General features: G+C 41.0%; 2 protein-coding genes across 3 annotated transcripts; one reads left to right on the top strand and one right to left on the bottom strand.

The window, feature by feature from the left end:
* The first annotated feature begins 35,308 nt into the window (after positions 1–35,308).
* On the top strand, positions 35,309–43,853 carry macroh2a2 (macroH2A.2 histone). Its single transcript, XM_070840865.1, has 9 exons — positions 35,309–35,468; positions 37,037–37,223; positions 37,786–37,892; positions 38,582–38,779; positions 39,701–39,796; positions 39,990–40,089; positions 40,189–40,278; positions 42,144–42,318; positions 43,323–43,853. Exons 2-9 carry the CDS (start codon positions 37,052–37,054, stop codon positions 43,486–43,488), a joined length of 1,104 nt encoding a protein of 367 aa, XP_070696966.1. The 5' UTR covers positions 35,309–35,468; positions 37,037–37,051; the 3' UTR covers positions 43,489–43,853.
* Positions 43,854–47,096: 3,243 nt separating this feature from the next.
* On the bottom strand, positions 47,097–141,437 carry gbf1 (golgi brefeldin A resistant guanine nucleotide exchange factor 1). Of its 2 annotated transcripts, none has more exons than XM_070841653.1 (40): positions 141,185–141,437; positions 135,376–135,480; positions 133,448–133,514; positions 95,011–95,142; positions 85,465–85,583; positions 84,530–84,638; positions 83,686–83,746; positions 80,485–80,539; positions 77,306–77,453; positions 76,810–77,039; positions 76,406–76,574; positions 76,041–76,252; positions 75,316–75,414; positions 74,969–75,163; positions 74,039–74,231; positions 73,534–73,671; positions 73,354–73,442; positions 73,041–73,243; positions 72,726–72,849; positions 70,736–70,861; positions 68,608–68,690; positions 67,955–68,191; positions 67,318–67,411; positions 65,846–66,022; positions 65,578–65,642; positions 65,151–65,274; positions 64,408–64,479; positions 64,150–64,244; positions 63,906–64,059; positions 61,342–61,567; positions 60,388–60,545; positions 59,800–60,049; positions 57,648–57,868; positions 55,237–55,387; positions 54,066–54,196; positions 53,795–53,896; positions 52,677–52,790; positions 52,090–52,267; positions 51,012–51,200; positions 47,097–49,388 (listed from the first exon to the last, which is right to left on the bottom strand). In XM_070841653.1, exons 2-40 carry the CDS (start codon positions 135,469–135,471, stop codon positions 49,120–49,122), a joined length of 5,655 nt encoding a protein of 1,884 aa, XP_070697754.1. In that variant the 5' UTR covers positions 135,472–135,480; positions 141,185–141,437; the 3' UTR covers positions 47,097–49,119. The 2 variants fall into 2 exon arrangements, with proteins under 2 accessions (XP_070697754.1, XP_070697755.1); XM_070841654.1 differs by having other exon boundaries at positions 57,660–57,868.
* Between the last annotated feature and the right edge of the window lie 2,742 nt (positions 141,438–144,179).

Raw genomic sequence — 144,179 nt, 5'->3', positions numbered from 1 at the left:
AGACTGCTGTTTTGTCATATTTAGATTTCCCTCCTTCTTCACTGACTAAAAAGATATGGTTTACTGAAATGGTTGATTAGTGTATGGGATGCTCATGGCTGGAGCAGGATGGCAGAAACCTGAGGGGAATGTGGGAAGACGTCAATTCTTTTCTCCAGTTCTCTTGAAAAAAGTGGCGCAAATTAGTCATCTGCAACCGTTCATCCACAACTCTTTTAACATCTGTGACCACTGAGTTTTTTTGAGTAGCACACAGGATTTCCAAAGCCCATGTGTCTGGTGGAGTCATTTCAGAATGAGGAGGAACACACAAAATAGAGCGAATAGAGTTAAAAAACCCAACATTATGTTTAATAACAACATTTTAGTATCCAAGGCTGATATTTTTGAAATTCTTTCTTTACTATTAGTTATTACAGAAAAGAAACTATGGCTGATATATTGTTGGGGTTTGACAATTAGAGCACTTGATTTAAGCCGCAATAATCTTTTTTTTTTTTTTATTCAGAGTGTCAGTGTGAAAAAATGTGACAATGTCAACTGCATTGTTCAAAGTGGCTGAAAGAACCTGAATATGCAGCTCCCCTCGACTTTACTGAGCTGTATTATATCATTCTCAAAACCCACTCTACAGTTAAAGATAAGCTGGTGCACATAGAGATACATATACCAGTTATCCTCCTCTAAAGAAACTGAACTAACCAGATTTTTTTTTTTACAGATGACCTTGTCTCGTACTATCGGCAGGATATAGTAAATATGACTAACAGCTATTTTTATAAATGTTATCAACTGCTGCTTTACTGGTAGAAAACAAAGCAAACTTTTTGCTTTGTGTTATTTGTCCAGATTTTACAGCATGACTGATGTGCTTTTTGTGTTTATTGTCCCCAAACAGACAACAGCCAACTGATCAGTTTAAAAGATTTATGCTAATCTAACAGCTTCCCGGTCTTACTAACTTCTGTAGTAAGAGAGCAAGTAAGTATATAAGTATACCCCAAATAATGGCTCACTAATACAATAATATACTTTTTTAAAAGAATTTAGCAAAAAGAAAAGAAGAAGAAATAACGCTTTTAGCAGTGAATGAATCCACATTTGGTGATCTAGTGAGTAGCTGGTCTGTGGGATTGAGTCCAAATAAACTACACTGTCCAGTGCAAAAGTGTGGCTCATTGACATGTTTTTAACAGTTGTTTGAGCTCTGGGAAAAGAGACTAAGATATATCAGGCTTTGATACACACAAGGAGAAAAATGTGATATCACCACATCTATCCCTTGAGTAGTGAGTATAGTTCTAAGCAATGAATATTTGATGCTGAATAAAGAAAGTGTCAGGCACAAAAAGTCAAACTCGATGAACAGAGAATGAAAGAACAGATCAAATATTCAGGAGAAGTCAGGCCTTCTAAAATGGAACTGCCTCTGAGCCAAATACTTAAGTGAGCCCTGGAGTTTCCTTTCAAAGATGAAAAGGCCTCCAAGATGAGAGAGAAGATAAGAAAAGACGCAGATGTGCCTCTTAGACTGGGAGCATCTGCTGTCAGTCTAGATTGATTGTCACTGACTGCCATGCTATTGTGAATACACACACCAAATGTACTGTTAGCCACCAATCCACTGTGGAAATATGGAAATGCAAATTGTGGGATCATATCTTGATATATCAGGGGCAGCCATGAGAAGAATGTGACAGCAGGGGCCATTTACCAAAGACACATCTGTTCCATGACTTTAAAACCAGTGTTTTATTTTCAGAATTTTAACCATCACATCTTATTAATAATGATAAAATCACCAGGATAATTACTCAGATCTTGTGACTTGGTGACTCTTAAAATAGGCTAAAATTGTTCGACATTCTGTTAAACAAATTATGCATCTCTATTTTTAAGTGAAAATAGAGATGCATTTAAATCTGCATTAATTGTTTACATCAATCAATCAATCTTTATTTACATAGGGCCAATTCACAACAGCGTTATCTCAAGACACTTTCCATAAAGAGCAGGTCTAGACCAAACTCTTTAATTAGAGAGAGACCCAACGATTCAGGAATTCAAAATTAAGGATTCAAGAATCCCCACATGAGCAGCATCACATATTATATTTATATATGTATATATTATATTATATACATCTTTGTTTGCCTATATACACATCCAACATTTACAGAAAAACATTAACATTCACCTGGAGCCGTGTTTGTATCCACCTGATGAATCTAAATCTAATATATTCAAGCATTGTTTAGACAAACAGTAACACCATTAAAAAACACAGCCCTCTTATTCATTTCATTGGAGCTATTCTGACAGCACAGTGGGTGTGCCAATGCAGATGGCTCTGGCAAAACAATGTAGCAGACTTTTTTATCAGACTTTTACAAATGACAGACCTGCCAATCAAGCTGCACGGTGTGAGGACAGGTCCCACTAGAGGACATCGGGCCCTCATGCCTCCTCCTGGAGTTTGGTCAGAAACATGCACAGCAGTAGCCTGCTGGAGGTCATTTTGCAGGGCTCTGCCAGTGCCAGATACCGGTCTTGCTGCTGGGTTGATGCTGTTCTACGGCCCTGTCCAACTCTCCTCATGTAACGACCCGTCTCCTGGTATCTCCTCCATGCTCTTGAGACTGTGTGGGGAGACACAGCAAACCTTCTTGTGACGGCACGTATGGATGTGCCATCCTGGAGGACCTAGACTACCTGTGCATCCTGAATGGGATGCAGGTACCGCTTCATGCTACCAGTAGTGACTAGGACACCAGCAAAACACAAAGCTAGAGAATAGTCAGTCATAGGATAAAGGGAGAACAATTGTCTGTGGCCACCACCTGAAAAACCATTCCCTTTTTGGGGGTTGTCTTGCTGTTGCCTCTCTAGTGCACCTGTTTTGCATTTGTCACTGTCACTTGCACCAAAACAGGTGAAACTGATTCACAATCGCTGATGCAGCTTGCTCCAAGTGCGTCTCGCCATCAACATCCCCAGTGAATCCAGGCTGACCTCTTCACCACACCCTGGCAGGACAGAGGAGTAGCTGCAGTGGACGGCTCCTCTCGCTGCTGAGGACTGAGCGGTACAGAAGACCCTTTGTCATCACAGCCATCACACTGTACAACACCGCAGATGAGGGCAGTGGCTCATGACCCTCTCTCTCTCTCACTCTCTCTAATAGGTGGTTCAGATAATTGGTTCATCACATTTCATCTGATTTGAAACCAAAGATCATCCATACATGTATACTTGGCTTCAAAACTCAGGTATGCTCCCTTCCTTCACACATTTGAGGCTTAAAGTTTTTGACATGACTTCCTGTTTTGGCGACTTATCTTCCTGTCCTAGACCAAAAATGACAGCATAGGGTAGCCTGGGTGCTAAAGCCACTGGCAAGAGAACCTTATGTGACACCTACAGTCACATAAACCTCAGCCATGGGATAATCTTTCTCATCACCATAAGCACAGCTTCCCTTGGCCCTAGCATCACTCCATAACTCCATTGGCACCAACCAGAACAGAACCACAGAGTGACAGTTTTCTGTGTCCAAGAGGGCTACCTCACGTTGACTATTTCATACAGGTTCATAACCAGAGTGGGTCTGACGGGAGTGGGTCTGAGAACTGAACACAAAAGGGATGACTTACTCTGAGTTGTGGCTGGGCAGGTATACTGAGTGTGACCAATTTGGTTGCAATGATAACACCCCACATCTGGCTTTGTACCTGAATATGCCCTTTAGCTGGGTGGAGTTTACAAGAAGTGGGCTGTGTGGAGCTAGGACGATTTCTACCCTGTGCTGTAGTACCACCCCTTTCACCCCCATCAGACTTACCTTGACCAGCAAAGAAACTGTCGCAGCAAATGTGGGTAGTCTGGTCCCTGTTCTGGCAGACATGAAGACTTCTGCCACGCATGCAGCCTCCTCTGCAGACTTATGGGCGTGTTCCTGTATCCACACCTCCATGTCTGGATTCACCATCCTCAAAAACTGCCTCAGGATCATCTGTTCAGAACTGTTCTTTACAGTGGATTTCCCTGGTTTCCCCCACTCTGTCTCACTCTGATGGATGTCCAGGTATCGAAACCTTATCTGATAAGTGTTGGTGTTTATTTCATACTTGGCAAGAATGGAGGCTTAAACGTTGTCATATACTGAGGAATCAGCAGTGTCCATGAAGCACATAAACACTGTGCTTTACCTGTGAGCAGAGGAACCGATAGGATAGCTCACTCTTCTGTGGGCCAATAGCAGACTTGGGCTATCCTCTAAAACGTTTTCAGAAAGTGTTAAATGTCATCCTCTGCAGTAAGTGAGAGTCATTTGGGATCTCTGGGTGAAAATGGTTCTTGTCTGGGCAAAGTCCATGTCTGCTGCCCAACCAGACTGGGCCCCTCATCAGGTTCACCCTTGTATTCACTTTGTCTATCGTCATCCCATCCAACTTCGCCTTGGTCCTGCTGTTAGTCCTCTCTTCTTTCTTTCACTTGGGCTTAAATCTGCTGAAACTGGTACTTCTCCACCTTTGTTCCTGCCACGTTGCTTCCTTTTCCATTTGCTAGTCTCTTGCTGCTTGAGACTATTAATGATTTGACCAGACCTGCTAGTTAATCCAGTCTATCTGCAGGTTTGCCTCCTGTTCTGGATCAGACACAGCACCCACATTGCCATCTCCTGATTCCTCCTTAAAATAATTTTTATTCCTCCTCTTGTCATCCTAGCTTCCTCTTTGCACCTCCAAGCCCGCACTTCTGACACCACTTGTCAATGTAACCGTGTAAACAGATTTATGTCCCCACGACATGAGTAATGCATGGTGCATACACACACACACACACACACACACACACACACTGTTCTGTGTCAAGCTATTTTCTTAGTAGAAAGTAGTTCTTTCTCTAAATTAAAGGCATGTTTTTCATACTGAATAGAGATAAATGTATCTAAATAGTAACTATAACATCTAAAATACCAAAATCTAAAATATCTAGATAGTACCTTGTGAATAAAGACATTTGCTTTTACATTACTGTATGAGTAGCAAACACACACTCACCCATTCTCTTCCCAAATCTGCCTCAATTGGAAATTTACAGGGATTGAAAACAGATGCAGAATGTTTATACAACAGCAGGTGGCTACACAATTATTACATGTCTGGCACATTAATCTTCTTAAACTCCTTTGATTCTATAAATTTATTAAAGCAGTTTATAGCGAGTATGTTCTAAGTTCCTCCTCATCATGGGGGTTGGGGGTGCTCGTTTATGAGTGAGTCAGGATGATGGACAGTTGTCCCGGCAACATCACATAACCGTGTTGGGTTTCAAAGGCTCTGCCGGCAAGTCAGGCTTTTATGTGGGCATCCCTTTGAAGCCCATATCTAATGTACTGTGTACAATACCAGGTGAATATAGAGGCTGTACAGCGTGTTCTTAATTATATCAGAATCTGATGCTGAGTCAGGGCTTCTGGAGAAGTGAGTTCAAAAACATCTATTTTATTTCTATCTAGCTGTCAAAAAACCCATACAATGTTTCAGAATACAAATTTTAGTCTTTGACTTTATGTTTACTCTGCACCAGGACCTGTTATTATAGGACATCCTCTTCTTAAATGTGGTGAAGTAAATTATACTGAGAGTTACTGTACTTAAAGCTTTAAAACAGAATACTACTATAATATAATATATTACTACTTTAAGTTTAAAGAAGTAGTGTTATGCTCTAGGTATTTGTGTGTACTCAGACAACAAAAAGGAAAATTCTTGAGGCAAAATAACCTTCATGCATATAAGAAATTCACACACGCATGCTTATATGAATAGGTGTGGAAGTTATGATAAAATCCCGTAGTTATGAGGATTGTTCATGGAACAACAACTTGAATGAACTGAACTGGATCGGGATTACAGGTGAAAAACGATAATGAGCCAGTGCTGGGACATCTTACTTCATGAAAAAGCTTTTGCCATTACCAGATCAGTAAAAGCTTCCGATGAAGTAATGTTGTTCAGACATCATCAGTGTAGTTGATGCACCTATTAGCTGTTGTATCCTCAGACAAACTGAGCATGGAGAAATGTTAAGGTTAGCACTATTTGCTTTGGAGCACAAATGAAGCACTTCCCAAAAATATGTGTAGAAAAATTGGAGCGGACACAACCAGAAGGTTAGTCTACAGCTAGCTGCTGTGGGTCAATGTCTGTGAAGAAGAAAATGATGAGAAAGACTAGTTTCTAGAGTTTGGTATCTCTTTTTTATGTCCCCTGTCTTCAAGGTTACAGGCAAACAAAACCCAATGCTGCCTACACAAAGACATGAAATTGGAAAAATTGGCAGGTTGCTTCACAACAACAAATGCAAAAGCCTTTGGCAAGAGCTCACATTACTCTGAGTGATGCTTACAGTAGCTCATCATGAGATGCTGCACACGATGCTTGATATCACAAATCATTATCACTGCATCATTATCAGAGGTTGATTAGTAGTCAGTCATTTGCATGATGTAATTAGAAGTTCATTCTGTTCTACCTGTATCGTTTAAGGTGTCTGCCAGAAGAATAAGTACAGGAAGTCATTTACCAATTTATAAGGTACACCTCGTTAAAACTAATGACACCAAATACATCAGCCCTACAATAAAGCCTACCACCGTGAAGGTCCTACTCATAGACTGGACGTAGCTTCCGTGTCTGAAAAAAGAAGCCAATGCGAAAGTGCCGTAAACCTGTATTCTCTCTAATGCCCAGCAGGGGGCGACTCTGCTGGTTGCAGATCTGACTGTATTTAAGTCTATAAGAAAATGACCCTACTTCTGACTTGATTTATTATAATTTATTATTTTAGATATTTTTTTTATATTTTTATTTTAATTTTTATTATATTATATTATTTATTTATTTCAGTAAACATTTTCCTAATGAGTTTCTGATCTCAATTGCTAGTTTCAAGTATTCCTTAGTACAGCATAATGTTCAGCATTGTAAATTATGATCCCATTGATATGGTAGCGGTAGAAAAAAATATATGATCATTTGCTTTTCTGAAAAGAGATGTCTTCTGTTGTGATTCATGTCCAGTCTGTTCTGAATACAGAGAATTGTAAATAGGAGCCATATATGGTATATGTATACTTTCATCACAAATTCAAGAATGAAGAGTGTCTTCAAAATCAGCGGGTCCAGGATCAGCTGTGTCACATGTTTTCTCTTTGGGTACTTGTGGAGAAGGAGCCCTGAGCATTATAGCTGGGCTAGTTGGAATTTTCTGTCCTCATTTAAAAAATATTTGTGGAAAACCTGACATTTCTTCCATAAAAACTTCTGTGCATGGTGAACTAGCATGGTTGGAAACATGCAGCTGGACAGAAAGCTTTTGCAACACCTTAGTAAAGTGACAAACAACAGCATTGTTCTGTTATAGGACTGGTAACATTCATAGAATTAGCTGTAGCACAGCGATAGTTCAACCACATCACAACACCCTGACAATCCTGGATATTAACAAAATGCTTGGTGTGAGCACCGATAAAAACAAAAAAGGGCTGATATGAAGCGGGCTTTCGTCTGCTTCAAAGTAAGCCTCTTGTCCTCAGCCTGACCATGTCCCCCTCTCTCCACTGCTGTGATGAAGTACTGGTATTGCGGTTTTGCATAACGTGGCATGACAAGTCATATGCTGCAATCCATACGCTTAAGCCCTGGCCTTAGAATCGTTCATCCTCTGGTGTTGCTCTAAAAACAGCCCCCCTATCTCACTGGTGGTTGCTAGGGGCCTTAGTAGCTCTTGATTTACGGATACAGCTGTGTGCTGGTGATAAAGACACCTGTTCCTTCCTCCATCAGCACTTCCTTCCCACACAACCCCTTGTGCTAACCTGGGCAGGAATGTCACCTTGACAACCTTGGGGTTAGGAGGGCACCGTTCTATTGACAGTCCCCCTGAACGGCTGGATTGGACTGCACTCAGTTTCTAAATCCTGTGTCAATGTTGACCATGTCACAGTCACAACTTTACTGAAGAACAACAAGGGACTGGATAACAGATCCAACTGACCAGCAGGGGCCTGGGAAATGATTAGTCAGGAGGCTGTAAATCACCCGGTGGTAGTTTCTGCTCAAACTTTTCAGCCCAACACAGGAATTTAAAAAAAAACAGAAAAATATTCATGTTGACATTGAGGCATGTATTGGTTCTGTCATAGAGCAAGATCACCTCTCAATGCTGTGTACAGTAGTCCTTCGCTATAACGTGGTTCACCTTTCGCGGCCTTGCTGTTTCGCGGATTTTTTTAGTGCAATTTTGCATGCTTTTTTTTTTACAGTGTATGAACGCGCATTGTGTTCTGCGTCCTGATTGGCTAAGGGACTGTAGACCAATGTGAATCAATCTCCTCCATGCCGTGTCTCTGTACCGTACAGAATGCGTTCGGCTTGCCAAATTTACAGAAATGTTCAATCGCTAGCAGTGCTGCCTGTTTGCAAGACAAACAAACAAGTCAAACAAGAGATAAATGTGAGAAAATGTTAATGCCTGTCTGAGAAAAGTGTATAAACTGTATGGTGAGGGGTTTTACAGCCTTAAAATATATATAATAATTGTAAAAAATAAAGCTGACTACTTCACGGATTTCGCCTATTGCGGGTTATTTTTAGAATGTAACCCCCGCAATAAACGAGGGACCACTGTATTGCATTTTGAGGTAACTTGCTTGGTGCCATGGTCAATGTCAAAACATCGTCATGTTAGCCTAAAATGCTTACCTAAATTAAAAACCGTATTAGGCGACCTGTGACTAGAGGTAACTAGTTACCCAGAATGTTATCAAGTGAAATCTCTGTCAGTTCAACTGCTAATGAAAAGAGACATGCACACATGGAAAGCTGATGATCTTGTCATTCTATAGATGCATGGTCATTCCAGCATGAAGGTAAGGGTGAAATTTGATTTTGAAGTGACCATGCTCTTTTTTGTTTGGTTTTATGTTTTATCAGGTTCAAAGCTTTTTAAAAACTTCTCTGTGGTCTAATGAGACAAACGTCTCCCCCGTCATCTTTTTGCTTTATGTGCTCATATAGTACCACATAGTATAGCACCATCCTGGTGCTTTCATAAGCTGTTGCACTTCTGACTGGAGCTTTAACTGCACTCTGGGTTTCTATGAAGATAAATCACCATGTTTAAGCCATTTGAAATCTGAGACACGAACATGAATGTGCTGATCTAAAAAGGAAGTCTCTTAAGTCGATATAGATCAAAGTGAGCATGTCTTTTTTAAGGTGTTGTCTTTTTTAAGGAGATATGTGATACACAAGTATTGAGGACAACAGGTCCTCAAGACTGACCGTGCATGACTCTACATGTGTTGTAACGAGCAGTACCAGTATAATTAACATGTGCATCACACACTATATTTAAATATAAATATAGTGCGAGGATACAGAATGGCTAAAAAACTATAAGTGGCAGACTGTTGTGAGAACTAATTATCTACGATGTTTGAATTGTAATGACTAAGTTCAATAACAAGCTAAATCCAGCAGATTCAATAAGGATGCATTTGGCAGTTAATCAAGAGCACGGACAAGGAATACAAACTTTATTAATAGGAGGTCTTCACAGACCTACTACCAACTATTTAATTTGTTAAAAATGACACAAACTGTTCAGATGTGTGTGTTGGTTGTTGGTAGTAGGGGAAAATAACACATTCATTACACACACCTATATGCCCGTGCTCTGGAAACATACTGCGAAAACACACACACACACACACACACACACACAAAACATTTGCAAATATCATAAAACTTATCATACAACAGGAAAATACTTTACTGCACACACACTAAACAAGATAAAGCCAATGAGACTAAATGTTAACAGAAATAGCAGCAGTAAAAACAGCCTACATAGAATCAAAGGGACAAGCAAAGGACATCAGTGTTAACACTCTGCTGCCATACAGGCAATCTACCACTTATACCATCTTGTGTCCATATAATTGCTTACTAGTTCACAAGCAACTCATAAAAAACAGACACGAGACTGAGATACCACCATCTGTGGTAATTTAACAATGGCCAAACACCCATTGTGGGGATCTACCGCAAACCTCATACTGAGAGGCTGTGGTCTGTTTGTTAGTGAGATATATTTTAGGTTGATGTTTTCCGAGTTGCACACGTCTTTTTTGTTTTTGTGTATACGGTCCAGAGTTCTAGGCTCCTACCAAGGTGGTGTCACAAAAATGATACTCTCCCCCTCACCCGTTATTGGCCTGCATGACAATAGTTTTTTTATAAGAATAATTTCCTTTACACTACAATGGCTGACATGGCCAAACACACTACAACAGCCCAAAACATTTCCATGAGGAGAAATGTACTGCAGCTTCAGAAACACATACAAAAATCCAAAACAAATGTAACAACGGAAACATATTGCAAATGAAAAAAAAGAAAAACATCCTGCTGAAGGTCAAAAGAAATACAGTGACAGAAAACATTTTGCAAATAAAGGAACAATGCAAAGTCAAAAACACAAAAACCTCGAAAACTATATCATGACTATAGATAATAATAGGAGTCAACGTGTGTCTTGTAAAGTGACATTTAAACATGACACATGTGCCTTGACTGATGTAGTTTTGAGAGTCTCTATCTTTTGATTTTTGAGACTTCAAACACATTTCAGATGTGGGGATTTGGGAAGTTTTTCTGCCAAGGTTTGTTCTTTAGTGATGGTGAAGACTGAAATCTGCCTTAAATGTCAAAAGAGAAAAAACAGGTAGAACAGATAAATGCATGCATGTCACATGATATTCTTATTGCCTTATTGTCACTAATTGATATGACACAGAATGTAAAACTTGGATTCATAAATATGCTTGCATATGTTTGACTCCTATTAGTGTCAATCGTTATGAGACAAATTTCTCTCCATAGAAAACAGATGCAACAGAGAAACAGTGCAAACACAGCTGAAGTGCTACAGGCCACTTGGGGTAGTGCTAGATCTTTGACCCCCGAAGGGCGAGTGTTTGTTTTTGAAGCGAGGAGAAAAGTGAGAAAAAAAGAGTAAAGAGGCAACATAAAGGAGATAAGTGTACTTTTTTACATTTTGCATTGATCTTTTACAATGTTAAACCACATATTTTTGAAAGGACTATGGCCAAATGTAAAAACCAACCTTTCTGTTTGGGTCCATGTTCGGTGGAGGTTGGACAGAGAGAGAGAGAGAGACAGAGAGAGAGAGAGAAAACAAACAGCAACTAAAATACTAACAGCAACTACAGTACTGACAATAGGAATGTGACTAATAATTAGCAATATGGTAACATTACAACACATGACAATAGTTAATATATGAATAATAATAGCACGAATAATATCAGTAAAAAGTGTTGGTGGCTGACGATCCGCAGCAGTGATTCATGAAGCCAGAGAACCACAGCAGGAGAACCAGGACCAGGATCCACAGGAACCTTAAAGAGACATGAAGCGTGACGATGGAGAGGAAGAGGAGGAGAGAGGAGCCCAGTGCATCATGGGGAGTCCCCTGGCAGTCTAGGCCTGTAGCAGCATAACTAGGGGCTGGTCCAAGGCCTGAGCCAGCCCTAAACTATAAGCTTTATCAAAAAGGAAGGTTTTTAGTCTACTCTTAAATGTAGAGAGGGTGTCTGCCCTCCAAACCCAAACTGGAAGGAGCTTTCCACAGGAGAGGAGCCTGATAGCTGAAAGCTCTGGCTCCATCACTACTTTAGAGGACTTCAGGAACCACCAGTAGACCTGCATTCTGGGAGCACAGTGCTCTAGTGGGGTAGTACGGTACTATGAGGTCTTTAAGATATGATGGAGCCTGACCATTAAGAGCATTGTAGGTGAGGAGAAGGATTTTAAACTCTATTCTAGATTTTACTGGAAGCCAATGAAGAGAAGCCAGTACAGGAGAAATATGGTCTCTTCTTTTAGTTCTCGTCAGAACACGAGCAGCAGTGTTCTGAACCAGCTGGAGAGTCTTTAAGGACTTATTGGGGCAGCCTGATAATAAGGAACAGAAATAGTCCAACCTGGAAGTGACAAATGCATGGACTAATTTTTCTGCATCATCTGTGGATATGATGGGCCTGATTTTAGCAATATTACGTAGATGGAAAAAGGCAGTTCTAGAAATCTGTTTAATGTGGGAGTTAAAGGACAAATCCTGATCAAATAAGACTCCCAGATTCCTCCCAGTGGAGCTGGAGGCCAGAGTAATGCCATCCAGAGCAGCTATATTGTTAGAAAATGTGTCTCTAAGGTATCTGGGACCAAGCACAATAACTTCAGTTTAGTCTGAGTTTAGTAGCACAAAATCGCAAGTCATCCAGGACTTTATGTCCTTAAGACAGGCTTGGAGTTTAGTTAAGTGATTGGATTCATCTGGCTTTATTGTTAGGTATAATTGTGTATCATCTGCATACCAGTGGAAATGAATAGAGTGCTTCCTGATAATATTACCCAGAGGAAGCATATATAAGGTAAAAAGTATTGGTCCAAGCACTGAACCTTGTGGAACTCCATGTCTAACCTTAGTATGGACAGAGGACTCATTGTTAACATGTACAAACTGAAATTTATCTGATGAATAGGACTTAAACCAGCTTAATGTGGTTCCTTTTATGCCAATGAAGTGTTCCAGTCTCTGCAGTAAGATGTGATGGTCAATGGTGTCAAAAGCAGCACTCAGGTCTAACAAGACCAGTACAGAGAGAAGTCCTCTGTCTGATGCCATAAGGAGGTCGTTTGTAACCTACAGAAAGAAAGGGAGGGTTGGATAAAGGTCTATAGTTGGCTAATACACCTGAATTAACAGTGGACTTTTTCAGGAGAGGTTTAATTACTGCTACTTTGAAGGACTGTGGTACGTAGTCTGTTAGTAAAGACTGATTGATCATATCCAGTAAGGACGTGTTGATTAAGTAGCCCAGTAGGGATGGGGTCTAGGAGACATGTTGACAGTTTGGATGAGGAAATCATTGAAGCCAATATAGGAAGATCAATAGGAGAAAAACAGGCTCAGGTCTAGCAGCTGTTTCCATGATTCCTAAGTTTGAGGTTGAATCAGAGCCTGTTGAGGGCTCTTTGTCAGCCTGGCTAACGTGCTGAACAGAAATCTAGGGCTGTTTTTATTTTCTTCTATCAGTGAGGAGTATGGCATTACAGAGGGCTTTTCTATAGATTTTCAGACTGTCTTGCCAGATTAAGCGTGATTCTTCTAATTTGGTGGCACGCCATATCCTTTCAAGTTTTTCGCGAATTTTGCTCAAGTTTGTGGGTGGGTGGTGGTGCACCGTGGGCTTCTGCTTAGGGCTATGCTTCCTCCGGACAGTCACCCAGCCGCCCTGGGTTCCCGGCTGCTCGGGAACTGCCGGAGGAGTAGGAGCTATGCTAGGTCGGCCCACATCGGCTACTGGGGGCTGGCTAATTACAACGGCTACAGACTTGTGTTCCATGGTGCGGAGCCGCAAACAGTTACAGAGCAACATTATCATTGGTTTTTTTTTAAGCTCTGTTGTGTCATTGTTGTGCTGCTTTTGACACCATTGACCATCACATTCTCAGTGTCGTTTGCTTTAACTGTATAGTCTCTAATGCTAAGAAACATCCACCAGCGATGAAAAAACCTGTTATTTTTAGCCATGTGCAGAATAGTTTGCGTTTCCCTCTGATCCTGGGGACGTACTGAGGAGGAGCCACTACAAAGCATCATGATATGTCCATTCTCAGGCTAGCTTGGCTGTACACACCAGAAGTACATTTCTCTCCACCTGTCAACAAACGATTCTGCTTCTCTGCTCTCCTCTAGTCAAACGTAGAACGTCATGAATTTCATGTATAGCCCCCACCTCTCTCTCTCTGTGTCTCTGTTGGTGTGTCTGCTTTTGCATGTTCTCATATTACTTACTTAGTCGGGCCAGAAAATTGGGAAAACACCCACAGTAGCTCCACAGTGTTTTGTGTGGTCATTTTGCTGGACCCCACTAGAAGGACAAAGTTTTTTCTAAAATATGTTGTTGTTATCGATAGAACAAAAAAAATCTTTCTTTATTGTTGGTTAAGGTTAGGCTAAGGGTCAGTGTGTGTGTGTGTGTGTGTGTGTGTGTGTGTGTGTGTCTACTACAGCTTAGACTACACTCCGTTATTGGAAAATATTATTCCTTGTTATTTCTGTTGTTATTGTTTTATTTCATTTCATATTTTTATTTCATTTTTGATTATAGCATATCTTCATCTGTACTGTTTCCATTTGATGTGCATACAAAAATGCTGTATGTGTTCCATTTATATTTGTCAGTAACTGTTCTAAACACCTTCGTAAAGAAAAGATACGAGAGTGTTATCAATCTAATTCTCAGACAGAAAATGATAATCTGTTTCTCAAAATGTACTCCTTTGAAAATGTACTGAAGGCCTCATCTTCAGAAGGAACCACTGGCCCTGTGGTCTGGTGCCAGACAGAGTAGAGTAGTGAAAAAGGCAGTGTTGAGAGATGGACAACACAATGGTGGAGAAAACTATAGAATAATGGCAACCGACCTCTACATTAGTCAGAAATCCCAGATAATCTCAGTTTTCTGTGCTGTATATTGTATTATCATCATACATACATCACTACATACTAAATTGCTCCTAAATCATGAAAAGCTATGCAATGGGAATAAAAAAATAAAAAGTATAAAATAGAAATTGCTATACAAAGCAATAGCTTAATTGGGTAACACAGCATAAGTGCTTTCACAGGCCTTGCGTCCCTGTTCTCTGCTGCTGGGAACAAGGAACTCTGGCTCCCCAACAAACATCTGTATTTGTATGAGGGCAATTCTGGATGTCGCAGCAGTAAATTCTCTTTTTGTTTTTCATACAGACACATTAACTATGGTCAGAGTGCTTTGCCAACCCACAGTGCTGCGCATTATGATTTATGAGTATGACTTCTTTTCCAGATGGATGCCTGACTGCTGCAGGAAAGATCCTGCACACACGACCTGGCCACAGCTCAGAATGTTGGAGTAGGCACAATACCACCCATCATTGTGTGTATGTCTGTGTTCACATGTGTGCTTTGCCCTCCTAGCAAGCGAGCAGCAGGTTGGTAGATAACTTTCAGCAATGCCCCCTTTTAGCTTCTTGCAGATGTTGGGAGGTGTTTGATGTACTGCCTTTTCAGAAGAAGCAGATGGTTGAGTGAACAGAGATATTTCAATACTTGAGGATTAAAGACAGGTAAATCACGTGGGCAGTAGCCGTATTGATCTTTGAGATGTCACAGCTGCTTCATATTGTAACTCAAATGAGCCTTTTTTAATTAGCTGCAGTAGGAAATTTAATGAATTGCAACTGTAGACACAGCTTAAAAAACAGCTTTCTGAGGCTGATGAATGAATTTGTTATCTATTTTTTGTGTCTGACTTTCCTTTAACAATGTGTTTAACACAAAGTTATATTAAGGGAAATATAGAGTGCTAGCAGGAAGGATGTGTAGCTCTGTTGAGCCTATCGTCACTAATTACTCAGCGTCATGGAGCACACTGACTTTAGGAAATGTGATGTCAACGCCTCGGGTACTGCCTGACAGCCAGAAAATCAGGCTGTTATTCAACACTTTTTGACACTCAAACAGTGTTGTTCACAGGTGGGAAGCACTCATCATTCTTTCACTCTACATACCAGGTGGGCAGTTTGCCTTTCCAAGCAGCTCAGAAGTCCGCTCCAATACTGAATTAACACTTTGCAGAAAGTTGTCGGTGTGAACAGAGCATATCCTCAGTTTGGGTTTGTAAGACTGTGGGAGCAGAGCGGACACTCCACATCATCCTGTGACTGAAGACAATTATCAGTGTGTTACTTTGCCATAAACATCACTGAAAAAGTAGTTGCTGTATAGCTTTGCTGACCATGATGAGTCACAGGCGGTCAACATGAATACTGAACAACATGAATGTGTATCACATATTATATTAGGAAACAGTGACAGGAAGAACTCCCCTTTAACAGGAAGAAACCTCGAACAGAACTGACTAATAAATTAGCAGTATGATATTATTGAAAAACATGACGAGTGGCTGACGATCCGCATCAGTGATTCATGAAGCCAGAGAACCACAGCAACAGGACCAGGACCAGGATCCACAGGAACCAGAGAGATGAGAAAAGCACAGAAAGGCTCCGGGGAAGATAGCAAGTTAGTAACAGACATTAAAGAGACATGAAACGTAAGGATGGAGAGGAAGAGGAGGAGAGAGGAGCCCAGTGCATCATAATCTAATCTTAGATGAAGTTACCTTGAATAACAGTGCACTCTTGTTTTGAAATAAATTAATAAATTACCTGTTAACTGACTCAAATTGAACTAAAATCCCATGATCATTACAAAGCAGGTGAACTTTGTACTATGCATGCATGCGTATGCTCATGATCCAGCTAACTAATAAGGTGCACGTTTGGGTTTCATTCTACCTTCATGGGATATAACATATCCTATTATTTTTGTTATTGTCAAAAAATCACATGAAAAGACCACAACCAGCAATATGTGAGTCGTCCTCTCAATATTTCCGGATGTGATTCATTAAAATTGGGTCAGGGAGGTGGGCTTTGATGTTTTTTTAAAAAAAGGTGTATGTGAGATGTGAGATGAGTGAAAATAAACTACACAGTGTGGCTCATTGATGTGTGTTTCACGGTTTTTAGCCAACAATGGTGGTCTATACTCAAGAGGAGGAGGATGTGTCAGGCTTTGGATGCACACGCAATGTGTTCTATTAGTAGGATCAATACATTGTTGCTTTAGGCCTTCACGTGAGATTTGTTGGTGATAAAAAGAATGAACAATAGGCTACTGGTTGAGCATTACATGTGTGAGAACAGATAGCTAAACAAGGTGAAACTGGTCTGGATGATAACTTGGCTGCTGCCTGAAGAGGCTCAGCCCTTCGTCCTCTATGGTCAGCGATGGTGGTGCAGTTTAGCAGTGATCAGCTGTTACAACCACCACAAAGACTCAATATTCCATTTGCGTTGCTAGCTTTGAGCCAAATGAGGACAGAATCACACACAAGTTTTTTTTCTGGACCATATAATCAATGGTTTGAAATGAAGGAAAGAGCTAAATCCTTTAGTGGCATACATCATAAAGAGACATTAACAAGCATGTAGTTTACACACATCTCAGTTGCTATTTTGCACTCATTAGACTAGTGGTGCATCATATAAGCAAGGACTATGCTGTCTGCTGAAATGCTGTAGACAGGCTGAGAAATGGGAGTTGGTCAGACTTGATTCCTGAGTTCAAGGGGGAGGGACATAAGTGGTCGTCCTCCCAGAGCAGGACATCTTGGTCTTCTCAGAGTCTCACAGCAAGAGTCAGGTTACATTTGCAAGATGACTGACATGTCATGATGCACATTTGTTTGAGTGCCACTGCATTCCACTTTCCTGTTGCATAAACTACCATCATACCACAATGTGGCTGTGAGGATCACACACAAAATGCAAGTGCAAAGAGTGATTAATAGTATTTCTTCCTTAAACAGAGTAGCTGTTCAGTGTTCTGAAGACAGTAACTTTACTTGTCTTTTATTTTTTTGTTCCATGCTTTCTTCATGAAGTGGAAGATTTATAAAGACCATTCCAATATAGGTAGAATATTCTTAATTTAAGAAGTGGTCCCCTCTGCCTCTGTTAACATTATGTACATTATACAGTGCTCTGCAGTGTGCTGTATACTGGCAACACTTCTGGACAACTGAAACACACTCTAGTGTTACACATCATTTCAGTGATGCTCATAATATTTTTTCACTTGGTGCTCACAAGTAGGTTGATCTATCTCCTCGAGCAGGCAGCTTTGATTTACTTCTTAAAAGAAGGGACAATTATTGGAACTGTGCTGTGGTAATTTAAGCACTCTGCTCTGGTTCCGACACACACCCACAGCATTTTTTAAACACATTCTCAAAGGTTTTGGACCAGCAGTTGTGCTATGGAGCAGTTTTTCAATGACTGAGTCCTTTTTTGTTTGAGTACACGTATGCCTACATTTTTAGCTGAACATTTTATAATGGGTGATGTGTGCTTCCAAACACCCCGTCTTTCACAGTAACAGGAAGTAGTGTAGATGGTATGAGTATGTTATGTGTTGCCAAGTTTAAATGCCACCACCAAAAATACCCAACTGGAATGCAGGGCTTGGCAGCGTGGACATGCTGGTGGTCCGGGCTTTGTCGCCACTCTTAGGCCCCATTTTGACACAAGAGGGTTGTCAGACCGAAACCTGAAGCTGGCTCCTTAATTCAGCTCCGCCTTAATCTTCTATTTTGTTCTGGGAGTGTTTTAGGCTTCAAGAGCAAATGAGAAGGGGATTTGGGGGCGCTATTCCTGGGATCCTTGGGGAGAGTCTTTTTTTTTTTTTTGGTCTTCCAGGCAGCATTTCTCAGCCGTCTGGTGGCTATAAATACCTGAGAAAGGTGCCCAGGCCTGGGCAGCATGGTGGATCAACTTGCTCTGTCTTCAAACTTCCTTCACTCCCTGCTCCACCTCCTCCGCTCTGTGATTGCTCCAGCCGTCGAAGTAACATGGTGAGACTGTCCTCCTAAGAAGAACGACAGTTGTTTCAGCACATTTGTTTACATTCATGTGACAAAGCCCTCACACAGCCACAGGAATTATGGCAGAAGCAAAGGAGGAAGTCAGGTGATGTTTTTATAGAGTGACAAAGTCTGTATAGGGAGGAGGTTGGGGTAGACAGTTTGGTCCACCCTAACACCCTATTTTAACATGGGCAACAGCTGTTTATTCACCCGGTTCAAACCGACACTCAGTGTTGTTTATTTTTTACCATGACCACAATGCTTCCATAACCATAACCGTGTGATTATCATTATAATGATGACCAGGAAGAGCCCCAAGAGAGAGATAGAGAGATAGATAGAGAGATAGAGATAGATGACAAAATGGACAAATAATAGATAGTAAGAGACAGTGATGTCAGTCAGTGAGGTGTGTGTGTGTGTGGAGGGGGGGCAGGACCCTGTACTCCCCTTCCTGTCCCTCACACACGCCACAATAGCCGTGTCATCAGAATATTTCGGGATGTGGCAGGGCTCAGAGTTATATTTGAAGTCTGATATGTACAGAGTGAACAGGACTGGAGACAGAAGAGCCCCCTGTGGAGCCCCTGTGCTGCTCACCCACATCCCACAGACACATTTCTCCAGCCTGATGTACTGTGGCTGTCCTGTAAGGTGATCAGTGATCCAGGAAGTGAAGTAGGGATCCAATCCCAAATTTTCAAGCTTGTCAAGTGTGGAAGGTTGGATGGTGTTTAAAGCAAACAAAAAGTCAAAGACCATAATCCTCATATAACCACCTGGCTCATCCAAGTGAGAGAGTGTGGTCTCAGGAGGCGGAGAAGCAGCCGCTCCAGTGTCTTCATGATGTGTGATGTGAGGGCCACTGGTCTGTATTCATTTAGCTTGGCTACGCCCTATTTTAGGTACCGGAACGAGCCATAATGTTTTCAACAGAACTGGAACCCTCCCTTTCTGCAGACTCAGGTTGAAGATCCTCTGGAGAGGCTCTGTCATTTGGGCTGCACAGATCTGAAGCAGTCTAGGGCAGGGCTACTGCTGAAGTGGTGAGAGAGGGGATGGGTCAGACTGTGACAGCATGGGCAGGGCAAACATTGGCCGCCGAACTGGTTTAAGTCATTGGCCCAGTCCTCATCCCCAGCTGTTGTCTGAAAGTTCTTCTGCTTGCATCCAGTGATAGTCCTCATACGCCTCCACACCTCTCTGGTGTTCTCCTGCAGCTTTCTCTTCACGTTCTTCTTCTAAACGTCCTTGGCCTGCTTTACACTCCTTTTTAGCTCTTGTAGCACTTACTTTCGTTTCTCCTTGCTTCCATCCCTAAAGGCCTCCTTTTTCTGGTAAAGGAGTGTCTTAATGTCACTGATGATCAAGGGTTTACTGTTGAGAAAACAGCATACAGTCTTTGCTGGTTTAACCATGTCCCTCCAGAAGTTAATGTTGTCTGTAGTGCAGTCAGCCATTCTGTCAATGTCAGTGTGACATTTCCTGTGACCCCAGCAGTGCATCCAATCTGTACTCTCAAAGCAAATCTGAGGTCTCAGTCTAGAAGAGCACAATCATAGGAACAGCTAAGATACTGGGCAGAATCCTCTCACTCCCAGGCCTCTGGTAGAGGACCTGAGTTTGAGGAAGGCACACCACCACACCCAAGGTAGCTATATACTTAGAAGGCTTTACATGGCCAGGCACCAGAGTAGATCAGTTAATTTTAAATTCCTTTCTTAATTAAATTCCTTACTCCTTCCTTAATTTCCTGTACTTTTTCCAATGTATGTGAATACATTTTATAAGTACATGGCCATGTGTACATTGAGCGGGTTATTGACTGCAGCAAGTGTTTCTTCTGTCCAAAAAGGCACTATGTAAGTGATAGAGGACAAAATACACACTCTTTATGTGCTAATGCTAGTATGAGGCTCCAGCAGTCTGTGTTAGTCAAAGCAAGTGGACATGTTCCTCTGCCATGACACAGCAAGGAAACACAGTCAAACACAGGGCTTTGTTTGAAAAAGATTGTGTCTTTTGATTATCCCTGCTTCATTTCAGACTGCTGAAGACTCACTCTTTTAGAGACTCTACATAAAGCTAGTAAGTAGATGTTAAGATTGTTTTGTCAAACTGCTTTTCCCAAGGTCAAGAATGAACTTCACTCAACATCTTAGTTTCTTTGAGTTTTTAGTTTTTCTTCTTGTCAACAAGACAATTTGTTCTTTACAATTTGATGTTTATTGTTCTCACAGTCAGAGGTTTCTTTTTAGTATTTTGATATTTCCTTTAATTTTACAGATCCCACATAACTTTCTAACTTTTTGTGTGTTCTGATTGTCTTCTTGAAAAGCAACTTGTGGGTTGATTTTTTCTGACATACTTAACCACTAAAAATTACAATTTTAATTGGTAATCCAGGATTTAATAGGTTAAGACATAGGAGGAGAAATTCAGAGGAGAAACTGGCCATTTTGTGCAAACCACCTAAAAAGCGCATCATATGACGTAATATAAGGGAGTCGATGTCCGTTGCAGTAGGAGGAGGTAGTGAGTCTGAGCAGTCTGTGACAGTGAGTTGGTGTTTTTCAGTAGTGCAGTTCACCATAACCTCTCAGGACATGGAGCCCACAGTTTTCCTAACAAGAAAAGGACAGCTGCTAGCTTTCGTGCCTGGGTGCATTTTAGTGCTTCATCCGTTACAAAAAACATGGTCATTTGTGGTGCTCATATAGTGGAGGATTATCTTCCCAGCAGCATGATGGAGTTGTAAGACTGAAAATTGCTGCCTTCCTTCAGCTTCTGGTTCTGCAGTTCAACAAACACATGCACTGCACACCACAAGTCTGGTTTTCCAACTTTTGCTAACTTCCAAATTTGTCAGCGCAATCATTTCAGTAATGAGAAGCAGCGTGGGACAAGTAGTAATTGTAGTCAGGCAGCAATTCCCCCACCCAGTTGAATGAATAAATATTTACAACCTCCTCAGTGTTAAAATCAGCTTCAGATCCATTCATTTCTATTGTGTAAATCTACTGCTCTCCCATATGTTATGTCACTTCAGGTTTGGCTTTTTCACATGCGGAAGTAAAATTCTCTGACAAAAACAACTCCAGAAATCATTGTAAGGATTATATGAATATATTTTTTATGAAAATCTAGTTCCTAGATCATTTTTCTACACAATGATTGGATAACATCTCAAACCTGCAAGTTGCTCTTTATTATTGAATACTATTAATATCTGACTGGTTGTGGGCGGAGGAGAAGTAGAAGCCACATCTACAGTATGTACTGTATTAACTAAGAGCATTGATGCATCTGTTTTTCATAAATTGTGGTAAGACTATTCTTCTTCTACAGACTGTCAAATAAATGGTGCAGACAACAGGGAAGCTGTGACTAATGTAAAGTGCAGTGGTGTGTATAATGAATGGAAAACTGATGAAAAAGTGGAGTGTGCACACATCAGCCAAGTTGTGACTTCGATAACAAATGGACTTAGAGTCACTTATTGATTATGTTGCTCACAGTGTAATAAATGCTGTCTTGGAGCGATTGTGTTTCATTTCCTGACTATTTCTCATTCACAGCTAAATCATGAGCAGTTGTCACCTGTTCTGAATAAGGTCCATATTTCACCATCACTAACCCTCAACAACGTTTCTACAAATCTCAGGTCTTTACAATACCGTCATACGGCACGTCATTCCCTCCGGTATCACATAACAAATTGATGTAACTGTCAGGACAGGGATTTATGTACAGCAAATTTCCACAAATTTTCCTAACTCAAATACAGTGATCACCAGGTCCTCAAGTCTGCAGCAGGACTCCTGCTGCTTCTCCGTATGCTTTACTGATCTCTACTGCTTGACCTCTTACCTTCCTCTTGCTCTTTCCTCCACAGGTATTATTTCATTGTAGTTTGGGGGCCAAAGCTCATTCTGTAGACATGAGAATGGGTTTCTGGTGAAGTAATCTGTAAGCAGGTTGAGACAAAGAGAAGATCAGTCCAACATGGTCATAATCATGTCATGTAGTTTGACAGAGGTAATATGGTAGTGGCACATAGAATGTCAAGTGTGTTCCTTCATCGTCAAAACAATATCTATATCCCTTGACATCATCAGGCTGTCCAATGTGTATTATATTGTTTCTATTTTTATACTCCTTCTGTCTTAGCTGTGCATCTTTTTTAGATCTCCTCGATGTCTGCTGCGACATCATACACTTCCCCATTGTGGGACAAATAAAGGAGTATCTTTTCTTAAACCTTCTAAAGCCAAGAGCAGGAGGGAGTTTCATGGATGAAGTTATTCAAATGGGCTAAAGTTACACAAGTGTACACTGTGCTATCTGACTTAAATCTCTTCACAACACAGATCATGCAGTGCCAGTGGTTGACTCAGAAAAAGTTTCTTCCCACTGTGCAAACTGTTTCAACTTGGGTAAATATGTCTTTACACCAGGACCTTTGAATGTACTTCATAAACATGATGAGGTCAGAGAAAAAAAGGAGACGATGGAGGAAAATAACAGCCTAACGTCGCTTCTTCTTCTGTGCCATAAGGCTCGGTTGTTGTTCAAAAACTATTAAAAACATGAGACACACTGTTGCAGTGGGTGACATATTCCTTCATGAACATGAACACACACTGTGGCTACGCTTGAATCATATGATTTGTAAACCTGGAGAATGAAAACTCTGATGATGTTAAAGATGTTAGATCACAAAATGTTAAAAATTCCTCTTTTCAGTGGGGAGCAGCTTAGCAGCTTCTTAGAGAGGGAAATGTATATCTTTGATATGCGTTCCCAAGTTTCTGATTGACTGTGGTATGTGTAGCAGCTTCTGTATAATTTCCTGCCCCATCAAAGGTTAGTGACGCTGAAGGCTCCTCCACATGTTCCTGTCTTTATATATGCAGACTGACACACTGATGGTGTTTTATGTGTTATGTAAATTAAATCCACCATTGAAACGTTATTATCGAAGGAGGGAAAACAACCAATCTAGTCCAGTATGGCTCCCACAGATCAAAATATAAACTAACATGAAAAAGTACCACATTTCATAAGGCACAATTATTACGTCCACAGGCAGTATAAATAGATATACAAGCAAAGGGGAAAACAGGTACATTGTCCAAGCCAAGACCACCAAAAAATAAAGTCTCTGAGCTTTAGATTTAGATGTGGTTTGGTCTCAACCAACTCCTGAGAAAAATATCTGGCTCTTTAGCAGCTACATGTTGCGTTCACCAGCTAGCTGTGGCTGTGGGGCATCTCTTTCCATCGCATTACTTTTGCTTTCCCTCGGATTCGGGTACATCGCTAGCATGTATGTGAGTATGTCAGACTGCATAAATGTCCACGTGAGGAGCAACAATCACATCACTAGGCAATGAAAGCATAGAATATTTATGCTGTAAGGAAATATCAAAGATAGAAATGGCATTCCACTCACAACCCTACTTCCAAAGTCACTGCCTGGCAAATTCATTCATATTCACAGAATTTAAGTTGTTGCTTTATGCCAACATTATGCCAGTTAGTCACTGGATAAAAAAAAATTTACATCACACATCAATCAATCAATCAATCAATCTTTTTTTATATGGCACCAATTCATTACAGCGTTATCTCAAGACTCTTTCCATAAAGAGCAGGTCTAGACCAAACTCAGGAATTCAACACTAAGGATTCAAGAATCCCCACATGAGCAGCATCACATATTATATTAGGAAACAGTGGCAGGAAGAACTCCCCTTTAACGGGAAGAAACCTGGAACAGAACCAGGCTCAGAGGGGGGGGGCTTTCTGTCAGGGTCCATGTTGGATGGAGGTTGGACAGAGAGAGAGAGAGAGAGAGAGAGAGAGACAGAAAGGGAGACAAAACAAACAGCAGCCAACATACTACCAGCAGCTGTAGCACTGACAATAGGAGTGTGACTAATACACATCAGTGGTGATATGACTTACTTACACAATGAAATCTGGCAGCGATAGGGCTGATAGTAATCACGGCTAGTTCAATAGAGAATGTCATTATACACCGTATAGATACAGATTGATTAGTCTATAGTAAAATAGATAGTCCTTTGTTTATATCTCCTTTGGCCATAATGCATTTATGGCCCACTATTTGACATATTATATTTTCAGAGAATAAACCAGTGGCTGCTGAAGTGATTGGATGGAAATAAAAAGTAAAGACTGCCTGGAGGAGCAAAACTGCTTTGAAGGACACTTGGCTGTCAGCTGCTGAATGAAATTAAAAAAAAAACCTCTTAACCTCAGGCAAAAAACGTGCTCTGATAACTCTCAGAAGTCATCCAAAATAAGGTTTAATCATTATCTAACATGAGTCATAAATGCATGGGAAAAGGGGGCCAAACAGACTGCGAATAAACAGTCAGACAGTCAAACAGTAGATAGATTTTCCAGCTGCCTCCTAGCAGTGCCACCTGAGTGTGGTTTATACGACAACTTTTCAAGGGGCTCCTCTGCTGGGAAACAGCTCTGAGCCGCCCCACATGCTGCTGCTGATGGGTTTGTCACACAGGCCCAGAGTAACCCATGTCAGATCACTGAATGGGCTCCATCTGACTTTAATTATGGTGAACATCACAAAACCACAGTTGGGAAGATCAAACACGCTGAATTGGCTTATGGGACTGCTGACACACTTTTATAAGTGTAGATACATTTAGTCACGCAACAGGAATTGGACTCTTCAGAGAAGAGTGGCTGTGTTTTACATCAATAAACAATTAGCACATTGATATTCAGATAGTAGAGTAAGACTGGCCGGTGATTCCACATCATCAGGGATCCAGAACTGACTTTGCTGTCTTTGTTTACTCAGAAAGAAGTGGAGTTTCCACACGACTGTGCTCATTCACATGTGAACATTTACAGTGGAATAGTAGTGGATAATGGATTGATATTTCATTAGCATTTTGAAAAATGAGAAATCATGACTGCAAATGTGCCAACTGTAAAGCATTAGCTCTGTGACAGACTATAGTTACATGTGAAAAAGGCTCTCTCCTCTTGTGTGTGTGTAGAGGCAGTAAAACTCCAAAACTACAGGGCAAACTGAAAAGTCTGCAAATAAGGATGGAGATAGTATGGTTTAATGTGTAGATAATATAAATAAGTTCTATGATGCTTTAACTACTTACTGTTACCAATGCTACTGTGCTGCACTAAAGAACTGATAAGAAGACTTGTGTTGTAGTTTTAAATGCCTGGTCTGTTCCTGCCTCTTTTGACAGCGCTCCCAGAGAAATGCCGAGGAGAAAGAGAGGTGAAAGTGGCACCGCTTCATTCTGAAAATGTTGAACCGTGAATCAGGCCCTGACTGGATGATGCATCTGCATGTAATTACACAACCGTTTGAGAGCTGAAGGTTACAAGACATTAGTTTCAATCACAGCAGGAAATAACAAGCTTCAGACTGTCATACAGCCCCATTCCCCACTCTAATCTGGGCTACGGGCTCTTTGTTGTACAAAGTTCAAAATCACAGATAGGACTCCCCCCACCTTCACCCTCACCCTGCAGTTTACACTGCAAAGTACAAAAGCACTGAAATAAACAATGATCTTAAACCTGTCATGATATTTGTCCATAAACAGCCAGGAGAGGAAAGGCAGAGTTTCCCTCTTGTCAGATGTGTGTGTGTGTGGGGGGGGGGGGTAGGTGACAAACTAGTCTAGGGAAAAGGATGATAGGAAGTGCAACCCGGCTGGGCAGCAGGGTCACTTTCCCAGGGTGAGATAAACAAGGGTGTGTATTGAAATGTACAGGAGATTACAGCAAATTTCCTCAGTGTGTTTACAAAGGAATTCAAACAGTGATAAATTAAAGCAAGGTGCACAAATGGACTGACGTGTATTTACTAATAGCATAAAACAGACAGGTCACAAGTGCAAATACCCCCAGCACAGTCCCTCCAACCAACACTGGATCTTTGAGTACTCAGTCATACAAGTTCACATGTAGTTTACTGCGACAGGAGAGAGGTGTGCGTGGCTGGTGGAGACCTGGAGCACAACAGGGTAACAGGGCTTTTTAGGAAAAAAATAAATAAATCACACAAGGAAACCAGAGACTTGGCTGTAGCGTCTATACCACTGGATGATGACTGACAAAAGGGAGGAGGGGAAACAGGAAGGCAATGTGGAAAGGAGGGGGGAAACTAGAAAGACCCATGAGGAAATCAGAGATTTTTTAAAACTGCTATTTTTACTTTCTCTTCTGTTTGTCATGACACCACAGAGCTGGATGGTATGTGCTTTAAGGGGCCTGCAAAAGTCATTTAAAAGTCATCTAAAGCATTAAGTAAACTGCACATCCCCTCCAATAACACTACACAGCAGATATGATATACTAACCAACTGTCACTAGAACAAGACAACCAGGATGTTACGCTGATAAATAAAGCTTATGCATGACATGTGTCTGTTGCCTGGATACCAGATGTAACTAACACACGGGAAGGGTTTATCTTCATGCTAAATGATTACCCAGATTTTTCAGTGGGCCATAAGACAACATGGAGTAATCCCTTGAGCTTGCCAGTAGATAAACCTGTGAAGACATAGCGGAGCCTTCTTTTTCTTTTTCATTTCGCACCTTCATGATCATTAATCAAAAAGCCCAGTGCTCATGAGGCTGCTTCATCATGGTGTGGACACGCGTTTTTGACAGCAATATGACTGGATACAATCAGGGGAGATCGGATATCAACATTTGTTAAGTATTGGACACACAGAGACAAACGATTCAGTGCAATAACATTTACAGTTATTCTATCTTAATCATGTTGTGATCCCCCTCGGACGAGAACACCATTTTAATCTATTCTACAGTTACTCATAGCATTTCCTACATAAAACTACACTGTGTGGACAAAAACATATGGACATCCAAACACAGTTTGCGGACACCTGAACACCAGGAATATTAATCAGCACTTTTAGACCACTGAAAGCACTTTAACATTACAATCACATGCAATCATGTTCACACAATGATTACCAACATTTCCTCATTATCTTTATGAAAATAGGATCTCCACCACATTTCCTTCAAAATTACTTAGATATAACAGTAATTTCAAGGAACTAAGGTTGTACAGTGAGTGTATGTAATGATGCATAAGTAGCTTTATATTGAGGTTTTTGGTGACAGACAATGGAAAATGGATGGAATAAAACTGCTATAGTCCTTCAGTGTGTTTGGAAAAGAGATTTAGACTCTCAAACTCTCAAATAAAGTAAAAAGATTGAAGCCCATCATTTTTGAATATTTCCTGTAATGTAACATCACAAAGCAGCTGTTTGTCATTTAAGGACTCAACTCAAGCGGCTATGGACAAAAACTATTCTCAGACTAAAAGTGACTTAAAGTACAGCGTATGGCTTTTGGCTATACACCACAGTGTATATTTTCGCATTATTTCAATCTTTTCTACAGTATTTCGTCGTGTATTATAGTTTTTCAAGCTCTGATTGTTGTTTTTTTCATTTTTGTTGTGTCTGCCCCTGCCGATGCTCAGACTGAGTCAGTGAGATCACACATCATACCCAGTGAGCTTCAACCTGTATGCCAAGCACCCGTCGATCCAAACTTACTGTACAATATTTATTGCTGCGTTAAAATTCAAACCCAGTGAAGCCAACCCTAGCACATACACCCCCCACAACACACACACACAGTATCTTCCTCATGCAGGAGAGCCAAGAGGACCTAGGGTTAGACAGTCTTTTCAACACTAGGCACAAGGTTTGTTTAGACTGTCTTTGTATTCAGGTGTTTTTTCCATCCACAGTGGATGCTGACTAAGAATATCCATGCCCCTTTAGTTCAGGGGCTCTGGGGCCTCCTCCCTCCCTAAAGCAGCAGTGAGGCTGGGGAAACCATCTGTCAGGCCGCTCTGACGGAAGACGCTGGAGAAGGCAGCATCTGCTACTGTAGTAAGTCCAGCAGTCTTCCTTACTGCACTGATCACATCCTGTAGGTTAAGGCCATTGGTTGATCCAGCATCCTGCAGAAGCTCCCTCAGTGACTGAACTTGCATGTTGATAATCACAAGTGCACAAGTGTCTGCTCATACAATACAACAGACATCTGGAGATAGAGATTCTACAGATGTGGAACCATCAAAGAGAGATTCTTATATTATTTGAGCACCCTACTGTACTTCAGATCCATGTTTTATAAGAGTTGTGCCCCATCCACATCAGTGTGGTCGTCTGCGGTGAGCCACTGGAGGACATTTTAATGTCTAAAGCAGAAAGAAGAGCTTTGCTTTGAGCTGTTCCCCAATAGTCAGACATAAGGAGAAAGAGTTTCTAATTTAAGGATGCACATATGTTACTGTTGTTACCTTTGGGAGGCCAATTACAAGACCCTTGTAGATCAGACCTGCTCCACTCACAGTGAATAGAAGAAAAGGTTTACAATCAGGGCTTTTCTAATGCTGCTGTGCTCAGTCAATGCTTAGGCACTGGGTTTCTTTTACAGAACGATAAAGGTGCAAGTTGGTCCAAAGTTGACCTTTTGGCGGCATTTTCATCTAGAATCTATTGCTGATATCAATCCAGATGACAACTAAAGAGATGACATTGCCAGTTAAGAAAGCCATCAACCAATCAACTGTTTGGTACATTCTTTAGAAAACAGGAGACTGCACTGATGAGCTGAACGATACAAAATGGCCTCATAGTAGTAAATTTAACAACTTTATTTGCTGAATTTGTCCAGTTACTTCTACTACCTTGAGATGTGGAGTCTCTCGTGTCTCTTTGTCTGACTCTTCATCATTTTGGGGCATTTACTAAAACGACTGATTCTCTCATTTCTCTTGGGAGGACAGTGCATACATAGCACTTATAATTACCCAGGTGTAGGGTAATAAAACATTTTGAGATGCATTCCAATGCCTCTTGTACTCATCCAGATCAATCCATCAATGCAGCTGTTTGATATCATCACATACAAATGTAAGAACAAATGTGTGAAAATTAGAAACAACCAGTATTTTGCTTCTTAACTTTGGGTCCTTCGACATCAGTTAATTTACTCTCAACTCATAGTTTGACTGCGTTAGTGTTAGTATCTGTCCTGGAACATGCTGCCTCAACTAAAGCTTTGGATTCTTTCACACCGTCAGTAATAATTCTTACTCTACACATCACCAATAAACACTGACTTACTCCCTCCATTTAAAAATGAACATAGCCAGGGTTATTTCTGACACTGTACTGTATGATTAACAGTAACCAGTGATTAACTTTGGCAAACAGTACTGTGTCCAAAACCAAATCAGAATAGTAAAACTAAAAAATGGTTCAGCACGGTCTTTACCATGTTCTTACGGACACTAATCCAGCCCACCAAACTTTGCCCTGTTTGGATGGAATAAACCGCAGCTGAAATTAAATTAAAAGCTCAGCCGAAATCCCATTGGCATGTTTAAAGCATACGGTTATTTAACCTTTATTTCCTCTCTGCTTCAGCAGATCGCACCAGTTAGAGACTGTGCATGTCCACCTGTCAACAGAGACAGTCATCCAGCCCTGTACTGACCTCTACTGGTGAAGGTGACACACAGCAGTGAGGGAAGTATCAGCCAGCACACTGGAAAAGAAATGATCACAACCAAACTGTTAATTATCTTAAATGATAACTCCGCTGTATCTACGACACCCAGTCGTACCTGCATGTTATGTTATTGTTATGACCCGGCTCAAAAGGCCACAAGAAAAAGGAGAGACACACAAAGCATAAAGGTTTAAGGTGTATTTTATTTAACTTAAACCAAATCCAATTAATGCCAAATTAGGATGGGGTTATGAAAGTAAGCAGAATCAGTAGTGTGGGTGTGATGAATGTGTGAGTCATGTCTGCGTGAGTGTTGTAAATGCATGCCAAATCATAAAGGAGAAAACTGGAACACTATGGCCGAGCCCAGTGCGTGTTTTACCTGTGAAGGTGAGCAGAGAGAGTGATTAGTAGGTGGCTAGCTCTTAAATAAGCCAGGAGCACCCTGGGCCCCACAGGTGCTTCTGATCAACCCAATCAGCCACTAAAGCACGACAGACACGAACCACCAGGGCCGCCCTCAAGATGACCTCAGGGGTCATCACATAATCCAGACAACCTAAATGCAGAGTCGTCTCGTCTACATTATCAATGTGATGTAAGAAAGTGCATGTTCATTTCATCTTTAGATACATGTTTTTATTCAACTAAACTTGTCCAATCATGTTTTTACCTTCTTAGTTGCGTTTCAAAAAATAACCTCTGCTTTGGTTTTCAAAGACACAGACAACTTAAATCACCTTTTTCCTCAGCAGACTGGCTTCAGGCTACAGACTGTATAGAGCTCAGCTGCTAGTTTTCTAAGAAGCATGATCACATGACCCCACTTTTAGCTCTGTAAACTGGCCCCCAGTATGTTTAACAATATTATATACTATCAGTTAAGAAAAAGCCATATGCTAAAAGTGAGTCTCCTTTGTGTTCCACAGCTGAGGGGCCCAAACAGCAGAGGCCTGGGCACCTTTAAGTGACAAGTCGAGTTCTTGGAATGATTAGTAGGGCCTTGCTGGATCTTAGGCAGCTAAGGAGTTTGAGGATCACTGATATAAGCAGGATTCTGACCATACAAGACTGTACACACAAGCAGTAAAATCCTAAAAGCACTTCTAAAGCTCACAGATAACCAATGGTCACTTCTCTAGCAGCGTTTTGTATGAACTGCAGTCTATGGATGTTTTGCCCGCAGATTACAGAATGAAGTGCACTGCAATAGTCAAGTCTGGAAGAGATAAAAGCATGGATGACCATTTCTGAGACTGAAGGGGAAAGGAATAACATATTGACAGTCTCACTCCAACCACCGAAGTAACAGGCCTCTTTCCAAGCAGAGGTAGTTAATGGTGCCAGGGGGGCCACAATTACTTCTAATTTGGAGTCATTTGTAGGGAATTTTTGGCCATCCAATTTTTAACATCAGCAAGGCAGGACACCTTTAACAGCTGCTCATCATCTGCGTAGCAACGGAAACTGATGTTAGGCGTACACAGGAGGTAGCATGTATATGGTGAATCAGAAGGGACCCAAGATAGAGCCCTTTGGGAGACAATAAAAAACACCCAGGTTCACATCATCCATATGAGAGAAACTTCCTGCTTTAGCTACAAGGGTCTCCCCAGGTCTTGTTTGCGTCATCAAGGCCAACTGTGAAACTTAAGGTTGGGGAAACCCTGTCTCTGTCTTTGGAGCACAGTTTAAATGTGTGCTTGTTTGGGTTGGCTATCGGCCTTTGGATAAGAAGTGACACCCCATTGTCAGAGTAAACTACACCTGGGCTCTGTTGGAGCCCCAGCTCTCCCTGCCCTGGACGCTCCAGCCTTATTGTGGTCTGTACAAAGCAGACCATCTTTTTCATGGCAGCGACATGAAGTCCTGCCTGAACCAAGTCAGCGTCAGCAGGTGTGACTCAAAGTCTGTCAGCTTAGCAATGGTTTAACTGTGTTAATCTATTGGTTTTGATTTGCTTTAATGTTCACTGAGTTTGATTATTTTGATGTGTAGTCATAAGGCTAAGCGGATGTTAGTTTGCTCACACAGACACAGGGTCCTGCATGGAACTAACCATCCTCTCCTAACCTGGCACCTTTATCCTTCACACTCACACATACAGCTTTACAAATTGGCCTCAACCAAGAGACAAAGTTAACAGCCACAGTGCATTACTTAGGCCTTCGTCTATGTCTGACCCACACTCCAGGGCGTCTGAGTGGTTTTAGTCCTCCATCTTCCCTTCATTTTAGGAAGGATTTAGGAAGAGTGTCCTATAATGACCTACAGTCAGGTCCATAAATATTTGGACATTGACACAATGTTCAACATTTGGGCTCTGTACACCACCACAATGGATTAGAAATGAAACATCAAGATGTGCTTTAAGTGCACACTTTCTGCTTTAATTTGAGGGTATTTACATCCAAATCAGTCGACCGGTGTAGGAATTACAACACATTTTAGATGTGCCCTCCATCTTTTTAAGGGACCAAAAGTAACTGGACAAACCAACATCATCATAAATCAAATTGTCACTTTTAATATTTGGTTGCAAATCCTTTGCAGTCAATGACAGCCTGAAGTCTGGAACCCATAGACTCACCAGACGCTGGGTTTCTTCCCTGGTGATGCTCTGCCAGGCCTCTACTGCAGCTGTCTTCAGTTCCTGCTTGTTCTTGGGGCATTTTTCCCTTCAGCTTTGTCTTCAGCAAGTGAAATGCATGCTCAATTGGATTCAGGTCAGGTGATTGACTTGGCCATTGCAGAACATTTCACTTCTTTGCCTAAAAAACTCTTTGGTTGCTTGAGCAGTATGCTTCGGGTCATTGTCCATCTGCACTGTGAAGCGCCGTCCAATGACTTCTGAAGCATTTGTCTGAATATGAGCGGATAATATTGTCCGAAACACTTCAGAATTCATCCTGCTGCTTTTGTCAGCAGTCACATCATCAGCAAATATAAGAGAACCAGTTCCACTGGCAGCCATACATGCCCACGCCATTACACCACCACCACCACGCTTCACTGATAGAGACAGCTCTTTGGGCTTCATATTGAGAGTTGACCTCACCAGATTCCAAACACAAATACCACACTTGAAATGAACTCTAGACCTTTTATCTGCTTCTTGTGAATGACATAATGAGGGAATAACACACACCCGGCCATGGAACAGCTGAGCAGCCAATTCAATCAATCAATCTTTATTTATAAAGCACCAATTCATAACAGCGTGATCTCCAGACACTTTCCATAAAGAGCAGGTCTAGACCAAACTCTTTAATTAGAGAGAGACCCAACGATTCAGGAATTCAACATTAACGATTCAAGAATCCCCACATGAGCAGCATCACATATTATATTAATTATCCATCCATCCATCTTCAACTGCTTATCTGGAGTCGGGTTGCAGGTGGCAGCAGTTTCAGCAGAGATGCCCAGACTTCCCCGGCCCCAGTCACCTCCTCCAGCTCGTCCGGTGGGACCCCGAGGCGTTCCCAGGCCAGCCGAGAGACCCTCCAGCGTGTCCTGGGTCTTCCCCGGGGCCTCCTTCCAGTGGGAGGGCACATCTAAAATGTGTTGGAATTCCTGCACCGTTCACCTGATTTGGATGTAAATACCCTCAAATTAAAGCTGAAAGTGTGCACTTAAAGCACATCTTGATTGATTTTCATTCATTTTCATTTCAAATCCATTGTGGTGGTGTACAAATGCTGAAAATTGTTTCGATGTCCAAATATCTATGGACCTGACTGTAAACGATCCAAAGGTGTGGTTGAAGTCAGGTGTCTGTGCTAACCAGTCAAGTTCTTCCTGGTCCTTCCACAGCAAACTGGAGAAGCATTTCTTTTATGGAGAACTTTGACAGAACAGTTTATGGAAGTTTACACTGGTTCCCAACAGCTAACACACACAGAGAGCACTGAGAGGGATCTAAACATCTTAAACATAGAACTATTATATACAGAGAAGATCTGCACACATACTATATAAATACAACCATATAACAAATACAAATCTCTATAGAGCTCTGACTGTTGTGCTTATGTTGAAGCATTGCAATTGACAAAAGGTTACAATGCCCATGCTGTACTATAAAGTGTGTAGTTGTATGTTTAGTACAGTTGGTACAAGCTGGTTCACTTTCACTGTGTTAGTTCAGTATTTTCTCTGATGTCGCTTCACACTGATTGAGCTGGAACAATAACATGTGGACAGAAGCTAGTCATTCATTTACATATATACCGTATATATATATATGTGTGTATCATCTGGTAAAACAAACACAGGGAGGATCAGGCATCGTCTCAGTGCAGCTCGGACCTATCGGACTGATGTCCATTCATTTCAAAACCCACTGAAAATCAACTCACAAGATCTGAAACTAACTTTTAGTTCAGATTGTGTCTGTGTTTATTATTGTCTCCTTTTCATTGTGGCCACATGACAACGTAGGAGTAGACATGAATGAGTCTGCATTGGAATAATGACAGCTCCCAACAAATGCAGGCAGGATGTTTGTAGTGACTGGTGTGTCTTCTACAGTGGGATGTAGTGATGCAGACAGGGTGTGATGGCCAAATGCAACAGGTAGTGCCCACAGGTCCCCAGTCAGTGGAGGAGGCTCTGATCCCTCCTGGATCTATTATCTAGCTCAAATGAAATCAAGTGATCTGATTGGCTGCTGAGTCTTTACCCTCCTGTGATCTCTCTCATCATGTTTCCCAACAGTTTGCAGGAGAAGAGAAGAGAAGTGTTCCTGCTGTTCCAGCTCCTCTGAGACCAGAGACGTGCTCAGTGTGGGAGCACTGGGTGCTGTCCGGCCTGGGGAGTCACTCCAGGGGCGCGGGACCCCCGGAAACATCTGCTGTTTGTTCACATCAAATATATTTCTGTTTGCCTCGTCTTCAGACACAACGCTACTAGTGTCCCTGAGCACATCGTGTTCTTTCAACTAACATTTTCCATGTTGAAGCCGTGCTGGGGGGGTGGGGGGGGGGGGGGCGTTTTCACTCACTTTTCCCTCCGCTGAATTTTTCCCCTTAGCAGCATCAGTAGCACAGAGCCAGCCTCCGTCCCTGCCTGCTCTGTGGGGGTTTCCTGAGGTTGGGAAGCCAGACTCCGCACACGGACAGCGGACACTCAGGTCCCTGTGCCCCCCCCCCTCTCTGTCTCTCCGCGGGGACTCGTGCAGGAGCGTCTGAGAGTCGCTGATCCGCCTGAAAGGACGACACAGGTAGAAACTTGGAGGCTTTTTTTATTTTTCATGTCCGTGTCTGATGCGATTACACACATGGAGCCTACATGGGGGGCCGGGGTTGCGGGGGGTGCTTGTGTAAAGAAACGGCTCGTTGTGGTTCATGTCTCTGTCGTACAGTAAGAGCCGAAGTGCCCGCAGTGGTTCTGGGTCATTTTATTGAGCCGGGCTGGCGTCAGTTAGCCTCTTAGCTCCAGCAGTGCTAACACATGCAGCCTGTCCGAGCTAGCTGCCCCGCCAGGCTTCGGTCCTGCTCAGACAACCGTGAGCCCACTTTACCGTCTGCGTAGCTGCCGCTACGCTGAAGACGGTGGCCGTAACGGTAACGTGAGGCTCGGTACAGTAACGTTAGCTCTCACGGTCACGGTCACGGTCCGTCTTTTTCCATTCGGCGTGTGAACCGACCGCCGCACGCACACTTCATATCCCTCCACCTTCAGCTGGAACCTCCCCGTTAATTAGTGCGGACACGGACTAGATGTGAGCCGGAGCGCTGCTGCAGGCCGCAGCCTGCTCCAACTTGTTTACATGGCAGCAGAAAGCTCTCCTCTGTACCAACAGAAGCTCTGGCCTTTATTATGGCACCCTGGGTACAGGAAGTGGACGTGACGTATGTCTTTCTCCTTGTAAAACACCATTAAATTACAGTAGAAATATGGAAAATCCCTCTCTTTGTGTCAGGCTGAGCCAAAGACCTCCATACTGACTTCCTGCAGGGGATCTGATCTGTGTGACGGTCCAATGAAGGTCTCACATGGAGGCAGGATTGCACAGATTTCCCCGTGCTGGTGCTTGTCTGCTCACCACTCTGAGCTGCTGCTCCTGTGGATCGGCATGTCAAAGACACTGAACCCCAACCTGCTCCTGAAGCAGCTTCAGTGTGTGAAAGAACAGTCTCCTCCAGCTCAGATTCCTCCGGTGAATGAGGATGTGATGTAAAAGTGCTGTGAGTAGTAGAAAGGTGTACAAATACAGCAGGTATCACGTTAAATGATACCTGAGTACATCTGGTCTCCAACTGAACCTGGAGGCATTCTTTGATATGGTAAAGTAGCACAGTGAAGAACTGTGTGAACATCTGACTGTGTTCAGCTTATTACACATCCAGTCATCCATTATTTGTAGAAGGAAAAGTTTTCCACTGGTGTATACCACTGTGGTTTTATTTGCTCTGTAATTACATGACATGACATCACTATTAAAAAAGGTTCGGTCATAAAGGTGGCTGAAGGACTGGCTCTATGAACTCTGCTGGTAGTTTGTGTAATACATTTAACTTTAGAAAGGTGTGTGCAGTTTTTAGTGGAACTGAATCCCGACGAACATGGACACTGTTTGTGGAGAGACGTGCACTTTTTAAAACCTAATTTTCAATACCATGTTCGCTAGAGACTAAATTCCTTTCAACTCCATCATAAAGGAGGCAAAAACGTCAGAGACACATTTGTCACAACCCGGACAAATAATACTCGAACTACCTGCAGGTCCAGAGATGTGACACCTTAACAACATACGGGTGTTTTCTAATGGCTTTGCTGCATGTGCAGGGCACACCAGCCAGGATGTCAGCCAGAGGAGGAAAGAAGAAGGCTACCAAGCTGTCCCGCTCATCCAGGGCGGGTGTCATTTTCCCTGTGGGGAGGATGATGAGGTACCTGCGCACCGGCACACACAAATACCGCATCGGCATGGGGGCGCCCGTCTATATGGCAGCAGTCATCGAGTACCTGGCAGGTAGGGTGGCTCCTCATGAGGATGGAACATGTCTGTGTGTGCCAGCAGCTCGAGCAAGAAATAAGTTGCTTATTCACAACATGAACTAGTCAACATGCCATGTGTTCCATTCTAATATATTTGTACTTTTTCTACTTAATTACCATGTTTACGATGAATAAACATGTTGTATTAATGTTGTAATCATTCCTTGTGGTGTTTTGTTTAATACCCTTCATTTGCAAAAATGTTTATATTTTTGTCTCAATAATTTTCAGATTCTTTAAATTCATATCAACAACTTACAAAAAGGCCAAATATAGTTACTAAAGACATTATGCATTATGATTATTAATTATACAAAGTGTTAATGATAGCACAGGTTTAATACTTTTGAAAATAGGAATAAGTTCCCTGGATGAGAGCTGATGTCCACGTCACTGCCGGAACAATCCATGCTCCTCACAGGAGATGTTGACTGCTGTACTCTTGTTTCTGCCGGGCAGAGAGTCTCACAGTGAACATACCAGAACACACTCTGCGTGCTTGATGGGTTTCCTCACTGTGTTTTCTCTCCTCTAAGCGGAGATCTTGGAGTTGGCTGGAAACGCAGCACGGGACAACAAGAAAGGCAGAATAACGCCCAGGCACATCAAGCTGGCTGTGGCTAACGACGAGGAACTCAACCAGGTAAAACAGAGCTCAACAGGTGCCTGACTAGGCTGACAGATTAGTTTTATTTGGAAAATCTTCCTCCAGCAGAGTTCCTCTTACCTGGTTGGGAGTCTGTGTGTGTGTGTGAGTGTGTGTGTGTGTGTGTGAGTAAGAGAGAGAGAGCTGGAGCAGGTTAGAAAAGTGCCTGTTTCTGCTTTTGTGCTCCCAGTTAATATGGGGGTCAGTGTGGCAGGTGGAGGCTCTCCTGTCGCTGGGAGGCTCATACAGCCAACAGTGTCTTTTCTGTCTTTTTTTTTGTTTCTGTGGCCACATTTCTGCCACAGGTACAAGTTTTCCTACTATGTGATGGAGAAATTGTGAATCTTTGTCAAACAATGAGGGAGTGAGAGCGAGTTAAAGATCCAATGTTCAGGTGATTTCTCAGCTCCTCTGCACTAACATTGATGCCACCCACATTAGCCCTGAACATTCCACCACACACACACTGATGCAAAATCTCTGGAGGGCTGCAAATTTCATCAATGTTTGAAACGCGATTGTGAAAACAGTTTGAATGGTATGAAGGTGTTGAATACGTGAGAGAAAGTCTTGTGAACCTTTTTCCAGACAGGTAACCGCTTTTAAAAGACAAATAAGCTGCGTTATTGTCTGTGGTAGGACAGAACATTGTACGTGCTTTGGTTCTGAAATGCTCTGTCCGTCAGCTTCTGCGGGGGGTGACCATATCAAATGGCGGGGTTCTGCCTCGGATACACCCGGAGCTGCTCTCCAAGAAGAGGGGAGGCCGGGTGAAAGTGGACAGCCAGGCGTCTGTCCCTGAGAAGCAGGAAGAACGCTCCAAGAACAAAAAACCCATCAAATCCTTCAAAAAAATGAAAGGCAAAAAAGGCCGCAAGCCAAAGGTCAGTGGACGGCGGTGGGGGCCGTTAGTTCCTCTTTAGATGTGGCTGGACGTCGTGTCGCAGAAACTTGTTTGCGCGTTGCATCCTGAGACCTTTAGTGGACCGTGGACATGTTTATCACTTGAGTCAGCAGCAGGTGATGAATGTGCTTCCTGCGTGTCGAGAGTGCAGCACAACAGTTCATGAGCTTTTAAAGCTTGACAAAATCATAGCGCTGTTTCTGGAGCTTTCACCCGATTCTTATGGAGGAGAGGAGCATAGCAAAGACAAGTCAAGTGACAAGTCCAGTTGAGTTGAGGAGTTGTATTTGCTTCAGAAAACATGGTTGAAAGCTCCAGAAAAAGTTAGAAAGTAGACTTTCAGTTCAAGGGTCAAGATTGAAATGTAATGCTTAGCATGCTTTAACCATTATTTAATACTCAACTACCTCTGTGTTAAATCAGGAACGTTTTCTCCAAATCCAACTGAACTAAGTTGAGAAAGTTTAAAGTCAGGAAATCATGAAATATCTGATCAGAAAATAAAATGCTGAACCCAAGAGCCAACCTACAGTTACTTCCAGATGAGAACTATGGAAGCTTACAGTCTGTAGTTTTTCTTACCCCATACCTAAATATCAATTCTAAGAATGCACCTGTGTCTGTGTCCATGACTGTGTGTCCCTCCTACCAAACACACACTAATGTGGATTTAGAGGTCAATCATTTTGGACTGATGGGGACTGTGGACACACGTCAGACATCATGGAGAGCACATAGGCTCACATTTCCACCACATATCCATGTAGTCTGTGAATAGTCTGGAGTCTCAGAGGACTTTTTAAAGCATGTCGTTGTATTTGCATTCATTAAAACGTCACGCCATCTGTCATCATCAAGACGGGAGCCATTAAATGTACCATTTCTTCTCCTCCTGGCAAAGAGCACAGATGAGCCTGTACCAAACTCAACAGTGGAAGACGGACCTGGAGATGGATTTACCATCCTGTCAGCAAAGAGCCTGTTCCTTGGACAGAAGGTAACACACATCAGACTTTTGTGAACTGAAGCTGCTGATAAAAAACCTAAAAAACCCATTAGAAATGACATTAAGCCGATCCAGAGTGACAACAGTGTGACTTTTGGTAAAAGGCCAACCAACACGTCAGACTGTCTTATGACATTTACCGTACAGATAAAGTCAACTGTTTTCTCACACTATGACTCTACAGCTTTCACTAACAGAGAGTGAAATCAGCAAAATTGGAACGATCAAGGTGGAGGGGATAATTAACCCGACAAATGCAGAGATGGACCTCAAAGATGGAGTGGGTGAGGAGGACATGTGCTGTAGTTCTTAGGAGCAAGTCTTCAGAACGTCCCTCTGCCCATCCAGTCACGTGCTCACATGCCGCTGCGCTCTGTTTTCAGGCAACGCCCTGGAGAAAGCCGGAGGCCGCGAGTTTCTGGAGGCAGTCAAGGAGCTGCGGAAAGCACAGGGGCCTTTGGAGGTGTCATCAGGTATCAGGTGTCTTGGGGGAGAATCTTCATGTGTTGAAAACTGTGCCAGCTGTGCTGTTTTAAGATGGTTAGTTTTGAACCTGTTCTATCTCTGTGTCGGTCTTCGAGCAGATTTCACATAAATCTGTTTTTTTTTTTGGTCATTTGAAGATTTAAAATGTACCTTCATAGAGCTTCAAGTCCTGCCATTAGAAATCCACAAACAAAACATGAACAGGTGGAAGAGGTGTTTGCTAAAAGCATCTTAATGATGTCGGCCGCCTCCTACACAGTCTGCAGGGGACGTTTCATCCAAAGTCCACACTGTTAGCACGAAGCACTGATACTCTGTTAACTTACACGTGAGTGATAATGTCTAAATTAGAAAATAAATCTAAACCAAACATCTAAACAAACATGCAAATTAATTTGCACAATTGAGCAGCTAGTCTGTGCCTCCGCCACCCCCCCTCCCCCCCCCACCCACTCTGAACCATGGTGCAGGCTTCTCCACAGCAGGTCTGCTACAGACATGGTGACAGAACGACAACAGATGAGCAGCATGTTCATGAAAGGTCTAGAACCTTAAAGTGAACAACTCCACCTTCACCTTCAAACATTTCTGTGTGTTGTTTACATGTCGTGTGTATTTTTAGCGTTACTACATAACCGCTGAATTACAAAGTTCTATGGAAATGTATTCAGCATCATCTTCAGCTTCACACAGATCTGATGTAAAAGTTTGAGTATCGATTTTCTTTCGCTTATCTGTGGTCGGGTCGCGTGGCAACAGGTCAAGCAGGGCACGCCAGACCAGATATAGAATATCTCCAGCAGGTTCTGGGTCTGCCCTGGGATCTCCTCCCAGGTGGACATGCCTGGAAGACCTCCAAGCAGAGGCCCGGAGGGAGGCCAGGAGGCTTCCTGACCAGATGCCTAAACCACCTCAACTGGCTCCTTGTGGAGGAGCAGCAGCTCTACTCCAGGTTCCCTCCGGACGTCCGAGCTCCTCACCCCGTCTCTAATGCTGAGCCAAGACACCCTGCGGAGAAAAGCCATTTCGGCTGCTCGTATCCGCGACCTTGTTCTTACGGCCATCGCTCAGGGCTCATGGCCATAGACGAGGGCTGGAATGTAGACCGACTGGTAAATCAGAGCTTCGCCCTCTGGCCTCAGCAGTCTGGTACAGGGGGCTCCGGTCCTTAGAACGAGTCTTCCCCCGGCACCACATAAAGGAGCATCTGTACTTCAGAAGCTCTGCTCAGAAGATAGTGAGCAGAGGCTAGCAGTGCTAACCTAACCTAGCTCTCTGTTAGCACTACAGTGGATATCACTCTGGGTTATTATTACCAGGCCGGCTAGCAACGCCACAGTCACCCCTCCTGACTGCAGCCGCCTTTGAACTACCTGCACGGGCACTCGCTCAAGTATTTTTCCTGTCTCTAACCTCTGCAACTGATAGTTACTGGGAGGAGGGGCCCTAGACCAACCGTGAATCAGCAAGAACCAAGAAAATTGGTGAAAGCAACATTTTCTTTTTCAAACATTCATACAATTAAGACTGAATAAGTTCATATAAATACTTCTTGCATGAGAGCCATTATTTTCCTAGATTCTAACTATAAGCGACCTTTAACACAGAGTTGGGATGTGCATTTCAAGTACCACTCTGTAATCTCTGTGAACCTTTGAATATGTGAATATTCTCTGTGAATATCCTTCAAAATCCTTTAGAAAAACCATCATTTTCAGCTGCTTTGACACTTGCTTAAAACAAAAATAGAGCTGAGAGGTGAGTGAAGTGAATATATTAGAGGAGGTAGTATATCCCAACATATGCAGCGTTAAACTGTCAAACCTGGTGTTTGTCTCTGTGCGTCCTGCAGTGGCAGTGAGCCAGGCCAGTGGGATGGCAGCCCGCTTCATCATCCACTGTAACGTGCCTCAGTGGGGCTCAGAGAAGTGTGAGGACCAGCTGGAGAAGACGGTGAAGAACTGCCTCTCAGCAGCAGAAGAGAAGAAACTAAAGTCTGTGGCTTTCCCTTCACTTCCTGCTGGACGGTGAGAAACTCTTCAAACCCTCTGTGTGTCCGTCATCAGTGCTGCTAACATGTCGACACTAGTCTCCGTGTCACTCACAACACTATCTAATGCACTTCAATTTCAATTGCTCATAAAAGCTCAGTTTTAGGATTTCTGAAGCAGTGTGACGGCTGATTTGAAGTTGTTGAGCAGATTCTTCTCAGTTCAGGTCCGTCGATTAAAAACTATTTGAACCTTCTATTTCTGATGAATAAACAACTATCCGCTGAACATACAGCACAGGAGCCCCAGCTTAACATCCACCGTCTGACTTTAGAAACCAGGACCACAATTGTATGAGGATGAAAGCGATGTCACTGTTCGTGGATCCTTCCACAGATTCTGTCTGAAAAAGGGCAATACACTGTTGACCGGTTTGTGTGCAACAGAACTGACCACTTTATTAAAGTCATGCAGAAGCAACAGTTGTATATGGTTATTTGTCAGGAGAGCTGCTCATTAATCTCTGCCGGGGTTACGGCCGTGTTCGCTCAGACTTTAGTCGGTCCGTCTCACAGCAGGGCAGCCTGTGCGGGGTTTACCTGCCAAGTGGAACCAACTCAACGAGGCCCTGCGGTGCAAGTTCACATCTCCACTGTTACCATATTTCAAGAGTGTACCTCGCAATCATTGCACTAAAAAAAGATATCATCTCAGTCATTTTTCAGAGCTGTCAAATCCTGCATCACTATTATAAACTGCTTTGTCACGTTTCAAGCCTTCAGCAATGAGGCAGTTCTACTCCTGCTGAAGCCCCCACATATATTTCATGTACTATACATACGATCCTCACAGCAGGACCGCTGACTGCCCACTAACCTCTCCAAACAGAACATATGGACATGTCAGGTGGAGTGAAATCTATGAAATAATAATAAAGCCATTTCACATGTAGCTGCACGAGGCTTCACCTCAAAGCTGTTGCTGTTGCCACTTCTGCTGCTCACCACGGGTTCATTTAACACCCTTAATCTCTCTCACAGGAACGGATTCCCAAAGCAAACAGCCGCCCAGCTCATCCTCAAGGCCATCTCCAACCATTTTGTGTCGTCCACCAGCTCTTCTCTGAAAAACATTTACTTTGTTCTGTTTGACAGTGAGAGCATTGGAATATACCTACAGGAAATGGCCAAGCTGGACGCCAAGTGAGGATTCCTGTTTTCGAGGTCTCTTTTTCTATCTGTTGTTTGATGCAGGTGGTGTAGATAGGTGACATGGCGGTAGGGATTTTGATGTGGAATCTGTCTTGGTTAAAGAGAAAAAAAAAACAATATTTGTGAGTGGAGTGTTGTTCACATTTCTGTTCCACTATCCCCAAGAGATTGCATTCTTTATAGATTAGATAATTTAAATCCATATATGGTTCTTTGTTTCGATGATGTTTTTACATTCCATGTACAAATATTACATTTTTCCCAAACTCTGTATTTTTATGTTTCTGATAGTTAGTTTACTAAAAAACTGTGGTTCTCATTCTTCTTTGAAATAAAAACTGAGATGTTTTACACCAGAGATCCACTTTAAACACTTACATTTCTTTAGTCTCATTTTAATCAAGTTGTTATATTTTGTAAAATAAAAAATTTCAAATGTGTAAGTACAATAAAGAAAATCATATACACACTTTAGAACGTCAAGTAGACATCTTAGAGCAGGAGCATTTGACCACAGACATCAAAATTCCACGTTGTTCTGCTTTATAATGCTGCTCTGTGCTCTATATAGTTTAGAGCTGGTCTCTCCAAATTCAACACACTGTGCCACTTTTAATGACTACTGCAGTCTCAAAATTGTCTCAAGCTCACCTGCAACTAACCAAGGGCCTCATTAGTTGCATCAGGTGTGCTTCAGATAGAACACATCAAACCCCTGGACTGGCTGTGGGTTTGTTCACAGTGATGTTTGGTTGCATGTTAGAAATGTGGGTCAGTGAAGAGAATCATCTGAAAAGTTAAGAGAGGAGATCATTGCTTTGCACAAACAAGGAAAAGGACTCAAAAAGATGATTCAGATGCACCGACTGTTCCTGGAGATGCTGTTGGGAGCAAAGTTCACAAGTTCAAAGCTAACGGATCACTGGCTGCACTACCTGTATTGGCAGAAAGAGGAAGCTCTCAACAGCTGCCTGAGTTCTGAGGAGGCAGGAGGACAAAAATCCTGGAGTGACTGCAGTAGACCTGCAGTAAGACTTGGTGGCAGCAGGCACTGAGGTTTCAGCTCCTACAGTAAGGAGCAGACTAAACACTGAAGATGACAGAACTCCAAGACCTACACCTCTACTGACAGAAGACAAGTCGGCTCCAATATGTTCTAAACTATAGAAATAAGCCACAGAAGTTTTGGGATTCTGCTCTGTGGAGCGATGAAACCAAAGTAGAACTTTTTGGGGCTCTGGGTCAGCAGTATGTCTGGAGGGGGAAGACTGAGGGCAGACCCTGAAGAGAACACCCTGCCTACAGTGGAGCATGGCGGAGGCTCAGTGATGCTCTGGGGCTGCTTTGCTTCTTCTGGCACTGGAAACCTGCAGCGTTTGGAGGGAAAGAAAGCATCAGACCGTCTGAGGAAGCTGAAGCTCGGGCGTCACTAAACCTTTCAACGGACAATGATCCCAAGCAAACCTCAAAGTCCACCAAGTCTTGGCTTTAGAAAAAGTCCTGGGAGATACTAGAGTGGCCGTCACAGTCGCCTGACTGGAATGTCATCTAGTGGAAATGAAAATCTCTAGTGGGGTTTGAAGGCAGCATTTGCAGCACGCAAACCCAAGAGCATTAGAGAGCTGGAGGTTCCTGAGGAACACTGTCAGAACCTGGTGCCTGGTGTCTGGCTGTGCATCATGTTTGCAGCAGGTCATAACAGCTGAAGGGCGCTCTGCTAAGTACTAAAGATGGTTGTCAAGAAGAGTTTGAATAATTGTGAGACCACAGTAGTCATTAAAAGAGGCATACTGTGTTGAATCTGGAGAAACCACCTGTAATATTAGTTGTGTTGAGCTGTTTCGATTCTTTTTTGAGTTGGCCATTGGTCACAGTTTTTGTAAACCCCTTCATCGAACATGATCTGAAATGTGAGATGATCCGTAGCAGGGGGGTTAGCCTGTGCCGTTCTCTTCTTGCAGAAGTTTGTCCAGGTTATTAAGTAAACATTTCAAAGCTCTCAGCAGCTTTGAGAGGGAGGAGGTGTAGCTGGACCTTTAGTGTCATCGAGGAGGACTCCCAGGGGCGAAATCAGATCCTTTGTGAGTACATCTGGATTTCACGGGGTAAAATAAATAAACACAAGAATGATCTTCTTTACGTTATATTTATTACATAGTAAAAAGTACTTTAGCTTTCATTTATATATATATATATATATATATGTGTGTGTGTGTGTGTGTATATATACATACATGTGTGTGTATGTGTGTTTATATGTATATACATACGTACACACACACAAACATTATATTCATGTAATTTCCTGCCCAAGCAAGAATCAGCCGTGCCGTACAACAAATAAACACACAGCTTTGTAAGGCTGTAGTGTCACCTGACTGACATACACACATGCACATGGAACTATGTCATCTGTACTGCGGCGGTAAAGTCCATCTTTTCCTTCCCAATTCAATAAATAACATGAAACATCGCTGAGAGAATCCCTGGGCCACCTTGAATGGATGTTAAGCTTTCCGTCCACACTTACACCACATTTGATCTCACATATTTGGCATTAAAATGGTGAATTAGTCTCCATCAGTTTGTCAGGGTCAGTGTTGTACACAAGGCACTATGTCAAGAATGTCAACAGGTTTCTAAGGAAGCAAACTGTAGCAAGTAAACACCTAATCGTGACATCTAACCACAACAGAACGCTTGGAGAACCTGTTCCATGGTGTGGAAATGTAAACACCACTGAAGTTATAAGACTACAATATTTTGCTCTGAAGACCATCTCTCAATTTATGTTTGAATTCTCATCTGGCAAGTTAGAAAGTTTACGTTTTTGAATTCAAGTCGAACTAATTTAGTCAAATTCTGATCTAAAGATTCAAGTCATGTCAAAAAATCTGAATGGGTGTCATGAGGCAGAAATAACGGGAGGAAAAAAAGCACGACGAAGGAAGAGTTACTCCAGCATTCTCTCATTTCATCGTCCTTTCCCTCCTCCTCTTCTTCTACACCTCTGGACCCATCCACGGACACAAGGTGTCTGTTATACGCCCCTCTCATCAGTTCATTCATTTCTATTCAAGCCTGCTTAAACCCCCCCCCCCAGTCAGTGCCCTAACACAACAACAGAGTAGGATGCAAGCTCAACGCGTCTCCGCTTTAACTTCTTGTCAGTTTCTGATGTTTCAAGGGAACTCCGTGCACTCACATGCTGACACACACACATTACCATGATTACCAGATGATAGGCTTTGAATTTTATCTACAACTACACTATCTACTATGACTCAGGCCTGTGGTTACGCCATTTAACACCACTAACAAATGCGGAATTAGGCTGACTGATGGCTGCCACACCACCACAAACGGACCAAACTACATGAGCAAACAAAGCAGTGTTCATCTGAATCAAACCAAATGGATTGGTTGTGATTGTGGAGACATTTAAGATGGAAAACTTCTTCTCAAACAACTGGATTTCAGGAATAAGCACACCAGTCACAACCCTCTGTGACCACATCAGTCATCTGACCTGTGATCTGTTTCATCAGCTTGAAATACAAGAGGAAGCCCACATGTTCAAGTTTGAATCTTAGCTGACTTGAATTTAGATCAAAATTGAGCAAAACAATCAATTTGAAATATTTCACTTTCATTTTCAACTTGAATTTGTGAAGACTGTTGCTGTGCACTTTATCATAATGGATTTTTAATATGTATTTAATATTTTGTCCCATGTGCTCTAATAATCTGCTATGTTTACCTTAATAGCTCAACTGTGGATCAAGAGAGGTTTGGAACTGAAAACAAGTTAGATTTCCTTGTGATATGATGAGTTCCCTTCAGGAGCTCATCAGGCCCTGCCATCATGTGGACTGCTGTATGCACTGAGCTGCACAGACATCAGAAAATGACAACAATACTTTCTTATCATTTGTTAGGCTACTCATGATCCATAAAAGTCACTATTACTCTCCTGACAGCATACTAAGCTCATTGCACTTTCAAGTATCTATGTTTTGGAATGTTGTAGATGTGACATCTGCAGTCCACGAGAAAGGCTTCATGTGCACATCCTCCTTGTTTAGTAGAGGAGAAATTCAAAGGTTGCTTGAAATCAAAGCTTGTTTTTTGTTGTTGGGGCAAGGAGCTCACCAGAACAGTGCAGGCAAGTGGCTCTGTAGAGAACATAAGAGCATAACTGAGAACATAATTTGGATTCTCAAACACGGACTGCTTTTCTGTAAAGGTATCAAACAAAGGTGCTAACCCCTCAGTGATGGCTGATATAACAGCTCTGGAACATCTGACAACAGCATTAATTAATCTAATGTTGATCATGTTAGGAATAATTCCACCCTCACATACAGAAACTGTTACATATTTAATCAATGTGTCATATTTAGGAGGGAGTGTTGACATCAGGGCCACGGCCAGAATGAAGACATACTAAAGTCATGGGACCAAGTCCCCCAAATCTGGTGATCATTTATGTTTTTCTTCCTACCAGCGCACCACGTGCAGACCCAAACCAACAATGAAGTGATCCTACTCGGACATACTGTGTGTGTGGAAGTATCAAAGCCTGATGTATCTTGTTACTGCCATAGAAAATACAACAAGGAGCCACACTGTTGCACTGGCTGACATGTTCCTTCATCACCACAAACACACTGTTTAGTTTACTTGGATTCAGTCCTACATCCACTGACCTGCTGCCCCAAATGCTTATTGGAGCACTAAATGTGGATGAATCCATGCCTGAAAATAGTGAACAAATGCACTTTTTCCACCTGTTTTCCAACATTTGTTAACTGGGTTGTTGCACTGGGTGAACTGTAACTACAGTGAGCAGCTGTTTTAGGAAATGACTGAGCCTTTGAAAGTGACACTAAATATTTTTTGGATGTTTTTAAATCTTCAGTAGAAACCAATGGGCTTGGAACTGAGAACCACCAACACGGAGGGGGCGTCAGTCGGACAGATACATTGTTGGTTTGGGTCTTTTTATGAGGTTGATGATGTTAAGACAATGAGAAAAATATAGAATAACACCTACCTTATTCTTTAAATCCTGGGTTACACCCCTCAAAATAAAACTATGGTTTGGAAATACTAAATCTATTTAGTGTATTCTTCTAAAATACATAAATACTAGAATCACCAAGTAAAATGTACACCATGTGTAGCACAACATACATTTTCCTCAGGGTGCCAAAACACCCAAACTCTCCCCCAAAAATAGTGAGGACAGGACGTCAGTGATCTTGGTGGCAGCGACAGACCTATTTGTAATTGGCATTTTTGTTGGATCCACTAAACCTCAATCTTAGTAGTAATATTTCTCCTAGTATGACTTTTGTCCTGCATTTTCTGTATCCAAATATCTGGGCATGATGTCACATCTGAAGAATAAGAACTTTCACACAATAATACTAAAGGGAATAAGAATAAATTGCAGTATACACATTATTGGGGGAATTTTCCTTTAAATCAAATGTGGTGTAATTGAGGTCTCAAATCTAGTTTATATCCTCGCTCATTTTAAAAACTTGGTGTCAAGCAGCTCTTGAAGTTGTAGTTGAAGTGTGTTGGGTCCAGTGGTAGTCTGGAGAGAAGAGGGTGTAGGCTAGCTCAAGTTCTGATACTTGACCTCGTCAGAAGGGCTTGTAGGCCTGGGACCAGGAAGCAGGGGTACGGGGGAGGTGGCCTCTATGAGGGCGGGGTTCAGGATGATTGGCAGGGACATTGGCGGGACTCCCACTTGCAGGGGAGAGGCGAGGGGCTGCAGGATGAGGGGGGACTGGTTCAAAGGTGATGGAGCCCGGGCGGGGGACGTCGTTAACGGCACTGGCATGGGGGGAATCGCGGGTGGGACCGCAGACGTTTGTTCTGATCCTAGAAAACACAAAACAGACACTTCAATACGGTCATGGCAGTAGTACACAACTGAAGAGCAGTTTTCCACTACTAAAAGAGAAAATACAGACTTCACTATACTTGCACATATACTTGCTAACTTTCTTTTTGCTAATTTTCTTTCTTTCTTTTGACTTGGAAGTATTGTTCGGTCTGACAAAAGTCTTAAGGTCCTGTTTTATTCTCTACCAGCCGCAGATCTTCCTTTGGACTCAAGTTTGTTTGTTTCTTAGACTCTTTGTTTCCATATTTGCCATTCTGCTATAATTCATCCCCATTTGTGTGGTTGGAGGTGTAACCACTAGGTTTATTTCATGGCTTTTCTCTGATATGAAGGATAATCAGGAGTGGGCTTTCGAGAAAGACCCAGGAATATATTTAGAGAATGAACAAAGTTCTTAGTGGGGCAGATGTCTAAATCCAACTGGCCCTTCTTCTTGTGAATGTCATTGCTACACTTGCCAGTTGGAGTTTTATGGTTTTAGTTTTCACTTTTAGTGGAGTCATTTGTACTCATAGGTAGCCTTGTTGGAGCATATTCAAGTGCAAGTCTCACATATTTAATAAATACAGACCCTGGTCTAGCTCTAGTTCATTCTAGTCCACATCAGCCATATCTCATGTTATGGATATGATGCTGCTTGGCTGGCTTTTAGAGAAGACCATGAAATGCGGTTGAAAGCACAAAAGCTAGCAAGCAAGAGCTTGAGTTAACTACACAGTTTCTAAATAGTGTGTGCAGTGTGTTTGGAGTTCTGAAATATGAACACTGGTTTATTAAAACAGGGATTTTGGGGCATCTCCACAGGTTCACAGTGATCTTTGACTTCTCAACATCAAGGCTTCAATGGCAGCAATGTGTTCATCCGTTTTAGTAAATACCCCACTGAAGTGAAAGCATGCAGTGACACTCAACTCTGCCGTCCTTATGGTAATCTCTTCTCAAATGGAGCTGCTGATCTACTGCTGCCTTGATCTGTTAGTTTGTTGGTGTTATTGTATGACTTTACGTGTAAGAATTACGTTTGGGCCAAAAATACCTTTAAACCAGAGTTTTCCTCTAAAACTAAAGTGATGCAGCCTGTTTCATGGCTGCTGGCTGGGCCAATCTTGTTGACCCACTACAACACTACTTTTACCTATTAGTCATTTAGACATCAATATATGCACAAATAGGACTCAGATTTAAAAATACCAGAGTTAATAATAATAAAATAAAATGATGAATCTGTTTATTATCACAAAATGAGGAATATTTACTTGTGCTCTTGCATTAGTGTCAACATAATTTGAACATGGCCTTGGAGTGCAGGAACATCCACTTGCACTTAACATCATATTTGGTTTGATGAGCGTTTTAGAGTGTGTCTTGTGTTCTAAACGCTGACAGAGATCACATTTCTGAGGGGATATATAAAAACACTATCTACAATATCACCATGATGGCCATGAAAATGCTCAAATTTACAGATGCTGAATACTGACACAGTATCAGTTACGTGCAGCATGAGTCCCAAAACATGAGTCATTGTCAACAACCCATGCTGATGGAGAGTGCGTGATGAGATGTGACTGAAGCAGGTATTGTTCAGTGTTTTTTACCGTTGGCACTGGCTGGTTGGGGTTCCTGGGGTGATGCTGGCCTGCTGAGGTTCTGTGTTTCTGCGGGGGTTACTGCAACAAGGACTGGGGAGGGCGGCTGGGCAGGTGATGAGGACACCTGAGGGGATGGAGGCCGGCCTGCAGAGGGTGTTGGCTGCACGGGCTCAGCTGGGGGACCAGGTACTGGATCTAAAAATGAATATGTTACATGAGAAACACTGGTCCTACAGCTATACTATTACTATACTATACTATACGTAAGGGATAATGCCTGACGAGGTGACCATTATCAGGAATTAATGGACGACGTGGAGGCAGAGAACCGTCCGACACGAGTGGAAAATTACTGATAATGGCCCCCCCGAAGGGCGTTACCCTGCTTATACTATGGTCATTTGCCAAAGAAAAAAAAAAAGATACCATTCATTTATATTTTCATACGTTTTGCAACCAAAGTTTTTCACAAGCCGTAACTCCCCACCCAGTAACACCTAAGGGTCTGGCTAATATGTGGATCAATCATTACCATCCCATTAGGTATTTATGCAAAACGTTGTTCACTCCTCCAGTAAAAAGGACGTATCATAGATACAACTTGGCAAGGGGAGACGTATCTAGTCCTCTCAGCTCATAGATCCTTTTGGCTCAGCTGTTAAAGCTAACGTTATGCTATGCTGCGTACAGTTGACAAGCAGTAATATAATGTCATAGTATGCTTAACAAGACTAGCTAGCTAACCAGCTATGTCACTGTGCCCAAATTAATGAGGATGTTCACGAACAAATGAACAGACATATATAATCTTACTGAAGGACACTGAAGAACCAGCATTTCAATCACCAAGCTAGCTTGGTAAGATGTTGCAACAAATTGGCTCTGTTCGTGCCCCTGTTGCTATGGTTACTCCAGCCAGCACATTAACTCAGAACGGTGAACAGACAGTTTCACCTGAACTACTTCATAGTTTTCACCCAGACCATGGTACAAACATTGTTATGGCATTACATCTGAACGGACCAGCTACATGTTGTCTAATATACACAACTATTCCCCACATCCCTGCATGTCTGCTAGGTACCTGGAATGACAGTCTGTTTAAAGAGCTCCTCCTTCAGGTGAGGCAGGAAGCAGATGATTCGTTCCCAGGTTATTTCCCACAGGTCTGAGTATCCTGTCCTGGAGTCAGCACTGTGGAAGATCCCTGCAGTGTCCATCACCAGCAGCATGTTCTTCAAAGACTCAGGGATTGCCTCCAACTACACATACAGATGCAGAGGCAGCACATGAGCTTGGTGAAATAGTCAATTGGTCATTCAGTAGGAGACTCACATCTTAAAGGATAATTCAGCATTTTTTAAATTTTTTCCTTTTTTCGTCGTTTTGGGTTTGAAATGACTAGTGGGTGCAACTTTTGGAATTCTGTTGGATTGTTGGATTGTCCAACATTTGCAACATGGAAGGAATTGGACATTCACATGAACAACTACTGCAACATTTACATATAGAGTAAACGCACTAACACAGTTCATATCATACCTTCAGCTAAATAAATGCAGCCATCTACCAAAAATCTGTCAAATATTTCAGGATCAGCTATACATGTGATTTATTGATTAGCTGTAACCAAATTACAATACTGTATGTTCATATAAACACTATCCTCACCAGTAAGTCACTGGATCCTGCATGCATGTACTTATCCATGAAGTCCAGAATGGTGAGCCACAGGGCAGCAAAGGTAGGTAGGGACAGCAGAGGAGAGAGGTGCTGGAGGAAAACCTGGACAAATGGAAAACAATCACACATCAGCTACAGCTACTACCAGCAGAATAAGCTCAGTTATCCTTGGCCAACAGTTGGTTTCTGGGTGTTCTGTAGCGATGTAGCTAATATCTTACACATAGCATAGCAGGGACTTACAAAGAAAAGTCCCTCCTTCTTTTGGTCCCGATTTGAACTTTTCGGTAATCATTCGTACTGGCTACGATAATGCCACCTTAATTGCTAAGACACGAGGGTTGAGGGACTTCACCTGATACAGTGCTGAAATTGACTCAATGGCATGTTGCAGTACAACAACCTAAAGCAGGACAATACCAGACTTGAATGATGTGTACTGTTTATTTGAAGGAGCTGTTATCCCAGCTGCATATTAGAATGTTAATTCAATGTTAAAACACTACTTTCACCACTTTCTTATTGGCCTGCAGTGCTTATCATAGCTTTGCTGCGGAAAGTAAGACAATAACGGAAATTTGGGGTGTATTGCCTTCATTTCTATTTCAGTAATTTAGCTGAGTGGGTAAAACCGGGGACTTTTGGCAGCTTATTTTTGTGTCACCCAATGTACTCCACTGTAAAGCTATGACCGGCAATGTCCCTATAACCCCATGGCCAACAAATAAGATCCACTTATTTCCACAAAAAATAGATTGTTATGGTGTCTCTGCACATTACATCTGAAGACATTGTAAGTAGTGCCAATCAACGACTGGCTACTGTTTATGATTAGCCCTTCTTTTACAATTTGTCTTCCTCTTGGTTTCAGCTTCTTTTAAAGTAACTGAGAATGCAAAACATAAAATTTTCCCCGCAGACCCACAAGAAGCAGAGTATTAAGAAAAATGTAAACGTTTCCCCATGTCTATGGTCAAGTCAAACGTTTTTAAATGCATCTGTGCAAGTTACGTACAAATGATCTACTAATGTGAAAACTGTTACTTTCATATTTATGACATTTGCTGGCTGTTAGTTTGTGCTAAACTGTGTGCCCTGCTTCGAACCTTTGACAAGAGTGTGCAGGCCCTCATTCTGGTCTCCTCCATACCACCTACATCTGCTGGGCTGATGTTGTCAAGCAGCTTAATGAGCAGGGGGAAAAGCACCTGCACACACGCACACACACACACAATGATAAAATGTGTAAGAAAATACTTTGACTGAATGGTGTGCATAATGATATCCAAACATTTCACCAACCGTGTTGTATATATTAGAGCAGATACAGCATTTGATATGAATTGCAGACATGTAGCTTCTCCTCTCCTTTCTTACCTTATTGAAGCAGGATTCCCACTCAGTTGCGTCAAGTGTCTGCAGATCGTGGACCAGCAGTGCCCTCTGGAGATAGGTGAGGGCCTGCATACGAACCTGTCGTCTGGCATCACAGCATAGCCAAGCAATGCCTGCAGTGGGCAATGGAATAACAGACACAAGCTGCAATGGAGAATGTAATAGACCTAAAGCCTGATATTCAACCTGAGATGAACTCAGAAGAGATACCAAACAGTGGTATACATGCTGAAGCTCATCAGGCTTACACCTTCATGAATGGTACAACAGTAAATGTCAACTAATACAAGAAATTTAGGTCAAGAAATTACAAAGAAATGTGTAAGGTCATTTAGTAAGCTAGTCTGTCCACCAGAGAGCACTGATAAGTTTAATCTTAAATTCTGAAGTATCTCACACAGCACATATCTTGGTCACAATTTCTTTTATTTATGTGTTTTTATTTATGTTATGAAATGAATACCACATATATCATTAACTCACAAATATCATTATCTAATTCAAGGTCCCATATTATGTAAAATGCACTTTTTTTTAAAAATTTATTCTCAACATAAATTTGTCCCCAGGGTGTCTCCAAACTGAGAAAAGACCTTCCTCTCTGTTTTGCTCCTGCTCCATCTTTGAGTAAATATGTGTGAAAACACACTGACACGCTGTTCAGATTTGGCTCCCCTTATGATATCATAAGGGGATCTTCAATAAACACCACAACAGAATACAGCTTCAAAGGTTACCATGGCTCAACAAAAATGAATATTATTAGAGAATATTCCATGTGCAATAACCTCTGTTCCATCTGTTTCATGTGCAATAACCTCTGTTACATCTGTTTCATGTGCAATAACCTCTGTTACATGTGCAATAACCTCTGTTACATGTGCAATAACCTCTGTCTCATCCAGTGACATCACGCAAAGCCTACCTCTACGGACATGTAGAATATATTCCTTTTATCATATTTATTCTTATTCTATTCTTATTTTATTTTGTAAATATTTTCTTACACCAAATTGGAGCGGCGCTCCTAATTTCATTGTACCGCAATGACAATAAAGGCAATTCTATTCTAGGCTTTATTAAGGTATTATTAAAAGCTATATTGGTTATACTGGACTACATTGTGTTGTTTATCTCCTGTGCAGTGCCCTACCTTGCAGCAGTGGGCACCAGCAGCTCATCCACAGAGTCTGGGAGTCGGCCTCAATCTTCCTGCCTGCAGCCTCCAGATGGTGCTGCTCCTCTGCCCAGGAGCTGTAGATGCTGGCAGCACGGGTGTGTAGTGTGTGCATGAGGTCCAACAGCTGCACAGTCACACACACCAACACCAGCGTTAACAACAACAGGATGTATGGGTTTATATCAGTTTATATCAGTTTAAAGTAGAAGACTAAATGTTGGGTGTGGAATGACAACACAGCCAAGCCAAGTGAATAATAATGGATATCTATGGTTATATATTTGGATTTTTATGTCATTTACTTAAGTCATTTAGTCATTTACTACTATCAATAACTGTAGAGTCGACTACTATTATAAGTCCATTATATATTCCTACTTCCACTTCTTCTACCTTTGTATTCCACTACTTTATATTCTTGATAATATAAAAGAGTCAGCAAAATAGGTTGTTCAAAACTTGTTATTCACCTCAACCGTGAGAGGTCATTCACCCTATAGACATAAAGCGATCCGAAATATTTCAGATACACATGAAGTAACTACCAATGCAATAGAACATGATTCATCTCTATTGCCATGCACTGTGTTTTGACACACTGTGACATCTCCTCCAGGCAATCGAACACAAAGATGTTAGAAATGATGCATCGTGAGTTGTTTGCATATTGTTTGCATACAGTCCACAATGGAGCAATCACTTCATGGACGTTTATGCTGACACACAAATGCAAATCAGTTAATCTTACCATTCCTAGTACACTGTCATGCTGCTTATGTTTATAACATACATCAATTGTTGTTAGTTGGTGGGTCAGCTGTTGAGATTTATGTTAACGTTACACATTTATCTGTGGTGGGAGAAATCTCCTACTATCGATGTCCCGCATGATGGCACAGACACTGGGAAATGTGAATTTTGATTTGCTGCATTGCATGTAGATTTAATCTGCAACTTCTAAGGGCACAACAGTCAGTTCAAAACAGAGTAAGCCAAACTGGCCATGTGGGTAGTTCATTTTAGATGGGGGAGTTCAGTCACACTGCAGGGCATCTATGGCACTGGCTGTTTGTCCTTGATAGAATGTCTGCCCTGCATTTAATGCATTTAGTGAACACACTCTCTCAACCAGATAATATACTGTACGGTATAAAAAGGAGCTTGGAAGCTTTGTCTGTGTGTTTTTGGGTAGAAAGGGAAAACAAAGCATTCAAACATATCATGTTCCCCAGCAACACAGATCAAAGGATTAAACTGGATTCATATTTTCCTGATGCCATCCAAGAAATGTCTATAGTAGAGTGTCTCTCATGCCAAATTATTTTTTTAATCCAATGTCACAATGAAAGTCATTGGCCTCTTTAGCCAAATGACCAAATGAGATATTAAGCAGAAGATTCGTTTGCAAGTGAGCAACACATTTTTAATACTGACTCAAACCTTAAGGTTCAGTTCAAATTTTGGGGAAATGCTAGTATGCTATCAGTGTGAAACAAGATAAATGACTCTACTCTACATGAAATACAAATTAAATACAAAGCTAGAGTAAGGATGTGGTTAGCCTAGCTTAGCATTAAGACAAAGAAAGTAATACTGACATGGAAAGGGAGATTCCAGTAAGTCCAGTTTGATGAAACTACATTACTGGTAATTTTTTGACAGAATATCACTGAGACAGCTGCATAAGGATACTATTTTTGCAAGCCCTGCCTCTACATAAAACCACTCGAGGGAGCAGGTGAAAATGTTGCAATCAGGAGAGCTATGTTAATGCTTCTACGCTATGGGATAACATTCACATGCTTCTTCTGCATATGATCGAGGCATGGTTTTCTCTTCAGAGGCTACAATATTGCTAACCCGAGCAGGGATATTCAGCATGCAAGTACTGTTGAAAACGCTTGCAAAAATAATGTGCATGCATGGCTGTTTGAGCTGAGTGTGTGAAACTCCTCTAGATCTACTTGTGTGGATTTCTTTTCAGTTTGAGGATTGTGGTAGTGAAATGCTCTCAATAATAATAACACAATAATGATCAACTGAAAACAGCAATTGTATAATGTAACAGCAATAATATAACAGCAGCACGATAAAAATACACTATTAGATATTTAGCCTTATATTACAACCCAAGTTAAGTCTAATTAAGGTGCCATCGGGTGGGGGGGTCGATATGATTCTAAATGCTGCTTCATTCCACATGACAGCCATAGGGAAAGTTTCACAGTGCAAAATTTTCATTATAGTCAAATAAAGTTACACTCATCCTAAATGTCCCTTTGATAGCCAAAGCCATGTTTTCCTAAAAACAAACAAGATGCTTTTAGGTCAGCTGGGCTCAAATCAACATGAGGTAGAAGGGTAAAGAGTGCTGTTGTACTTACGTCCTGACTAACCTGTAATGACACCGTGTGGTAGCTGGCCGGGACACCCTCGTCCTCCTCGTCATCACTGTGGGAACGTGATGGACGCTGACTGGATGCCCGGCTGCCACCTCGTCTTATGCCCCCCCCAACCTCCTTCTCCCTTCCCCCTGCCTTCTTCCTCATTCGAGACTTGGAGGAGTCATACTTGTGACTCTTCTTCTTGTCGTGGTTGCGGTAACCTGAAAAGGCAAACGATAAGAAAAAAGAGGCATTGAAGGCACATGTATTTTTACATGTATTTTTCTTACTCCATGCCACTTTGACCTTTGGGACCTTTGATTCCTTCAGTATTCAAAAATGGCATCTTGGATCAGCACTACATGTTTAGCCTTGTATTATGCTTAATGGGCTTAAACCTGCAGTGCTGTTTTGTTGTTGAAGTGGTGTGTAAATTAGCCATATTGTTCTTGCCTGGCCTGACAATCATAACTAAACTGCAGCTAAAGGTTTACCATTAGTGAACACTTCAGTTTTGGTCACTCTCTTACCTCTCATCTAGCATAACTCTGGTCAGAAAATAACAAATGCCTAAAACCATCATTTACATCTAGCTGACAAGGGCCTCAAGTAACTGTGGGACTTGAAATGGCTGCTCTCACCCAAAAACAAAGGTTATTAACACATTGTAAAAACACGAGGATTCAAGGTTGGGTCATCGGCACTGGAATTTCCTACCAACAGTGTTTTCCTTTAATCAAAACTAGGATTGGTTATCCATGCCAATGGATTATTGTAAAAACCTGAAATGCAGCTGGCCAAAGAAAGAATCAGACTTAATTTTTTGACTGATTGATGCATTGGAAAGCTCAGTAATGGCTGATCACAAGCATCGAAGCTTGAACTAATTACACCGAAGATGTCCTGATCCTCAAAACAACCACAAAGCTACTATGGGCCGTTTCCAAAACATTCCATTTGTCTTGAGACCACCTTCAACAAAAGATATAAAACCAGTCCACAAAAGTTCAATAAATCGAGAACAGGTTTTGGACTTTCTATTAGGGACTCATACAGATTAACACCATCCTCATGCCAATGCTTTGATCATCCCATTGCTTGTTTTTGTCTAAAACAAGTATGGCTCTGTTGGCAGCATACATCCAGTGGCCTGAAGCATCAGGAGAAAATAAAAGGGCACTCAGCTATGCCATGTGCACTACTGCAATTTCTCAACCATAATCCCTGACTTACTGTGGATCAAAATGGCACAAAGAGGGATGAATGGAAAAAGAGGAAGAAGAGGTTTGAAAGGCAGATGACAAGGAGAAAAGAAGAAGCTGGAGAAGAATGCAGGGCAGGACACTGATGTGGAAACTTTAAAGAGGGCAAACAGCGAACAGTCTGAAGGGAGGCACAGGGTTGCTATTAAAAACCTGTCAGGTTATATGATTGTTAACTTGTATATATCTGGAGTGTATCCATCACTGATAGGATTAAGTAGATATCAAATCAGTCTCACTTTCTACACACTAGAACATTTCATCCATTCTCAAATAGTTGTTGGGCCTGCAATAAGTGGGGCACACCATGACAAACACAGAGAGCTCTTTTTTAAGGATGATAGAAAGAGATTGAAGAAACTGATTTCTGTAGTATCATGTTGGTACACTTGTGTAGAAGCAATTAAATATCTTGTCCCATAGGAGTTTAATGTATGTAGTTTAATGCACGTAGATGGAAATTACAGCTAAGCAGCTAAGCATGTTCAGTATAGCATGTGTGAAAAGCGAACCACTATGCCCGCGCAGAGGGCATCCAACTGTTGAACAGAGGTTGAAAGAGTAATTCTACAGACCAACCGAAGTAGTACACTAAAATAACGTGTTCTATCGCATGAAAACAGAAATTACAGACGGACACTCATGTCAGTATCAGGCATCAGGTCCGATACTCTTCTGACATACTCCTGAAACTACTGGTCTGATAAAACCCACACCCAAGCAGGCAAGCAGCGCTCGTCACATAGCTGCTCCTTAAATCTGTTTTAGGACAGTCAGCAGTGATGCACAGGTCAACCCAACTGTGTTACTTAGTGTCGTTTTACTCCCTTTGGTAAGTTTAGTCTTTTAAATAACTCCTATGTAATTAAAAATGTATTGCAATGTCTCACCTCCATTGAGGCTGGCCTCCACAAACACCCGTATGGCTCTAACACATAGCTCAAAGTTGTCAGGGGTGACGTGGGCAGCATCACGGACGATAAAAGACAGCGTTTCCACACACTTGATGAGAGACTTGGTGTCATGCTGTCCCAGGTCCTGACCCAGTGTCAGACTGTACTGATTGACCAGTGGGTGATTCAGCTGAGCTTTAGAGCTAACTAGAGGGGTCTTACTCATCTCCAGGTCATCCTTTCCAACCTGGAAAAGAATAGAAATCACACAAATACAAACATGCATCAGAATCGGATCAAGTATCAGTTTCCTTAACAATTACATTCTTAAAAACAGAAATTAGAAATAACAGGTCTTTATAGATTTTGACATAACCTATTTGACCTTCAATTCCCTCTGGCCTTTGACTGTTTCCAAAGGCTCTATACAAGTAAAATGTATTCTTCATGTTGGAGTACCACATTGGTGCGTATTTGATATTGACCAAATGTGAGGGTGTTTCAGTGACTACACATCCAGCATATACAGTATATCTCACTGCTCATCATGCAGGTAGATGTGCGTGTGTGTGTGTGTGTGCTGACCATGAGCCATCCACTGGTTGCTACATCTACGTCTGTTGTTGAGCGAGGGATCTTGGTCTTGTTGTGCTCAGTGTAGACCTCTGAGTCAGAAGTGTAGCCACGTTCTAAAGTCACTTCGCTAGGATGATGAGATGGCAGCTCGCTATCTGACTGGGCTCCTGGAGACACAAAGCACAAAAATACAGTTTCATTCTCAATGCTGCTTGATTGTTTTGTATAACTTGGCTTCAATTGATTGAGCCCTCAATGATGCAATCTGCTCATTTTACAACTTTAAGGTATTTTTCAAATCCATTAAAAAACCTAACCAATAAATCTCTTGCAAACATGAGATGGGATTTTGCTTTGAACTGCTTTAAGGGATGGCCAGTGCCTAACTGTAAATAGCCCAAATAGGACAAATCGTGAAAAGTTTAAAAGTAAAAATACGGCATTTTAATATCTAGAATTCAGAACCACTGGTAAACCTGTAGAACTGAGATATTTCCTTTACAGCAGGTGCATGGAATTGGTTTTTGTAACTTCATGCATCAAAAACTGACATTGTCTTTTTCCTTTCGGTAAAAGGTAGTAAGGATTTAAGATATATGTCATGGGATGTCATAAATCCACGAACCCCAACCCCTCACGTTCACTGGCACTAAAAGGAAAGTCTCCTGAAAAATGTTACAGATTTTCCATTCATTTCATCTATTCAATTGGGTTTTGTAAATAATACTATCTTCCCTACAGTGTTAAGAATACAGTTCTGGTGAGCGACAGTGAATTGCTTATTTGTCTATTATTTATTTTTTGGCTTGGAAGTAGTTACTTGAAACACTAGTTTAACACATCAAATTGTATATTCAACCAGTAGAGTCAAACCGTGTGTTACTGAGGTTGAATTTAATATGTGCTCATCAGTGTAAAATCACCCTCGGACACAAAGTCAAAATGCTGAGAGAAATAACGAACCTGTGTCATTGTCAGTAGTGGGGGAAGCGAGCTGGAAAGAGGCAGGAGGTTTCACTCCAGCTCCAATGCATTCCAGCAGAGAGAAGAGTGTGTACCAGTCATTTGAACAATGGATGTTGGCTGCATTAGTCTTCAGCAGCTCATGAAGGCCATAGGCCACCTCCCTGCTGACCCGTGACAAGACGTGAGGTTTCATCATGAGCAGGAGGCGCAGGGAGAGGAGAACCTGTGGGTACATGAGGAGAGAGAATATGTTGCAAATGGGCTGTACACCACTGTTCTAGTCTTTTTGACCACTCGCACACACACATCACACACCTTAATACAGTGATGAGAGGTTGCCAACCCTGCACTCAGGAGAAAACTACCCATTCACACACAGTCACACACCAATGCTATGCTTTAGGAGCATTTTAGTTTAGTGTCTTCCCAAGGACACTTCGATGTGAAGACTGGAGGAACCGGCTGGAACAGCCAATCTGGTAACAAGCACAATCAAAGCCGCCCAAATCAGAGATGGAATGGTCATCTCGCTATAACGTACATGGATCTCTTAAGTACATCGTACATTTGTCAATTTCACCTTCAATTAGAAGGTAAAAGATTCAGAAATACCAGACTACTCTTCTGTTACGGTGTCATGACAGAATCCAAAAGATACACCATTTCAGCTTGCTTCTTTTCCATGATTTCTACAACACCACAGATGTGTGTCCAGGTTTTGTTTGCTGGGACGACACAAATTGTAAAATGTTTTCTCCCCCTGGTTTGTTTATATTTTTCTGGTAGTGAATAATCTAGTTTCAACATCATCTAAAAACAACTGCTGCAATGAAACCAAACTATTTTGTACAGAGGCCCAGTGAAGTTGTGAATTGTGTCAAAAATGTCTTGACATGCATGAACAGGCATCATAAATCTTCCTTTCTTTTTCCTGGTCATCATTAGCAAGAATAGGTTTATGCGACTGAATTGTCTGCTAACAGGAAAAGGTAGATCCTCAGGTAAATGAATGAAATGTTTAATCCATCTTGATTGATGTTGTATCAAAGGTCCCATATTCAGCTCATTTTCAAGTTTCTACTTTTATTTTGAGGTCCTACTAGAACAGGTTTACATGGTTTAAAGTTCAAAAAACACATTCTTTTTCTCATACCAGACATGGCTGCTGCTACTCCGTTTTAGAACACATAAGAACTTAGAATTTAGAACTTTGCTCTCTTCTACAACATGAGTTGGCATTAGTGAGGAAAAAAACAAGTGACCTACTCCAGGTCACATGTTTGTTTCCTCACAGATCCCCTTAGGGCATCATAAAGGGAGCCAAATCTAAACAGTGTGTTTTCACACACGTTTACTGAAAGACAGAGCAGGAGAAACAAAGAGAGAGCGGCCTTTTCTCAGGGTTTGGTTGTCTTCATGCACACCAAGGCCATTTGCATTTAGCTAAATATTGGACCTTCGGGAGAAGGTTTTATCGGTTTTTTTTACATTCAAACAAACATAAACCAAACACAAAGACAATGTTGGGATGTGCAGTAAAGCTGATTTCTGAGTATTATATCCTGGAGTTTAAATGTAGGCCACTCTCCTAATATGTGGTCAGGCCAGCATTAAATGACCTGTTTATCGGCACACATCTCACAAAGTCTTTGTTTAGACACCACAGAGGAGCTTCTACTCAATTAGTGTTCAGTATTCCAGTTGGAAAAGTAGGGTGGACAAAAACATCAACACCTGGACCATCTAGTGCACTCCAGTGCAATAATTACTACCTCTGAAAGGCTTACTATATTACACTGTACGTTAACATGCCTCATCCCTTACTGACCAAAAATGTGTTAAGCTCAGATCAGAATAACATCTGGACAGTTTGATTGTGTCAAATGTTTTTTTGTGTCATAAAAAGATTCCTTTGGCAACAAATCCTGTCAAAAATGAAACCAAATAATATGTTAATCCTTTTCTCTTTGATGCTCTAGTGAGTATTTCTGCCAGTAGGGAGATGTAAGCAGGATTGAGTCTAAATTAAATGTGGTGTGTGTTCACAGTAATGAAGGAACATGTCACCCACTACAGCAGTGTGGTTCATTGATCAAACGCTCATGTAGACTTGGGGAACGGCTTTAGAAAGTTTGTACTGTAGCTCTTTCTTCAAAGATGGCATCAACCAGTCCTCCTGCATCACTACTCCAATGTACATCTTAAATGCTTAGTGCAAACATTCATAAAATACGGCTTATACATCTTCTCAAGCTCGCAAGTGTACTTGGGTTTGTTTGTGCGCGCTGGGCTGCACGTGTCCCAGCATTCAGAACTGCTGTATCCTGACTCACTCATTGTCTCACATATCGCATACCATGCTCCATTATCAGGTTTGCTCATGAGGGAACAGAACAGTTCTCCTTGAAAAGTGTGATGTGGGCATAGGTCAACGCACACGCAGGGCACGAGGACTGAAATGAAAGCTGTACATTCAGCAGCATTTTCACATAAACTCTGCGGTAGTGTTTGTGTCCACGCATGCCAGCGTGTGAGTTTATGTTTGTGTGTGTTGGTTGTACCTGAGAGCTAATGTCTTCCCGTCGTAACAGGCGGATTGCAAGTCGAAGGAGTCCCACCACAGCCCTCTCCACCAGGAAGCAGTTCTCATTGGCGTGGACACAAAGGTGGCAGAGGTGGTCACGTACTGTCTGCCACACACATGACACCCGATCTCTACACACAGGCGGAGGAAGAGATGCTCGTTGGATTAAAAATGAAAATGACTGCGCTGTAAAGGTATTATTGACAGATTCTGCTTCCTACCGGTTCTCCAGAACAATACGCAGCAGCATCTCCAAGCAGAAGGCAGCATCTTCTTCATCATAAGTCTCTTCATCTGGGGTGACTGATATCAGAGCCTTAGGAGGAAAATCTCATTCGTTTTTGTTTGTTTGTTGCCTTGTCTACTAGCAAACTGCACCTTGAGGAAATACTTCCACCCAGGCAGTTAAAATCAATACATGACAAGATAATTATGACCTACAGTATAATGTATATGTTGATCAGCAAAGTTATAATGACCTTCATTAGCTCCAGTAGAGACTCCAGCTGTAGGAATTTACTCTCTGTGATCAGCTTTTCTGGGTCACATTGCTAGAAAGAGAGAAGTCACACATTTTATCAAGTGAACAGTATCTGACCATGCAGGTTTAACATACATTATACAAAGTATACAGCTTAAGACCTTTAGGAGAAATGTAAAAAACACAAACAAACAAAGCAAGCCTTCCCAGTTTTGGTAGCTGATGTAAGTTCTTTTTGAAATGCTCTAAGACATTATACATATAATGCATTCAATAAAACCATGCTTTTATGCACAGAAAGAAAAGGAAAAAAAAGTATAAGGTAATGTTTTCATTTACAGGTCTCTGAATAACTTACTTAAGAAATCTCCTTGAAAGAACAAATCTGTCCAGTTATATATCTTGTGGAGAAAGTCATTCAATCTATAATAAAGACACTGAATGCTGTATGTCCAATCATCAGTTGAGGGTATCTTGGACTTTAGCCAGAAGCATTGAAAGTGGCTCATGAAGAAAATGATTTCTAATTTAGCGTATAGTTAAGCAGTAGGAACCTGGATGTACAACACTATTATGCATTAAGAAACATGCTTTTAACACGGCGAAAACATGAGACCTCTCATAACTGTCTACTGCATTTTAATACTTCTAAAACTGAAATGTGTTTAATACAAAATTAGTTAGGATGTCAGTATCCTGATATATAGGAGATCAATGCTTGATTATACATCATAACTTCACCTTTATGCAGAGGATTGCTGCCTGCTTGACCTCCTGGTTTTCCGTGGAAGGTCCTCTAAGCCCCGACTGCTCAGCTCCACTCAACGTCAACCAGTTGACAAAACTCAAAACCGCAGACTCTCCGCTACACAGGCAACAGGAGAGAAACATTTTTAGTTTTTGTTTTTCGGCGCCATTAGTCAGGATTGTTTTGTGAAATACATTTCTCCTTCTTTTAGGAATTAAAGAGCACTCCATAGATCGATCGATCTATTAATCAATCAATTAATCTTTATTTATATAGCGCAAATTCACAAGATGCTTTCCACAAAGAGCAGGTCTAGACCAAACTCTTTAATTAGGAGAGAGACCCAACGATTCAGGAATTCAACATTAAGAAGAATTAATAATAGACTATCAGTAGATTGTAGATGAGATTTGTGCATACCGATTTGAAGGCATTTCCTCTCTTTGAAGAGAAATTTTCCCATTCGGCTCCACAAAATCCTCCACCTGAGGCAACAAGCACAGTGTTTCAGCACTGAACATAAGGTGGCAGCAGAAGCCACAGAATGCATGTCTCATGTCATGTCTCTTTCGTTCAAACAGAAAGTACAATCCACACACTCTGCATGCAAAGCTATCACAAAGCAGACATTATCCAGTCGCTGAAACAATGGAAAAGATAGTGTTAAGTTTAGAAATGGAATACTGACTTCGACCATGGCTTTGGGCAGGAGCTCGGCCCTGAACAGCTGCAGCATGGAGTCCATTATGTTCTTCCAGCCCTCCCTGAGGATGTTGCCATGTCGATGGGAGAGGTCAAACATTGTCTTGGCTGCTGTCTGTGCCTTACTGTTGCTGCCAAAAACTGTAGGGAGGTTTTCTACAGACTGCAGGGAGAGAAGACACACCAGCCTCAGTCAGATACAGTTGAAACCAGAGGTTTACGTACATTGTATAAAAAGACACATAACCTTTTTTTTTCCTCACTGACTGACATTAAATCAGATTAAACTTTTCTTGTTTTCCGTCAGTTAGGATTACCAACATTATTTCTATTTGCTAAATGCCAGAATAATGAGAGAGAGAGAATTTTTATTACTTTTGTCAAAGTTAGAAGTTTAAATACACTAAGATTACTATGCGTTTAAACAATTTGGGAAAGCCCAGATGATGATTTGGAAGGCTTCGGAAGCTTTTGATAGGTTAATTGACAACATTTGAGTTAATTGGAGGCACACCTGTGGATGTATTTTAAGCATCCCCAAACACACTGCGTCCTTGTGTGACATCATGGGAAAATCAAAAGAAATCAGCCAAGATCAGAATTTGTAGGCAGAGCTGAAAAGGCGTGTGCCTATAAACCTGACTCCGTTACACCAGTTCTGTCAGGAGGAATGGGATAAAATTCCAGCAAACTATTGTGAGAAGCTTGTGGAAGGGTACCTAAAATGTTTGACCCAAGTTATACAGTTTAAAGGCAATTCTACCAAATACTAAGCAAATGTATGTAAACTTCTGACTTGTAAACATGACATGACTGACTATGTAAACATTTTCTAATAATTTCTCTCTCTCTCATTATTATTATTATTATTATTCTGGCATTTAGCAAATAGAAATAATTTTGGTAATCCTAACTGACCTAAAACAAGAAAACTTTCTGATTTGATGTGAGACAGTGAGAAAAAAAAAGGTTATGTGTCTTTTTATACAGTGTATGTAAACTTCTGGTTTCAACTGTATGTTGATAGTTACTGTATTTATGCATCCTTGCTCATACAATGTTGGCTGTTACAGTTATAGGATGTAAAGTTGTCTACATAACCACATCATTAGTTTAATTTATTTACAGTATGTGATAAATGGTCTTTATAGTCTCAGGAAGGAAATTTGGTCTCACAGAAATGGCTCTAACATAAAACAAAAGGTCTTTATCATCAAGCTGCATATGTCAAGCACTGTCACTTGGCATTTCACAGTAGCAATTGCCTACTACAGCAGAGATATTCTGTTGCAACAGCAATTTTGGACAGTTTATGCCAATAATGAAAGCACATTACAATATGTACAGCTGTTTAATAGCAAACTCAAGTTTGATATTTACACTATACCATATTGGTAGGACACACTGGACCGCATTATCACAACAGTATGCGGTGGACTTTTTCTGAAAGGGCCTTACCTCACTGCTCAAGGTGGTGAACTTGCAGAGGGAGATGATCAAATTGTCAAAAACATCACTGAAGCCATAATGAGCCGCTATCATTGCACATTTCCTGCAAAGACAGAAACATATGACTATCCACCTTAAAACTTCACAAATCCCCTAAAAACATATTGTATTGTTAAGGATTTCAGTGTTAAGCCTCTGGTCAACTGCTGAATGCGGGAAGATGAATTTCATTCCATTTCACTGAACCTAAATCTCAGACACTCAGTTGTGGTGGTGTAAATTATGATACAACTCAATACCAGCCATAGTAAATATAAAATGATGTATATTTTAATGACTGCATAGCATCCTGTAGACGTTTTTCCAATTTAATAATGAAAAGAGGCAAATTACTTGTACAAAGCAAATACATCCTGACCCTGACCCAACAGCACAACAAGCAAAGCTGAACCTGTCAGCTGGAAACGTAAGCTAAAGTGGCCTGTGATTGGAAAAAATAACTACAAACAACTGAAGGCTGTGGAGATTTAGTAAAGGCAGGACTGTCAAATTGTAGAGGACGTTGTGTGGCTGTACACTTAAACCCTTATTCAAAGTAGCTCCTTCTTCCACCACCGTAGCTGCTGAGGATTTTGAAATTGTGCACCTGAAGCCAGTGATGGCCTTCTGGATGATGCTGTCATCTAGGCTCTTGTCAAAGACGTAAGAGAGGGCAGCGATGGTGGGACCCCATGTCATGGTGAACAAGTCGTGGTCATAGCTACCAGGTGGTAGGTGGAGGAAAACACCTTCAGGTGTGGCGCCGCGGTGTAGCAACAGACTCCACACGTAGTTCTCCTTCACCAACCCTGTCTGCTCATCTGGCATCACAATCTCCTCATTCCTGCAGAGGAAAAAAACATAGCAGCTGTAACACCAACTTACTCGTGAATTCAGGCTCTAGAAAAGGCTAGAAAGTGATCCTTCATCAAATCTTATGAATGGATTTTTTTAAGACGGCATGCGGCATGACGGTGTCAGTGTCTGCGTCTAGTTTATTTAGCAGCATTGCCCAACAGTCTCCTGTTCCAGCTTCTCCAACATGAAGAGTTGCTGCTTTTCTGTTCATTAGAAATTGAATATCTTATCTTAAATTGTTAAACAAGTCTAAGAGGGGACATTTTATAGACCAATAATAATTCTAATTCATTAATAATAATGTGTATTGTCTTATTTTTATGTTAGGTCATAATTCTCAGCTTAATCAGAAATGCTGGGTAATGAAAGTCAGTTGAGCGCTGCAGCAAGATGGCAGATTACTTGATGGCATTGTAGATATCCTCCAACATATCCTGGTCAAAGTCTTTATTTCCATTTACTCCCTTCAGATTTTTCTTGAATTGCTGTAAAGAAGAAAAAAGCAGTGCCATTAGCTGTTTCCTGGTAGGAACATCAGTCAAACATCTCACGTGCTTCTGGTAGAAACATTTTTCCAATATCGACCCTTCTGTCAATGCATCTCAACACAGGAGATTAGCTCACACACCCAAGCCTCAGTGGCATTCAGTGTTTCATTAACTAAGCATCCAACCAACAATTATAAGGGCCTTGCGTGGAAGCACACAAGTGTTATGTGTTACTTAATACACTTCAGTAGCAGTGTTAGAAAAACAGATTAGAGCCAAGAGCCCTGTGTAAATAAACATAACCACTCTGCGATGATGGACAACCTCAAAGCCTGGTTTTATGCCTTGACTAGTCAAGGTTTGTCCTACTTGCAGGTAGGAAGGGGGGAAACTGGAGCTTCTCTGCAGGGACACAGAAAAATAAACACCGGCAGAAAGAGGCAGAGAAAGCAGGAGGCTACATATCAGGGATATGCACTGTCTCACACTTGTTGCACATATAGCAACTCACTATCAGAGAGCAGCTCTATAAGCGGCCGCTGGTAATGATGGCGATGACACAAGCTGTCAAATCGAGCAGCATGCTGTGTTTTATGGTCAAATTTAACATTATACCACAACACAAACATGTCCTCATCGTCAGATCCTTGGGTGTAGGATCTGATTTACACACAGTGATGCTGGGCATAGTTCTCCCATTTCAAAATTAAACCCTCTGCCAACAGATGCTGTGGTAAATACTACACATTGCAAGCTGCTAAATAACTGAAGTGCTAGGCGCCACTTTTATTGGCACTCTCAAAACTATTGTGTGGAAGCCTCTGTCTGTTGTCTGAGCTTGGTCAACAAGCCTTCTTCACAAAACCGCAACTGACCTTTTAGGAATGTGTAGTGATAATTTAAAACAACATACAGCGACAGCTGTATGATGAGGTATGACTCAACTCAGGAATGATCAGTTCTACAAAGTATGTGTACATAAAACAGACAGAGGCAGGAAGAAATAGAAAGTAAGCGCTTGCCATTGTCAGTAAGACTGGCCCACCCACAAACTGTTCACAAGCTGCCCCAGAGACTCTGTTTAGTCTTCATGTGCTGTCAGTCAAAGACAGAAAAAACAGAGCTGGCAGATGGAGAGAGAGACAGAGAGAGGCGTCCCTGCCATCTCCTTCTCCTCCCCTTCGCCGCCTGTTTAGGATGAGTTGAACTCTCGAATAGACCACCACTGGCTACAGCTGTTGGCTTCTGGCTTTCTGAGCTGCCAAACTGCACCAGGGCAAATGCTAGCACTCACAGAGGAATGTTTTACCATTAGACACGAGTGGCATGTCCCAGTGAGAAAAAAAGACATATGAACACGGTTCAGCCTTTTCTCTTTTCAGAATCAAATCTGCAAACTAACATTTGTTCAACAAAAAGGCATATTTTATTCCCCTGTTTACATACGTGCATCTTAGTTTGGGATGGAACTTGATAAGATTTTATTGATACCAATGCCATCATCAATTATGCATATCGGTCAGATTCTTTATCAATTCCCAAATTTAGAAAAGGTAACAAAGAACAAAGATTTATACCATCAAGGCAACTGTTTTAGTATCTCTGAACACAGTGTTCGAACACAGTGTCTGTATGTCATCTAAAATGAATGAAATGAAATGCTACGCCTGCCTGCATGATACTAATGTTAGTTCATAGTCTGATGCAGCTCTTAAAGGAATAAAACCAATCCAGAGTGACAAATCCTTTATGATTCCTTAGTATAACTACCATTAGTAAACCGACTATGGTGAAGATGACTCTATCCTAGCCTCTATATCACATCAGAGGTATTAGTTTAATTATAAGTTCCTATTATATTTGTCATCATTTAACAGAGTAAGCATGTTGGTAGAGTCAGCACAGATGCTTCTTTCCAGAAATAATGCCATGGTTACTTTGAACAACAGACAGACCAAGTTTTCATTGGGACTACTTATTCAGTGTGTGTGTGTGTGTGTGTTTGTGTATGAGAGAGAGAACAGGAGAGACAGATCACTCACCTCTACAGTCATGGGGATGTTCTGCTTGCGGACATTGTGGTTATGCTGGTCAGTGTTCAGCATTATGACAGCGTAGGCCAAGGCAAAGCCTGCGTCGTTGGTCATGAAGGGAGAGCCATTCACTTTCTATAAACACATATAGCACACATTGTAACTTATAGTAGAACATATAATATAGACAACAAACGGTACATCTCCTGAGGCTTAAAGTCCCAGTGGAGCAGCTAACCTTGTTTGTAGACTGAATCTCACCTTGCACAGTTTGCTGATATTAGAGTGGCTCCACAGAGTGGAAAACTGATTTACAGTGTCACTGTCTAAAATTACTCATCAACTCTTTCAAGGCCACTGTTTGTGCGTATGTCGTCAGCCTAAGAAAAGGACATTACTAGAAATAGTTTCCAGGTCACATGGCTTGTCCTGCTATTCTGAGAAGTCAAATACCCCCCCGCCCCCTCGTGTTTGTCCTTTGCCTATCATTGTGTTTGAGTGTGCATCTGTGTTAACACTTATGTCATCCTACTACTATAATCTGGAGGGTTGATTCATGTGACAGTGTTCCAGGTGGGCTTTGCTGGATGTAAATGGAAGAAAAAGGTGTGTGGGGGTGTAAGGATATGAGTGTAGTACACCCCTCTGCTATTTATGTCCTGTTAATTCATTTCCAGGTGCTCATTATTCATACACAAAGTATCATTAATGTGTTAGAGAGGTATGTCGAGCCTAAAGCCATAGTTGTCAGTGTTAAAACTTGGCTCCCATTTAACCTGGCTAGATCACCATAGTATGCTGCATATGCAACCTGCTCTGGAGGGGGTTATGTTCACAGCTTCAGATTTAAATCTGCAGTAAAAAGCGCCACCCATTCACTAATTCTTTTACCAGTGATATTCTGTCACAGGCACACGGTCAGATTCTTCACCCGCACCCCGAAAGACTAGCTCTTTGGGCTTGGTACGTGAGAGGGGGTAATGGGGTCTCCCATTACAGGTAATTGAGGCTATTCAGAGCAAAAGGGGGGGCCGTCTACGTGTTGATTTTATGATGGGAAATGGTGCTTATTTGAAAAATGGTGCGATGAGAGGGTCGTCACTTCTTTTCAGAGTCCTGTTCGGGAAATGTTATGCTTCATGCGAGATTTATTGGACAATAGTAAGGCTTTCTCCACCATTTAAGTTTATTTGGCCGCTATATCAGCCTGTCATTTGGGTTTTGGGAATGCACCTGTTGGACAGCGTTCGCTAATAATGAGGTTTATGAAGGGAGCCCGCCGACTACGGCCTACTTCTAAACCAATAGTTTCCTCTTGGGACCTGCAAACTGTTTCGGAGACACTATCTGGGTTGCCTTTTGAGCTATTGGCTGCTAGCTGGGCATCCCCACACACATTCATTCAGTTTTACCGCCTGGATGTGACAGTGCCATCACTTTCTCATTCAGTACTGAGTGTGGGCTCATGTTGACTGTGTGCTAAGCCCAAGGGGTGGTGTGTGGTTTAGACCCTGTCTGGGTCGAGGTGTTATGGGCTTCAGAGAATGCAATCCGGCAGTGGGCTACGTCTACCATAGTGAGATACCGAAGGACGTTTGAAAGAGAACTTTAGGTTACAATGGTAACCCTGGTTCTCTGAGAACCGAGGGAGGTACCTCACAATACTGCCCTACTTGCATGTGTGTAGTACGTGGAAGAAACTACGCTTGAGAATGCAGAGTCGGGTGCCACGGGCGCTTATAAAGGGGGCCAGGTGGGCCCATTCAGGTTGATCGGTCTGTCTCCAGACAGATGTGGTGACATTGGAGCTTCCGTGATTGGTCACGCCAGAAGGTGCTTCCCATAGTGAGATACCTCCCTCGGATTTCAGAGAAGCGGGGTTACAATTGTAACATTAAGTTTTGCTAAAATTGTTCTCTATCAATCTTCTCTATTAATCTTGTATTAATCTGAATGTCAAAACCCGAATGATTCACAGCCATGAAGAACTGTGCCTTACATGCCAGTTGTCTGTAAAGGTTTCCAGGAGTCTCTGGATGACAGGAGCCTCTCCAGGTAGTCTGAAGGCTTCCAGGTAGAGCCGCAGGGCCTCATCAATACGAAGCCCCTGGAATGTGAATGTGCTGCGAAAAAGATTCACATTATTAAAACAACCTCAAATTTCTTGATGCTAAAAACTAATAACATTACTAATCATTCACAAACAAACTATTGTTTCATGGTAACCAAAACCTGTACACCCTTCAAGCCTAGAGTGGAAAATAACATTTAAAAGATCAGCAAATGCACATTGTTCTCTGGAATTTCACCATACTTTACAAAGCTGTCCAGGAGGTCTGTGTTCTTGCGATCGCTGATGTACTCCCCAATCATTTTTTTGTCCAGTCGGGGGTTTTCTCTCAGCCACTGGGCCACCTGGCGGTTGTCCATGGGGTTACTGAGGAGGCCTTTCTCCTGCAGGAACTGGATTCCCTTTTTGGGCTTCTGGTTAAACTGCTCTGTGCCAGTGATCAGCAGCTGGACATTGGACACATGACAAAAAAAATTGCAGTTGGAAGTGCAAAAGTTGCTTTCGTAATTGGCTGTGGATGTGTAATGTCAAATCCAGATTAATCAATATCTCTCACCTTTTTCTTCGTTCTAATTTCCATCAACTCTTCGGAATCAGGTAAACATGATGAGAAACGTTGGGGCTTTTTCAGGGCTCTCCTCTCAGCTGGATGAAGAAATGAAAATTAATATTAGCTTCAACTAAGAGTTTCTATCCCAACGCTTAGGAAGACGTTAAAACTATGCATAACACTCACCAGTGTCATTGTCTCCTTGATCCTGTCTACCCAGTTTCATCTTCTCTGCCATCAGATGTCCACTGGTTGGTGGACACACTAGCGCATTCTCAGCTTGTGGAAGATTCAGACCATTGGTACTACCTAGTCTATTAGGATCTGAAGACAAAAGAAAAATATGCTCTGTTAAGGGTGCTCTGATCACTCAGCCACTGATTATTTTCAGCCGATACTCTTTCTACATGGTTTGATTGGTGGTCTCAATAAAGAAGAGACCATCAGATAAAGAAAAACAGCTCCGGTTTGATTGACAAATTCAGTGCTGAAGCCTGCATCATGGTGGAGAAGTCAGCAGAGGCCTGGTCAGCTGGTGTTTGTTTTTAGCGTCAGAGGCTACTACAACAGGGCAAGAAGTATGCAATACCAAAATAAAGAAACTTAATGAAGACCAAAAAAGACAGTGATATCAGTAGTATCAGAACAAAGAGAGGACTACAAGTAGTAAAAACAATAGAGATGTGTGTACCAGCTGAAGTGTCTGTTTCGTTTTTGGCAGAATCTTCTCCCTCTGTCAGCGGTGCTTCTGACTGCTCTTGCTGAGCAGTGCTGTTGACCACCTTGGCCTGGCAATGGGCCTCTGTGCTGTCAATCACTGTGAGCAGAGCCTCCAGTGACAGGAGGTGGGTGGTGTAGAGTTGCCCTGACACTGGGAATGCATTCTGTAGCAAGTGAACAAACAACAACATTTTTTTGAATTCATTTCATTTTATAAAACCATCTATGATTCATAAAGTCTAATTCTCAGTTTAAAACCTGACTGATAGCTTTAGGCATAGTCCTCACCATCTGGATGAAGTCTTCACAACACAATAAAACATTTTAAAACGGCGTTTCTGCCACATGGAATGCAATTACGTACCTTTTTTACATACTCGTCAGTGAACAGAAAACCAAAAAAAGGACTTAATTTAATTGACTTGAGGTTTTTGTGAAATTTGACACTTAGCCTTTAGAGCTTCCGAGCTACTGTAGGGGTGTGAGGTTTCACAAAAAGGCTTTCATTATGTCCTAAGCCTTTAAGTGACTAAATTCAATGCTTTTCAAGAATCTCCAAACCCTGCACATAACCTTCAAATTCAAATCAGTGGTGAAGAACTTTTAAAACGACAAAATAGAGTGGATAGCATAAATGTTCACCCACCTAGAAATTTTGCATTACTTCTTGTACTACAAGATCGTGACAGAAGAAATGCAATTATTTGAAGGTCAATCATTAAAAGACTCATTACAAAAGGTTTCAAAAAATGGAAATGAAGGACTTGACTTGAAGTTTGACCCATCAACAAGGACTCCCACAGTCTTAAGTATATTATGTAAAAAAAATCATGCTGAATACCAAGAATTCTAAAATCTTTATCATCAAAATGCTTAGAGTGATCCCATAAGGGGAAGTTACCTTGGACAGCAGCTTGGTGAGGTCCTCAAACAGATTGGAGCAGTAGAAGTCACAGTCATAGTTGATGTACAGCTCAGTGACAAAGCTGGGGATCCTCCACAGCTGGACCAGTGCCTCCAGAGCCATCTCCTTCATCTCATAGGGCATCTTAATGTTCTCTGACGTGATGATGTCCATCAGTTTCTTTAGGTACATCTGCCATTTCAGCACACAGGGTAATGGTTATTAGGTCACTGGAATCAGTTTTACCCTTTGGATTGCATACCAGTAAGTTAAGATGGGACAGCATAGCAATATTTTAATGAATAAAAAAAATGGGAAAATGAACAAACTAATTACATTTGTACCTCAAGCTGAAACTTAAGATGTACTCTCATGCCTTCGAAAAGCAAGAAGCAAACACGTATGGAGGAAGCATATAGGTTCATGCGGTCCACGCTCAGCAACTGCAACACACAGAAATAACATCAAAATATTAATATAGAAAATCAGTACAGCTTTCTCCGAATGAGATTTTTGCTCTTGATGCAAGTTCACTCATTAACTGTTATTGAATAATTGTTTTATTGAAGGCAACATTCTGCAATATCAGAAATAATACAATGAACCCCTTTCAGCTTCTATATATTTCTCATCCAAGTAATGGATGGCACAAAGTGGCAGAGATACTTGGTGTTTCTCATATGTAACCAGTACCAAATATTTGAACTAGTAAGTAGCCAGGACAGCCCATCATATCATGGTAAGAACAGTATAGCATAAATAGGGTAAACAAATGTCTTAATCAGAGAAATAATTTGCATATTCCATCAAAGCAGATTCCAGAGGTGTCAGCCTAAAGTGAACCAAGGCCAAGTGGAAAGATCTGCTAACATGTGCTACACATTTCTTAATCCCAAGTGCAAACAGTTTTTGAATTAGACAAACTAGTTCAAAAAGCATTTACAAAACAAAAGAAAAACCTTCTCATAGCAAGTGTCACTAATGCAGAGAGAAGATCCAACAAGATCAACAATACATCCTGCATAAATACATACAGCAATTACAAGCATTCATTTACATTACACCTTACCTGGAAGAGATGTCTGCAGAGTTCATCTTTGACCAGTCCTAGCAAAGACTGATAGTTAGCAATGTGTCCTGACTCAAGCGCTACAGTCAGCAGCTGCAAGCCCATGTGCATCATAGCATCAGTGTTGTGACGGTCATGGGGGTTGGTCAGAGAGATCAGGAAGCGAAAAAGCTCCCTTAGACAAGGCAGGCCATAAGGGATGAGGGATGCTCCTACAGGGGAAGAAAATAATAAGAAAATTACCCCAATGTGGGAAGAACTGCAACTGTTTGCTTGTAAACTGTGCATCAAGAGTAACAACACATTTTTCGCAAAAGTAAAAGCACAAGAACAATCAATGGTTTTTAAACCCTCAGTATTCTCACCGTCTCTTTGTGTGGACTGTGTGAAACGAACTCCTCTGGGGTTGACGTAGTCCATGTCATGGACTGAGGTGCTGTCTGACTGCTCTGTAATGGACTCTTTCTCCTCTACAACCTCAGGGATGGACTCTACTGAGGCTGACTGAGCTGGTTCTCTCTGCCTGCCCTCAGACTACACGCAAATGGAAACAGATCACAGTTAAGATGAAAGCTGAAGTTACATACCAGCTCCATGGGAAAGATGGTGGATCTCACAAACATTACATGAGTGCACACACAGAGCCACCAACAATAGACACAATGTCCCAAAATAAACATGGAGATAGAAAATCTTGATTTAAAAAAAAATATCTGTGTAAATTGTGGTGTAAGAACTGAACTTGATTTGATATTCGTAACAGCCATACCTGTGCGTCAAGAGAGCCAGGGTCCATCCCAGGGAGTGTGGCAGCACTGCTTGGGGTGTTTGCAGATGAGATACATTGTTCCAGGTCAGATAGGTCCTCCCTGGAGGTGGCTTTAGAACACGCGTCTAGCCCACTATCTGTGGTTGTAGGGCTGGAAATGGACGAACCAGCACTATCTGAAGCTGGTAGACTGGAGCTACACAAGCCTTGCTCAATGAAGGGGACACCACCTAATAGGGAAAAGACGCAGTCATACAATGGTGTAACACGGTGGTTTCACCTTTCACCTGCATGTACAAATGTACACTGCTGCTATGTCTGCATTTAAAATCATCATGTAAAAATTAGCAGCAATATGTATGGTCCAACATAGATTTCTAATGTACAAATTTGCCGCAAAATACAGTCAACATTAGACAATTGTTGCCAAAAAACCCTACAAGGACATTGAATTCTGATTGTATTATTAGTATTATTACAATAGCATCTCTCTTACTAGAAAGGTTGTTGTTGCTAAGGGTGCTGGACTGGGTTGGGTCCATCTGACTTGAGGGACTTTGGACCAAGTGGCGAGGCGGCCTTGGCGAGCGTTTCTGCTTTTTCCATTTGGATGACTCACTCATCCCACTGGCACGCATTTTCAACTAGAGGGAACAGAGTGCACCAAGGTCAATGTCGGTTAGGCCAGAAGGCCACAATTTTGAACATGAAAGAACTGGTTTGGAGTTAAAAAGCTCGTCAGACCCTTTGTAGCTCCTCACCTTTGCTTGAGGCTATCAGATCAAGGCTACATTAGTCTCTACTGCCATAACGCACACATTTCTCTGACCAACTGTCAGCAGTTAAGTTGCATTGCATGTGATGTTGGTCTCAAGTTTTGACAAGGAAGACGAATGTATAGAATCAAAATCACATTCATTTTGAATGTCTCAAAATGAATCCATATCTTCCCTTTCACATCATTATCAAAGCTACATTCAGAACTGTCACAGCTCAAAAGGACTAATTTTCTTAAATTCCGATTCACTACTAACACTAATTACCTTGTAAAACATGCTTTAGAAACACCTTAATTATAGTCATACAAAATAAAGCAAATTTAAATATCTGAAGCAAACATACACCTGTTGTAACCATCGAGTCTAACAACTGAGACAAAAAAGGTAGTTGCACACAGTGCTCTGCAAAATGAGTGATGTATCTCACTCTAGGAAGATGATGAGCAGAAGGTCAAAGGAGATCATCTTCTTTGATTTTTGATCACGGTATAAAGTGAACACATCAGCTGTCCATTAACAAGTAGGCACTTTCATAACACAACGCACAGAAAAAAAGCACATTGTGTACATGCACACAAACACTGTACAGTAGGAGACACCACTGCCACTTCTTTTGATTTGATATGGGTGCTGTTATTTTAAAATAAATCTGTTTTGTGACCAAATCTATGCTTTCCTTTACAAAATAAACAAAGAAAAAACCGCTGAGACATGCTGTGTTCTGCATCAGCTAGGAAAGCATATGGGTGGCATGATACACAGCAGCTGAGACATATGCAAGAGGGTGTAAACCCAAAAAATGATACAATTAGAAATAAAATGTAATAATAATACAAATGGAATGTGACTATTCACAAGCACAGACATGTCATTAAGAACTATGTTTAACATGATCAAGGCCATCCTGACTCATCTTTCTACAGATGATTATTTCTTAAATACAGCACGTCAAGTTCTTCCTTCTAATGAAGTTTACAGACTAAAGAAGCAGGAGGGTAGTCTTAAAAAAGGACAAGGGAAAGTTTACTGGGAGAGATTTTCCAGCCTAAATACTGAAATTCATCTTCCTTACCTGCACTCGTTTGTTTTTCCACAAGATATTGTAAGCCTCAGAAAAGAAAGGGAGCGGGCAGGTGCCCATGATTAGTGATGGGTAACATGCCAGCAGTGGGACAAACACGAAACACACTTGAGCATATTTGTTTATGCATGATGGGAGGAATGTGGGTTCCAAACGGGGCAAAGGGTTTGGAGACACAGACACGGCCACAACAGGCTCTAACCACTTGGCTGGTCCTGAGGATCCACTACACTGCATGTTTTACATGGTTCCCTTTCCCAGCACACCCAATTCAAATGATTCAATTCAACTTGGCATCAAGCCTCTTCAGAAGCCTGATAATGACCCATTCATTTGAATCAGGTGTGTTAGAACAGGGAAACATTTAACACATGCAGGGCAAGGGGGTCCCTAGGACCATGGCTGGGAGACAGCACCAGAAAATGAGGAGCCAGCTAATGAGCAGGCAGTGAGAGCAGACAGGCAGACAGCATGCAAAGACTGCTGGAGCAACTGCTTCCGGCTCAATATGCAGGTCTCACATAAACTCCACATTTATAACAGCAGCAATATGACAGCCATTTGAGCAAAATGGCAAAAAGGGAAATTCAGAGTTAAACAGAGTAGAAACAATAGTGGAGAAGTTGAAAGAAACAATATTAAAAGCCAGTTTCAGCCTAGCCCTGCTTGGGGCTGTCCCATCCACTGCATACGGTAAAGTCATGGTCATATTTGTGTAAGTATTTGATACTGTACTGACGGTCATTTCAGCTATTTTACCTAAATATGTCTCATCGACTTCTACTTCCCTTACTAATTCCATGTGTTTCCCAGAGATACAAGTGGCCTTAAAAATAAAGAGTGTAATTCAACTATGGGTTAAACGTGTCAATGGTGATGGAGATGTTCCTTAAACTATTAACTTTATGTCAACTTGGGAAGTTGGTAATGAGTTGCCTTTAAAGATACATTTAAAGGGCAAAATTTGATACTTAGAGTACTTTGACAGAAATGCTCCTAACTCCAGTTCTACCCCTTAATGTTCTTATTTTTGTTAGATAAGGCGACTAGAATGAGTAAGTGTAGAATAATAAAAAAGCTGGAATTAATTCAATGAGGACTGTCAAGAACCTGAGAAGGCATGAGAAAAACATCTTACAAACCGTGAAAACCACCAGGCTTCAATAGCAACCCAATGCACCTTCATGCACTCCCACCATAAAGCCATGTTAATCCTGCCTATATCAGTGCACTATGCCAGTAGGCCAATCACATGGGACAGTTAAGTACCCTCTCTAGGCCATTGTGACTTGTGTTTCTACGCTGCTCTGCACAAATAAGATCCTGGGTGTCCCGGATACAGAATAGGGTCTGTGGGAAGGAAAACACAGACACAGAAAGATGGGCAACTCAATGCGAAGACCAAACGTTCCAAAAAGTGAAACTAAACTGACAGGGCCAAAATGAAATAAGAGCAGGCAGCATTGTTAGGAGAAGGAAATAAACCATAAATAAGTTTGTTAAAGGTTTTCTCAGACTTTGAATGATTCATGACATTGTTAAATGAATCAAGATGATTTTACCTAAAATCTTGTAAGTCACGTACTACGGATTATAATATGCAGGGTTAATGTGGCTGATCTTGCTAGTTCTGACACATTTCTCATTCAGTTTAGGGATGTTATCAGGTTATTAATTGTATTTCACAGACCCGACAAAAACATTCAGACAGACAGCTGAAAACAGCACAATGACAGTGAGAAAGACCAAGACATGGAGATAAAGGAGCACATTAATAGTGGATCAAACACACATTCAACATCTCAGTCCTGTTACCTTCTTCATGTTGGTTCCCACACAACTCTTGGCCTCCTCTTTGAACTGTGGTAGTCTGTAAGAAAAAATAACACTCACTCTTAATGAAGACACAAGTCATTGGGAAAACAATGACATAAATCAGACTATTGCTCATGTATCATTCTTATAGCTACAGGAAACTCCAAATTAGGACTTTGTGACTCAAAATAATTATGTTGTAGTGCCATCAGGAGCTTGTTATTGTTTCTATGGTGTGTCTTCTTTTATTTAGTTATTGTTACTTGCTGGTCCAAATGTCAAATGTCCATGATGTATAGGCCATGTAGAGAGAAAAAGGATATTTTTGAGTAAATTGTTTCATTCAGGAGCATGTCAGAGCCGTTATACCACCTACACGTGCCCTTTTCCTAAGTGAATATGAAACTGTGAATGTTTTACAGCTGCAGCTTGAGACATCTGTGTAATGGTACAGTATGTTGCCATCTTAAAAAGAACTCAAACACTGCATATATGGTGAACACTGGATGAAATGCAGAGATTACTTATTCACTGGGTTGAGTGATTTGGGGTGAATGAGGCGTAAGCCAGTGCCAAGTCCCAAGGTGTAGCCTATTAAGACTCTGGCAGCAGTTAGCATAAACATGATGTCTTTATATGATGTCTTGTTGTATTTTAATTCACCACACCTCTGAATGTGGCTTCAGCCATCACATCCAAGTCTATTCTTATTGCATTTTGAGTACATTTGTAGCTGGCCACATGTCATAAGATTAGGATTTTTAGTGCAAAGTGTCATCATGGCTATTACTTATTCCGTCATGGCTGTTTTTCCAGTTCTTTTATTTATTACTGACAAAATTTCTTCCTTGAAATGTTCTTTAAGATAAGATAAGATGGAATTTATTGATCCCCCATCGGGGGAAATTTGCATGTTACAGCAGCAACAAAGGCAGGGGCAAGATAACCAATAACAGAAAAAATAAGCAACAGTAGAAAAATATTGTAATACTAATAATTATTTACACTGTGTACACCTTAGATCGATTTACTATTCCGATATATCAATCATCAGTACGTTACAGTGTAAATATCAGAACATGCAATGCAACTTATCCAGCGTTTTTGGAGCTTGATCCATTCTGGGAACTAAAAGTCAGTAGCACTGCAGCTACAATTAATCTACTGATTATTTTAATGATTAATCAATTATCATTTGGTCTGTAAAAATGTCACGGCCATCACAAGTTTTGAGAGTAAGTTGACATCTTTAAATAGCTTGTTTTGTCTGACCAACAGTCTAAAACCCAAAGAGATTCAATTTACTGTCATGAAAGACAACTAAACTATACGATTTTCACATTTGAGATGGTGGAAGCAGTTACATTAAACCAGTATATCACAGCCTCTACCGCTTTGACTCGAGTCCCCAAACTCCATGGAAGTGCAATACTACCCTTTAATGCATTTTCTTAACCCAAAATAGAACAAACAATTAATACGAGAGGAATGTAGAACTTGTCCTAAGCTGCTTAAGAGGCAATATCACAGCATTTGATGATCAATGATGGCTGTTCTCAAGGCATCACATAAAGAGAGAGAGAGAGTGTGTGTGTGTGTGTGTGTGTGTGTGTCACTAGGTTTCTGTGGACTCTAAAGCTTTGCTAGAAAATGAGATGTCACAGCCAGTCACGCACACATATGCAGAGACAAAAAAAGCCCCCTCCTGACATTAACTCAGCGTTAATAGAGTGTTGTCTTGCGAGCACGATTATTGGATGATCTGTGGGTCCAACAGATTAACATACCTAATACTTTCAGCAGGCAATCTAAGACTCCTTCTAAGGAGCTGAACAGAGCTGCTGCTCATTATTGTCTAATGGGGGTGGAGGGGGGCAGTTCAGGCCCTCTCACATCTCTATTATCCAGGGTCTGTGGACAAGTGGGGGGCTGGGAGTTGAACATGAGCAAAATAAGATGTTGGGCGTGTGTGTGTGTGTGTGTGTGTGTGTGTGTGTGATGATGGATGGATCAGATTAATGTAGTAGTAAGCCCACACTAAATTTACATCTCTCGCTCATGTGCAGGGATGCCTCTGTTTATGACCGTGGCTGCCGTGCTTTTCTATTTCTATGCCCACGTAGTAAAATCTTGTTAGAGGACATGATAACAAGGCGCCATACAAATCCTGCCAATAAATGGAAACAGGCCAAGAATGCTTAGAGGGAGTGTCAGTAAATAGCGACAAGCCTGGCAAAAACCAACACTGGACTTTACTGGAGGGAAGATAACCCATCATTTTGTGACAAATCCTGCATCAAATAGTCTTGGTGGAGACATACACGCCTTAAGAGAGAAAGTGGATAACACCTTAACTCCATTTTGAGCTCTGTTTGTTCTCCACGTGTGCTCCTTCTCATTCAGATGAGCAGAAAGCCTTTTTGTGACTGATTTACCTGATTGCTTCTGTGAGGGTTTGCTGTGCCTACCTGTATGCCTGTGTGTGTGTGTGTGTGTGTGTGTGTGTGTGTGTGTGTGTGTGTGTGTGTGTGTAGGTATGGTTTTTAGTATTTATGGAGATCAGAGCTTTGCTGTTGAAGCAGATACCAGCTTCATCTATATGCAGATCATGCAACGTGAAGCTCAATTGGCTCATCCCCTTGTCTGTGACTGAATGTGACTGGCACTCTGATGCATCTCGACAGAGTGGTTTCTGTGTGTGTGTGTGTGTGTGTGTGTGTGTGTGTGTGTGTGTGTGTGTGTGTGTGTGTGTGTGTGTGTGTAGCTCTTATGCTAAATGCCAAAGGAGAAATCATGTTATGGCATTAGTGAATTAGTGCCCCATTGACTCTCTGCACAGTACAAAATGAAATTCATAAGCTTCAAGGGGAATAATGAGGCCTGCGAGATAGAAATGCAGAAAACCGCCAATCTATGATCCAGAGGTGATGGAGGAAAGCAGCAGCAGTGCGGCCTGCTCCTCTTCTATAGTGAGAGAACTTCAGATGTGGGGTCTGAAGCTACTCATCACTTCCATCACATCCACGCTTTAATTCTAGTAATCAAAAACAGTCCCCAAACAAGAATTTTGTGTTAATATGAAAGAGTAACATGGGTTTTAACGGAGTCCTACCCTACAGGAGTGTACACATTGGGGTATATCTGGCCAGTCTAACTTAACACTTCTCCCCATCTTTATCCACCACTGTCCCATTCATTTACCTAGAGAACAGTAGTTGCACCATGTCAACCAGTGTATGTTCAGCTGATTTCCTGAGGAGCTCTGCAAACACAGAAGAGAAACAGACATTAGAACCAAAGAGAATGAAATAGAGAAGCAGGAGGACATTTAAACATTTAGACAAAAGTCAAGGGGGATTTAAACAAGATACATCAAAGAGAGCTAGAAAAGTGTCAACTGGCAGAGTGCTGGTTAAAAAACATGTCACTAAATAACATGTGTTATATGAAATTCCTTTTTTATTGTCATTACAAGGCCAGGATCAATCAAACAGTACTGGTCCTGACAAAACCTGTTGAATATGCTGGAATTCCTCTACAATGTGCCTTCACGTCGGCATTTCAGTCACTCCATTGTGCCTACCCCATAAAATAGCACAAGATGCAGTTGTGACCCTTGTCGTGGCTCTAAAACTGCCATCCATAAAAATGTTTAGTCTCGTTTTGTACTGAAGCATTTGCAGATTAATTCCATGCCCGATATTTATTGTTCAACCAAAGTTACACACAATACGACATAAGTCCCCTTTCTGTTACAACTTTACTGAAACAGCTACAGTATACAGCATGTTTAAAACACCTAATGCATACAGCCAGCATCTACAACTACAAACGTGTCAGTACGACTTTATTATGGTATCACATTGTATTGTTACATCTCTAGCATGTTACAATTGAATAAAAAAATAAAATTTATGTCACAGCTCCTGGGACTCCAGGCTGGGAACCACTATGTTACTGGAAGGCCAAAAACTCATCTTATGAGTCTTCCTCAGAATGACATACAGTATATGACATATCTGAAATAGCGTTTCATGTAACTCACCACTTAAGCGCATCTCAAAGCAGATCCTGAAGCAGGACTGCATGATCTCACACACAGATTCATTGGTCAGATGAGCACCGACTGGTGTCAGCAGCAGAGTCCTCAGGACCTGAAACGCAGCATAATATGACTGTACTAAAATCCAGAGTCACATCAATCAAGTTTACCAAACAAGCAACTGAGATTAGGATATTGAATTGTGGAGTGAAATCACAGTGCTACTAAATCAGCTACATGGATGTGTTTTTTATCCAGGACGGGAAAATACAGTTCGAAAATAGAGCTCCACATCCGGAATTGCTAAAAACATTGTGGACCCACAAAAACGAGCTAGAAAAACACGTAGTTCACCACCCACACAGATGCTGGGATTTACTATGAGCATGAGGGGAAAATATGGACACCTCTGTAAATCCATGCTGATGGTTGTGGAACTCATTGCAAAATGTGTCATCCTGCTATACTACTAATCAACTAATGCCAAGACATATATTGAGTTATCAAGATATTTTCTTTTTGCCTGTAAATTGCCAGTAGGTGTGAGTGTGAGTGTGAATGGTTGTCTCTATGTGTCAGCCCTGTGACTGACTGGCGAACAGTCCAGGGCGTACCCCGCCTCTTGCCCAATATAAGCTGGGATTGGCTCCAGCCACCCCACGACTCTTATGGATAAGCAGTATAGACAATGGATGGATGGATAGTCCACTACTGGATAGTATCACCACCGCTGACTCATTCCTCGACACTTTGGTGCATTATATGATACATTTCTTTTGATATGGCAATATAATGAGAGATAGCATTCCAATTTTATTTCATCAAAATATTTATGAATACAATCAAAATTAAATAGATGAATAATATAGAAATGCTTGAATGTTGTTGTCACTGTAAAAAAAACATTTCTGTAGGTACCACATGTAAGCATGCTGTACCTGTAGAATTTTCATAAGGACGACTTCATCACTAGCAGGGTCCGTTCCGACAAATCTAGCGTGCGTGACTGCATCTGCCATGTTCTCAATGGCCTCAGCTGCTGCTTCATGGTTAGCATCTGCAACAGACAAGAAACACACAATTCTCTCAAAAGGCAGAAAAGGAAAACTGCACAACAAACTTCATTGGCTTAGTAACAAGAGTTATTATAGGAAAGAACACTTAAAAGAAGCATGTTAAGGTGGGCAGCTGGGGTCTCAGAGGCTGCACTGATTATGCATATAGAAAGTTTGATGTCAAATCTGTTTACCCTGCGGCTGAGTCAGAGTCAGTAATCCTACAATCAGATGCAATACAATACAACAGCTCTGCCATGAATTCCACCTTTCTAAAATGTGTAATGTTCAGGTGTTGGTGACACTGATCGGTTCAAATTCAACTATATGTTCATTGTTTTAAGTCACACTTATTATGTGATGGATTGGAACTGGACTGCATTATATTGAATAGTTCCTTACATTTAAGACAAGATAAGATAAGATGCACCTTTATTCATCCCCCATTCCACAACAGCTTCCACCCCATTTGCGAGCATGAGAGAGACAGTCTACTAAAAACACTACTCCATATAACACAGTTGAATGTAATTTGACAAATCATTTAATTCATTTAAAAAAATTAAAAATTACTGGTTTCAGTCACATCACACATCACATCCAAACTTGTGATAATGTGTTCTTTTTTTGCTATTTCCTTACATTCTGTAGAACAACTATATTGAGAAAATAAAGAGTAGATTAAACCAGAAATTAAAACCCTAAATGAATTTATGGCAGAGCTACTTTTTGCTTGTATTAGACTGCACAGATGTACCTAATGGCCACCGAGTGTATTAGAGTATGTTGGCAGGTATATTTTATATAAAATGAAAACGTTTTCTCAATCAAGAAAAAGTGTGTGCCAACCATCTCCCCCTGAAGCCTACAAAGGAACGCATTATGTACAGTATTTCTTTGCATGGGACCCATCCATGAATGACACAGTATAACAGATCATTCAAAAGCAATATTACTCTACAAGCTCTGTCAACATCAACGTAAAGAGATCATCTGCAGCAGCCTGTTGACATCTGCAGCTTCCCTGTCTACTACATCTGTTTAGAGAAGACTATAGCATGCACAGCAGGGTGGAGGGATTTGGAAGCCTTGAATGAATGACACAGAACGCCTTTATCTATTGGTAGGATACTCATTTCCACCACCAAATAAAAAGATGTAGTGCAGTGCATAACTTGCCCTTCCTGTGGTGCTTGTAGTTTACTCCCACTCAAGCGTTTAAATTGAATTTCTGAATGACGACAACAAATCAGAATGGGTCACCATTCCAGTGGTAATGTTAATGAAGGCTGAGTGAGACAGCATATCTACGATGCTGGGGTGACGGCTGTTTGTTAATTAAGAAACTAAGAACACAGGTCCAACAACAATGTATAAACAAAATGAGATAAATGGAGTACAGCCTACCACATTGTCCTTCAAACCCTGGGATCTAATGACTAGATCTAGCCTAATGTTTGAGGCAGGCTGGTACAAATTGGCTCTCAGAGCAACAGGAGCCAGTGTTTTTGAAACCCAAGTGGCTGGCCAGCTATCTGCCTGGAGCCAGTCTGTTTTACTTTCCCATCACCCTCAGGAGCAGCAATTCATTAACTAATAAGCAGAGGGGGAAAGAGGGGGGAGCGGAAGGACAGAGGGAGACGGAGAAAGGGAGGTGCATTTGAGGTCTTTCTAAGTAAAACAACAATGCAATCTGTCAACATGAAGACTGGTATGTGGAAAAGATGGCCTGCTCAGGGTTTTAAGTTTTTGTGCGAGTATGTGATTACTAGTCGACATTGGATAAATGACGTTACTACCAAGTGTGTAAATGTTTCTTGTTCACTAGTGTGTAGATATGTTCTTACTTTGCACACAAAATATGTGTGGATGCAAAATTACCAGCATATTCATGACAGATGCACGCCAGACAATTTTGTTCTAACCACCATGCATATGGAAGTGAATCAGAATAATTCTTATTTGACAGGCACATGGCCACTATTTTCCATCAGCATACTGTCGCGCCCACATTTCACTAATTAAGCAAATACTTTACCCAAGCCTAGAAGCAGGGGTTAAAGTGGGCCAGAATGACCTGGAATGGTGTTCTGGCACCATAATATTAACTGCATCCAGGGCAGTAAAGGGGTTTGCTGTTTTATTACAGAAGATTTGACCAGATTAACTTGGAATCTCTGTGTTACAGCTCATCTGTCTGACATGTAGAAAAGTACAGAATGTCATTTACATTCAGATCCTGACTGATCCTGCCACCCTGACGGGATAATTAACACTTATTAATAATTAATGAAGTTACTGCTGCTGTGCCGCCATGTGCAAAACTGCCCAGTCTGTATTTGGCGTTGCACGTATTGTTCCTTCTGTTGGGTGATGATTGCGGGCATTTAATAATTAATTCAAATGAAGGCATTATTCTGTTCCGACACGATAATGTTATGGCGTACCACATTACAAAACCCACTTTAAACTCTGCCTGAAGCCAAAAACCACAAGAATTTGAGTAGTACTGAAACTGAAACAATAGTGTCTCAGGTGGATGCCAGAAAAGGCACTTTTTTTCACAGTGGCTTTAGTTCACGTGTATTCAATATATTTGACTAATGCAGTAGTAAATTAATGGTTTTAAATATTGTTTATGAAAGCCTTTTTTTAATGAACTTAAAAGGTATTTCTTTCCATTTACTGAGACAGCTGGGCTATCACCATGGTGTACACATGGTCTGAGTCACTTCTAAATTTGTTGATAGTCTGTGAAGAACAAAATATTGATGAATCCAGAATTTGTGCATAACACATTTGTACACACAGTTTAAGCATTTATGAAAACACACTGTTTGTGAATGAGGCCCGTTATATCAGTCAGAAGTTGCTTAACCCTTTATCTGGCAAGGGACCATATTTGGTAACTTAAGTGGGAGTTCAAAATGATCTTGCCTCACCATGAGGCAGTAGAACTACCAGATTTCTCCAAGCCAATCAACCAATTCAATTTGTAAGTACTTCAATGAGTGCCCTATAAAGGGTTAATGGTTCAGAATTAGTTCATGTGTTGCCGTTGAAACAGAGCAATTCCAGCATCCCTCCAGAAGTGAGGGCGACAGCAAGCATGGAGTTGTGCTGCAAAGATCCAATGTCCAGACGCAGAAACTGGAGCCACAAGGAAATCCAGCAGAATGTCAGAAGTGATATAAAACACTAATCCGTCTCTTGGCAAACAGTCTATACAAGCAATGTCCAAAGGAGGGGTTGGGGGGCATTGTTAAAATAACACTGAGGAAAGGAGAGGCACAATGTGTGTGTGTGTGTGTGTGTGTGTGTGTGTGTGTGTGTGTGTGTGTGTATGCCTGAGGGTATATGGGTAAAGTCAATAGGAGGTTGAACCAGCTGCCACATAAAGCAGTTGTATCAAACTCTGGTCCCAAAAATCAAATCAAAGCCGTAGCGTGAGTGAGAGTGGGAAGGGCAGAGTAGCTGGTTTTTAAGCACGCAACACACAAAAAGCTCCCAAACAGCACTCTGCATAAGGGCAGATGCATCTTTAGAACCCAAACAAAGGCCTGCTGCCTTTTCCATGGTCACAGAAGAAACTAAGTTCACCTGTTCATCTTCTGATTAGCACAAGATCACCTTTCAGCCAAGCTGCTCTTCTCCCAGCTTCAGCTACGCAGTGGCTGTACACACGATAGATTATATATTCATAGGAATGTGGAGTTTGTTTGATGTGTTAATGCTGTTGCATTTTTTTCTAAAGAGATCATGCAAAATCTTTGTATTTGGTTCCCTAAAACAAATCCAGGAAAATGGCAGCAACCAAGTGAAGTCTAAATAAAGCATGTCTCCTGTCTTTTTGGCGAATATCACTTTGAACAATTTCTATACTGAAGAACCAAACAAAAATGAAAACAGCACAATCAGAGCTAGAATAAGCTACAGCCAAACATTATATTGAAATGTATTGGTTTGGGGGAGGTTTATCACACATCTGGAAAAGCTTGTAAATCTTAAAGAGAAGGCTAGCTAGACAAAATAAATGCAATGGCCCTTCCTTCTCTTTGTAAAGTCACACCCATGTGTTTCCAGACTGTTGTGGGTACCTCACAGGCTCTGAAGGTTTGTCATTGTGGATTATGTTCCCTTTTGGGCTTTACTTTATTTCTATTTCAGATTATAAGGCATGCCCCAGCTATTTCGTGCTGTATTTCCACAGAGTTAAAGGACTTGTAAAAGGGGAATTAAAAAGAAAATAAAAACAAGATGAGCCCTAATGGTTTTTTCTCCACTTCAGTGCCATTTCTGCCCTGCTTTTCAGTTTTCATTTTCACTTTCTCTCATGGCATTTATCTTTATCCATTTTATTTATTCATGTATTTATTTCGCAGTTTGTGTAGTTTTTCCTCACAGGTCAAACTGTTTTCCTCTAAAAACACAGCCCACTAATGCTAACACATAATGGTGAAAGCTTCGTTGCCTTTTTCTTGAATTTGTTTGTTCTATTTTTACAACTATCCTATTCAAGAATAACAATTTATTCAACCCTAAAATCATAGGAAGGCTACAGCTGTACTCTAAGCTAATCTCTTCTGGCAGTGGCTGCAGCATAAGCCTCAGCTGAGCCTCACTCTGAGCCCTATGTGGGCTAGTGACCATGCAGCTACTAGCAGCACAGTAAGGGCTTTGCTTACTCTGCTGGGCAGGAGAAACAGAGGGAGAACGAAGGAGGAACAGGGGAGGAGAGATGAGTAGTGGGAAAAGAGAGGATAGAGCAGAGATCTGGGTGTCTATCAGCACTGAGGCTTAGTTTACTGCTCCCTCTATGCCAGCAGACCTCAAGCCACAAATTGAGAGGAATTACCTCGCGGTAAATGAAATGGGTGACTGAAATGACTGGGTGTGTGCGGGGCATAATTTTCTTTCTCCTGGGCCCTAAATAAGCATTAAGTTAAAAAAGAGGGCGGTGCAGGGGACATGTTGGTGGGACAAGGGGTAAAGTGGTTGTGGTGACACAGTGAAGGGAGAGATTATACTGAAGACAAGGGCCAGAATAAAGAGGAGCACAATTGAGTGCCAGATGCAGTTTCTCTTTTCTACAGACTTGGAGAGGGATGATAGTGTAAAACTGAGAGCCAGCACACTCCACCCTTACAAGACATGAAATGGTAACATGAATCACAATGTAGTACATGTCCATTTACATAAACAGCATCTGACTTACTCCAAGTAAATGAAACAAAGATATGTGAATATGTAGGTATCAAAGGAAAACCTGATGTTTAGTAACATTGTTTAAGAAAATCTAAATGTAGAAGAGATCGTTGTGAAAAGTGTGTATTTCTCCCTAACCAGAAGATGGCACTACTTGACCAGACCAGTGTTGTTATACCTTTTGCCCACCAACCACTCATATCTTCTCAGCTATCAGTCTCAGTATTTAGATCAGTTATTTTATCTTAAAAAAAGTGATGAATCATCAGTACAGTTCCTTTGGAGAGTCTAGAGATTGTTTTATTCTCATTATTACTGCCATTATTATTGATAACAATGTTTTGATAATGATTTAATAATGATCATATTTCCCTTAAGCTACCATTGGGAGAGTTCATGCAATTTGACAACTAAACGTTATTTTTTATTCTATTTTTTAAAACACCATTTTCCCACTGTATGGATTATGTTCTTGCTGGCCTCAATTTGTGTTACATGATCTATTCAACGTGCACTACCAGATTACATTCTATTATATGGCACTATTGTTACAGTGTACATATATATGGTTTCTATAGTGTAAATTAGGGTTATGGTTTAAAGATGAAGCATATAGGGTTTTTGTTACATTTTGCTTCTTAACTACCTCATTTCCTTTGTGATTTTTAGATCTTTTCGGATACAAACGGATTAAATCCCATATTCGTGTCTTCCGACATAACTACCTTTAATTTAGAAAATAAAATTAATACATTTTCCATCTTGAGTTGCAGATGTCAAACAAGGGAAATACCCAGATTAAACTCACTTTCAGACAACGGGCCGCTTGAGACTGCATTGGAACAAAAGTCAAACTGAAATGCAGCACGGTTATTAGTTGTCAAACTACTGTCATATTCCCTCGTCTTTGCAGCAAGTGGGGAGAGAGAGTTGTGCTGCATCGCCACAGTTGTGCACCCCTTAAACGAGTGCTAATGAGATGCTGGTGGTGGTGAGATGGCATCAGCATGGGGGTGGTGTGGATTAAGGGAGTGGGTGTCACGTCTAGAGAGACAGACAGAGGCTCTGATACTCTGGGGGATTTGTGAGGTGATCTTCAAATAGATATTATGTGTGTATCCGTGAGAGTCTGGGCAGACATTCTTTTTAACATGTACACCAAGGAACTGCAGCATCAGTCAGAAAGCAACGACTACTGCTGGTCTTCAGTACGACCTCAACTATAAAATTATTTTCTTTGTTGATTACTTGCAAGTTGTTCTGTCCACAAAACGTCAGAATGTCAAAATGTCAGTAGGATACATTTCAGAAGCCTTGCTGACGAGCCTGAAGACCTGGTTCAAGTTTAGCTACCCCCACTGGATACATGCCTTCATTTCTAACATCATATCTGTCCAGAGTCTCCCAAAGTAATACTACATTGTGGTCTCTATTTAAGTTTATTTATTTATTCATTCATTTATTTTGCAGAGGAAGGGCTTGTCTACAGCTTTTCCAGAACCAGCTCCAGATAGCCGCAGTTAGTTGACCTTGTATGACCTGGGAGGAGTCACAGTATGGCCAAACTATACAGACCTGACTGAGATCCGAAACTTACATGCATCTACAGCACCAGTCAAAAGTTTGGACACACCTTCTCATTCAATGGTTTTTCTTTATTTTTTCTATTTTCTAAACTGTAGATTAATATTGAAGACATCAAAACTATGAAGGAACCAGAAAATGTTTTATATCTTAGATTCTTCAAAGTGGCCACCTTTTGGTTTGATGACAGCTTCTTGCCTTCTTAATGTGTCAGTTGTGTTGTGCAGAGGAAGGGTTGGTAGACAGTTCTATATAGTGAATAGGTCTGTTCAAGTACTGTTTTAACCCTTTATCGGGCAAGGGACCATATTTGGTAACTTTAGTGGGAGTTCAAAATGCCCTTGCCTCACCATGAGGCAGTAGAACTACCATATTTCTCCAAGCCAATCAGCGACAATCAGACTACATGACAGACAGCCAAGAAACCATATATGGTAACTTCATTGAAAATGAAAATTTTTTGAAAAACTCACTAAAGTAAAAAAGGGTTAGGGTAATGGTCTAGGGTTGAAATTTTGAATTTGTATTTCAATGAGTGCCCTATAAAGGGTTAATCCATATTATGGCAAACTCGAAACCACTCAAATATGTAAAGAGAAACAACAGTCCATCATTAAAAGGTCCCATATAATGCAAAATGAACTTTTTAATGTTTTTTGGGCCTAAAGTTTTTTATGCCTAAATATGTATCCCTGATGTGCCTACAGACCACCAAACTATGAGAAAAGGCCGTCCTCTCTCTGTTCCTTCTTCTCCATCTTATAATAAATGTGTGTTAAAACACTCCGTTTAAATTTGGCTTCATCTATGATATCATAAGGGGATGTGATGATCATGTGACCTCCTCCAGCCTTTCAGCAGACCGACTATCTCTGCCAACTGAAAACCTCCTGAATCCACCTTGCTGTCCACCATTGTTTGTTCCTCACAAGATAATGTTTTTTGAACATTACCTCTGCTGCAGAGGATAAGTTCATCAGCGTTACCAGCCTCAGAAACCACAAACTAACAGCACCTCAGATTAGAGCCCACATAAATGCTTTACAGAGTTCAGGTAGCAGACATATCAACTGTTCAGAGGAGATTGCATGAATCGGGCCTTCATGGTTGAATTGCAAAGAAGCCACTGCTGAGGAAGAAGAACAAGAAGAAAAATTCTTGGGCCAATCAACACAAGGAATGGACATTAGACCAGTGGAATTCTGTACTTTGGTCTGATTAGTCCAAATTTGAGATTTCTGGTTCCTCCCGTCATGTCTTTGTGAGAAGCAGAGAAGGTGAGCGGATTGTTTTTACATGTGTGGTTCTCACTGTGAAGCATGGAGGAGGAGGTGTGATAGTGTGGGGGGGCTTTGCTGTTGACACTGCTGGTGATTTATTCAAAATTCAAGGCAGCATGGCTACCGCGACATGCCATCCCATCTGGTTTGCACTTAATGGGACCATCATTTGTTTTTCAACAGGACAATGAGCCCAAACACAAGGCTATTTGACCAAGAAGAAAAGTGATGGACTGCTGCGTCAGATGACCTGGCCTCCTCAATCACATCAGATGATTTTGGATGAGTTGAACTGCAGAGTGAAGGAAAAGCAGCCAACAAGTGCTCAGCATCTCTGGGAACGCCATTAAGCCTGCTGGAAAACCATCCAGGTGACGACCTCATGAAGCTGACTGAGAGAATGCCAGGAGTGTGCAAAGCTGTCATCAAACCAAAAGGTGGCTACTTTGAAGAATCTAAGATATAAAACATATTCTGGTTTGTTTAATGCTTTTTTGGTCACTACCTAATTCCATATGTGTTCCTTCATAGTTTTGATGTCATCAATATTAATCTACAGTTAATAATAAAATAATAAAAACAAAGAAAAACCACTGACTGGTACTGCAAAGTGTTTCTCCTTAATGAAAACATATTCTCCATACCAGATATTCAGATACAGAATGTTGTATGCATGTTAATAAAAAGGGTAAATGGGGTCTATAAGTGTATGCAAAAACACTTAACGTTTTAAGAAAAATTCCATCAGGCGGACAAAGTGGTCAAAGGTTACCCAATTTAACAAAAAAAGACAAGCTTTTGAAGCATTTTGCATTATGTCAAAACAGATGTAACAGCAACTGTTGGGGAGTCCTATTTACTGTAAGATAATGTGACCTAATTGGAGGAAGTGATGAAAGCACTGGTTGGAGTGCAGGATAAGGGAAACAAAAACGAAACAGAAAGCTAGACGTTTAAAGAGTCTTAACTGGTGCAGTAATGCAATGTGGTAAGATCCAACTAAATATCATCCTAAACTGTATCATAATCATAATAATAACAATCATTCTTTCTAATGATCAGCTGGGTCAATACAGGGTCTCTTGCTGTTTTATAATACTTTTTTAAAGACATTAGACCTCCACAGATTATTGACACGTAAAGTACATTGAAATAGGGAGCAGGTTCCAGGACCTGAAGCATGTTACATTTTCACGTGGAACCATGCTGGTTGTCCCTACTGAATGCGTTCAGGAAGTGTTCTCAAGCATTTGCAAGGCCATGTGCCATAGATGTTAGTACACTTTCAAGGTAAAACTTCAAATTCAAATTCAAAAATTGACTTAAAAAACAGACACATTGTTAATGTCACAATTCTTACCTATAAGGCCATAGGAAAGAAACTTGTTGACTGATGTAAGGGCAAGGCCTGTGATTGGTCCAGTGGTGTCCTCCGAACGGACCACTTCCAGGAAGGGCCTCAGAAAAATGTTGGGTTCAACATCTGGCAGCTCTGAAGAAGAAAGACACACACACACACACACTAGTCACACAAGATGAAATCATGGAAATCTAACTGTTGGGTAACTTTAGACCTATCAGTTTTAATCTATATGTAGTTATTTACTATTAATATTTATAATTAAAATGTATCTTTTGATGGGATCACATCAGTCGTGACACAAAACTGGTGTGTATTGTGCAATGGACTCATGACATGCGAGAAGTGAGTTTGGAGAAACAGGCGAATTGTGACAGACTTATTCAATATGCCTAATCAACCTCATATGGACAGACATCCAAATGACGGCTTAATGTGCCCTACGCTTAAATTATACTTTATCTCTTTATTTAGGGTGTTCTGGCCTGTTACCGTATATTTGCACAAAGTACTATGTTCATTAGTATAAGTGTTAGTTGCTGTTCGTTCCTTACAAGACAATTCTCAAGAAAACAATTCTCAAGAAAACACTTCTCAAGAAAACACTTCACAAAAACAAAGAATATTTGCAGCCTAAGAACTTCCAAAAGTGAGACTCATACAAAATCCTACTGACATGACTAAACACAATGATAAGTAAAAATCCAGCCATGGAACTAAAAAGGAGTGTGATGGATGCGGACAAACCAAGTGATTATGATTTAAAGCACTGTTTTTTTTTAATGCCAAAGGCCAAAACAGAGATGGCAAAAGTGTAATATATTGTAATTTTCTTCAATAAAAATGTAATACTAAATATTTTGCAATTCTACTTTCAACTACCTTTACTGCTCCCCTATATCTCTACATCCCATGGCAAGGCCACATTATCTGGGGTTCATCTAGGAGGCATTCAGCCTTAGACTTAGCACACAAACAATTCAGAACAGAGGGGTCAACAGTGCTGTGTGCAGCTTCATGTACTTTTCCCCTGCACTCTATATGACGGTCTGTGTAAACAGCACTGTTGCCCTGAGGGGGCCAGATCAATGAGGAATTAACGTCACAGGAGGCTGAAATTTGCAGAGAGAGATTGGAACATGGAGGACAAGAAGAAAAGAGGATTGTATGAGAGTTAAAGGGAGCTAGACAGAGATGGGAATAGGGAGAAAATACTTAGAGAAGCTGCTAGTGCATTTAAAAGAATAGTTCAACATTTTGAGAGAAATGCATACTTTAATAGTGCAAGATAAATGTAGCACTTCCAATATAGAGATGTGTCGGGCATAAAAATGTGAAGCTTACCTGGCTCTGTACAAAATACACCTACCGACACAAGGTATCAACACAAAGTGTCGTGGGAATATTTTCAGTTCAATTTGCCCAATATTTGGCAACTGACAAAATATCTGCAAAACGAATGGCATTTCCATCAGCCTAAGCCATCCACTGTCAAAAAGAAGTGGACGTAACCTTTGACGTCTGAAAAGTAACACCAATGCATTTTAGTGCCTTAAACCTGCATTCTTTCTGATGGTGACTCCACTGGCTCCAAAAAGAAGTCTCACTGTATGGAAAAGTATGAGAAAATGACCCCATTTCTGACCTGATTAATTCTTCAGTAAGCATGTTTCTAATGACTTTATTATCTGAATCGCTAGTTTCATGTTTTCTTCAACACAGCGTGATGTTCATTTTGTAAATTGTTCCATTCCATTCTAAATCCAGTTTAGAGTAAAATAGACAATAAAAGAGGACATGCTTTAGTGGTGTACTACTTTGTGACTAACCAATAACAGGTGGGTCACGCCTTAGCCTACCCACTGAGAGGCCAGTGAAAAACTCATCCGTCACTTCTGGCTCCAAAATGAAGATCACATCACAAAATGGCAGTCCACAAACCAATAGGTGACATCACACAAGCTACATCAACTTCTTTTATATGATATTAACACACTTAATGCTGGACATCAGAATGCTAACATTGTCAATATGAGCATGTTAGCATGCTGAAATTAGCACTCTTATACAGTCTCAAAGAGTTGCTAGTGTAGATGGAGTCTAAGTGAGTAATCGTTTCGGTGATATCAAGTTCCTACGCCTCTGAAATATAAAATGATACGATTCAGTACTGTACTGTACTGTACTGTACTGCAGTGGTCATGACATTTTGAAACAAAAAGTTCTACATAATGATACGCTTCTTTTTTCTAAATACAAACCATTAATTGACCATAGTGAAATATCATCAATCACAGACAAACCATAATCATCTGAATTAGTATCAATAAACCTATCTTCCTCTATAGTCAGTCCAGGGAGAAGGGAGCTTTGTTGCATTCCACTCTGGAAACCACCTTTAGCAAATTCACCTGACTTCAATAGTCTCTCTCTCTCTCGCTCTCTCCCCCTCTCTCTCAGGAGAATTCAGACAGACAGGGGGTCACAAGAGGTGGAAGCAAAAATACAAAACAGGTAAAACAACAACAGAGAAAATTAGTAGTCATGCACAGCGCTGCAAAATGTTGTGCCAGAGGAGTACTTGCCACAGCATAACCGTGAGGATTATGGCTTTAAGAGCAGCTCCACTCCAGACAAGAAAAAACAACTTAGACATCAAAAGCACAGAGGAGAGCGTCCGCCTAATTTCCAAATGTACACATGTGACCACCATGCATTAGCATAACATATCCAATATCCCTCATTTAGAAATTTCAAATATGAAACTATTTGGAAATTCACACAGTCCCTTTATCAGCTGTAAGGTCACTTCAAGGCCTCACTTTCAAAAGCAAGTCTCTTCCTTGCTGCTTTATATAATATTTTCATCTGGTGTTTCATTTCAGGTTTTATTAAATCTGAAAGGTTGGTGCGTTTTTGGTTTAAAAGGTGAAGGGTGGCACCAACTGTAAATATAGCAATGTATAAAATAAATTTTTTTTCTGTAAAAGGTAATAAAAACAAACAAAAATCAGTGTTAAATTCAGAGAATGAGTTGGCTCTGTTGGTTCTGTCCATCAGACGCCAGGGAACTTTTTAAAGCGGGGTTTGTGTCCCATTACTTTACACTGTCGTAAGGGTAGAGGGAGGGTGCTCAAATGAATCTGTCAATAGACGCTGATGAAGACTTCATCAGATGCGATCACCCTGTAAGTGCTATGGCTGCGTTCCCAAAGACCACAGATTGGAAAACTCAATTGTGTTGTATTGATCTGGTTGGCCATCGGTGAACACAGGGCTGACTGAAGCGGTCTGTTGGTGGCCACCGCCAATCTTCTTATATAAAGTCTAAATACAGGCTCTGTACTTCAACTCAATCTCAGTGGCTTGTGGAGTTGAGTGAAATAAATAACGATGGCTGCAGCCATGGTGAGGCAATCATTCTATCACCAGGTTAACCTCTAGCTGACATTGACCAGCAAAAAAAAGCAGGATTAAAGGGGCTCACTCAGGCATGCATGTTGCCATCTAAGGGCTGGGTTTGCTGAGTACAAGTTCGATATTAAGAGTGCATACAAGTCCAACTCGAGTTCAGCTTAATTGGTAAAAAAAGAGGTTTGTGAAATGAGCCCATTACGATTCACCATGAGCCTAATCCTATCGGCCCTCACCATGCTGGAGCTCCATCTTTCTGCTTGTAGCTATAGTGAGAGTATCCAGCCATGTGTGGATTACCTCTCCAAATGACCCCAGCAAAGAGGCAGGGGTGAACCTTTGCCCCCAGGAGAGTACCTTGGGATGAGGCTTGCTCACCACAAAACAGAAGGCATCTTTAACACATGCACATCTATTGGCACTGGAGCAGAAAGGGCTTAGAACATGGAGCAACAACAGCTGCAGACGTACCTTATTGTCCAGACAACAGGAGAAAAATAGCTACACAGAGAACATCACAAAATGAAATACAAACAATATCTACACCAAACCAGACCAACTCAATTGAAAACATACAAATATTTCAACACCGAGTCTCCAAAGACCTTTGCAAGGCTTTCTAAGCAGAGTCAAGAGTTATACAAATAGGCTTGTCTTCCAAAGAATCACAGTGAAGAGAAGCTGAGGCAAGGCCTCAGATGCTTTTAATGGCTAATACATCAAAACAGAGGAGATTTAAATTCATATGGTTCTGGCATTGCAACTGAGTAACCTTCTGGATTCACAAAAGCAAATTAAACAAAGGACACTTGACATAGTCCAAATAGTAAAAGAATGTTGCAAAGCTTAAACATGTAATGTCTTACAAAAGTATCCAAGGTTCTGCAGTGGTATCATTTTGCTTGCTTGCTAGTGATATTTTCAGGGTGGGAGACAAAATTATTTATGTGCACCTGTGTGAGTGACTCTGAGCTTTGACATCCAGGTGACAAAATGCTCGGATTCAGAAGTCTGATGTGAATAAATCTGATTTTTTATACTGTATCTCTTGTAACTCTCTCTCATTACCAAAAAACAGCAAACAGTAGCAGCAAAAGATTATTAGCTATAGATTGACAAAAGGCCACAATGACACTATAAGGCTGTTGTCTGATTTGTTCTCACAATCTCTCTTATGAGGTTGCATTCATTTCAGTAGTCAGAATCTCTTGACTTTCATTTATATAATACATTTGATTCGATCCCATATTTGGATCAAGTGGCCTGTAAAAAATGCAAACTGCATTACCATCCACATTTTCAACAGGACTTGGTATTAGACCTTTAAATAATCATTCAAACAAAATGTTTCTTTATCTTTTACAAGCAAATTATCAGTAGGCCAAGTGCCATCCTATGCTAGTGTATATTCTGGTGAAAAATACTGTATATCTGAGTGCAGCGTTTCCCCATATGTATTCAAGAGTGGCACAGCACCACTGCTAAATGATTAGTTCCCAAACGCAATAAACCCGCTGTAAAAAGGTTGCTGTAAATTTTAGAGTAACATACTGGCAGCTGGATGGATTTCATTTACAGTATCACTACTGTAATTTCATTTACAGTATTATCATCATTACTGAAAATCATTTACAGTATCACTACTGTAATTTCATTTACAGTAATATCAGTACTGAAAATCATTTACAGTATCACTACTGTAATTTCATTTACACGATCATATTATTACAGTATTTTTTACAATATTATTAGATTTTCAATTACAGTTTAGTTTAAATTTACTTTAAACAAATTCAGTTAACTGTTTTACTGATAATTTGTTAGTAATATCTTACTCTAAAAAACAAATCTAATTGCAGCATAGCACTATAAACCATAATTTATTTATTTTTTTCAGCCAAAGATATCCCATTTACCAATGAACATTTGCTCTAAACATATCTGTTACAAATTGTAGAACTTTTACTTACAAAAAGTTTAGACAGAAAAAAATTGTTTCGTTCAAACGGGGCTGAAATAGGGTGCAAACAGAAAGCATTAATACAAATAACAATCACAAACAGTGTGTGCATACACACACACACACACACACACACACACAGTCTACTAAATCTCATGTCCACAAGGAGCTAACATGCTGATGCTTACCATATGCACCATCTTACTGTAGTGTTAACATGCTAACATTTGCTAGTTATCACTAAACACAAGGTCAAGCTGAGGCTGATGTCATTAGTTCTGCAGGTTATTTAGTCATAAACCAAAGTATCAAACTAATGACATTTCTGACCTGACGATGGGTCCAAATAAAGTCAGAGGATCACCATACTGCTAGCATGGCTAAAATGTGAACTCATACTGCTGAAAAGTATGACAGGCATTACAAAAGTACAATAAAAAAATCAAATAAATAACCAACATTTAGGATATTAGTCAGCAAAGCGGGTTTCAGTATCATATTGCTAACCCGTTCTTCTATTTTAAACCACAACCTGCTTCTTTCATCTGAGTGATGAGTTTACAGCCTCAGAAATTGTCCCATGCGGATAAATAAAGTTTTTTTAACTGAACTGAATTATACAAGGCGGACAGTGGATAGCAGCAGCCTGTGGTATACAGGCTAGAAGGATCAGATGTAGCAGGGAGCCTGCTGCTGCTGCCAATTCAAAATAGTGAACATTTGCTGAGTGACTGTCAGAAAGCACCTTAGCACCTCTTAACTCTGCTGAGTATCAGCCTGTTAAACATCTATTCTCTCTCCTCCAGTCTCAATGATCACCTATACTCTACAACAGATGTTCTATTTGAGCAAGTGGCGGCCTCTAGTTTTACTTTCATAGTCAGTTTATAGGTCATATATACTGCAGGTGAGCAATGAAATGATTGGCCGTGTTGCGAGTATTTTTTTGTAAACCAGCAGGGCCAGAGTAGGAAATCTCTGTAGCAGTATACCACAACCTTAGACATACTGTCTATGTGTATTTTGTGGAAATGTCTCTGAGAGACATTGTGCTGCTACAGTGGTCTCCAGCACCACTGTGAGGAATCTGAGAGTTATCTTTGATCAGGATTTGTCCTTTACCTCCCACATAAAACATATTTCCAAAACTGCCTTTTTCCATCCACGTAATATTGCTAAAATCAGGCCCATCTTGTCTATGATGATGAAGTCCTCACATTTGTCACTTCCAGGTTGGATTATTGCTGTTCCTTATTATCAGGCTGCCCCAATAAGTCCTTAAAGACTCTCCAGCTGGTTCAGAACGCTGCTGCTCGTGTTCTGATGAGAACTAAGAGAAGAGACCATATTTCTCCTGTACTGGCTTCTCTTCACTGGCTTCCAGTAAAATCTAGAATAGAGTTTAAAATCCTTCACCTCACCTACAAGGCTCTTAATGGTCAGGCTCCATCATATCTGAAAGACCTCATAGTACCGTACTACCCCACTAGAGCACTGTGCTCCCAGAATGCAGGCCTACTGGTGGTTCCTAAAGTCCTCTAAAGTAGTGATGGAGCCAGAGCTTTCAGCTATCAGGCTCCTCTCCTGTGGAATCTCCTTCCAGTTTGGGTTCGGGGGGCAGACACCCCCTCTACATTTAAGAGTAGACTAAAAACCTTCCTTTTTGATAAAGCCTATAGTTTAGGGCTGGCTCAGGCCTTGGACCAGCCCCTAGTTATGCTGCTATAGGCCTAGACTGCTGGGGGACTCCCATGATGCACTTGGCTCCTCTCTCCTCCTCTTCCTCTCCATCCTGATGCTTCATGTCTCTTTTATATCCGTTACTAACTTGGTATCTTCCCCGGAGCCTTTCTGTGCTTTTCTCATGTCTCAGGTTCCTGTGGATCCTGGTCCTGGTTCTCCTGCTGTGGTTCTCAGGTTCCTGTGGATCCTGTCCTGGTTCTCCTGCTGTGGTTCTCAGGTTCCTGTGGATCCTGGTCCTGGTTCTCCTGCTGTGGTTCTCAGGTTCCTATGGATCCTGGTCCTGGTTCTCATGCTGTAGTTCTCTGGTACCTGTGGATCCTGGTCCTGGTTCTCCTGCTGTGGTTCTCTGGTTCCTGTGGATCCTGGTCCTGGTTCTCCTGCTGTGGTTCTCTGGTTCCTGTGGATCCTGGCCCTGGTTCTCCTGCTGTGGTTCTCAGGTTCCTGTGGATCCTGGTCCTGGTTCTCCTGCTGTGGTTCTCTGGTTCCTTGTGGATCCTGTTCCTGGTTCTCCTACTGTGGTTCTCAGGTTCCTGTGGATCCTGGTCCTGGTTCTCCTGCTGTGGTTCTCTGGCTTCATGAATCACTGCTGCTGATCCTCAGCCACCAACACTTTTTACTGATATTAGTCGTGCTATTATTATTCATATATTAACTATTGTCATTATTACCATATTGCTAATTATTAGTCTTATTCCTATTGTCAGTACTATAGTTGCTGTCATCTGTGAAGATTCTCAGTCATCCAGGTCATAGTTATTCCTTAGGAGTTGAGTAAAAGTCAACTGGACTTGTTGAAGGTACTTGAAGACGTTTCACCTCCCATCCAAGAGGCTTCTTCAGTTCTAACTGACAGGTAGGGAGGTCAGGCATATAAACACTGTTGGGGTCGTCAGGCCCTGAGCGGGTCCTATGTGGGTCTTTACCCAATCGTCATGTGAGTCGTTGTGTCACGTGACCGTAACAACCCACATGATGGCCCGGTGTGTTAACGAGCCATTGTTACGCAGGGTGACTGAACACCCATTCACACCATGACTCATGCGATTTAACGACATGTGCAATTTTAGCTAAGCTGTTAGACCTTTGTGCAGTTTAAGCTAACTTTAGTTAACTCTAATGGTTAATGTTAACACTAGTTATATCTACCTACAGTATAGAACTAACTAGAAGACAGTAGGAAAACTGCCTTCCTCACGTTTCCTCTCTCAATAGAAGTGACTACATTTGTTTTACTGACAATAATGATAGAAATAATATACTTACGTTTCTGACGTTGTCAGTTATCCAGCGTTACTTCTTTTCTCTTCTGTCCACTTCCACCAAAACCATTACAACAATTTAAAAAGAAGTCTGGTCAGTTTTATTACTGTAAATGGATTTACAGTTGGGAAGAATTACAGTGGAGACCGAATAGTTACCCAGAATTCTTTGCCATTTACAGTAACATACTGTATACATGTTTCACAGTATCTTACCGTACGTATTACAATAAAATACTGTTCCACTATTCCAGAAATTATTTACGCAGCCAGAGTTGGGGACAAGTGAGGATTATAAACAGAACTTCCCTAGACATCGCCACAGTTCAGCAGTCTGTTATTGATCGTCCAAAAGCAGATGGTGGCAACAAAGGCTCTACTGCTGGTCTCGTTGGCATGGACTAAATATAAGAAGTGCACGTAGCCACTGAGATGTCACCCATAGGTTTGTAGACCGCCCTTTTGAAGCCCTGACTTTGGTTTTATGGGCATCACGATCTTTGTTTCATGGTGGTCGCCATCTTGGTTTTTTGGAGCCAAAAGTCACTTTCATTCTGCTTACATTGCCTCTGATTGGTTAGTGACAAGGTAGTCTCATCCTAAAGCATAGCCATCCATTTTACTCTAAATGGGACCATAATTTACAGAACTATCATCATGCTGTATTTGAAGAGTTGAAACTTGCGATGAAACCTCATCAGGAAAATGTTTACTAGGGTAATAAATCAAGTGAGAAGTAGGGCCATTTTCTCTTAGACTTCCATACAACATACAACCTGAAATCTTTTTTAAACCAATAGAGTTGCCACCTGCTGGTCATTAGAAGAAGAAGAATGCAGGTTTAGGTATGCATTGACTTCACTTTTCAGACCCAGAAGCTATGTCTACTTCTTTTATACGGTCTATGCTCACTACCCCACCTATTATCATTATTAGCATTATTACGGACAGTCCACGGCACAACATCTGTCCATCCAACATGCAGCACGTGTGAATATAATGCTTCTGCTGACAGATAACTTGTCCATCCATGAGCTGCCACTGTCCGCTATAAGTAGTAATAACAAAGTATAGCAGAGTTAAAGCAAAACCTTTATTATAGTTCTGCACTTTAGCTCAAGAGGTCAAAAGGGTCCAGTGTTTTAAATTGAAACATTCCTCACTTTCTTATTTTAAATAGAGCAAAGTATTTCATCCTTTTCTATTGACCCAATGAATGTACTTTGATGTAGTTTGATTGTCCAATGTCAGGAGGGTGACTGCATAACATTTAAGGAAAATACACCATCTTGCATGGATCTTGATGTAAAGCATACCGACCACAGGGTACAGAGATACAAAATGTGATTATAGAATGAATTCAAAAGTTGTACTACTATTATATACATCTGTGGTTTAGGAGCTGTTAAGGAAGTGACCCACTAAGCAATTTGTATAAATAATCTATACTACTATGCGAGCTAAAGTTGTATGCATGTCCACCAGAATGTGAATGCACATGCACAGTACATACACACCAAACTCAACCCCAAAACTGACATGCAATTCACAAGCTTTCAGAGAAAATGGGCAAAACGACACCTTCTATAAAAGGTTCAACAGAGGCAGGGAGAAGCAGAGCAGCAGATGAGGGAGGGGTGAGTCTCCCCTTTGACCGACGCAGCAGCCCAAAACCAAACACTGATGGTTATTGATCTGGACCTCCTCAGCTGCTAAAATTAAGAGTCAGGGTCCTTGGTTGCAGTGCTGAGGCTCCTCGTGCTGATGAGAGAGTCGCTTTAACAAGAACAGCAAGGCTAAATGAAATCCAGGGAGACTTCTGATGTTCATCTACTGAACAAAGTCTAGCACGACAGTGTTCTTATACATCTGTCGGGAGAAGTTTGATGAATGTCAGCTATCCTTAGCCCTCGGCCCCCACCCTTTTTCCATTCATTCTTCTTTTTTGCCCACGGTCCCTATATTCTCCTGAATGAATTTGCTATTTGTAGAAGGGGGCAATTAGGATGGAACAATGCTATGGAGCTCCATATGGTCATTTCATTGGGCCACAGTGGTATTTTATAGATGCCTGGAACAATGCCTCTGCACAACCTAAACAGGCAATTTGAAAGCCCCGGAGAAATTAAAACTTTTCTAAAATGCTTGGGAGGATGGCTGTAATGGCTACTGCAAGAGAGCATTTCCTAAAGGGCTACATGGAATATAGTTAGCATTTGTATTTACAAGAGCACTCTTACTGGACTGTTCAAGGAGGGAGAAGCAGAGAACTAATAGTCTTACAAGCACATGCAATATCCTAAAGCATTTAATAATTATGAGGTCAATAAAAAGGATGTCTTCACATTGCTTCTTTAGAAGAGTAACAAACATCACAGGTTCTACTTATTTTATCTCAGTGAAGATCCAATGGCAACTAATCAGCTTTTAGCCGGGATGATCTTTCATTTTAACCACAGAATTTTCTTGTCTCCGCCAATTGCACAGGTTGCATCTAGGTTATTATAAGTGTAACACACAAAGTATAGCTTTTAGATGCACACGCTAATTTGCTGCTACAAAGTGCAAGGTTTTATTTTTGTAATGAAGATGAGGTGCAGAAAGAGATGTCAAACAAAACTTTGTGGGGGTGATCTTTCTTTAGAATCACTCTCAAAGATCACCCTGTTCTTTGCACAAGCATTAAGTAACATTTTAGAATTAAGTTGCTAATTAGGCCTCTTAACCGTTCAACTCTGATACAGAAAATTCATATTTTTTAACTGGAATCCTAGAAAGCCACAAAACTCCCCCCGATGCCAACATCCCATGCTTTGTTTGCCACAAATTAACACACAGCACTGGTAGTAACCTCCGACCTAAGGGCTCTGTTCAAACTGCCCTGTGAACTTCATGCAGATCAGTAAACGAGGTTTAACGAGGTAAACGAGAGCACCTGCCACTGGGAAGACATAGGCTCCCCTTTTTCATTAGGCGTGTGTGTGTGTGTGTGTGTGTGTGTGTGTGTGTGTGTGTGTGTGTGTGTAATAGAGGTTACAAATGCAACAGAATCTACTGCAATGTTCTAGGCACAATAAAAATAGCTTTAAAAAGTTTTTCTCTGGAGTTCAAGCTCTATAGGTTTAGGTTCCTTATTATGCCAAATCCCTCATATATAGGGCTAGACGATAAATGCAGTTACTAGGTCTGCGCCCAACCAAAGATTTCGTAGTCACGTTTGCAATCGCACCCACAGCAAAAACTGTAATAGTCCTGAATGTGATGGAACAACTAGTAAGGATACTGTCTGAATATTTTGTCAACATAGTATAACATGGCTTCACCCTCTCAAAATTGTCCAGTGTTTCCCTATTTTCATTCATTAACAACGCACCATCATTGCACAATCATGTCCAACCGACCAATTTTTTAATTGGTCGGTCAAAAAACAATCAAAAAACAATTACAATTACAGCATTTTCCACAAAAGTCTGTTTGCTAGTCATGTGAGTATTCCTAAGACTATAGAAACATTTGCATAAGGACTTCTGTGGTTCTGGAGAAGCTTTGTAAAGTCTGAGAAAATAACCCTTATGATATCCAAACACCCCACCCCGCAAAAAGTTGTGATTTGACCAAAATGCCAAGGCGATTCCTTTCGACAGAGTTGTGTTTCACCTCTATAAAAGCAGAGCCAGCTAAATAAAGGAGGTGCATTCAAACAGCATGACTTCATTACCAAACTTCGTCTGGGCCAGAGCCTGCCAGCCCCTGCACTGCTTTGCACCTGTTATCCTGTACATAAAATGTATTTTCTATGCTGCATACTTTGCACAGAGAACACATTATTCCGGCAGGGAGCTGGCCGGGCCCCAACATCCACTTAATGTGTTTCACAGCCTGCTGTCCCCTCTGTGATGGATGGACATACTTTACACTCACTGCAGTTCTAAATAACGGATGTTTTACCATACTGAATTCAAATATGAGGAGGTGCACATGAACATGCAACAAGTGTTGTGTATAAAACGGAAATATTTTGTATCACTGTGGGTTCATCATTCATGTTCCTGGTTAAATATCTTTGTCCTTCATTGCCGTTGACAAAAAAACTCTCAGCACATTTCTTCAGATGACCTGCCTTGCCATAAATGCAGTCATCTGATCCAAATCATTTCATTTCATTTTGATGCAGAAATGTTTGCTTGTAGTGTCACAGTAAAGTGCCCTTCAGATGAGTCAGGCTTGTATTATCACCTCTATTTCCAGAAAGAGTAGAGCGCAAGATGTACAATTTGCTTCCCATCCTTTAACCTTGTCAATGTCACTGTGTGTTTTGGTTAGGACGTTGGGTAGGGAGAAAGGAAGGGGATGAGGACAGGGTCAGGGAAAAGGAAGGGGGCATACAGTTGAGGTAATGAGGTTCGGAGGGTTTGAGGTGCAGTACAGTGTAGCGTTAAGCTGCAGAAGACATCCATTCGGCAGGACGGACCACCACACATGGTGGAGCTCGGACTGTATTTCACACCCCTCTTGATGAGTACCGCCATCACGAGTGCAAGGAAAGAATGGGGGTTGGGGGGCCAGAGCAGTATGGTGAGGGAGTAAAGCAGTTATTGTAACTTGCCAAAGACTGTCCACCTGAGAGCTCAACAAGTTGACTTTTGAAATGTAAAATGTCCTGCTCAGTCTGTAACTTGGTCACAATTAAAAACACTGATCTAAAGTATCTGTATCACAACTTTTTACTCCATATTTGGTAAGAAAAATTTTGCATGCCAGTATACTGTTTTGTAAACTTTCAAATATTGATCCCAGCGTTGGCCAGTAGTCCAGCACCGGTCACACTCTACTTTTGTATGTGGAAAAGATTACAAAACAATGCAATATGTTGGTTTTCTTTCGTCTCTTGTCTGTCCAATCAAGAGGGAAACCATTCTGACAGTGAGGATGTTAAGTGCCATCGAGGAAAAACAGTGTGGACAAATAGGAGTTAATGAGAGAAAGAAGCAAAAATATGTCAAAAGACTGAAACAAAGCAGTCAACACAGAGACAAAGCTGTAGTGCGTGCGTGTGTGTGTGTGCGTGTGGAGGAGTGGGGAGTTATCGGCCTTATTTGTTTCACCTGCTGCACTCCTTCAGCTTCCCACTAATGGCATTCCCATGGGGCAGAACAGATTCCAGAAACCACGCACTGTACCGGCCGATTCTACTGTGTTCACATGAGACTCACATCACTCTGCCACGGACGCCAACACTGCACTCTGCCAGAAATTACACATAGCTGCTGTGAACAAATTGATAGTGTTTGAAAAATAAAACTGCTGTTAAATGGATAAACAGAAAACACTCAACTATCACAAAACATTATTTACATTAACGGAGGTTTAAGATGTAGTCAAGAGGCTGCTTTTTATCTATATTAAAGTCAGAACGACATCTACGTGAACGTCTGTACAATCAGTACAACCAGGGCTAAAAACACTCAACGAACAAAACCTTTTAAATGTTAACACTGGTACCTTTCTTGATTGTTTAAAACATATTTCAAAATGTATTTATGCTGCCATTTTACACACAGTGCCAGCTTTATTTGGAATACTTCATTAGCCACTTCATTAATAATGCTTAATACTTTGGTTTAATCTTAAGCGTGCATCTATGGGTTCTGAACTTAAAATGTCTTCCCTTTAAACCAACAAAAGCTGCTTACAAACGTAAAAGCTTACCTTAATTCAGTTTGAAAAGGACTCAGATTCAGTTCACAGAAAAGGAAAAAAATTGACTTCAATGGATGTGAACTAACAGCCAAAGAAAAAGTGTTAAGAATATAGAAGTACTGAGATCAAGTGTTATAGCACAATATCACTAGTCGATACCTGGTTTGATGTAATTGTCCGACTCAAACTGTAGCCATGACATAACAATACACCACCACCGCTTTCAACCTCGCAGCATGAGGCAGTTGATGCAAATGAGATCACAAGTGTAAACCCCTGGCACTCCTCCAGACTGAAATCACTCAAAAACTACAGCTGAACTATCTCAGGGCCATGGTTCATTTTTTTAGCATTGCAGTGACAGCCAGCTGTAACATCTTAGCGGTGCTTTAACTTTTCTGGAAGCTGGGTAAAGATGACGATAAGCCAATAAATCAACATGTAAGCCTTTAAGTAAAAAAGAAAAAAATCCCTGTGCGGTATGAAATGAGAAAGTGGCCACATCTAGGAAATGTGTTTGAATGTATTTCGAATTTAAAATATAGGACAGAGTGAAGAATATTGTTTCATTGCTTGAGAGCCCTAAAGTCTGGATAGGTATGTATTTGAATTTCATTTGTAATTTATTTAAGACAGATCTCTTCTATTCTATCTATTTTGTTCTTATCTATTATTGACCAATAAGTGAGGTGCTTGTTGAATATGCTCAGGAATTTCAACAAAATGCAGGAAAGCAGGATTCAGTGGAGAGCCAAGTTATCCCATTTTATCCCTTCCTCAGTGTGTGAAACCATCATTTCAATGTAACCATTCACAGCACATCTCATCAGTATTAATAGGCTAATACCACAGTATTTAGATGTGATGTTCGCTTTATACTTATCCAGCATTGACAGCAAATCCTCTGTGTGTGTTTAATAAATCGCAGCAGTTAGGTGGGATGGCTTAGTCTAAAGTCACCTAATGACTATATTATGAGCCACAGCATTAAGAGGGATTAATACTAATCTTGGCTGTTTCAGTTTACCCTGGGCAGAGAGGGTGGGTGGTTTGAGGGGACAACAGAGAGTGTGTTTCTCTGTCTAACAGCTTGTCAGCCAGTTCCCAAACACAGCAAAAGTACATTACTGAGTTGGTTGTGCATGCTGATCACTGACATTAAAAGCCTGACCGATGAACCATCCTCAGGACTACTACAGGCTGTTTAGCTATACCAGAGAGCACACATAAATAGAAAGCCTTCCCTTCATATTACACGTCGCCCTGTGCTCTTTACAGCTGGGATAAACACTCAAACAAACACAATTTGAGAGTGGCTATACAGTGGGTTTACAATGAGAAGAAAAGATTACAGTGTAACAAGTAGATGTGGAAGCATTACAAACTGTAGTACACAACGATTTAATGAAGTAAAATAAAAAGCTACTTCAAAGCTAAAAATAAAGTTGCATTTAAGCTGTCTCATAATTCATAATTGTACTGTAACCTAGCTAACTGAGCCAAATATATTTTTAAAACTCTTTTCACAGTATAACCCAAAAGGTCTTAATGTACTTGATGAAGTGGGTGATAGGATGTGTTGTCCTACCGCATCCTACTGCAGGAGTACAAACAGACAGCCCCTCTTCTAACGTATTAAGGGGAGGGATGTTTTGAGGACGGGTTTTTGGCCAAATTGAATTTAAGTCCATTCCAATAATTGACTGTATACTAAATCTGGCAAACCTTATTTTTCTCAAGCTACCAATTAGAAATCCAACAGGACCTGGTTCAAAACTATAATACTGATCGTCTTAAGTTAATGATTATTATATCATCATTATATTATTGGTTACTGAAGTTATTATCTTGGCATCCCACAACTCAGGTGCAATCCCCCACCCCATCCGATTCTGCCATGAGAAACAAGTTTCTGTTCTTTATATGGTCTAACAAGCATTTCATTGAGGAATATTGAGGCCTTACGAACAGCACAATTCAATGAAGTTACAGTAAAAGGGCCAATGCGCTGGAATCTTTTGTTACTTGAATTTTTCACGACAGCTCTACAAAAGACATGTATGCGCAAGCCCTCTCCATGGCAACAGATGGTGACTTTCAAACAGAGGCTTACAAGGGACATTTCTAACCACTGATGCCACACAGGCTCAATGGCGGGGAAACATTAAAGCCTGTCGGGTTTAGCCCCACTAGGGTACTGAACTGCTCCACTCAGAAGGGTTGGAGATGTCCCGGGCTGGCTTAGCAGACCAAGGCGACAACTGTCATAAATTACTCCCCTGTGGGCCTGCATGTCTGCCATACTAGAAACGGCTTTAAGGGCAACAGGGCCCGATTTAAGAGAGCACACCCTCATCCCCTGGAAATTAAACGATCCTAATAAAAGTAAATCAATTTAAAACAAGCTTTCTAGCACCATAGCCTTCTCTTGTGCTTCAATGAGATCCAAGTTTCCTCATTTTTCTTAGCGTGTCAGTTCTAGGAGGGGGTTGAGTGTTTGAAGAGGAGAGAAAAATGAGCCACTTCACTGCTGTTCACATGGCAGCTTACTTCCACTGATGTATTAAGTGCACTTCCCTAGGGCTTGCTGTTTGTCATAAAGAATCTCTCAGCACATAATTTAACCAAACTTGAGAGGCAAAAAGAGAAAAAAAGAGAAAACAAACAGAATCTACTAAAGGGGTGTTGGAGTCTAATACTGAGGCTGTTTGCCAGGAGTGCAGACACCCGAAACCATGCTGCAGTAAGTGGCTCCTAAAAAGATAGTGTGTGGTAATGTTAGACAGCTGAGCTAATGGGATGGGATCCAGAGAGTGCATTATCTTTATGAATTCATGACTAACTTTTGTACTGAAAGTGACAGAGGCGTATGTGTTTGTAAACACACTGTCTTGTAGTCCGCTCTCACAAAAGAATGTTGAAGAGCTAAGATGTACAGTGTACAGCAGGCTTTTATGTGCCTTCATTTGTCTCATTTACCTCCTGCCTGCAATTTCTCTAAAGTGAAGAGAGAAACTAGAGAGTTATTGCTACTGCATGCATCACCCACTCAAAATCAAGCATTGCACTACATATCATCTGGAAAAACAAAATCTTAGGCATCAGAAAAAAACAACTTTACAGTGAAAAGATACCTAACTTAGCCCATGTGAAAACTAGGAGTATAAGGTTTCCAGCTACTTTGGCTTACAACTACAGGCTTCATGTGTTATTTCCAAACCACAAAATGGTGGGCCCCACACTCTTCAATGTCCAACACCACAAAAAAAGTGAAAAGGTGCCAGTGTCAACATAATAAATGTCTACACATAAATACTACACTATACTGAGTTAAAAGCATTGAAATGCGAACATTCGTTTGCAAAATTCAAAATAACGTAGAACAGCACAGTGACAGATGTGCATATCTTAAAAAATTCCAATCATTTCTGTTTGCAGTAGGGTCTTTCAAACATGTAGACAGATTCTTTCCCATAAAGTTAGTTTCTGCAGTGCAATGTGGCTCCCTCACACCAAGCTCGTTCTGCACACGCAAGGCTGCGCCTATCCAATCTGACTGGCATCACGGCCATGGAATGCTGAAGTCCACATTTTTCCCATTCAGCAAGGAAAAACCTTTCAAAGCCAATCAGCTAGAAATGTTGCTTTGTTTTTATTTTCGACTGAACTTCCTGGAACCTATTATGGAGCTGTCAGGGATGTATATTTAGCTATGGCAACACAGGGCCTCCTCGCCCCCTTGCGCCACTGGTCATGTCACCTCTGATAAACAGAAAAACAATTGGTTATCCCTTTTGTCACCTTTAAAGAAAATGGCATGGGTAGTGTGTCTGTGCGTGTAAGTGACAAATAGCATCTGAATGGCTAAACACAACTTTTCTGAAAACAAGGGAAGAGGGATGCAGGACAAATGTACACCACATGGAAATTAGATTCACACCTTCACTTAATCCTCTGGATTCTTCAAAAAGGACCAGCAAAAAAGACTGATTCCCTTACAATCTGGTTTAAGGTTATATTTTGACCCTCAGCCATCGCTGTAAATGTAAATGTAAAAATGCTAATGATTCCATGTTGTTAGCATGGCGACATTTGCTGACATGCAAAGTGGCAATAAACACAAACTACAGCTGAGGCTGAACTTTCTGACTTACCCAACAGCAAAACTGGTAGATCCACCGACCGAATATATTCTACCAGCCAAAGTCATATCTTGCCTTTTTTTAGTCACATAGAAATTCATTCCGCTACATTTCATTGAGATAATAAGGTATTATGTTGAAGACCAGGGCAAAATTTGAATTGAAATCATTTTGGTAAATCTTGTGTGGTCCATAGAAATAATTATACAGCAGGATGACTACTACCGATATTGGCTGCTACTTTGTGGTGTTTCACTCAACATGTTATCGATGATATGTCATGTTTCATATAGTACTCATGTCCGTAGCATTTGGTTTTATCTCCTTTCCTCCACAAGTCCATATTGAGTTAGTTGATGCTCTGTGTGCACAAGGACACACAGCTCAATGTTTTTTTTTTTTAATTTTGCTAATAAACCTAATTTCCAATCGGAGTTGAATAATTCAGTGCAACTGTGTGCTCATCAAAGATCACTTATGAGGTATGACCCTCAACTCTGTAGCATCACTGTACAACTGAGAGTGGACGGAGTGTTTTCTAGTTCCCACAAACAGAACAGACTGATACATCATCTCTCTGCAGGATATGGTCATGCCAATTTCAGGAACCATATCCCATATAAACTTGATTTCATATAATGCAAATTTTAAGCCTATAAACTAAATATTCTTAAACTAAAACCAGTATTAGGATTAAGTCGCTTGTGAACGGTAAACTGTGGAAAATTTAGTGGTCTTTTATTCAGTATTCATTTCAATGTGTCAGATGCAAGTTCAATCAACATTTCGATATATGTAAGTATTGGGTCAGTGTCAGTGGGTGCCAACATTAAAAAGGACTCACATGGGGACCAGCACAGGAACAAATCTGATCTGGATATTCCAAATCGTTTTTCTAAATGTCAAAAATAACCCTAAATTACTCTATTGTGCCATCTGGGTTACAAAATGTAATGTGATGTAATGTGATGTATGTTGGTTTGAGTGTGGGGATGATCCAAATATGTTCAGTCCAAATATTTGGCCCCAGGTCAGGAGATCAACGAGCTGTTCTCACTACTTCAACAGTGCAGTATTTAATACTAATTCACTCCTTTAATTTGTCAGTAAATCACTAGTAGTACATTTATCAATACATTAGGAGTAATGTTGATGTTTTAAATGAAGCAGCTGGTTGGTATACTTTTCTCAAAATGCTACAGCGTGTGTGAGAAAGGGTACAAAAGTTATACTTGTATACCTTTTTTCTCAGAGTGCTCATAGTATCAAGCCACAATAGATCTGTGGTGTTGAGTTTAGGGGAATCTGTGCTTTGAGCCCTGGATTAGTTTGACCTATACTTGACTTCAACGGTAACATTGACGCCCACTAGTTCGCTCTCCCTTGACCTCTGTGTCTGACCTCCTACCGACCCACAACACCAACCTCAACTCAAGTCTACTATGCCCACACATCCCACCAGAGGACACCCCCGGCTGCACACCACAAGTCCTTCCTAGTCATAACTTTAGCAACATTTCACCATTCACAACCTGCGCAGCTCCTGCCAGTTAAGGAATTTTTACAGTTTCAAACTAACAGACATATCTGCATTGCAAGGATGGCTGCCACCTGCCCTGTGCATACAGGCACTGGTCAGACCGGCAGGACGCAAAGCTGCTCCTCTCAAACAAGGATTATGAAGTACAATGGACAAATCTAGGGATAAATATTACCACCTGTAGGGAAACCTTAGAGATTTAAACTGTGCAGAGATACAAAATACGCATGGATTTGCTCACGTGTACACTTGCTGTGTTCCAGTGTCTTACTTAAGCGTTGTGATCTAGTGATTTTCTTATTTTCAAATTAAATCATAATTTTAACATCAAAATAAATGCAAGGTGAGGTCAGTTACAAATATTTAAAGAAAAATGATCAAATCATTTAATCAATCAATTCATGACTCATAAAATTCTTACGTCAAAACACAAAACATTATCCTTACATACACACAGCAAAACACTAAATCACATGCTCAGTCGTCAGGAGACATCCGCATCATACTAGCCCAGAGTTCAAGCTAATCAGCAGGCAGATAGATCACTAAATCAATGCAAACATTTCGCCAGGTATGCACCACTTCATCTCTAGTATAATATAGATGTCTCCTATTGTTTACAGGCAAAATGCATGTAGTGGAAATTGTGATCTTCTGCTTTATTGTATGCTTTCCAGAATGACAGTACAGGCCTTATCTAGTTCTGAGGTTAATTTCAGAGTAAGCAAAATGCTGTGATTACATGTTTTGTATCCAGCCTAAAACCACAATCTGTGCGCTTGATAAAGAACAGGAACAGTAAATGGGCCTTTTTCACAGAGGAAATTTTGCCTTGTCACAGTAAGAAAGGCACAGGTGTAGATAATGAAATGAATGATGGCTGAATTCCATTTAGCTGCTTTAGCTTCAGGTCGCTGGCCTTGTGCATGCTGGCTCACCGACACAGCTTACTGGAAAAGAGTCATCGTTAATATTATTAACAACACCTGTGCTTTTCCTACTACAAGTCAAAATGTCTGCAGTGAAAAAGGCCTATAGATACAAGTAAGGGCCGCGACAACATCATTTTACCTGACTATGAATGTTGGTCTGTAGAGTCTAACTCTAGCCGCTGTAATGTTGTGATTAATATTCATTTTAAAATGCTTATAGTGTCTTATAAATGTGATGCATGATGTATAACATTAGTTACAGATCGTTTCACTTTGTATGCTATACGAGATAGTGTTTACAGGGTTTTCCCTTTCTGAGACAAAGGTGGCAAAGGCTGAAGAATGTGGGTGGCATGCGTGACAGACACAGTTTGTGTATGCTCCTTTAGACTCCTGGACACTTGTGTGAAAAAATCACACTCTGACAGACGAAAGTGCCCATTGAGATATAAAGGGGACAAGTTATATAAAATGCATTTTTTGATGTCTTTTCAACATAAACGTGTCCCAGATGTGTCTAGAGAACCTTGAACAATGAGAAAAGGCCTTAAAGAGACAGTAACTAAAATGAAGTGGTCAGAAAGAGGCCAAAAAGAGCAGTATGGACAGCATGAGAAAAATAATATCTTTTCAGAATATCACAGCATGTAAACATATTCTACTGGACCCCTAAGTATACACTTGAAAATAAGCACTATATGTCTCCTTTAAACTTTATACCATGACTGAACAAATAAAAAGAAAAACAAAGGTTGAGACAAACATTTGGCACAGCAATGAACTTAAAAAAAAAGTTGCAGAATGTGCAATCTTTCTGTGAACATCTACTCCTGTTTTTAAAGGTTTCAAAATGAACTGGCCGATTTTTTAACATTCTTGAGACGTCAAAAATAATGAATTGCTTAATTTCTTAATTGAAGTCATTTGCAAATGTTATGATCATTTATTTGTGACAGTCATATTCTCAGCTGTATTATAATGAACTATTATCATATTTGTGTTTTTGTCAGACTTGAGGCAGTAGTACAAGTTAGTTAAATAAGCAGAGATTAGAGTTGTGCAAAGGAAAATTGTGCTAAAACATCATCATAAATCACTAACTGCAGACATGACCCTCAGCATAACCCATCTTTCCAATGCATGCTAGGTTATACATACTAAAGGATAAAGGGCAAGAGAGGCAGTGGGTGAAATGCTGGCAATTTCAGTTTGGACATGAAGCACTATCATTGCTGGAAAGTAAAACTTTGAGTTTTACTCTTCCCATGTAATCAGTATCTTCCTACTAGTGGTCATACTCAACAGTGCAAGGCTAAGGCTTCAGTTTTGCAATTATCAAGGATGGGATGGACTTTTCTACACTAGTGAAACTTGCTAATGTAATGTACATAACAGCTTGCTAAGGGCAGAAATTATTTCCCTGCATATAATAGGAACAAACTGATTGCTGCTTAAAAATTCATAATCTCCTCTAGTTTGAGCACATAAAAAGGAAGAACAAATGACATTTTAACTAGAAATCGGTGTAGTTCAGTTCTCTGCAACCCAGATTAATAAATCCTTGTATAAGCCACATCTCTGTGCACTCCACAGCTGTGGGCCTCAGAGCAGGGAGCAAACATGGTTGGACATATCAGCAGGTCTATTTTGCTTTCAGAGCGATCAACACCTTCTTGTTGTCCCAGGTTGTTAGCATGTCTTGTCGTCAGCTGCACTGGGCTGCTCGGCTCCCTCCCCTGTCAGCAGGGCAGCTTTTGTTAAAATTTGTTATCAGCGGTGCTGATCCTACTCTATTTAAGAAGGGGCACGTCAACAGGTTTAAAGAGCTCCTGCTGCATCTGTCACCTTTTTCAATTCAATATTTGTGCTACGAAATGTGTCCAGCTGTTAAATCCCCCACCCCCTTTATACATGCCCACCAGCACGCCCGTCCTCCTCTACCCACCCGTTACCCTCCCACCATCCCTCGACAAGAAATTTTTGACCCATGTCGCCTTTACGGCATACACTCCTTTCAAACCCCCAGCTGCAACCTCAAAATAGGACAGCCTGTTTTTTTAATTCTGGATGTCCACTCAGAGGAGTGTGCCAGTGTCCTGTTCCAAGCTCAAACAGGAGTGGGGTGACAACCGTGTGGATGTTGTGCAGACTTTGTCAAGAGATTTCACTGAAATTGTATAAGTTTCTCCATATTCAGGGAATAAGCATCAACAAAAAGGATGATAAAAATACTTTCCAATCATATAAACTACATAAGTTAACTTTCTCATCGCCTCAAAGCCCAGTTTTCATGGGCATTACCACCAACTGTTTTACCCGCAGCAAAATTGAATGGAATTGGTTGTGGTGCGTTTGTGGTGCATTTGTATGGGAACTCCTTAATTCATTTGTTCTGTTCAACAAGAGTGAATGTCAACATTGTTTTCTGATAACCGACTCAATGAGACTTTGACTTGTTTACCATCGCACTGCAAACAGCCTGATTAATTAATTAAAAAGAGCAAGAAATGAATCTAAATTGTATTTGAATTATGCATTTGATAAATTCAAAGTTAAAAACGTTCCCCTATTTCCCTATACTGTTTTTAAATTAATCAATAGTTAATTCTTAAAATAGATTTACAAAATACATTTTCAAAAGACCTGCACTTAAAGAATGTTATTACATTTACTACTGTGCAGTGCATTTCATCTCACATCCCACTAGTAGCAGCTAGAATTTTTTTGGTCACTCAAGTGCTCCTGCTGCACCTCTATGAGCTGGATACAATCTAATTTATGGGTGGCACTCTTCTTACACATTTTTGGTTAAAGTGAGCACAGGATGATTCAGTGAAAAAAAAAAAGAGAGAATTCACTATCAGTTGTCTGGTGGTGTATCTCAGAGAATTGGTCTGAAACACTGAAGTCCAAACAGTTCACTGTACTTTGTGTCGCCTTGTTTTTAAATATGATGATTTAAATCACCAACATATGTTCTGACATACTTGCCAGGATGGTGACATACACTCTACTGATGAGGTGATGAAGATTGTTGTCTCCAGAGGAGCCATGATGTCTGACACAGCCAGTGCAAGGACAGTGATCGAGGGAACACAAGTCCTGGAAGACCTGAATGTATCATGGGCATGCACCTTGCTAATGGGGCTGATATACGTGCTCAACTTGAGCTACCAAAAAGAACTGAATTTCTTTGAAAAAAAGATATTCCTTTAACTAGATGCCATGAAGGTGATCCCGAAGGTAATGTATCTGAAAAATAAACTGCTGTCCTAGAAAAACATCAGCTGTAAACATTGCGTTGTTGTGTAATAAAACATGGATTGAGTTCAGGATACCACCCATTAGTATTTTGTTTGTCTTGCTTGAGGGCAACTTCCTGGTGACAACTTCCAAATATTTGAATGTTCATCTGAATTACACAAATGCACTGTCAGTTTGGTTATAGGCTGCCATTTTGACACGTCATAGCAGAGTCTGTTCTACTTAGTGTGTCAAAGCTATTCCACTGAGTATGTATACCAGGTCCCTGGCCCACCTAAATGGAACAGGGCCATTACTATATTATCAATTACACCATGATACCTGTGTTTACTTGGCAAGGACTTGTCAAAATGGCTGCTTAAGGGCCTATAAGAGTCTCATTTGGGTATGAGGAACCAGCTTAGTCTGGCCTTCGCTTTTATTTTCCATTAAGGACAGTCAGAAGTGGCTGGGCATGTTTTATATTGTGCACTGATTTTGGGTCACTGTCATGTTGCAGGGTCCAGTTCTGCTTCAGCTTTATTTTTTTTTTTTACAGATGGTCTCATATGTTCCTCAAGCACCCTCTGATACACGGCAGAATTCATGGTGGATTCTATGACGGTGAGCTGGCCAGGTCCTGCTGCAGCAAAGCTTCCCCAAACCACAACACTTCCACCTCCATGCTTCACAGTGGGTATGAAGTTCTTTTCCTGGAATGCTGTATTTGGTTTACGCCAAACATGTCCTCTGTTCTGGTGTCCAAATAATTCAGTTTTAGACTCATCTGTCCAAAGAACATTATTCCAGAAGTCCTGGTCTCCATCTACGTTCTCTCTGGCAAACTTCAGTCTGGCCTTCATGTTTCTCTTACAGAGCAAAGGTTTCCTCCTTGCACACCTCTCATGAAAGTTAAACTTGTGCAGTCTCTTTCTGATTGTAGAGGCATGCACATGCACATGCACTTTCACATCAACAGTAGCAAGAGCCTGCTGTAGGTCCCGTGATGACATTTTAGGGGTTTTGGAGACTTCTTTTAGCACCTTGCGATCTGCTCTCGGGGTGAATTTACTTGGATGGCCAGACCTGGGCATGTTAGCAGTTGTTTTGAATGTCCTCCACTTGTAGACTATTTTCCGGACAGTGGAAATTTTTTGGAGATCGTTTTAAATCCTTTACCAGACTCATAAGCTGCTACAATCTTCTTTCTGATGGCCTCAGACAGCTCCTTCGATCTCACCATGGTGTTCACTCTCACTTCAACAGTCAGGAGCACACCAAACTAAATGTCTGAGGTTTAAACAGGGCAAACAATGTTCTAATCATGTGCACCTGATGTGATACACCTGTGTGTGATTGTAGCCATTTTAAGTGGGAATAAATATGGGGGTGTCCTAATTTATTCCTCACCAGAAATTGCACTTTTTTTAAATTACATTTTACAGAAAGTTTTAAAAAGTCTTTTCTTCAGTTTTAATTGTTTAGTTATATTACTTGAATCTCTCAGTATTGTTGAAATTGATATCAAATATCCATATGTATCAATGCAACAATGCCTGTTGCGGCATATTTATCCAACATCAGCACTGCCATGGTAAATGGTCTGTATTTTTGTATAGCACCTTTCTAGTCATTTCAACTACTCAAAGTGCTTTTACCTCACATCCTCATTCAGTTCACATATCATTCATACAGGAGGAATCCCCCCAAACATAGACGGTCAAGTTTGGGGACCACCTGAAAAGATACTGTGCACATAGTTACATTTTGTGATTAGAATTTACTCTACATTTGCTCATAAGGTGGTAGGAAGCACCAGGATTCACTGTCATTCATTCATAGTCAATCTCTACACTGAAGGAGATAATCCTATGAGGCTTTATCGGGACTGATCTTTTAAAATGTGGTAATATCAGTCTTCTTGTGGTCCATGTTGTATTTTATCACCATAAACAAACCTGCTACACTCTATCAAAATATCACCAAATATCAACAGTACAGAAGAACATTGGCAAGGTTCACTTTCACCCTGACTTTTTGCACCATGGCATCAAACAACAAAGAGTAAATAATGTGAAGTGACGAGAAAGCTTGCATCAAATTCCATTATTCATATTTAATGTTCTATGTTAGTCCGGCTTGAAATTGGAAGCGCAGCTTTGTGATGAGACTAACTAGAAAATAAATTCTATGTATTCTAAGTCCAAGAGCACATGTATGTGAGAATCCCAGTTTGAGACCAATGTACGATGCAATGCTTAGCTAATTGGATGTGTATTACAATGTCTGTGGTCACAGCACTCTTATGGGGCTTGAAATAACAAGCAGCAGTGTGTGTTAAGAGACTTCACTTGAGTGTGTGCTCAGCTTGTCTGCCTGTGTGTGTGTCTCTGTGTGTGTGTGTAAGGGATGGCTGCTGAGAGGTTTATTAACCCAGTCCATCAAGGTAGTGTGGGAGTTGCACTGAGGCACCAAAGGCTTAAGGATGTGAGTGCCACACAAGCAAGACAGCGCCTCTCCAAAATACTAATATTGGCCCTTATTTTCTACGACAACAACCCCACACATACCTCCCAATACCTCTATACCAGAGCTGCTTCCACAGTTGGTGGGCTGTGTGCTTTGATTTGACCAGTTTTGCTGTCCTACTGAGGCCACTATTCATCCACAAATGCTAAATGGTCTGTATCTGTATGGCACCTTTCTAGTCATTTCGACTACACAAAGCGCTTTTACATCACAGCCTCATTCGCCCCTTCACATCATTCATACAGGAGGAATCTAAGTTGGAAGAGACTATTCTTTCACACAAGCAAGTTGGGGTTCAGCCCAAAGACACTTCAACATGCTGACTCATAGTAGCCGGGGATCGAACCACCGACCTTTCAATTGAGAGACAATCCACTCTACCCCTGAGCCACAGCCTGAATTCTTTATTACTGGCTTTCCATTGTGATTCGCCCTGCAGAACTGTATGTTTATGATAGTAATCAAAAGGGCAGTGTGAATCCTAGTTCACACGACTTTACTGTAAACTAGTAAATACAACTGTCAATATGGAATTAAAGGGATCTGTCTAAGGTGCAGCAGATTTAAAGACCCTATTTTAGTCTGTGGTCTCACAAACACATTTTACAACCACCAGCATGGCAACATAGCAGACATCAGAATGAATGGTGGCGACACCATTAACACGCCATGACTTATGCATTGTTGGCATTACACAAAACTGACATAGCATAGTTTACTTTATTTATGTTAGGTTGTTTTTCACCAACAAGCTGTTAAGCTAACATCTCTCCACAAATGTTAGGATAAAGCAAAGCACTGCTGTTAAAGATAGTGAAAACAGATTATATAACAGCTAAAAATATCCTAAGAACATAAAAAGTACCAGCAGTCCTGAACTCATTTTGGCAGTTCAGTCTTGCTAGCTAGACTGAACTGTATGGCAAACTATAAAATTGTGTCTTATGTTAAAGACTCTGGCAGGTCAAGTGGGCTTTAACTAGATACTGTTATTTCATTTAACAATGTTCAATTTGGCCCACTATGTTGCTAATTTTGGAGGGATTTGAAATTTTAAAAATGTAATGGCTTAAAGCTGTCCAGTTTTTCTAGTGAGAAGCATAGTACTCGTGTTCACTTGCTTCTGCTGTAGGAGAATAGACTATATAAGAAGTGGACATAGACATCATGGTGTTACCCATTGGTCTGTGGACTGTCATTTTGAAGCCTTGAGTTTTGCAATCTTAGTTCAGTGGCTGTCGCCATCTTGATTTTGGAGCCAAGAGCGATGTTTTTTTCCCTGTCTGATTAGTGAGGTTTACACATGACCAGCCTCAGCCTCTGATTGGTTAATCAAAAGGTAGTCCTGCCCTAAAGCATGCCATGCTTTATGGTCTATTTTAGTTTCAATGGGACCAAAATTTATAAAATGAACATCATGCTGTATTAAGGACAACTTGAAAGTAGCAATTGAGACCACAAACTCACAAGGAAAAATGTTTACTGAGGTAATAAATTAAGTGAGAAGTAGGGTCATTTTCTCATAGACGTCCTTACAATTGGGAGTTATTTTTTAGAGCCAGTGGAATCGGCCCTTGCTGGCCATGAATGCAGGATTAAGGCACTTCCGTGATTCACTTTTCAGACATGAAAGCTGCACCCACTTCTTTTATACAGTCTGTATAAATGCAATGCAATAAATGACTGATGACTGATGTATGCTGGCTGGCTTTATGCATCATGTCAATATCGGACACATTTCAGATGACAATTTGTTGACTAACACACCAAAAATATACAAAGTCATGCACTCCAAGTCATGTCAACAGAATTCAGATGCCCACCAACACGATCTCGCATCAGGGCTAAACTTGGAGACACACTCATTTACACATTGAAAACCTACACTTGACACCTTCAGAAATTGTCAATACCAGCTTGTATAGTCAATCTTAAAAATGCTGTTCAGCCAATCAACATGTCACCACGTGCAGACTATAAGTCTGTTTTTAGAGAAGAGAAGTCTCTGTCCTAGGCTGAATTAACACCTCATAAGAATATGCTTAATAGAACATTATCACACAATCAAGATTGCATGAAGGAAAACACTAAATCCTCACCTTCCAGTCATAGCTGACAATACAGAGAAGGTCTAGACCTTAACTGACCCAGTCTGGAATCCAAGCCCTCAGAAAGACTACTCATTTAGACTACTCTGGTGAGCATATTGTCCTACACTTGGTTCTATCTGATAACCAATGGCCAGATATCTAACTGCTGAGTTAAAGTTACTGAGGAGGTTGTAAATATTTATTCATATAACTATGGCGGACCACAGCCGTATAATTATGAGCCTGTTAGGCATCAGGATCAGGAAGAGATGAGGTTTGGAAGGAATAACAGTCAGAGTGTGATTACAATTACTACACACTGCTTCTCATTACTGAAATGACTGGGCTGACAAATTTGGAAGTTAGCAAAAGTTAGAAAACCAGACGTTTTGGTTGAACTAAGTCTCTGACGAGTCCATGACTACCACCTGCTGCGGCAGCAGAATGAGAAGCTGAAGGAACAGCAGCAGCTTTCAGTTTTAAAACTCAAAACATTTTCAGAGAAGGTTAAATATAAATGTCAGAAAAAAAACTAACCTGCAATTTGCTCTTTAAAGTCACAAACATGACGCAATGAAAGTGATTAAAGTGTCAGGTTTCATCAGTGAGTTTAGATGGTGGCAAGAAGCACTAACAATTATTGTCTACACGTGGAATTACTGTATTACCAAACTGATTAATCTCAAGAATAATGTGATGCTTAATCAGATTAAAACAAGTTCAGAACTGTGTGGTGACTCCTCCATGCATGCTGGAAGCTTTAATATGAATACAAAGCACATTTCTTTTGTAGCTCCTCCTGCTCCTCCTTCCTCCTCCTCTCTCCTCCTCCTCTCTCCTCCTCCTCCCTCCTCCTCCTCCCTCCTCCCTCTCCCTCCTCCCTCCTCCCTCCTCCCTCCTCCCTCTCCCTCCTCCTCCTCCTCCTCCTCCTCCCTCCTCCTCCTCCTCCTCCTCCTCCTCCTCCTCCTCCTCCTCCTCCTCCTCCTCCTCCTCCCTCTCCCTCCTCCCTCCTCCTTCCTCCCTCCTCCTTCCTTCCTCCTCCCTCCTCCTCCCTCCTCCTCCTGGGGGCTAGTTTGTTTTGCTCACGTCTTGCCCACTGTTCCTGTCAGCACTTACAGATCCTCCGTGGCACCCTCAACCTTCCATCTAACGCTCAGCTCCATCGATGCCTGAGCCTGACCCCCCCTTCCTCCAAACAGACACCCCGGACCGCATGATTAATAGCCCTCTGCTGGGACTAACGTCCACTCAGCACATTGTTGGGAGCTCCTGAAACAGGACAACAGTTGCATCCCCTCTTCACACTGGATCTAAGCTCTGCCTGTCAGTCCCTGGTTAGGGCACTGTTAACTGGCCAGATTTACAGCTACTAACCAGCACTAGGTGGCAGCCAGTCTGGGGAGGGGAAGCCATTCCATATGATCATAGCTCTTTTGAAGGGGATATTTACAACCTGTAGGCCAAAGGTTTGCCACTGTTTAAAACCGGTATGATCCATGGCGTCTCCCATCAACTGTCAATCACAACTACATAGAAACTAGTATTAATATTCAACGTGAAACCATGGCATTTAGTTTGATTCATTTAACGGTGATGGATATCTGAATCTTGCTCTCAGAAGTCAGGTGACACTGTATTATAAGGCAAATTAACTTAAAATGGAGGGTAAGATCTCCAATAATCTCCAAAAAGTCTCTGCTTTAAATTATTTTCAAATGTTTTACTTTCATTTTTATGTCAAATCAGTATTAGTCAACTGACTAATCTGTAAGTAACCTCAAATGGAACACTTTGGTAGTTTTCCATGTTTTATATAGTTATCTTTTATCTTTGCGTTTTGGACAGTTAGTCAGACAAAAGAAACAATTTCTCAACTTTCTAAATTTTTAAACAAAACTATTTAAAAAATGCTCATTCGATGCTCATATTCATCATTAGTTGAGGCATACTTCAGTACCAAAAATAATACAGTTCAAGATTTAATGCTAGGTAAGATAAAACAATGGCCCATCACTGGTGCAACAGTGACAAAAAAGGCGTTCCCAAAATGGCTACAGTGTTCCTTTGGCATACTGCCATATTGTTATTTTTTTGCACACATTTTACACAAAGCCTTCACATTAACATAACTCACTGTTTTTACCTTGATTAAGCTATATTTTAGAGCTTGAACAATTGGACAATTAACTGATCAGTCTAATGACAGAAAAGAGAGAATCCAAATAATTATTTAAGAAAAAGAGTATTTGTTCAAGCAAAAGTATCAAAAATGTCTTCTTTGTTTACTTCAATTGCTTCTCAAATGTGAAGAATTGCGTTTTTTCTTTGTTTTCTATGATAAGAAACGGATTCTGTTTGTGCTGTTTTTAAGACTGAAACAAGCCATTTGAATACATGACAACTTAGCTCTGAAAAAGTATTTGAGGCATTTATTATTCATTGGAATACCAACAAAAGAATAGTCAAGAAATTCAAGCTGATTTATCAGTGGAAAGAAAACACTAGAAAATGTGCAATTTCTCAAGAAACTGCGTGTGAATGTTGTCTGCTGAATGAAGTCGCAAAGCATCGCTGAAGATGCTGAAATGTCGAAAACTCAACTTGCAGTGTAATACTTAAAAACCTGAAAAGTGAAAGTAAAACTGTAAGAATCGGCTGTTGGAAAAGGTGAAATGAGTGGTAGCAGTAGTAGTAGTAGTAGTACAGGTAACAATAGTACTAGCTGTAGTACTATGAGTGGTAGCAGTAATAGTAGTAGTAGTAGTAGTATGACAGGTAACAATAGTACTAGCTGTAGTACTATGAGTGGCAGCAGCAGTAGTAGTAGTAGTAGTAGTAGTACAGGTAACAATAGTACTAGCTGTAGTACTATGAGTGGCAGCAGCAGTAGTAGTAGTAGTAGTAGTACAGGTAACAATAGTACTAGCTGTAGTACTATGAGTGGCAGCAGTAGTAGTAGTAGTAGTAGTACAGGTAACAGTAGTACTAGCTGTAGTACTATGAGCAGCAGAAGACTTTGCTGTAGATGAAAATGTATAATTTGTCTGGATAAAGTTGAAAAATTACCACAATATCACAGTTCAACACTTGTGGTTCAGTTGAAAAGTTACAGAACCAAAATAACATTAGTGTGAATGAGGGAGTTGTTGCTTGTTGCTTTGGAGCAGAATTTTTAAAAACCGTGAGTGTGACAGCTGAAATAACATGAGCCCCTTTTCCACCGCACCAACTTTTATCATTTATCCGTGATTTTGAAAAACCTTAGCGCGTTTCCCCCGAAATTACCCGGGGAAAAAAACGTTCCGTCAACCCCAGACTTTCCCTGAAAAATGTACTTAGTAGGGGGGTAGGACGTTTCAGATTCCCCAGAATTCTTGCTCAGCTGTGTGCTGCAGAAGGCTGATTGGTGGAATACACTTGCAGCGTCCCGCACTTCCGTTCACCCGCCATGTTTAAACCAGTGTGGCTGCAAGAAGTGGATGGAAGACAAGGCCCAGGCTCTTTTGAGCGTATTCGCCGAGGAAGAAATTCAGCAGGACTTCAAGTCGGCAACCCGAAACGACAGAGTCTATGGAAGAATAGCAGACAAGCTGGCGGAGCTAAATGTAGGACACATGCCGAAACAAATTCGTGAAAAGTTGAAGAAACTTAAGCAAGATTATAGGAAGCTGATGGACCACAACAGTGTGTCTGACCACCGTACTAACAAGTGGTATGACCAGCTCGACGCCACAAACCGGCATATTCTGCCACTCCCCCACACGTCATCAGCCTGATTTGAATAAATGTTCCGGAACTTTGAGGTGCGGTGGAAACACAAACCACTAAGAATTCTTTTACCAGGTAAATAAATTCCTGTTAATAAAAGCTCCTGGAAATGTTGGTGGAAAAGGGGCTATGGTCTTAAAGAGGACAAATCTGTCTACATTTTGATGTAAAAATTGTGTAGAAAAAGTTGAAGTTGTGGATGTTAAAAGAACTGAAGAGAGAAATTGTTGAAGAAACAGAAAGAGATCAAAAGAGCATCAGTGGGTGACATCACTGATGACATCACCCACTGTAAGGAGCACAATACAGACCCATTATAAAATCTGAGAAGGAGCTAAAACAGCATAAAGCTAAAACTGTGATATTGTCAAAACCGTTAAAGACATAAAAGCTGAATTACACAGTAACAGCTGAAGTCTTGTGACCTGTTTAAAAGTTGAATGAAGTCTCTAGCTGAAAGTATGAGGAAGCAGAAGCCTTTCAAAGTGGAGGAAGTTGAAGAGGATTGGAACATTCTGCCCATTCATTTAAATGGCTGCAAGAAAGTTGAAAAAAGCTTAATATTTTTAAAAAGTGTAAAAGGTAAAATTACATAAATGTCCTTCATACTTTCAGCTACAGGCACCGTTCTAACATCAAAATGTTCGGCTCGTTAAGGAGTTGAAACATTTCAAAAAACGTATGGAAAAATAATAATAATAAATAACTGGATAACAATAGTGTAGTGCAGCTCTACTATATTTTCCAATGTGCATACCTAAACATTAATTTATGAAGGTACTATTCCCATCCACCATCAAGTCATAGTAAATCTGACAAGACATTAACATAAGTAACAAGTCCACCCACTCAGTTTATTGTACTTTGACCATATCATAAAAATAACTGACAGCAGGACTGAGAATTTAACCCGTGATCTCAAGCTCAAAGCTATGAAACACCAGGGCCACGTGGCAGACATGTAAAGAATTGCCATGAGGCAGATTCTCCTGGTTAAGAATGCCTTCATGAGTAAACATATTTGCATAAGTGGCTGAGTGACATGAATTATGGTTCCTCTTCCTCTGTACTTGCCAGCTGCCTTCTGCCGGTTCAATTATGAATGATATATGTGTGAAGATCAAGTGGCAGGGAAGAGGAAGGGAGGGGTGAGAAGGTGGGACGGGGGTAAAAGGCCATAACCAGCTCCCAAGTGCTCGCGTTTCGACCCCCCCAGGCCCACCAGTGCCAGCCTAACCACAGCTGGGGACCAAGACAACATACACTCACGCTTGACCTTGACATAAGACTGAGGGACGGCATGTGTGCATTCTCTCGTAATGACTGACATGACGGTAAAATGTGATGAATTAGTGAGGTTGTCAGTAACACGTGGATTAAGCCTTGTGAAAAACAAAAAGGAAAAAAAAAATCATATGTATCATTATACCAGTGCCACTTATTATCTTCATTTCACAGCAATAGATAAGTGCATACAATGAGCATTACATGTTGGGGTCTCAAACTACGTAATTACATTTTTTTTATTTTTGCAATAACTCTACTATTGCATGCCAACTTCACTCTGCTTTGTGCTTTGCTTTGGGAAACCAGGATAATTACTATAAAGGTCAGCTGGAGAGTAATCAAATCATCCTCCTCAATGTTCATTCTGCAAATCCACTGCCATGCCCCCTGATATATACCTCTGGTGCTGTGCTTTTGATTCGAGTCAATTAGAGGTGTGCTTGTGAATTTCGTTATTGTTTGGATGAAAAGGAGAAAGCTGTCAGTCAAAAGGCCACTTTGGCTTTGTATCTGGGGGGCTGCAAGGGGCTCTAAACCTGTATTTGTATGAATAAAAATGAAGGGATTTAGGAGGAGACTGTTTCTTCTGCAGACTTGTCAAAAATCTGACCTTCGCTGCAGCTCGGGGGGTTGATGGGAGTGGAGGGTGGAAGATTTGAGAAGCTGAGGCTAAGCGACTTCTGCATAAAAAAGGTGCAACTGAAAAATGGATAGGTGAGCAGGAGTGGAAATAAAATGTATATTAGAATGAAAGAATGTTCACCATGCTTTTATTCTCTGAGGTATAGTCTAACAGTAAAATAAATCCACAGAATTATTCAACAAGAGATTGAGACAGATTCGCCTGTGTGATGACAGTCCTGTACAGGAGAGACTCGATCTGCAGCTTGAAACACTGCTTCAGATGTTAGACCATCAAACACAATGAGATTTTCTGTACATTATTATATTTGGTAGTTGATAATGAGAGTTCACGTCTATATGAAGCAACAAATAAAATCTTGGTCAATTTGTCACTATCAGTTGCTTGTTTGTAATTCCAGGGTAGTGCTTGGATTAGACTACATGGCTGTTCATGTCTTCTCAACGGCCACTGGTCCCATTTGGCCAACTGTTCACCAACCACCAGTGATTAAGTCGTATCTCACCACAAAGCTTGTTAGAGAAGAGGTTCTGAATGCCATGAAAATAATCAGAAGAATAATAATCATATGAACTAGTGAACAACATAACATAAGGACCAGGGCATGTGTGTAATTAACAGTTACAGCTTTTAAAGGTTGAATGCTACATCCCATTCCAAATTCGGTAGCTGTCTTGATTCGGGGGTGTACGTTTTTTATGAACAAAGCTTTATACCCCTAAAAGATGTCACCTGAAAACTGAATTGATGGGCCTTAACTGGAGGGCTTTCTGCCCAGATTTATATATTTTTCCATTATATACACATGGTATGTACCACAGTGTTGCATTTTATCTAAAACCAAATAAGATTTGCAGGACAGAAAACCCCAACGGTTTTTGCAAGTCAGTGTACATTTGAAGACAGATGCTGGCCACAAAGTGGTGGAAAGTACTCAATTATATGGGTCTAATGAGGTTAGGGATGGGGAATTAAACACCAGGCTCAATCTTGACCATCCCATTTAAAATCAGGAGGGAAGGCTCCTGCTTCCTGGGACTGATTTGCCTGGCTGACTGACCAAGGTGGAGCTGAGGCAGCATAACATATGTTCCATCTTTGGCCCAGTTTCTTCAACTGTGCTCTCATTGTTCAGGAGTCAAAAGAGAACCACATTTTCAAAAATGTTAAGGAAACTTTTTTTTCAGCTTTCAGAAAAGAGAGACAACACTTCCTTTCCCAGAACAATTTATCTCTCTCTGCTTGACAAGACTCCCTGCTATATTTACCCAACTAAAATTGCAGATGATATACTTCCAGCAGCATTGCTCTCAAGCTCTATGGCACATGGTCCTGTCAATCACAACAGAAGAGGACCGCCAGAGCAGTGAAACTCTCAGCCAGACAGAGAAAGCAACAGAGAAAGATGGAGAAAGAAAATAAAAGGAGAGAGACTGAAGGCTGAGAAACCTAATTCATATTTTCTTTGCTGTTTGGCTTTTGTTGTTAGAGGGAGCAGAGATACACACCAGAGTGAATGGAATTACTGGGCTTTCATTAAGAAGACAGCTGGGCCGCTGCGAAGCCTCAAAGCAGCAGCAAAACAGCCCACCCACAAGATTTTCAACAAAAATATTGCTGCCTTTCTGTATAAGAGACACTGCTATAGAGCTCTATTAGGTTGTTACATTGCTGCAAAAACAAAACAAATTGATCAGTCTGTCAAGCACAGAATTCAGCTCTACTGTGGATGCTTGATCTCCATTTTGTCTCTCATCAGGGCATGGATGTAGCATCTGAGAGACTGGGTGCACAGGGGATTTAGGCTTAAGGATGTAACAAGGCTTTCAAACATCCTTGACATGAACTCATTATTTCATGCAAATTTTCTAAAAAAGATGAAAAAAAATTAGTTTTATATTCGACTTCAATTCTGGTCAAATGTAGGTGTGATGGAATCAGTTTAAGTGAGAGTAACAGAGGAATATAGGCTTTTGGTGATTTGAGGGCTGAAGGGAAAGGGTTATTTGGAGAAGAGAAGGAAAGAGGAGGGTTAACCAGTGAGGTGGATTCCTCCTCAGCCAGCAGCTCCTGTCCATCACACAGTGGCAGACGCATTCCCTGGAGGAGGGCTGCAGTTGGTGGGAGGGGGGCAGCTCCATGTGTTGCATCTCCCATTGCTTATGATTTGACTTCTACAACAAGAGTTATAGGCCTGTGAGAGCTGCCAGGGCTCTCATTGCAAAGGCATGACAACATGCAGGATTGTCCTAAGAGCCAGCCTGGGCTTATCTCAGAAGAGTGGGGGCTGTCAAATGGGCACCACTGCATTTACACACAATTGGACACAGCACACTTAGTGACAGAGTGATTAGACTTGAGAAAGTTCATGTTTAATCTTAAATCTGTTCATTTTAATCCAAAACTCTTAGTTGAGGAGGCCCCAATTCCAAGCTAATATTATCAGTTGAAGCATCAAACACACAGCAGTGCATAATAATAGCAACAAAGTTTTACAAACTTAGTTCTATCTCAAATGTTTCTAATCTGATATTTTCACACCACAGATGAAGCATAACAACTTTTAAATCTAAAAGGTAAAACGTCAGACTTGACATGTAGGCTGTTCAAGGAGCAAGCTAGAAGCAGCTAGAGCACTGTGCTGTAACTGGACAGAGAGCATATATTATATACATATACCTCTTATCACTCTAGGCATAGTGCATCAATGAAAATGCATCCGGAATAGTGGGAATTATTAGTATCAATTTTAATATAAATTAGCAAATCACATATACAACCACGTATCCTCTACCTTAACTTTAAATCATTACATTTAAGTTGAGGATAAAAACTACCAAATGCAATGAAAAGATCTCAAAATTAGGCCAAGCATTACAACCAGTTGTGCTGCATGGTAAGATAATAAAAAATTGATTTCTTTTCCCCAATTCTTAATTTACAAAACAAAAGTCTAATTAATAGATTTTTCACTGCTCTGATGAATGCTTCTGCACTTTGCTCACTGATGTATGGCTTGACATCTTCTCCTTTTTTGCACATAGCCACTTGCATTCTACCATATAACATGTACCTTCGTTGCACCTTGTCACAATGAGTATATGTTAATAAGACTGACAAACAGCAAGACCGGGACATTTTGCAACTTCTTAAAATGATCCAATGGACAAAATCTTTCATTGTAAGATAACACTGGCAAGTGGGAAAGGCATTTCTTAGTGGAAAACTGAAGCAGACCAAACAGAACAACTGAACAGACCAAATTAAATACTCACTTACCATACAGACAAAAAAGGGGGAAGGCATTCTGGAAAAACAGAACACTCAAACTGACAGCACTGTTAAGTAGTTATTTGGTCCCTGTGACAGAGGATATAGATAGCATCCTTACATCAATACTATACACTAATACTGACTGCAGTCGGTGTCTTGGAGACGCATTTTACAGTTCTAGCTGCTGGACGTCAAGTCAGTTTCAACTACTCTAAATTCAGTGAGACCATAAATCAGCATAAAATAGCTGTCAGCAGACTCTTGCAAGAAAGAGAAAGTAGCTTTTCTTTTCCACTGCAGCAAAACTGTAAAACACTAAACTGTTTTAGTGATACTTATGGCCAATGAGCCACTGTTGGATGTTTACATTTTTCAAAAATAAAAAACCAAAATGTTATTTTGTACCTCTCTTTTTTTTCTGCTGTAGCCATACCAAAAACACACCAACCCGGGGTACACACTGAACCGTGAATTTTGTGTACCATTACACACCTATAATAAATTTGGTAAAACAAAGAAAATTAAAAGACAACTAGAAACCCTAGCTGAACACCATTCCACTGTGCAATGTTTCACAAATTAGTAGCTCAGTAGCTTTGTGAGACTGTCGCTGGGCAGCACCTCTGACTCATTTTTTGGCTCAGTTTCACTATGCTCTCTGAAAGATTCAGAGACTTCCATGCACTGACATGCACCGCACCTTTACATAGCAAATAGTTGTTTAAGGCTACATTAATGTTCTGAATGCTGTATAAAGTACCCTTTTAAGTATTTCCTTTTAAGTATTTTGTATTTTTGTAGATTATGGGTGCTTTAACACCGAATCACTAGCGAAACAGCTTGGTCTGCAATTTCTGAGCTGGTACTGATGCCATCGCCTTGCACCCAACCTACATCCACACAACGACACATACCTTTAATGTTGTTGAGGATTTCCTTGAGGTGGCCAAAGCTGTTAAGTAATGGGTCCTGCTCTTCGTCCTGGGCAGAGAAAAAAAAAAAAACATAAAGGACATCTTAGACATAATTTGCTATTCAGAGTAGCTGAATCTTACTTGATATTTGAATGCTCAATCTTAGGATGCATTAGGCTGAATGTGCGCTATAAAAGTTTTTTAAAGAAAAAAATGTTTAAACGTAACTTGGATGATAGCCATATACATCTCCCCGTAAAGCTGATAACTCTTATTTGCTATCACCTTTATTGCTCAAACATGCATTACATATGACAGAAATACTCTCTTAAGTATTGGAAAGTAAAGCACTGGGCTTGATTAAGAGTAGCAGACCTTGATCCCAAATACCCACTGGGCACGTCTGTGTCACATTCTGGCTGCTGTCTGGTTTCACTCTGTCCTTAACACGTCTTTAAATCCCACCAGGAGCGTTTCAGAAGTGTTTCAAATGAGGAGCGATTTGCCTGACTGATTTGTTGACTTGCTCAGATTTTATTGATTTTCATTTTCCCATGATTTTTGTGCTTCTAACATGAGAAAACAGACTATGTTTATTATGATGTGCGGTTTAAATGCATTTCTTGTATGTATTTACAACTTTGTTGTGCTTTAGCCCCCAGACAGCAGGTTAAAGTGAAAGTGAAAGTGTTTTTCCGCCAAAAAAAAACAACCTCTAACCGGTAAGGTCTGGTCAGGTGCTACCATTTATAAAATAATATTGATGTGGTGGTAGACTACTATTACAAGTCTGAACTGGGTGTTCAATTTTGAAAAACAGACTGGATTCCCTTTGCCAATTTTGCCTTACTTCCTGCCCGCCACATGTGCTCTGCGCTACTTGACGTGGACTGCCCGCAGACAGCGTTGAAAATGCACCTGGCACGAATCTTTAGCAGAACAGAGCGCCAAGACGCTTCTGACATTTCTGGTGGGTTTTACAGCATTGACTTGAGTAGGCATGATCAGCCGCATCGCAGACAGAATGCAACGCGGACACCCCAGGTGGTGTTTGGACTTGAGACAATCACTGCCCACAGCATCTTCTGACCAGCCTGCCAGACCATCTGGACCAGACACAACAGTGAGTGGTGCAAACCACCCCAGGGGAAGAAGGATGAGACCTCGACATCTAGACCTGCCTCCATTACAATATCACAGATGAAGCTATCACACGCAGATGTATTCCAAGCTGACAGAGCACAAGATTCCAGTACAATGAGGGGTGGCAGACTCAGACTCTGTGCTTACATCAAATCATGCTTGGAAGTCAAATGCAGTCAAAGTTGATGGACAATCTTCCCAGATGTTAAACTTCTAATGTGAACATAAAGAGCATATTATCATCTGTGTTTTGTTGATGCCCTTTACATCCCCCCAGACACTGCTTTCCCCTATCCTGTCAAATAAAGCGTACATATCTGTATATATTGATTTTATTTCCATAAAAAATAAAATAAGAATTTATACACGTCCTATGTGTGTATAGCATGAAGGGACTCATTATGTGTTCAGTGAAGGCAAAACAACGCACTTTAAATTAAGTCCGTAACACCACAAAACATGATGTCCCCTCTACAGCAGGATCCAGTAATTGCACAATATATACATTGATGACAGGAGTAAACTACAAAGATAAGGAAAGAATAGGTCATTTTCAGTGGAAAATATAACTTTTCCTTTAAAGTTATTTTGACCTGAGGAATGTGGACCTTTCGATGGAACATCAGTCAGACATTTTCGATGACATTTCCCCAATTAAACTGCAATTTGGTTACTAGAAAAATCTCAATTGAAGTACTATCCAACCCTTTATTAAAATTTTATATCTTTAGTAAATCCAACCCAAACTCTGTTAAAATTAGGAAATATAATTGTGCAGAACTTACCAATGGAGTGTGGGTATTCCATCTGGAGTTCCTCTTGATAGCTCCAACAACCGTACCAATTTCACCCTGGACAATGTAGATATTTTTGTCCACCATGCTTCTTTTCTGAGAGACACATAGAGGTGACAGTTGGTTATGGCAGAAATTCATGCCAAGGCTTGGCAATAATTCTGTATCATTTATGGCCAATCCCTGACTGTATTGTTACAAAATTCTCATATCAAGATATAAACAGCCCAAGCGGTCAGGTCTGGATGACGAAACAGGTTGTATTTTAATAAAATCTGACACTGTGCCAGACCCAAGAAAAATTTATTTGAAAGATATTGTTTTTTGAAGTGTTTTCAATGTCTGTTGTTCTTCCTTCTTACAAACAGATAAACTTCTATGCTGCGGTCTATATTTTCAGTACTTATGAAGTACTTCTATGACAATGCATCTAGGCCCCAGTTTCACAATGACTTTTCCAGTTTCACTGTGGATGTTAGGCGTTGCAGTGGACAGGGGAAATAAAAATGATAATTGATGATTCTCTGAATTAAAAACAACGCTATTTTCCTCATATACCCTCCTTATGGAACCTAGAAAACCCATTAGTGCTATCTTTTTAGCTCCCCTGAGGACTGAACAAAGGTCAGAGTCTGTTTGGACTAGCTGTCTGTAAGCATTTGTCATAGCAAACATTTTGTTCACAACAATTGAGTGAGCATGCAGTGGAATGCACTTTAAGCAACAGACAGACTGTTCTCAGGGAGTGCGCCAGGCTTGGAAGCCAATTTTACATACAAACTGAGTAATTATAATAATGATGTCCATTATGGAATGCCAGTGGGCCCAAAAAGAGTGTTTTCCATAGACTTACATTGTGAAATAGACTTTTTTTGATAGTAACAACCCCCGTGGAATGATTCAGTTCACCATCAGAATTTTGATTGCTCTGATAACGTTTGGAAAGTCAAGAAGAGCCGAGCAATTAAATCATTTTATTCACAGCGATTCCATTGGTGGAGGGCTAGCAGGCTCGGCAGAACCGAGACACTAGTGCGCATGCTCCATGGGCCTGACAACACGGATGGTTCAGTTACTTTTATATCCGGGAAGTCTGACTTTTTTGACTTCATGCGCCACTGATCAGCTTTTGTAGGAATGAACGAAGCCCTACATCTAGGCTCCTACCCAGCATTGAGCCAGCTTGTCCAGCCGCCTGGTGTTCTCAGCTGTCATGCTGCCTCCCCAGCACACTGCAGCATAAAAAAGTACACTTCCCATCACTGACTGGTAGAACATGTACAACATGTCACTGCAGACATTGAAGGACCTAAGCCTCCTGAGCAAAAATAGCTGACTCTGTCCCTTTCTGTAGAGGGCACCTGTATTCAGGGGCCGGTACAGCTTACTGTCCAGATGCATACCTAGGTATTTGTAGGATTGCACCACCTCGATGTTCTTTCCTCAAATGCTGACTGGGTGAGGTTGCGGCTTAGACCTTCGAAAGTACATGACCATCTTCTTGGTCTTGGAGGTTTTCGGTAGTAGGCCATCTGCTCATTCCAGTCACTAAAGGCTCTCAACAGGTCCCTGTACACCCTTTCTTGTCCCTTCCTCACACAAGCCACAATAGCCGTGTCATCAGAATATCTCTGAATGTGGCAGGACTCATAGTCCTATGTGTACAGGGTGATAAGGAATGGAGACAGAACAGTCTCCTGTGGATGCCCTGTGCTGCTCACTGCACTGTGGTCGTGCATCTTCACGATGTGCAATGTGAGGGCGGTTTGTAGCCTTTAGCTCAGCTGGGTGCCCTACTTTGGGTACCGGAAGGAGCCATAATGTTTTCTACAGAACTGGAACCCTCCCTTTCTGCAGACTCAGGTTGAAGATCCTCTGGAGAGGCTCTGCCATTTGGGCTGCACAGATCTGAAGCAGTCTAGGGCAGGGCTACTGCTGAAGTGGTGAGAGAGGGGATGGGTCAGACTGTGACAGCATGGGCAGGGCAAACATTGGCCCCCGAACTGGTTTAAGTCATTGGCCCAGTCCTCATCCCCAGCTGTTGTCTGAAAGTTCTTCTGCTTGCATCCAGTGATAGTCCTCATACGCCTCCACACCTCTCTGGTGTTCTCCTGCAGCTTTCTCTTCACGTTCTTCTTCTAAACGTCCTTGGCCTGCTTTACACTCCTTTTTAGCTCTTGTAGCACTTACTTTCGTTTCTCCTTGCTTCCATCCCTAAAGGCCTCCTTTTTCTGGTAAAGGAGTGTCTTAATGTCACTGATGATCAAGGGTTTACTGTTGAGAAAACAGCATACAGTCTTTGCTGGTTTAACCATGTCCCTCCAGAAGTTAATGTTGTCTGTAGTGCAGTCAGCCATTCTGTCAATGTCAGTGTGACATTTCCTGTGACCCCAGCAGTGCGTCCAATCTGTACTCTCAAAGCAGGCCCTGAGAGACTCTCTGGCCTCTGGTGTCCACTTCCTGAATGTGCGGGTGGTTGCAGGCTGCCTCAGCACACATGGTGTGTAGGACAACTTCAAGCAGACCAGGTTGTGATCAGTGTATGCCTCCTTGGCATTTGCATAAAGCAGATCAAGTGTCCTGTTTTCCCTTGGACAGTCAACATACTGAGTAAAACCAGTCAGATGGGAGGTGAGGATGGCATGATTAAAATCTCCTGCTATCACAATGAAGGCATCAGGGTGCTGGGTCTGTATCCTCACAACAACGTCGTGGATGACGTCACACGCCGCTCCAGGCCCAGTCCGTGGGTGAATGTAAACAACAATGGCGACAATGTGAGAACATAGTATGGTCTACCAACACTTCAGCATCCTGACAGCAGAACTTCTCCTTTACAGTGATATGACCAGGGTCGCACCATCTGTTGTTCACAAACATAATCAGTCCTCCACCTTTGTTCTTTCCACTCGCTCTGGCATCTCTGTCGGCTCGCACTGCCGTGATGCCAGGTAGATCCACACAGGAGTCACGGATGCTAGCATTGAGCCAGCTCTCTGTAAAACACATTAGACTGCACCAACGGTATGCTTGCAGGTTCTTCACAAGGGCCTCTAGCTCGTCACACTTGTTAGACAGAGTTGGCATTTCCCATGATAATCGATGGTAAAGCCAGCTTGTTTCTCCTTCTCCTAGCTGCTAGTTTAGCATTAGGCTTAGTACCAACTCTGCACCCGTGGTAGTGCTTCTACAACTCAGCCGGGATGGAGTGTTTGACTCCTTGTCTAGTCCGTTGCAATGCAAGGACTGTTTCCCTTATTATACGACTTTCTCCCAAGCTGTAGTCAACATCATTGGTCGAAAAAACAAGCAAAAAATACACTTAATATATAATAACCACAAGAGCTACAAGGACGTGCTGCCATACAGTACAGCACATCATTCAACAATATATCCAAAGTAAAAATCTGAAATGCTGCATAAAGTATATGAAAATGTGGTCCCCAACGACTGTACGACTTTTTAGTCATTTCAACTACTCAAAGCACATTTTACATTACATCCTCATTCACCCATTCACACAGGAGGAATATAAGTTGGAGGAGACTATTCTTTTATACACATTCACACACTGAAGCTAAGCTTCAGGAGCAGTCCAGTGTCTTGCCCAAGGACACTTGGTCAAAACACGATCTTCCAAACGATGGACAACCCACTCTACCTCTGAGCAACAGTCAGTCACAGCCACAGCCAGCCAAACTAAGTCAAAATATGAACTATCACCTTCAAATGTATATAGAATAAAAGAACCAAACGGCAAATTTCCATGTACCTTGACGATGCCTAAAACCAATATGGATAACCAAACAGTATCAAAATAATATGCTGTTCATATTTGACAAGCAGTACACCTCAAAAGGGTTGGATTAACCTTTTTTCCTTGTGTCATGAAAGCCATGCGTGATAATACTCCTCTTCTTCACAGGAAGATTTATGAGTGTAGAGACTGGGTAGCTGAGGCCACGCTCTTTTAAATTCATGGTAAGCAGCCTATTCAAAACTATGTGAGAATGAAAGTATGATAGGTAGAGGATAGGATGTAGGGACAGAGTGATAGATTGTCATATAGATGAGTCTTCACTTGGATCTACCGATTAAGTTTATTAAACCGCCAATTCTATTGTGAGTCAGTGATGTTGAGGTCTGGTCTGATATTGTATTTTCCAACATAATACTGCTGCTTCTACAGTAAATTTAGTAAAAACTAAGTTTAGGTTAAATGTTTAACAACTGAAAAGTTCTCAATTTTTTTAAATGCCTGCACCAGTTGTCCTCAAATTCTTATTTTATAACAAAGTAACAAACGTGTGAGAAATACAATCAAATTGAGCATTTTTTCTAACATATTAATAGTGACCTGCGTAATTTAATTTGGCCTTTAAGTATAAACTTACCATCAACTGCAAGCTATACTACTGCAGCTAATAAGTTTAGCAGGAAAAAATGAATGGGTTCTGCTTGGTTCCTGCAGAATCGTAAGACTATTGTACCATGTAGATGGGTACCAGAGAGGATGATGACACTCACACCTATGAGGAACACTCTGCATTCGGTGTGAGTAAACTGAGGGACACACTCACCCACTTTCCACCCCTTTCTCGCTCTCTTAGCTGTTAAATATGTGCTGTAGTATTCCTCAGCTAATGTATATCCTCTCCAAAATAATCAATGTTTGCTTCTATAAATGACAGACTTGTGTGTATACTTGTAAAACAAATTACATAATCTGAAGTTCAAAGTGACAAAAATTAAATGTAATTGATGTTTTCTCCATTCTCCTTCATCTGAACTTCTGCATAGGGTGCATATGGGATAATGACAAGTCGCCACTGCTGCAGACAGGAAGCATTAGAATCTGTATACTGTGGGCTTTCTCAGTGAATATCTCCACGTACTATCACATTTCCTCATTTTGAATTATGAAATTATTTCACTTTCACACACTTTTTGTACTCATTACACTGTAGACTAAATAATGTAAAACTGTCAACGTGTCATCCCTGCAGGGATGACAAGTTAGACAACATTAGAATAACTGTTCAGGGGGCAGAGATGTTCCCTGTTGTTTGGAATAGTACAGCATCATGGATAGTGATAATAGGTTTTTTATGAACGTGGTGATTTCCTAGTGATGCCGGTGGTCATGTCAGTCTTGCTTAGATATCAGTGACAACCGATTGTTCATGTTTATTTCTGATACAACAGGCTGAATGTCACAATACCACCACTCGGCATGTAACTTTTTAGTAAAGCCGAAACCAAATGGTCATATGAGGCCGTTTCTAACGTGGATCTAACACAGTCACAGTGAAACCCTCAAAACAAATTATATAAATGCAACATAATACAGTCAACAAGTGCAAGTGATGCAGGTCTGCGGGTTGGCTGTCACATGATCTAAGAGGATGCTAGCTGGCTAATTAGATTAATTTAGTCTACTCAAAGGCAAAGCTAACTGGCTAGCTCACCACAACAATAAGGTGTTGAAAGACTGTTGACATTTGTCTGAGACACACAAAAAGTACACAATGTGGCATGTGACTACTATTCAGTTAATTCGTGTCAACGTACTGAAGAGTAAGAGAAATTTGTTGCATAAACGAGACCAATTACCTGCCCAAAGTCTGACAGCTAGCTTAACTACCTAGCTCAACTAGCTAGCGTGTCAGCTGGCGAAGGGCAGATGTGTCTTCGTTGTTTGTCATTTCAGACAACGGTTGTTAAATTCCTTGCTATGATAAAGCACAACAACTGTTGACAAGCATATAAACGTATTTTCCTCTAGAAATAAATACATTACCTATGTGGGGCTGCTATTTCAAAGATGGAGTCCTGCTGTTGCTAATGCTAGCCTAGCTCGGCAAGCTAGCAGGCTAGCCGGCCAAACGTGAATGGAGAAGACCAAAGTTCAGTTCGCTTGGACAGAAAGAAAAATTAAAAATGCCGGACATTCCACTGCATGATAACGTAATGTTCCCAAACACCGCTGATACATTCACCCTTCGAGGAAAGTCTCCTTAAGTGAATGAACTGAACCCCCTCCTACAGCTGTCAATCTGGTCCTGGTAAACACACTGACGTGGAAAAGCTCTGCAGTCTCAACCTAGCATGATGACGGAGGAGTGATTGACAAGCGAATAAACGGACTCATTCAGGCAATACATGCGGCTTTTAATATAAGTAGATATCATAAAATTACAGTTTGCTCAGCGTTACCTCCTGTGTTGCTTTTCTCCTCATACAGAACGACAGAGATTCTCATAAAAGAAAATATCACTTACGTTAAACAGGAATAAGGGCGGAACAAAGGCGACAGTAGAGGAGTAGAGGTTGGTTGCGTTGGGTTGATGACGAAAGCACGATTTGCACGGACGCTAAAAAGAGCAACGTCTTTCACTCTGAGCTCCAGTTCACCATCAGTGGGCCTCAGAGCAATGCAGTAGCTCAAGTAGACAAACTGGCCCTTTCCCAGATTAACCTCCATTGCTTGGCGTAACCCTGCTACAAAATGGTAATGAATTATTATTATGTGGATCGGGCCTTCAGATGCAAGGACTGGATAATGAATTTGCTTCGAGTCGTATTCATGAATCAACAGAAAATTAATTCCAACAGTTTTGATAATCAATTAATCTACATTACTTTCAGGTAAATCTGCCAAACAATCTACAATTCCAATGTGAGGACTTGCTACTTTTGTTTGTCTTCTGTAATACTGTAGTGCAATGAATGTCTATTGGGTTTAGATTGTCGGTTGAATAAAACAAGAGGTTGCACATTATTGATATATGTGAGTTAAAGCCAGTAGGAGTAAAACTAAATAATAACATGAAAAAAATATAGAAATAAGCAGCAAAAAAAAAGACATATGAATAAAAACCACTAAAAAATGAGAATAAAAAGTCTTGGATGGCTTCGCCTTGGGTTCTAATGTTGATGAACAAGTTTAACAATGTTTAAATATTCTGCGTACTAACAATGTAATGACTAAATGAGAAACTCCACCCATCCATTCATTGTCTATATCGTTTATTTGTCAGGGTCGCAGGGGGGCTGGAGCCAAACCCAGCTGACTGAGGTGGGGGTACACCCTGGACTGGTCGCTTGTCAATCACAGGGCCAACACATAGAGACAAACAACGATTCACACTCACACGCAATTTCGAGTCACCAATTAACCTAACCTGCATGTCTCTGGACTGTGGGAGGAAGTCGGAGTACCTGGAGAAAACCCACGCAAGCACGGGGAGAACATGTAAACTCCACACAGAAAGACTCCAGGTTCAAATGTGGTGAGAAATGATTGGCTGATTTATCCATTATAAATAAATCAAATAATTGTTAGTTGCATCCTTACTTGAGTTACTGCTAGCCACCCAACAAAATATTTGCACACAATGAATGTATACACTGGCTGCAGAAATGAAAAATAGACATCTGACCCTAACCCTAATAAAATCTAACAACCTGTTTGCATAAGTAATAGAAGGACATATTCAAAGTGGAAAGCCATGATTTGAAACAAATAACCATTTCGTTGAGAAACATGAACACATTCCCTTGAAGGTACGTTCACACATCCTTGCACTGGTTGCTTTGTCATGCAAGGAGTAGAGAAGATTAGAGATTTTGAGAAAAAGAAATTTGCCAGCATCATACTCTTGTTATGGACATTCATGGACTTTCTGGTAATCTCTTCCTTGTTTTGTTTCTCTAAACACACATGAAACTATTTGGATGAAACAAATTTTATCTGAACATCTGGTTTGTTGTGTACTTTCTCATTACATTATTACAGTATTCCCCCAAGGCTGTCACATCCCCAACTTAGATGTGGTTGAAAGCTCTGATCTGGATAAAGCTAGTAAATGAATGCTGAGTTGAGATTTTTTTGTCAAATTATTATTCTCAAAATAAACAATTAACTTGAATGAAATAACCAGTCTATGGATATTAAAGTTAAGGCGAACCAGGATTTTCACCTTGATGGCCGGACTAGATCAGATGAATGACACCAAAGACAATAAATGGTCATTAACAAATGTGCCGGAAGTGCTAAAAAATGTGTTGGCACTTATTTTCATTTAATGTCAACATTCTAGTCTTCAAAACAGAGAAAAAATCATGGTATTAAAGTAGTGATGGATGCAAAACAATGCGTTCTTGGTATTAGCTCCTTGTCTGGTAAAAATGCAGCATCATGTCACAGGCCTTTCAGTTGGTCTTCATGTTGATCTACCTACTTTATTGCGACTTTATGTACTTTATATGTCATGAAAGATTACCTTTGATGCTCCTGTGAGATTATTGAATGACTTGAATGAATGAAATGAATCCCTTAGCCCTTACAGTTTATCGGTTGTGAGTGGCTAGCAATAATCTTGTGGAGTACATTGAGCTTGGTTATGGACTGTGTTTTTGTTTACTTTGTATATGTGTGGACATGCTGGAATGCTCTGTTTTGATGTTTCAAAAATAAATAGGAAAATGAGTGAAAAAAAAGATCTTTCATGCATTTGTGAATGTGTGTTTGCTTTATACTGGGTGGGGGTCTCCATGCAAAGATAGCACAGCTTCGATTCTACAATGTCTAATCTCTCTGTGCAATCAAAAGCAGCCACTGCTTCAACACCTACACACAGAGTATCTCACTGTGTTTAAAGCTTGTCGAACTATTTGTGTCGGACCTTGGTTTACTCTTTGCAAAGTGTTTGATCACCTGTGAGATCTGTAATTTCAACATTTCATGTGCAAATAGATGCATATGTCATTTTCCACAGTAGCTGATATGTCTG

Source organism: Pempheris klunzingeri, chromosome 12 (assembly GCF_042242105.1).
Source record: "Pempheris klunzingeri isolate RE-2024b chromosome 12, fPemKlu1.hap1, whole genome shotgun sequence".
NCBI classification, from domain to species: Eukaryota; Metazoa; Chordata; class Actinopteri; order Acropomatiformes; family Pempheridae; genus Pempheris; species Pempheris klunzingeri.
The sequence above is the reverse complement of the archived record's forward strand: the minus strand, read 5'-3'. Positions and strand labels throughout refer to the sequence as shown.

Excerpts from the sequence above, each read along its gene's own strand:
- macroh2a2 (XM_070840865.1), top strand. The coding sequence starts at position 37,052 with ATGTCAGCCAGAGGAGGAAAGAAGAAGGCTACCAAGCTGTCCCGCTCA. Across the intron at positions 38,780-39,700 it reads AAAAAGGCCGCAAGCCAAAG|AGCACAGATGAGCCTGTACC; the intron begins GTCAGTGGACGG and ends CTCCTGGCAAAG. Across the intron at positions 40,279-42,143 it reads GCCTTTGGAGGTGTCATCAG|TGGCAGTGAGCCAGGCCAGT; the intron begins GTATCAGGTGTC and ends TGCGTCCTGCAG.
- gbf1 (XM_070841653.1), bottom strand. The coding sequence starts at position 135,471 with ATGGTGGACAAAAATATCTACATTGTCCAGGGTGAAATTGGTACGGTT. Across the intron at positions 84,639-85,464 it reads TCCTTATGAAAATTCTACAG|GTCCTGAGGACTCTGCTGCT; the intron begins GTACAGCATGCT and ends GCTGCGTTTCAG. Across the intron at positions 55,388-57,647 it reads CATTACAGGTTAGTCAGGAC|CTGTTGGACCTCATGCACAC; the intron begins GTAAGTACAACA and ends GTGACTGTGCAG.